The 144,179-nt window shown below is 46.2% G+C and overlaps 2 protein-coding genes across 2 annotated transcripts; one reads left to right on the top strand and one right to left on the bottom strand.

Annotated features, from left to right (window-relative positions):
- Positions 1–3,819: 3,819 nt before the first annotated feature.
- FAM32A (family with sequence similarity 32 member A) lies at positions 3,820–22,110 on the bottom strand. The gene is made up of 4 exons (XM_075337836.1): positions 21,935–22,110; positions 18,432–18,573; positions 7,188–7,241; positions 3,820–4,009 (listed from the first exon to the last, which is right to left on the bottom strand). The coding sequence occupies exons 1-4, from the start codon at positions 22,006–22,008 to the stop codon at positions 3,941–3,943; spliced, it is 339 nt and encodes a 112-aa protein (XP_075193951.1). The 5' UTR covers positions 22,009–22,110; the 3' UTR covers positions 3,820–3,940.
- A 22,458-nt stretch (positions 22,111–44,568) lies between these two features.
- HSH2D (hematopoietic SH2 domain containing) lies at positions 44,569–107,790 on the top strand. The gene is made up of 6 exons (XM_075337837.1): positions 44,569–44,610; positions 85,786–85,909; positions 101,506–101,595; positions 101,724–101,889; positions 104,543–104,809; positions 104,985–107,790. Exons 2-6 carry the CDS (start codon positions 85,806–85,808, stop codon positions 105,348–105,350), a joined length of 993 nt encoding a protein of 330 aa, XP_075193952.1. The 5' UTR covers positions 44,569–44,610; positions 85,786–85,805; the 3' UTR covers positions 105,351–107,790.
- The last annotated feature ends 36,389 nt before the right edge of the window (positions 107,791–144,179 follow it).

The raw sequence follows: 144,179 nt of genomic DNA on the forward strand, positions 1-144,179 counted from the left end.
CCTCTCTCACTGACAGGAGCTGGCTGCTGATCTGCCTGGCGGGCGCCGGGCCCCTAACCTCCCGGGCCCGGTCATAATGACGACCGCGGTAGTTACGCACCTGCTAGCACCCTCATCAGTAAACGAATATATCACCAGAACCACCAATACATGACTACAGTACCAAATTTACTACAACAATATATTGTAATGTCACATCCCCATATACATTTGTATCACATGAATTAACAACTCCCAGTATGTCCTTAACAATTGTAAGAAAATGCTGGGAGTTATCAGTATTTATGAAGCATTGAGTATCACAAACATACAGTTACATCCAGGTACCTTGTAGGTGACATCTTCTCTGATCGGAGTCATCTTATTCTTTCTTCTCCATCTTGTCATGATGAGTTTTCACATCCACAGCTCCTGTCTGCAGACTTCCCGGGCCTTCTGCAGCACATCTCAACATTATGCCCTTATAAATAAATAGCAGAATGATTATAATGCTCCTAAATATAAATATATGACCTACGCTGTGCGCCTGAATAAATAATTGCCCCTCACTGTGCTCCCTGCATAAAATGACCCACACAATGTCCCTCTTATGGTACATGGCCTCTTCTTTCAGTTCTGGGCCCCCTCGTCACACCGTCCTGTACATTGTGTCCCCACTATACTTCCAAATGTCTATACTGTGCCCCCTCCTGAGCTGTACCCTCACAATGTCCCCATGCTATCCCCTCTCTATACTGCCCTCACCCTCAGTACCAAAATCACTATAGTGCAACTCAATCTCACATTCCCCCTCCTCAGCATACTGTGCCCTCACACTGCCCACCATGCTGCCCCTTCTCCATACTGCTTATCCCCCCCCCCACTACCCACTCTCTATACTATGCCCCTCACACTTTTCTCCACCAATACTCTCCACTTACAATTTTCTCCCACCATACTGCTGCCTCACTTTTTAATGGTGCCCCCCTGATTGCTGTGCAGGGGCAAATATGACGCATGCCCCCCAAAGGTACGCCCCTGTACAGTGTACAGGAGAATACATGACTGTTACACAATATACTGTGATACAGACACCAGATGTTATACAATATACACATTATTATATACCATCTGATGTGTGTACACAGTGTATCACACTACTCTGTACACTGGATGTGGTATCCCATGTGCACAGATATACAATGCCCTGCACTGATCACACATGGGCCTACAGGACAGGATGTAACATATTCTATATGTAATATGGGCCATATAGTGTAATGTGCGCTGCAGGCTCAGATGTGATCAGTGCAGGATCTGGGTAGTGATGTCTCTGCTGGAGCTCAGTGTGAGTTATTGCAGGGGAGGGATGAGGCCGATGACCCGGCACTGACAGCCCGACCTGATCTGCAGCAGCTCACACTCCTGCAATAAGTCACACTGATAGCAGAGTGGCCGCTGACACTATGGAACCGGTCTGGAGTTATCAGCGGCGTCTGCTCCCTCCTCACTGCAGCCTCCTGCCCGGCCGGCACCATGATTAATGACCTCATACTTACCGGGATCCACTGAGACCTCCGGTCCTCCCACAAGCTCCTCTACGGCAGGAAGAAACAGCAGCGCGGTGACGTCATCCTGGCAGACGCAGCCCACACAGCGTGCAGTGGGCGTGTCTGCAGTAGTGATGGCCGGGATTGAAATACCTTAAAGGTACAGTGCGGTCTTGAACCACTGCGGCATTAATAAAATGGCGGACACACAGATGGTGGTGGGGGCCCCCTCAGAGGCTCTTGTGGTGGGGGCCCCTGGGCTGAAGCCCCGTCTGCCCCGCCTATAATCCGGCCCTGTGCATACCTTCTCTCCATATAGTGTAGATTTTTTCGTTTGTGAACCCGGCCCCACCCACACCTATTGCCAGTCCACATTATACGCATATATAGCCTGGGTCTCAGCTTCCCATACACGGTAAGTTTTTTAACTGCATGAGAGGACACACACTAGCTAGGGACCCAAACGTAGAGAAATACTTTGGCGTAGTGTTGGGGCTCTATTGCATTGATCAATTCAATAGATAAATTTCTCTTTATTCATATCTTCATGGCAGTAATGCAGGTTCCATTTTTCATATTTTCATTCTTTCATATAGCTATTGGATTTTTTATGTCAGTATTCACACAGCAGTTTCTGCTTTTCATATATTCCCCTTACATAGTCACTGGTGTGCATACCTTCTCTCCATATAGTTTTTGTAGCCTTACACAAATATGGCAGTTTGTCTTCACAGCCTTTTCAACTGTCACTTTAGTGCAGCAGCCTATGGCTCCTCAGATGAAAGAAAAAAAAGTGTCACTCCATTTCATTAACTCTGACCAGGTTTTACTTGCAGGTGTTATTAAAAAGGGGTTCAGCTTCTGATGTCACAGTTTTTGGTGATCTGGGAACAGTTTAGGATCTCTACGCAAGGTTAGTTGTGTGGCCTCCCTGCTGCGCTGTGTCTCTCCTTGGTACTAGGCTGCCTGTAGCTATACCTTGTCCCTCTCTCACGGTCTTCACCTGTATGGCAGGCAGCGGGAGCTTCTCTAAGGGGCACTGTTGTACTCACTGCGGTCCCTAAGCTCTGTGTAGCGGGCTTTGCCTTCAGGTACTGCTGCAGCCAGGAGATCTGGAGTCTCCCTGGCCTCCGGTCTTTATTGCTGGGCAGATTAGATCCCTCACAATCTCGGACGCCGGTGTCCGGTAATCAGCGCTATTCCTTGGGGAAGAACTGATCTGGCTCCACCTCCCCAGTCACTCCTCTTTTGCCTCACTTCAGGATCCCTCAGTCTGTCACACAGCTACTCGTACGGGCTAAGCACAGCCCTCTCCATTTTGATGTCTTCCCTCTCCTCGCTCGAGCTCAACTCCAACTGTCAGTCTGACTCCGCCTCCAAACTTGGATTTAAAGGGGGCTTCCCCTGAACTCTGCTTGTAGAGCTCCCCCTCCAGGCTTGGAGTGGAAGTGTTGTTTGTGGGATTACCTGATGTGGAGATCCTTCCCTGCCTCAGGTACAGGTATATTTGTGGCAACTGAACCCTGGGGTGCCACACACATGGGTGTGGACCCACTGTGCTACAGTCTGGCTTACCCTGGAGGGGCGTGAATAAGTGCCTACCAGGCTTCCGCCAGAGCCCCTGATGGTGAGGTTGCACTCTAAGGGAATCCCCAGTACTGCAGCAGCTAACCAAACCAGGCTGGACGGTGAAGCAGTTGGGAGTTAGTACTGGTGACTGACAAGACTAGGTTGGAGCTGGAGCCAGACAGGATTGGTTTGGTTTCTGGTACAGACAGTACAGGTTCAGTTACAGGCAGCAAAGGTTCAGGTTCAAGCAGAACGGGTACTGGTACAGACAATATGGGTTCAGGTTCAGCTACAGACAGGATGGGTTTGGGTACAGGTACTGGCAGGACGGGTTCTTTTAAGATGTGTTCAGAAACAGGGACCTGACAACGTAGTAGCTGGTGCAGAAACAAACTAGACACTAAAGTTGCTCAGGCAGCTCCCTGCAGGGAAGGGTGCCTTAAATAGCCAGTGCCTCCCAGCCATATTTTGGGGACACTTAAAAAATGGCATGCTGCCCCTTTAAAGAAGTGGGGAGCATGAATGTGTGCTCTAATCACATTGCCAGGAGAACTGCATGACGTGTGCAGGCCCAGGGAGCCGAGGTGGAAGCCTGGACAGCAGGAACACGTGTCTGACTGCGGTGGTGTGCGTTTGCGTCCCTGCCAAGAGGGAGAAGCGTTGCGGCTCAGGGACACATAAAATGAACATGTGTTACACATAGTAAAGAATGGAGCCAAACTGAAGAAGAAATTGTAACAGCACAACAACTGTTCACAACAGTTTATTTACACAACAAATTAAAAACTAATAAGGAGTTTAAATGCAGAAAAAGGTATACACTTCCATGAAAACAAATAGGATTACTTGGTCCAGCTGACTTTGGGAATGTCATAATGTTCAGTAAGGGTGTCCAAATGTCGATTAAAATCCTGGAAAAAAAACAAACAAAAAACAAACTTTAAATATTAACAATCTTTCGTAGAAATTAAGTCCTAAACATTACAAACCAAATGCTGACACTTTTGTAAGTTCCATAAATACTGAAGTGAGAAATACCGCACATTTGTAACCACTACTCTAAACAACAGCCTGTTCTATTAATCAACAGGGGTTGCAGCAGTAGGACCCCTGAAATCATACATTTATTACCTTTATTATGGATAGGCGATAAAGGTCTGTGAAAACCTTAATGAAAAGAAATCTACCTTCAGATTTATGCTTCTATTTGAAGGCAACATAATTAGGTCGATTCATCAAGACAGGCGTTGTTCACTCTGGGCTTGATGAGGAGGGGTGCAGGGGATACTCCCGATTCATGCTTACGGGAGAGGTGTAAACCTGTGTGCACCTTGCCACAAATCCAACTCCAGTCCCCGCTGAATTAAAATTTGTAACGTAATGAACGCCGCTACTCATCAGTAACCTCATGAGCAGCAGTTGCCAAGCCACTGTACACTTTGTTGGAGCAGGCCAAAAATGGCGTGGGAACGCCAAAAGTCACATCATTGGTCACAAAGTGTTGAGAGACACTCGTTTATCAGATGCTGTTCACGCATGAGAAAAATATGGCAGTGAGGCATAACGCACATGTACAATAGGCAGGACTGTATGGTGTAGATTACGGTACCTATACTGATCTGCCCCTGCACAATAGACCCACAATGGTTTAGGCACCTGGAATATTGGCCCATTCTGCCATAAACTCTTTAACCCATTCACCTCCGGCCTTTTTACGCTTTTCCCTCCTCTTCTTCCAAGAGCCATAACATTTTTAATTTTTCCATCAATATAGCAATATGAGTGTTTTTTCTTGCAGGGCGAGTTGTACTTTTAACCCCTTAACGACCGATGACGTACTGGGTACGTCATGGATCATGTGCAGTTAATCCCCGCCCCCTGCCGTGGGCAGGCGGCGGCGATCCGCGCACATATCAGCTGTTTTCAACAGCTGACGTGTGCCTGCTAGTCGCGGGTGGAATCGCTTCCACCTGCAGCCATTAACCCCTTACATCTCGCTGCCAAAATCTGCCAGCGAGATGTATATGTGCGCCGCCATGACAGTAACTTACCCCGCCCCCATCGGAAGTCACGTGACATGATCACGTGACTTTCGGTGGTTGCCATGGTAGCATAGGGTCATGTGATGACGCCTGTACCTAACATGAGTCACTTCCTCTCAATGCCGGAATACAGCTGGCATTGAAAGTAAAGCCACAAATCTGCAGTTCTCAGCTCTGTAGCTGAGATCTGCAGATAGTGCAGAGCGATCAGATTGCTGATCGCTATAGCCCTCTAGGGGGACTAGGAAAATAAAAAAAAAAAAAGTTTTAAACAATTAAAAAAAATAAATAAAAAAACCTAAAAGTTCAATTCCCCCCACTGAAAATGAAAGGGTTAAAAAAATTAAAAAATATACACACATTTGGTATCGCCGCGTTCAGAAATGCCCGATCAAAATATAAAATCAATTAATCTGATCGGTAAACGGCGTAGCGACAAAAAAATTCCAAACGCCAAAATCACGGTTTTTGGCCACCGCAAATTTTGCGCAAAATGCAATAACAAACAATCAAAACGTAGCATCTGCGCAAAAATGATACCATTAGAAACGTCAGCTCGTTACGCAAAAAAATAAGCAGTCACTGAGCCATAGATCCCGAAAAATGAGAACGCTACGGGTTTTGGAAAATGGCGCAAAACGTGCGCCACTTTTTTTGGACAAGCTTGTGAATTTTTTTTTAACCCCTTAAATACAAGTAAACCTATTCATGTTTGGTGTCTACAAACTCGCACTGACCTGAGGCATCACATAGATACATCAGTTTTACCATATAGTGAACACTGAATAAAATATCCCAAAAACTATTGTACGATCACACTTTTTTTGCAATTTTTCCGCACTTGGAATTTTTTTTGCCATTTTCCAGTACACTATATGGTAAAACTTATGGTTTCATTTAAAAGTACAACTCGTCCCGCAAAAAAACAAGCCCTCATATGGCAAGATTGACAGAAAAATAAAAAAGTTACAGCTCTCGGAACAAGGGGAGCAAAAAAACAAAAACGGAAAGTGCCCGGGGGCTGAAGGGGTTAATAGACACCATTCATTTTGTCCCATAATGTACTGGAGAACAAATCACTATGTGGTAAAACTGACCTGGCAATATGATTTTTTTTTTTTTTTTTACATGTAAATGGTAAAAAAAAAAAAAAAAAATTGCTTTTCACACCACTTTCCAAGAACCGTAACTTTCACATTTTTCCAGATCTGTGGCTTTTTTTTTGCGCCCTGAACTTACGTTTTTACGGATGCCATTTTGATAGCATTTTAATGCAATGTTGTGGAGAAAAAAAAAAGTAATTCTGGTGTTTTGATTTTTTACACAGTTTACAGACCAGATCAATTTCTTTTATATTTGATTGGACATTTCTTAACGTGCTGATACCAAATATTTGTATTTTTTTCTAATTCTTTTATTTTTAATGGGACAAAGCGGGATGATTTGAACTTGTTTTTTCACCTTTTACCGTACTTAACAGCCCCTTTAGGGGACTTGATGAAGCAATTTCAATTTCCTATTCATGCTAACTCGCAGCCAGCGTTCACAGGAGGATCGTGATGACAATCAGTCATCAGCTGACAATTAGTGATGCCTTTCCTGTCTGTTTGACAGAGGCATTTACCTGGCTGACAGCTGTGGGTGGATCTTTGATCCACCCATGGAAGTAGAGGCACTTGAATGCTGATTATATCAGCTATCACGTTCCGGGAAAGATGCCGGCTGAGTGTGAGCCCATAGGGACATGGCCGATGAAGTACATACACATCATCAGTCATGAAGGGGTTAAATCTTAAAGGTTCCTTGGGCTCCTTCTCTGAACTTATGTTCAATACTTTGTCCCTTTCACATTTCTCATTATTAGACATCACAATTTTTGGACATCTATGGTTTGATTTCTTTGCCTATGTGGATTGGATGGGTTGTTTCTGACATTTAGTGAGAAATCCATGTCTGTCAATGACTCCTTTAGAAATAATTTTACCTAAAAACTTATGTATTCAATGGTTATTCATATATATTCAGTAGCAATAAACTTGTCACTTACCTCAACTCTCTGTTTGTGCGTTTTTGAAGCCTTCTTTAAAATTCTTTCCATTTGCTAAAAGAAAAATATAATCCTATTAGTGTACCACAAGCCAAGTTGTTTTAAGGAAACACATTAGCAATTTTATTTTGTACATGTAATGGTCATTCTCCATCATTATTCTAACGCAAAGAAGCTGTCCAATAGCATAGCTTTTTTTTTCTCATTAAACTTGCTATTTTGTGCCTCTCAATACATTCACTATGTTTCTTTGTGAAAAAAAATTCATGTCTGTCAAAAATAAATAAAAATGTTGCTTTTGTTGCCATTTTCTAAGACCCATAACATTCTAATTTTTCGAGATCTTGGCTCAGTGATGGCTTATTTTTTTGCACCCTGAGCCGACATTTTTACCGATACCATTTTTGTTTTGATAGCCTCTTATTGTATTTCTTTGCAATATAGTGGTGACAAAAAAACCCCCAAAAAATAATAACGTCATTTTCATTTTACAAAGTGAACCCTAAATTTAGAGAAAATAAATATACGGGGTCCTTCTTATAATTCAGTAATGTCTTAGCGGGGGAAGGGGCGGCATCGGGGGTGGTGGTGAAGGGTCACAGGAGGCAGATGCGGTGGTGGAGTAGGGCAATGCTTTGGGCGGTGGGGCAGGTGTCCCGGATGCTCACTGCAGGCGTTATGAGGCAGGTACATCCAGAAACTGTCGGCGGTGCGAAAATATAACGCCCGTAGTCAGTGTGCGTGCAAATTGAGCTACTGGCTCAATGATTAGCCAAGATATCATCTGCGCATGGCCCACCTCCGGGGCATCATTTTCCTTAAGTCCGCTGCTGAGTGTTCAATGGGCGCGTGCACAGATGAGATCCTGAGCAGAGAGCTGAATCTGTGCGCGCCGTTATTTGTAGCCTGCATTGCCAACATTTTCAGGATGGCCCCTGCCTCACCGCCAGCAGCGAGCACCAGCACCGCCCACAGCATTACCCCTGCCTCCAGTGACCATTCTCTACCACCCCCTTGGTAAGCTACATTCAGCTTATAAGACGCACCCCTCATTTCCCTCCTTAATTTCTGGCAGGAAAAGTGCGTCTTATAATCCGTAAAAATACAGTCATTCTGGTGGTTTTATTTTTTTCATTACTCTATTGATAGATTGGATTTATTTTATATTTTGATAGAGCGGCCATTTTTGAATGCAGCGATACCAAAACGTGTATTTTTGACAAGAGGATCGTGATGACAGATACAGGGGTCATCAACTGAGCCCTGGCTATCATGACAACCCATCGGCTCCCCTCACAATCATGTTATGGGAGCACCGATGAGAAAGATTGACAGCGGAATTTAACTGGTTAACAACTGTTGGAGGCACATGATTGGTGCTTAAATCAGCCGTCACGTGCGCGGAAAGATGAGGGCTCAGCATGCGAGCGCACATCAAAGCAAGGGACACAACCTATAACGTACCAGTATGTGCAAAGTCATCAAGGGGGGTACAGCATGGCACACCAAAAAGACAAAAAACGCAGCATCAAAAATGCGATAAAAATGCAGCAAACACTCAAAGCGCCATAGAATGAACAAACGCAGCGGCCACACTGCCACTTACATTGACCCAGATAGCCATAATGGCCGTCCTTCTGTGTCCCATTATACAGCACATTATAAAGAGCTGTCGTTCACAGCAGTATGCAGCCCTCCCTGTAGCTCAGTACATAGCTATCCCATGGATGGCTGCAATGGATGTGGATACATTGTGAATAACCCTTCATTCTGATGAATAATGTGATTAGACATCACAAGTGCAAAATGTCGTGTGAAGATGTACAAACACCTGTGTAAATAGACCACAAAGGGTACGGACAGGGTTTTATTTTTATGAAGACTTTGGCTGCTCTAAGGCTATGTGTCCACGGGACTATGTACCAGTGGATATATCCGCAGGTACGTCCGCTGGTTTCCTGCAGCTGCTCCCCGGAATCCATAGCTACCCATTGCTGTGGGATTCCAGCGAAATATCTGCGGTAAACCTGCGGACATTCAAGCGACTTACCTGCGGAAGTCACGGCCTCTATCTCCATAATGGAGGAGCGGGAAGTCCGCAGGTATTTCCACAGGAATAATTGACATACAGTTATGTGCGGCTGCAGGACATCCGCAGCATATTCCGCAGCAGGGACACAGTACTTCCAATGTCCCATAGGATAACATGGGGAGTGTCTGTACTTGCTAGAACCTGCGGATTTATCTGGAAAATCCAGATAAATCCGCAGGTTTTCTGTGGCAAAGTCCGCGGGTAGAGTCCCGTCGGCACATAGCCTAACTGTAAGCTGTAAAGTGATGATGATTACAGTCAATTTATATTGTTTCTTTCTTCTGCTTTAAAATAAATAACTTACAGATGCCTCAATTCTATTTATATGGAAGATACCATTCCCTCTATTTTTTAACAATTGAAAGAATGTAACATATTAATGGTTTAATTAAAAAAATTAATTCTGATTTATTTTTAATGGAGTAAAATATGAAAAACAATGTAATAAGTTTTGATAGATCTCACTTTCATACACTAGGAAGAGCAGCTGTTGAAATTTGCCATGAAAACAGTGTACACCAAGCTCACATTACAACTGCAGTAAATGTGGGCCGGGTCTGCTCAAGTGTCCGATATCTCCTCTCCTCCCCTGCTGGGGGTTTGTAAAAGGCTAAGGGGTGCTTCACACACAGCGAGCTCACTGCCGAGATCGCTGCTGAGTCACGCTTTTTGTGACGCAGCAGTGACCTCATTAGCGATCTCGCTGTGTGTGACACTGAGCAGCGATCTGGCCCCTGCTGCGAGATCGCTGCTCGTTACACACAGCCCTGGTTCGTTTTCTTCAAAGGCGCTCTCCCGCTGTGACACACAGATCGCTGTGTGTGACAGCGAGAGAGCGACAAATGAAGCGAGCAGGGAGCAGGAGCCGGCGTCTGACAGCTGAGGTAAGCTGTATCCAAGATAAACATCGGGTAACCAAGGTGGTTACCCGATATTTACCTTAGTTACCAGCCTCTGCAGCTCTCATGCTGCCTGTGCTGCCGGCTCCGGCTCTCTGCACATGTAGCTGCTGTACACATCGGGTTAATTAACCCGATGTGTACAGCAGCTAGGAGAGCAAGGAGCCAGCGCTCAGTGTGCGCGGCTCCCTGCTCCCTGCACACACTAAGCGGTGTGCGCTGGTAACTAATGTAAACATCGGGTAACCATACCCGATGTTTACCTTAGTTACCAGTGTCCGCAGCTTCCAGACGGCGGCTCCGTGCAAGCGCAGCGTCGCTTGCACGTCGCTGCTGGCTGGGGGATAGTCACTGGTCGCTGGTGAGATCTGCCTGTTTGACAGCTCACCAGCGACCATGTAGCGATGCAGCAGCGATCCTGACCAGGTCAGATCGCTGGTCGGATCGCTGCTGCGTCGCTAAGTGTGAAGGTACCCTAAGGGTGGATGAAGTTTAGGATCACAGTGCGGAGCCATTACTGGTGACTGCAAAGTGATACTGACATGTAGAAAGAGTCACATAGGATGGTTGGCAGCACAAATTCTGTTAATTGGCACTACTCACCATATCACATGCTGCAATTGGATAAGCCAATAGCAAAACACACTGGAAATTAGATACAGGACTTAGTGTAGTGAATCACATGATGGGACTAGATATACAGTGGGTACGGAAAGTATTGAGACCCCTTTAAATTTTCCACTCTGTTTCATTCCAGCCATTTGGTAAATTCAAAAAAGTTCATTTTTTCCTGATTAATGTACAGTCTGCACCCCATCTTGACAGAAAAAAACAGAAGTGGCTTCAAAATAACTCTGTGACCATTCTTGACTGGCCCAGCCAGAGCCCTGACCTAAACCCAATTGAGCATCTCTGGAGAGACCTGAAAATGGCTGTCCACCAATGTTCACCGTCCAACCTGACGGAACTGAAGAGGATCTGCAAGGAAGAATGGCAGAGGATCCCCAAATCCAGGTGTGAAAAACTTGTTGCATCATTCCAAAGAAGACTCATGGCAGTACTAGCTCAAAAGGTGCTTTTACTCAATACTGAGCAAAGGGTCTGAATACTTATGACCATGTGATATTTCAGTTTTTCTTGTTTAAAACATTTGCAAAAATATCTACATTTCTGTTAAGATTGGGTGCAAAGTGTACACTAATGAGAAAAAAAATGAACTTTTTTGAATTTACCAAATGGCTGCAATGAAACAAAAAGATTAAATGGGTCAATACTTTCTGTTCCCACTGTAGGGCTCAGCAGAGTATCACACAGGGTGGGATTAGATATGCAATGTCTGACATTGCTGCGTTCACTTGTAATAGAGCAGTAATGTTTATGGGAGTGTTGCGCCATCCACTTTTATGGGAGCAGTGATGTAATTTTGACCCCTGCTCCATCTATTTCTATGGGAGCAGTAGTTAATTTGTGACTGCTGCTCCATCCACTTTTATAGAAGCAGTGAGGTAATGTGACCCTGCTCTGTTCACTTCTATGGGAGCAGTGGTGTAATGTGTGATCGCTGCTCAGTCCACTTCTATGGGAGCAGTGGTGTAATGTGTGATCGCTGCTCAGTCCACTTCTATGGGAGCAGTGGTGTAATGTGTGAACCCCCACTCCATTTATTTCTATGGGTGAGGCAGTGTAATGTGACACTGCTCCATCCACATCTATGGGAATAAGTAGTGTAATGTGTGACAGCTCTGTCCACTTCTGTGAGAGTCCTTGTGTAATGTGGGACACTGCTCCATATACTTCTATCACAGCAGTGGTGCACTGTGATGGGCATTAGATACACGGCTCTGGGCGTATCACGCATAATGGGCTTTGAATTCACTCTCCGGACACATTATGGCATTTGATGCATGTCTCTGGGGCATACCACACACGATGGCATTAGATACACTATGGAGAGTATTACGCATGATGAGCATTGGATACACTGGGTGCGCTGACAAGGGGTAAGTGATGCTTGCAGCATAGATTTGGGCTTTTAAAAAAAATTTAAAAAAAAATGGCGACCATCTCCTCTCACAGCTATGACCTAGGGGCTCAATGGGCGCCAATCAAGGCCATAAAGAGGGACTTACATTGAAAAGTGACCTACGGCATGGTCCATGAAACATTGGGGCAGCCGACAGGTCACAAGATAATGGAGACTGACAGGAGCAATGGTGATAGAAGAGGAAGATGGTGGCAGGTAAGTATATGCGCACGTTGCGTTGAGTAACTTGCAGAAATGAATGCATCCTCTGGCAGAATTTGTCATTGTCAAATTCGCATGCGTTTTTATAGCGTTTTTGCCGTGTTTTACATGCATTTTCAGTGGCTAAATTGAGATGCGTTTTCACAACAAATACACATCTAAATAAAGTTTGAACATTCAAACAGTAGGAAAAAAAATTGGAAGAAAAAAAAAATAAATAACCTTTAAATCATACACTCCAATGATAATTTACCGAAAATGATTAATGAGATTTAATAATTATGTTCAAAATAAAGTAAAATTATTGTTTGACTCATCTTTTACAGTTGGAATGGATGTGAGGGCAAATGGAAACCTCTTGACCTCACTAGAATGCCAAAAACGCATGCTTTAATTTTGTCAAATATTTTGTCAATTTCTTTTTTTTATTACTGACTGGGTTCGTGATGTCGGGTATCTGATAGATGCGTGACATCACTAACCCCAGGGCTTGATGCCAGGTGACATTACACATCTAGCATCAACCCCATATATTACCCTGTTTGCCACCGCACCAGGGCAACGGGATGAGTTGGGGCAAAGCTCCAGGATTGGTGCATCTAATGGATGCGCCACTTCTGGGGCGGCTGTAGCCTGCTATTTTTAGGCTGGTGAGTGTCCAATAACAGTGGACCTCCCTAGTCTGAGAATACCAGAACACAGCTGTCTGCTTTACCTTAGCTGGTGATCCAATTTGGGGGGGGGCCCACGTTTTTTGATTAAAATTATTTATTTAAACAGCATGGGGTGCCCTCTGTTTTGGATTACCAGCCAAGGTGAAGCTGCCAGCTGTGGTTTGCAGGCTGCAGCAGTTTGCTTTACCCTAGCTGGATAGGGGGGACCCCACGTCATTTTTTTTTTTTAAAATGTATTTATTTATTTTTTGGCTAAATAGAAGGGCAAGTACCCTTTAGTGCCACATGAAAGTCACAAAAGGGTGCCAGCTTAGAATATGCAGGGGGGTAGGACATTATATATGTCTTTCTCATCTATCTATTCCTCTATTCATTCATTCCTCTCTATGTCTCTATATCTACTCATCTATTTATCTTTCTTGCTGCTTCCGTTTTTTTTGCGGTCCGCAAAAAAACCCCGAAGGCACACGGATGACACACGGACCGTATATGGAACGGATGTCACACGGATGCCTCCGTGAAAAAAACGGACCGGTTTTTGCGGCCCGTAAAAATGGAACGGTCGTGTGAATGTAGCCTTATGCAGCTCCTCAGCCTCTCAGGATCTGATCTCCCTGAGCCTCATCTCTTCTCCAGCAGCCAAAGCACAATCCTGCTTCCTGGTATGGGGTCTGCAGTGAAGGAGGCCGCGCCACCTCTGTGACATCATCCCCTCACATCAGCTCCACTCTAGATGTGGCCTCTTTACCTATCCCAGTGTACACTAGCTACTGGGCTGTGATGTGCGGTGAAACACTGTCCACAGCCCAGTAAGTCAGGGTGGCATGGCCGCAGTCTGAGTGAGACTGGGGCACATGTTTGTAATGCAACGTCAACTTTCAGAGCCCAAACGTGATGTCACTGAATATTAGCTCCGGAGGCATCAAGGGTCGTGTGATCAGCACCGAGTGCGCAGGGATAGCGCCCCTCAGTGGCTGGAATGACAGCAGAAGGTGTTTACAATATAATAACTTATATAGCACCAACATATTCTGCAGTAATATACAATTCTGTTGAAAGAAGTGCTTGTTTTAGTGATTTAAACTGAATTGTAGCACATTTATTGTAGTAGGCAACCTCTTTAATCTATCAATTTGATCATAAAATAAGACGACTTTATACCTAGTTCTAAACTATCATTATCACCGCTGTGGGATGCCTGCAGCTGAGCTACGAGTATGGGCTTGTAAGCAGGAAAGATGTGTGTAAATACACAGCAAAAATATGTGCAAGCATACCTGTGGAGATGCACATACACACTGTGAAACCGGATAAAAACACTACAATAAGTAAACAAACGTGTAAAGAAAAACTCCCCGAAAACAGGGTACTTGGGTAACCTTATTGAGATCAAAAAATCATAAGCCACTGCACTGCAACATGGCGTACCCAATTAGGATGGTGTCTGTCTCTAGTATTTCACCTCGCTCTCTGCCAGCAGGCCTCAAAATAGAGGCATAGCAGGACCCAGACATGTCCACTTCACACCTGAACATAGATAACTATATAGACAAGATACACAACTCAAAAAAGGGGAGGGGGCACACCCCTATATGTACAAATGAGAAGGAACTAACACCTGTTGATATAAGTGCAATGTGTAGGTGCACATTCACACTGTGGCCATTAACAGACAAACCATAGGATAAAACAGTGAGCAAATGCCCTACAGTCAGTAAATCCCATAGTATCAAAGCATAAATGTCATCCAACCTCAAAAAGGCGTACCCATTCAGGATGGCCCCCAACTCCAGCATTTCACCTCGCTGAAAGCTATACGTAGATAACCGGCAGTAATCTGCTCCTTTTGTACATCGCAATAGGTGGATGTTTGGGGGAAGGGGACAGGTGGCTGTTCAGAAAGTGAAGATCGAGAAAAAAAAATAATTTTACACTAGTCGCCACAGCTGGCGCTGTTTTCTAGGGTGCCGGGCTCCGTGGCTAGGCAGGGCCAGAATCTGGCCGCTAAGTGTCTCCCTTTTTTTTACCGTCTACTCTAAATCATTATCTTTGTGTACTCTTTACCAAACACAAACATCTGTATATGTTGTTTGTCTTGGTTTTTAATGCATATCGAATTAAAATTGTTTTTATCTTCATGTAGGGAAATTTGTTGTGGATAGAAAAAAAAAAAGTTATGGCTCTTGGAAGAAAGGGAGGATAAAACAAAAACGTAAAATATATAAACTGGCCGTAGCGTGAAGGGGTTAAAGGGAAGCTGTAAACAGGATTTCACCCCAGAACTATTTATATGCACATTTAGCTCCCTCAAAGACAAGTCCAATAGTATCTCTATCTAAAATGGAACCTGCCAAAACCTGAACTTCTCCTGTTTCCTCCCTCCCCCAACCTTCCCAAACCCAATATTACCATTTCTGTGTATGGTTCTACTATTACTCCCCAGCAGCACGCCCGCTGTCTTGGGGTTATATTGGAGTCCGATCTCTCCTTCACGCCGCAGATTCGTTCACTCGCTCATACATGTCATCTCCACCTCAAAAACATCTCCATAATGCGACCTTTTCTAAAGGGTGCTTTACACGCTGCGATTGCTAGCGATGTCGTGCGCGATAGCACCCGCCCATGTTGCTCGTGTGACATTTGGTGATCGCTGCCGTAGTGAACATTATCGCTACGGCAGCGTCACACACACATACCTTGTCAGCGACGTCGCTGTGACCGCCGAACAATCTCTCCTTCAAAGGGGAGGTGCGTTCGGCGTCATAGCGACATCACAGCAGCGTCACTAAACGGCCGGCCAATAGCAGAGGAGTGGCGGAGATGAGCGTCCGGAAAATGCCGCCCACCTCCTTCCTTCCTCATTGCCGGTGGACGCAGGTAAGGAGATGTTCGTCGTTCCTGCGGTGTCACACATAGCGATGTGTGGTGCCGCAGGAACAACATCGTACCTGCAGCACCAACGATATTTGGAAAAGGAGCGACGTGCCAACGAGCAATGATTTTTCACGTTTTTGCGCTCGTTGATAGTCGCTCCTTGGTGTCACACTCTGCGATGTCGCTAACGGCTCCGGATGTGCGTCACTAACGACGTGACCCCGACGATATATCGTTAGCGATGCTGCAGCGTGTAAAGCACCCTTTAATGTTGACTCTGCAAAAACTCTTAAGGGCAATTTACACACTGCGACATCGCTAACGATATATCGTCGGGGTCACGGTGTTTATGACGCACATCCTGCGTCGTTAGCGACGTCGTGGCATGTAACACATATGAGCGACCTTAAACGATCGCAAAAGAGGCAAAAATTGTTGGTCTGTGAGACGTCTTTCACTTACCCAAAATCGTTGTCTATTCAGTAGCGAGGTTGTTTGTCGTACCTGCGGCAGCACACATCGCTATGTCTGACACCGCAGGAACGAGCAACAACCTCGTACCTGCGGCCGGCCACAATGAGGAAGGAAGGAGTTGGGCGGGATGGTCGTCCCGTTCATCTCCGCCTCTATTGGATGGCTGCCGTGTGACGTCGCTGTGACGCCGCACGTACCGCCCTCTTAGAAAGGAGGCGGTTCGCCGGCCACAGCGACGTCGCAGGGAAGGTAAGTCCGTGTGATGGGTGTAAGCGATGTTGTGCGCCACGAGCAGCTATATGCCCGTGATGCACAACAGACGGGGCGGGTACGCTCGCTAGCGATATTGATAGCGATATCGCAGCGTGTAAAGTAATGTTTACTGTCGCTCTTATTCATTCTCGCCTGGACTACTATAATTCTCTACTAAGTGATCTCTCTATTACTAAACTCTCCCCTCTCCAGTCCATTCTGACTGCAGCAGCAGATCATTATCATCTCCAATCACATCACTGATGCCTCTGCTCTGTGCCAGTCATTGCACTGGTTGCCTATCCGCTACATAATCCAACATAAACTTATCACTCTCACTCACAAAGCTCTCCACGGTTCCGCACCGCCCTACATCACCTGCCTCATCTCTATCACCCCACCCGTGCCCTCCGCTCTGCTAATGACCGAAGACTTACATCCTCAACAATTCGAACCTCCACTCCCGTTTTCAAGATTTCTCACGAGCTGCACCTATGCTCTGGAACACACTACCAAGAGCAATCCGATTAATTCCCAACATCCACACCTTTAAGTGGGCCCTAAAAATGCATTTCTTTAGACTAGGCTATCACCTTACCTCCCTGATCTAATCTAGTCCCTTTCTGCCCTTCATAAAATTTACTTCCAATTCTTGTCCCCTGTATCTTCTGGTTGCATTCCTCTCCATGTACTTTTGTGCACTCTGTATCTATACTTGTATAAACTTTGGTTAGTGACCAGTCCACGTAGCTAGACTTGAATCCCTTATTATTTTGATGGCTTGACCATACATGACAAACTTTTTTTTTCCCCCCCAATTTACCTTTTGTGCCTCCCCCTATTTCATCAGACTATAAGCTCATGAGTTACGAGCAGGGCCCTCACTCCTCTTGGTATCTGTTGAATGTTGTTATTCTCTAACGTCTTATTGTCGGTACATGTCCCCTCTGAATTGTAAAGCAGAATATTTTGGCTCTATAGAAATAAAAATAATTATTTTTACATGGTCAGTCCTTTCCTTCATTGCTGAGAAATTGGCGTTGAATAGTTTTGCAAATTAGGCTGTAGATCTGAGGCTGGTGTAAGTCTATGTTCCTACAATGAGCTTTTAAGGAATTTTTGATGTTGCAAAAAATTGCAAAGAAAAAAAAAAAAGGTAGTTCTGGAGTTTTGATTTTTTTTCTTCCTATACCTGTTATCGATCAGATTCATTATTTTTAGATTTCGACAGTAGTGATACCAAATGTGTATTCTTTTGTTTTAGTTTCAGGGTATATTTACTCTGAAGTGCAGCAGCGTTTCACAATAGGCCGTACACAGCCGCAATAGCGCAGTGCCTCTCGTATTCCTGCAGCCTGTGGTTTGGCTGCACAAACCAGTTTACAGTTTCTTATTGGGACCACTCATACACCTTAAATAAAAGTCACCAAACCTATCTATTTTGGCAAGACAAGACCACTATATGATGTACACAGTGGCCATTCCAACTTTTCCCCAAGAGATAGTGTCGGGAAAAAAAAGGATTAGGCAGTTGGAATTTTAACACCATCTGAGTACACAAATTTTGGATGAAATACAAAATCCCTTGATAGTGAAATATCCTCTGTCAAAAGGGATAAAAGGTAAGTCTGTTGTAAACACATTAACAGCAGCTTTTAATGGCACGTATCCTCCATTCCCTCTGTGGTGTACGGGACAGAATCTCAGATCTCGGCAGAGTCTTATTTTACTTACTCTTTTCTCCTGCATCTTTTCAAATGCAATCTGTGCCGGGGTTCTCTTATCTAGAGCAGGCTTCTTCTTCTCCTCTTCAGTTTTCTTGTTCGTTATTATCTGATCGATCATCTTACTCTTCTCTTTATCCTTTTTCTTCTTTCTAGAACATAAAATAGTCCATTAAAAAGTGGAAAAAAACAACAAATCAGCATTGATGGCAGTAAAATATACATAGACTTAAAAGACTAGGATAACTAATGGCTGTAGCAGGGCCATACTACTTAGGGGCTTATGCAGTGTCATGGGCGCTAGGTACCCCAGCCTAGGTAGAAGTGACTCTAGGGGTCCACACTAGAACTTCAAGAAAGAGGTTGGATGGAAGCAGCGTAGAGTGGGATAAAGTCACGGGGAAGCTGTAAGGGTACAACACTTGAAGGGAACCTGTCAGGTACAATATGCAGCCAGGAGCACGAGCAGTTCTCCGTGTATACTGCTAATCCCTGCCTAACCGTCCCTGTATACACTAGCATAGATAAAGAGATCTTTAGAAAAAGTATGCTAATGAGCGAGGGGACTAGTCCCAAGGGCATTGTATACCCCGACTAGCCCGCCCACATAGCATGGTAGGGCCATACTAACACGCTATTCAATGCAATATCACTAGCGGTGACGCACATACCTGTGTTTGCTGATCTGAATGCCAGGCACTTCCGGTCATGCACAATAGACCTCTCTGAAGCCAGGACGTGTACACCTGGTTTATACTACGTATGACCGGAAGTGCCGAGCATTCAGAAGCACGGTCACAGCAAACACGTATGTGCGGCACCGGTGGTTGTGATGCATTGAATAGCATGTTAGTACAAAAAAAATAAATTGAGGTTTTTGAAAGAAGGGGAGGGAAATAAAAGGAAGGAGTGTAAATGAATAGTTGCCCGGTCTTTGGGAAGGGTGGGGGGGGGGGGGGGTTCACATTTTTGCAATTATATATGAAAAAAAAAAAAAATTGCTACGGAGACATTAACTTCTAATGGTGCCCCTGATGAATCCAGTGTAATGTCCTGGGCCTGACAATATAGAGTGCTTAGCTGCTTGCTGCACAGTTGTGTTGATCCCACAGAGGACCGCAAAGTGAGTTAGTGGTGCCTGGCTGCCATTGTTGCTCTGGTGCTGTATCTGTGGGGTTGTCTGACCCAGGCCTATTGGGAATGACCAAAAGTATGGGTGCTGTGATGCACCGGTGTCACCCCCCACCTGACACAGTTATGGTGGCAGTGGGCACAGACTATGTAGTGTGTGTTAACCCTTTCACTACCTTGGGATTTTCTGGGGTTTTTTTGGCCTTTTGTTTTTATTTTTCCCCTTATTCCAACAGCCGTAACTTTTTTATTTTTCCATTCCTATAACCGCATGAAGGCTTGAGTTTTGTGGGACAAGTTGTATTTTTGAATAATACTCTTCATTTTATCGTGTGATGCACTGGAAAGCGAGAAAAAATTCCAAGTACATTGACATGGCAAAAAATGTGGGTGCGTGTCCAGGATCACTGCCTGAGTGAGTACAAGCAAGAGGAGCTCCTGACAGGCGCTACAAAATCAACAGAGACCAGTAAACTAATCTGAATGGGTCCCCGGAGGGTGAAGTCCTTAGTGTTTGCAGGCAGGGTGGCGGCTGCACCCGCTACGGAACGGGACGCTTTTCTCATCAAGGAGCTGGCGGGCTCTTGAGTCTTGGCACCATATTGGCCTGCCTCAGAGTCGGTCCCTGCTCCCCTGGCTGTGGCATTCTCTCCTATGGATAAGGAGTTGGGAGACACCCCGGTCACCTCAGGATCAGAGGAGGGAGGACTCCGCCATAACCTTGGGTTGTGGTTCTAGATCTGACCTCCTGCAGTCTTGGTCTAAGTGGGATTTGTGTCCTTCTGGACTTCCCTCCCAGGGCAGAGCCCATAAAACCCTTACTGGAAAAAGGACAGTAGGCAGATAAGGACCCTATTGTGTCTATCACACAACAACCCACACTCAGTTTCCACCCAGATCAGAGACTGCACTCAAATGGTTCACACACATATAGGGACTTGGGGAGACTTCAGTACTGAAACCAGTCTGCTCTAAATGACATAAGGGGATGGCGTCCATCTCAAGAACTATCAGAAGATGATTGGATGGAGTAGGGGCCTCCTTTGTCCACCTCTACTTGGACAGAATAGCTAAGTCACCTGCCCTCTAAGGGGGGACTTTAAAACAATCTCAGAAGTGAAAGAAATCTGCAGATCTGAAATGGCATGTGTGAGACAAGATCTACACATCTTACGGGTCATATGGACACTTTGGAGGGTGATCAGGATGTTACTCGAGCACATGTAGTGGATCTATAGCAGTTGATATCACAAAAGAGTGGATGTAATTTTAGAGTACGGGGTGTACCCGAGTCCAATGGCCACTCTGTAGTGCTAAGATACGTGGAACAATGTATATGAGAATATAGCCTGCAATACTGCTATGGAAAATGTGTAAAAATTGAGATATTTAGCACACAAAAATGGCCAGTTATATGTGCGCCCAACAGCCAACACCAAGGCAACCTCTTCTTGTTGGGTTCCTGCTTACGCTAATGCCTCTGCAAACAAAAAAGTTACAGAATTGCTGTTTTATGTTTATTCTGCCTCCAAAAAAAAAACAAAAAACTGAATAAAGAGTGATCCAAAAATGTTATGTGCCTCAAAATGGTATCAATATTGTTTTCAACGGCTGTTGATTTATTAATCCTTCCTCCCAAAGATCACAGTAAGGCTCTGCTCACATTTATCCTGCGCTTTAGGGCCTTTTCATACTTTTCATGGTCCATGGCATGTGTTCCGCACGTGCCTTCTGTGATAGCACACGAACAGCAATAACTTCTATACTGACCTGTATCCAGCGCTGCAGTCTCCAGCGCTGCGGCTGCTACTGGGTCTGCGGTGTAGTGAATATTCATGAGCATGACGAGCAGGCCTGGAAGCAAGTGACAGCAGCGACGGAGACCGCAGCACTGGAGACAGGCGAGTGTAGAAATTCATTTTATTTCACAGACACGTGTTTTCTCCGGTATGTGTCACACGGAGCACGTCAGTGTGTGCGCTATGTGATATCAGTGATGGCGGAGAAAACGGACATGTCTACGTGTGGAGCACACGGACACACGTATGCTCCATACGGACACACGTCAGTGAGAAAACAGGGATGTGTGTAGACCCATTGATTTTCATGGACCGCCCCCAGGTGAGTAGTATTTATGTAATACAGAGCGGCCTGGGCTGTGACATACAGGATTCTACAATGCTGTATATGCTGTATATTAGAGAGGTGGTGGCCGCAGCTCAGAAGGGAATAACCTGGTGACAGGTTCCCTTTATAAAGTAAACACGCCAGCTGCTCTTCCATGTCCACAGATGAGAGCCAGCACTCCGCACATAAGCCGCCCGCATATTGGCCGGCAGCGCCGCAGATACACGGGCGTGACACCGCGCCGTCTTCACTCACTTCTTCCCCGCACTGAGATCTCCGAGTCCTTTGAGCCGCAGGGCCCCGTTCTGGGCGCTCGCGTACTCCGACATGCCGGTTGTTTCCGGTCACAGGAGGCAGCTGTTACAGCGTAGGTGATGCTTGTAGGGATGACGTCATTCGGTCATGTGTGTCCCGGTGGTCACGTGGTGCTTCTGGGCGTGTTTTGATGGTTGATGCAGAACATGGCGCGCGCTCCAAGTTCTGCTCTCGGTCTCTACAGTGCCCTCACAGGGCGTGCAGTGTACTGGGGGAGAGTGCATAGACAGGGAGGATGTATACAGAGGGAGGGTGCATACAGAGGGAGGGAGGGTGCATACAGGGGGATTGTGCATGGGGGGGGAGGATGTATACAGAGGGAGGGTGCATACATATGGAGGATATATACAGAGGGAGGGTGCATACAGGGGTTGGGTGCATACAGAGGGAGGGTGCATACAGAGGGAGGGTGCATACAGGGGGATTGTGCATGGGGGGGGAGGATGTATACAGAGGGAGGATGTATACAGAGGGAGGGTGCATACAGGGGTTGGGTGCATACAGAGGGAGGGTGCATACAGGGGGAGGGTGCATACAGGGGGAGGGTGCATACAGGGGGAGGGTGCATAGGGGGGGAGGATGTATACAGGGGGAGGGTGCATACATATGGAGGATATATACAGAGGGAGGGTGCATACAGGGGTTGGGTGCATACAGGGGGAGGGAGGGTGCATACAGGGGGATTGTGCATGGGGGGGGAGGATGTATACGGGGGAGGGTGCATACAGAGGGAGTGTGCTTACAGAGGGAGGGTGCATGCAGAGGGAGGGTGCATGCAGGGGGAGGGTGCATACAGAGGGAGGATGTATACAGAGGGAGGGTGCATACAGAGGGAGGGTGTATACAGAGGGAGGGTGCATGCAGGGGGAGGGTGCATACAGAGGGAGGATGCATACAGAGGGAGGGTGCATACAGAGGGAGGGTGTATACAGAGGGAGGGTGTATACAGAGGGAGGGTGCATACAGATGGAGGGTGCATACAGATGGAGGGTGTGTAGTGGGGGCAGGGTGCATACAGGGGGAGGGTGCATACGGGGAGAAGGGTGCATACAGAGGGAGGGTGTGTACTGGGGCAGGATGCATACAGAGGGAGAGTGTTACGGGGAGCTGTCTGATAATAAAACCCAAAGGAATATCAGACAGTCAGGGTCCACCGTGCAAAGACTCTGCTGCAGACTATGGCAGAGGATAAGGGGTATATAAGTGTGCCACTGTAAATAGTAATAGCACAAGTGCAGAGTGCAATAACTGTTAAACTCAGAGGAATATAATTAGGAAATAAAGCAATTCCTCCCTTACTTGGAGGGTGTGTGGTATGATCTCTGTTAATGGTCACAGAGACAAAAGCAGTGAGTGTGAAATGGCAGCTACCTAGGTCCATTCTGTGACGGGGGTGTACAACAGAGCAAAGGATGGACGAGGCCGAGGGACGATCCAACAGGTTTATTAACAGGAATGCAAGAACAGCACACGATAAGTCCACGTAAAACAGATTCGGGGGCCCTTCCCGACAATCCTCGGACCGGATTACAAAGCAATCGTCCTTACAGTAGTCCAAAGAGTTCCACACAATCCCACGGGCCGCCACACAGGCCTAGCTCCGTCCGTGTCCACAGCCACACAGGCTGGAGCTCCTGCTCCCTTCAAGTTTCAGCTCACTCTGCCTGAATCTCCCAGGTAAGCAGAGTTTACACTAGTTGGACTCTAGGCCCACCTCCCCCTACTCCCAGGGATGGAAGTGCCTCAAGAGGATATAACCTTGCATTTTAGGGGGGTGATTACCTACAACAATAGAAATGTACACAGAAGTAGTTCAAATAAGACAATGAACCCAGCTTGAAATAGGAATCTGTACAGCATATACAGTGAGAGGGTAAATTACATCTTCACACATTCCTCTAGCGGTGCCAGGAGACGGACAGCAGCATAAGCCGCACAAAGCTCCTACCTATGTTCGCTCCACTAGTGTGCGAGGACACGAACCACTAGATATGGCACCTGCCTGGGTCCACTCCACTAGTGGTGCAAAAGAGACGGACAGCAGCATAAGCCACACAAAGCTCCTACCTGCGTTCGCTCCACTAGTGTGCGAGGACACGAACCACTAGATATGGCACCTGCCTAGGTCCGCTCTTCTAGTGGTGCAAAAGAGACGGACAGCAGCATAAGCCGCACAAAGCTCCTACCTCTGTTCGCTCCCCTAGTGTGCGAGGATACGAACAACTGCCAGACGCAGTATAAGGAACGTCCACCTACGAGTAGAATCACAAGGCCCAGCCGGACCATGTGCCTCAGGCACCTGCCTATGTCCGCTCCACTAAGATGTAAGGATACGGACCGCAGCCGAAGCTGTAAGGTATAAGAACGCTACCCTGCCGGTAGCGCTCACCTAACATAGACAGAGAGATGCCTAGAGGGCCGTGCACAGAGCGTCTACTCTCATGCATGAACCAAGAGGACTGAGCGCCGGGCGGCGTGCGTCAGGGTCTTATATAGACTCTGTGCCTCATCCAAGATGGAGGACACCAGAGCCAATCCGCTGCCAGAACGACAGCAATGACGTCACGCTGGCCTATCACCGAGCAAAGCGTCACAAGCACATGACCAGCGACCAATCGGCATAGAAGGTGTCAGAGACATGTGACCATGTGTCACAAGCACATGACCAGCGGCCAATCAGCTTAGAAGGTGTCAGAGACATGTGACCTCGTGTCAGCGATGATGTCACCCGCACATGTGCAATGGCTCCAAGATAGGACTTAGTCTCCAGCGCTTGCACATGTGCAGTAGCAAGAAATCCAAACATAGTCGCAAGTGCCACAGCAACCGTAACAGAGAGTCTATATGGGGGGAGGGTGCATACAGAGGGATTTATGATAAGGGGAGGTCTGTGGTAGGATTTGGGTGGTGCTTTATAATGAGGTGGGATATTTGGTATTTATAAGCTGTATAATGCGGGGTGGTGGGGTTTGGGGAGATGTATAATTGGAGTGTCTGATGAGACTTGTGGGTGTATAATGAAGTGGGATGTCTGGTATTTAGGGGGTGTATAATGAGTGGTGGGTTTTGGGGGAGTATACAATTGGGGTACTTGAAGAAAAAACAAAAAGCCAGCACCAATTGTGCACTTCAGCACTAAACATTCCAAACTGTACTTATTATAAAAAAAATTTATACAATATATATATATAGTATACAATTGGGGTACTTGGTGGGATTTTGCTCTGTATAGTGATGAGGGATATCAGGTATTTAGGGGTGTATAAAGAGGGCTGGTGGGTTTTGGGGTTGTATAATTGGGGTGTCTTAGGGGTGTATAATGAGGTGAGCTGTCTGGTATTTAGAGGGTGTATAATAAGGGGTGATGGGTTTTGTGGGATGTATAATTTGGGTTCCTGATGGGAATTGGGGTCTGTATAATGAAGTGGCATGTCTGGTATTTAGGGGGTGTATAATGAGGGGTGGTGGGTTTTGAGGATGTATAATTGGCGGGTGTATAATGAAGTGGCATGTCTGGTATTTAGGGGGTGTATAATGAGGGGTGGTGGGTTTTGAGGATGTATAATTGGCGGGTGTATAATGAAGTGGCATGTCTGGTATTTAGGGGGTGTATAATGAGGGGTGGTGGGTTTTGAGGATGTATAATTGGCGGGTGTATAATGAAGTGGCATGTCTGGTATTTAGGGGGTGTATAATGAGGGATGGTGGGTTTTGCAGCATGTATAATTTGGGTTCCTGATGGGACTTTTGGCTGTATAATCAGGTGGCATATCTGGTATTTAGGGGGTGTATAATGAGGGGTGGTGGATTTTGTGGCATGTATAATTGAGGATTTGCGTAGTGGTCTTTGTACTTTATTGCAGAACTTCTCGCTGCAGAAACCCCCTTTTATACAGTACAGTCGCTAAACCCTTCTTAGACATTACCAAGACTCCCACTCTGCACTATGCAACTTATCCTACAGAACCCCACCACTTTATACACTGTACAAATCCCCGCACAGAACCCCACCACTTCACTATACAAATCCCCCCACAGACCCACCTAACTCTAGAGACCCCCAAATCCACGACATACATGCCCTCACTATACACCCCCAAATTCAGCAACAAACACCATCTTTCATTATACACTCCCACAATCCCACCATCCCATTAGACACCCCCTAATCCCACCACAAATACCCCCAATTATACACTTTGAGGGCACCACTCTGAACTCACCCCTTTTTCGACTACATACACTAGTCTTACAATGTGGCGTACCACCTTCGGTTTCTTGTCATTCCAGCACCCACTTACTAGGGATCAAACTCGCCTTCCTGCTCACACTCCATGCTGGAGTGACTCATGCACATGCTTTGCTGATCTCCTTCTTCAACAGTCTGGTAGAAACCACCACATGTCTTTAAGCCCCACATTACTGCTGAGACACATGAACAATTAAAATAGCTACCTGCCCATATACTACCTATGACCGGCGATGCCATTCTGTGTGATCCGTAATTAAAAGGACATAAAATTGCTTGAGATTACTAATGATTGGCGAACATGCTCTCCACTGTCCTCTGAATGGCTCTCATTGGGGATAAAAACAATGTTTTTGGATGTAGTGAGACCCACCCCCTTCCCCCCAAACTGGCCAATCATACATTTCCATTACATTGGGAAGAGCAATGGTTATTTGTCCCTTTCCAGCCTAACAATAGCAGCCTGCAGCTGCCCCAGAAGTGACGCATCCATTAGATGCGCCAAGTCTGGTGCTGGCTTCGGCTCTTCCCATTGCCCTAGTGCAGTGGCAAAATGGGGTAATATTTGTGGGGTTGATGCCAGCTCCAGCTGGCATCAAGTCTTGGTTTGGTAATGGGTGCCATCTAGCAGACACCCCCATTACTAATCCAGTAGTTGAAAGGAGAATAAAAAAGTTTCTTTGAACAAAAAAAACCCCGACTCTAGTCATTGTTCACCAATTTATTTGTTTGTTATTTTTTATTTATTTATTTTTTAAATAAATAAAAATACAAAATGTCTGCCGTAATCCATTGCGAGGTGCCACGACGTTCCCCAAAAGTGAATCGAAAAAGACATGAAAAGAGAAAATTATTCAATAAATAAAGACAAGAGACACCCTTTTTTCCAATTTATTTCCCTGTTAAAGCCCTAATCCTGGTCCGTCGGTATCCAATTAGGGAGGGCCCATGTCGATCCCATACTCACTGGCACATTCAATGGAGAACCAAATTTTCCCCATTGATTGTGGGAGCAGCCCCTGCAGGCACACACACACATTGCTGTGTGTGCACTTCCCTACGGTGACCTGGACCTCATAAGGTGAGCCCAGGTCACCGCAGGGGCACCCTGAGTAGTGTGTGTGTGTGTGTATGACCACGGCAGTGACGTCACGGGTTCATCAGAGTATCCAATGAACTCGGATAACCTTCTGACGACACCCCACGTGTCACGGCAGTAACGTCTCGGGTTCATCAGAGTTCCCAATGAACTTTGATGAACCCGTGAAGTCACTGTTGCAACACCCGCGGTGGCAGGGGTGTTATCAGGAGGTCATTCAAGTGATTGCATACTCCAATGACATCCTAATGTCACTGCACACACACACACTGCTTGCTGGATACTCACCTGTCTCCGGTGATGCTGTCCCCGGCGATGCTGTTGCTTTCAGGTCCAAGGTGCAGTGAATATGCATGAGCATAATGAGCCGGCCCTGAAGCAGGAGACAGCAGCGCTGAAGACCGCATTGTTGGAGACAGGTGAGAATAGAAAATCTTTTTATTACAAAGACACATGTTTTGTTCGGTATGCGTCACACTGATGTCACACGAATCACATCAATGTGCGGGCCGTGTGACACCCGTGCTGCCAGAGAAAAAATGGACATGTCTGCGTGTGAAAACACAGACGTGTGTTTGCCCATAGAATTACATGGGTACGTGTGGCATCCATGAAAAAACTGATGTCACACGTACCTGAAACACGGATGTGTGAAAGAGGCCTAATGCTGAGCAGCTGTAAGTTATTGTAGGGGGCGTAGATACAGCCACCGGTCTGCATACACAAAGCGGTGACTGAACCCGCACCGACGTTACCCCAGTGAGTGGAACATGAACGCTGATGGGGGAATAAAGTTAATTTCCTCCCCACAGCGGGGTTCAATATGCAGGCGCCGGGTAGGTATCAATTGCTCAGGTTAATAGTGTTTTTACACGTGATACATTCACTTTAAATCCAAACGGTCTCAGGGAGGATGAATGCCGTCTTCGGCCACTCACACTCAGCCATGGGGATTTGCCATTAGCCATTGGCCAAATCCAGAGAAAAGTATTTGGCTTTCTCAAATGCCGACAGGGATTTTTCTATCCTTGGCAAAGCGTTAAGGCCCTGTCACTCACAGAGATAAATCTGCGGTAGATCTGTGGTTGCAGTGAAATTGTGGACAATCAGTGCCAGGTTTGTGGCTGTGTACAAATGGAACAATATGTCCATGATTTCACTGCAACCACAGATCTGCCAAAGATTTATCTCTGTGTGTGACAGGGCCTTTAGAGTCTCAAACCATGCAGGCATTTAGTCATTGATAGTCCACACAAAACGTCAAAGTCTCATCCTTATTCTTGACCAACACAATATGTGCAGTCCAGGGGCTCTGGCTTTCTCATATCAGTCAATTCTGTAATATTTGTGCCAGCATATCCTTCACTTCCTGGTATATCAGGAAAATTTGATGATGCCTCTCCCGTGCTGGAGCCGTATTTCCCGAAGGGATCTCATGCTGGATGGCATCTGTGCACCCAAAGTCATCTTCGGTGGGGTCACAGTAGAGCATATGTTACAACTTTACATCCCTTAGAAAGTTACTTTCCTCCTATTTAAGCCCCTAGATTCCTCTGTCATTGCACTTATATAGTATGGTAACAACAAAAGTGTCCCCAAACATTGTATGATACACCCACTGTGAATTCCTCCACAGTCCCCTCACAAGCATGGTATGATGACCCTATTGTAACCCCATTCAACTCCCCCGACAAAGTATGGTGGTCCCAACAATTATGATGCCCAACTCTGATCCCTACACTTTCACACTGTATAATGGTCTCTACTAGCCCTCCAAACAGCATAATGGCTTTGGCACAGTATGATGCATGCCATACAAACCTTTTCACTGTATAATTGCTTGCATATATTATAAATAGTCCACCATAAAGTATAAAGGCTCCCCCCCACGTAGCCCTCCAAATAGTATTATGGCCTCCATATAGCCCTTCAAATATTATAATGGCCTTCAATATAGTATAATGGCTCCCATATATGCTTCTAAGTATTATAATGCACCCCCATAGTCCTCCATATAGTATAATGTTCCAACATAGTCCTCTGTTGTGAATGTCATCCGAGTGGGTGCTGGTGTGTATCTCCCTCTGGTGGCCAGAAATGATAATGAAGCTGAGTCTGAATCTGTGACTCAAACAGGTGATGGAATTAATTAGGAATCCAGGAAGTCTTATTGCAGATCAGCCTAGTGTATTTAGGAGAGCAGTTTCTGCCTGGCGTCCGCCGGTGACCGCTGTTTCCTGCTGCTTCTGAAGATGGCTGGCAGTTTTCCCTTCAGTTTCTCAAATTTATTCTGTGTTTGAATCTACTCCAGATAAGTTTACTAGTTTCTGTGCTTAATTGCTGGAAATGCACTTAAGGGTGTTTCTGCTTATTCCATTTTGTTCTGTGTTTTGGTTTCTTGTTTGTGAGGATCTGTCTCTGCTTTTGTAAGTTGGGCAGTTCCTCCAGCAAGAAAGGAAGCTTGCTCCCTGTTCATGTTTGGATTATTTGCACGTTACAATATTATTTGTTCTGTGATTTTGTTTCTTTCCATTATATCTGCAGTTCTGTTTAAAATGTCTGGCACAAGACTACCTGATATAGTGGGGGAGAGACCGTGTGGTCTTAGGATTTTTATTTATCAGGAGTTTGGTATTTTTTTCAGGGCCGCAATCAGTTATCTGGCCTGTCCTGTTCTATCTAGTAAGTCGGGCCTCACCTTTGTTGATCTATATTTTCTATCTATGTATTGTGTTTTCTCACATCACCGTCGTTGCATGTTGGGGGCTTGCTATTTCTTTGGGGACTGCTCTGAGGCAAGTTACGGTTCCTCATTTCTTTCTTTGAGGTGTAGCAAGTTTCTCAGGCAGTGACGAGGTGTTTAGGTATGTTAGGAACATCCCACTGCTACTTCTAGCGTTGTCTGATAGGGGATTGCGGTCAGCTTAGTTTCCAACTATTGTGGTTTTGTTTTTTCCTGATTAATGGGATTTTTTGTGATCGTCCATGGTTACCAGTTCATAACAGTCCTCCATATTGTATAATGCACCCCTTAGTAATCCATATAGTATAATGGGCCCCTCGTTGTTCTCTATATTGTATAAAAAATGTGGTCTTCCATATAGTATAGTGGGCCCCACATAGTCCTACATATTGTGTAATACATCTCTCATAGTTCTCCATACAGCATAATTGGCCCCACATTGCCTTCCATGTAGTATAATGTACCCCCCCATAGTCCTCCATATAGTTTAATGCAACCTCCATAGTTTTCGATATAGTATAATGCACCCCACAGTCTTTCATATGGAAAAATGCACACACCATTGCCCTTTATATAGTATAATGGACCCCCCATAGCCCTCCATACTGTATAATGAACATCCCCATAGTCCTCCATATAGCATAATGCATTCCCCATAGTCCTCCATATAGCATAATGAACTCCGTATAGTCCTCCATACAGTATAATGCACCTCATTGTCCTCCATATAATACAATGCAGTACCCATAGTCCTCCATATAGTATAATGCATCCCCCAAAGTCCTCCATATAGTATAATGCTGTTATGCTTGCGGATGCGAGAGGGAGTGATCCCACTGGGCTACAGAACTGGTTCACCTGAGGGGTATGACTAAGCGCACACTGGGTATTTACCAGAGCTTCTGATAAGGATGTTGGGCTTGGCTGCTGGTAGCCACCAGGTGCCACTTGGGGAGACTTGGTACTGTGACAGTTGGCCCTAGGGGTCGGGGTACGGACACTAACAGTCTCTGATATAAGTTCGTGCAGCTGCTTGTCTGATGCAGCAGACACGGCAAGTATGGATAGATGGAGCAGATACGGAGTGTACAGCAGGCACGGCCGGTAAGGATACATGCAGCAGGTACAGCAGGTGTGACCAGTAAGGATAGATGCAGCAGTGGGTACGGCAGTTGTAAGAACAGCCTCCAGGGAGGACTTGGTCTCTGCCCAGATTTCGGAGTAACTCATGACGAAAACATCAGCATCTGCGGAGGTGAAAGCAACAGGGAACGGGGTTTTCAGCTGCTGCCCATACACTATGGGGAACGGAGAGTTAGTGGATGACTCACGTGAATATTGTATGAGAATTTCACCCGTGAAAGAAGCTTGACCCAATTGCTGTGGTGTTCGTTGACTAAGTGCTGCAAGCTCAGGTTGACCCGTTCCACTTGGCCGTTGGACTGCAGATGGTACCCTGACGAAAAGTCCAAGGTGACATTCAGCAACTTATAGGTAGCCCTCCAGAGCCGAGATGTGAACTGGATGCCTCTGTCATACACAATGTGGAGAGGTAGGCTGTGCCAAAATGTGTTGGATGAAGTACTCAGTGAGCATTGGCGTAGAAGGCAGGCTGGACAGTGGAGTGAAATGGACCATATTAGAGAACCTGTCCATTACTATCCAGATGATTGTGCAATCAGAAGACCTCAGCAGTCCATTGATCTGTGCTGCCAAGGTGTGGACGGCACCAGTAAGGGAAGTAGTCACCCAGTGGGAAGCTTCTTTGGGGTCTTATTGTGAGCAAAGAGAGACAGGCCAAAAGAAACTCCACAATGTCGTTACACAGCATTGGCCACCAGTAGTGCCCCAATATTAGCAGAGTTGTTTTCTTTTGTGCGGCATGACCGGCCAGCTTAGATGAGTGACCCCATTGCAACATACAGTTCCTATCAACAAACGTCTTTCTGTGTGGAATCCAAGAAGCGCTTACCAGAGCTACTATGAGCAGCATCTTGGAGGGCTCAATAATGTGTTGAGGCTCTTTCTCCTGAACGGCCAACAGAAAAGATCTGGAAAGTGTATCTGCCTTGACTTTCTTTAATACCAGACTGAAATGTAAAACAATGTCAAAGCCAGTGACCATTGGGCTTAGCGAAGATGTAGCCTTTCAACGACTGCACACAAGCCAAGTTTTTGTGGTCAGTATAGATGACGACTGGATGCACCGCCCCTTCTAGTATGTGTCGCCCCTCCTCCAGAGCCATCTTTCTCACCAACAGTTTTCAGAAGTAGTAGTTGTGTCAGGAGCAGAGAAGGCCCTGGAAAAGAAACCACAGGTGACTATGTTACCGGGAGCAGAGTCCTGCGTGGGGACCACACCGGCCCTGGAAGACAATAATAATAATAATTAATAATAATTTATTCATTTATATAGCGCTGTTAATTCTAAAGCGCTTAACATACAATGGCAACACTGTCCCCATTTGGGGCTCACAATCTAGGTTCCCTATAAGTATGTTTTTGGAGTCGAAGCTTCCACTTCCAGGAAGAACTGCCTGTTAATCTCCAGTGTATGCAGCACCAGAGCTGAAGAGAAGGCCTGCTTGAGGGCAATAAACCCACTCTTTGCTTCAGAAGTCCACATCTTATCATTCGAACTCTTGCGGGTCACGGCCGTGATGGGAAGAATCTCGGATGAAAATTGTGGGATGAATTAGCGGTAATAATCGGCAAAACCGAGTAACCACTGAATAGCCTTTACTCTGTCATGATGGGCCACTTCATAACCACCGACACCTCCTCCGGATGCATCTTCAAGCCGGTGTCAGAGATTATGTAGTCCAGAAAAGGCAGGGAAGACTTTTATAAGCGAAGCTACTCTAATTTGGTGTATAAATGATTCTTCTTTAGTCTGTGGAACCTGACAAATATTCCTCCTTTGTGTAGGCAGATTGGGAGACAACACAAGAATATTGTCCAGGTATACGACCACGCATGAGTAGACCAGGTCTTGGAAAATATCGTTGACGAATTACTGGAAAACCGCCAGAGCATTGCTGAGCCTGAATAGCATTGCCCAATACTCATTGTGGCTGTCACAGATATTAAAGGCAATCTTCCATTTGTCATCCGACTGTATCTGGACAAAGTTTTATGCACGGAAATTAAGCTTTGAGAAGAACTCGGAACCTCGGACACGGTCGAACAATTCCGGTATAAGCGGCAGCAGATATTTATTCTTGACCGTGATTTAGTTGAGACCTCTATAATCAATACATGGCTGAAGGGAACCATCCTTTTTCTTTGCAAAGAAAAATCTGGCCCAGCCGGTGAGGAGGACTTCTGGATAAATCCCTCTGTCAGATTCTCCTTGATGTACTTGGACATGGCTTGGATCACTGCCTGAGACACAGGGTAAATTCGGCTGGGAGGAAGTAAACAACTAGGGAGTAAACGGTGCTTTACACGCTGCAACATCGCTACCGATATATCGTCGGGGTCACGTCGTTGGTGACGCACATCCGGCGCTGGTAGCGACATCGCATCGTGTGATACCAAGGAGCAACGATCAATGACCGTAAAATCGTTCAAAAACGGTGATCGTTGACACGTCGCTCCTTTCCTTAATATCGTTGCTGCCACAAGTACGATGTTGTTCGTCGTTCCTGCGGCACCACACATCGCTGTGCGTGACACCGCAGGAACAACGAACATCTCCTTACTTGCGTCCACCGGCAATGAGGAAGGAAGGAGGTGGGTGGGATGTTACGTTCCGCTCATCTCCGCCCCTCCGCTTCTATTGGCCGGCCGCTTAGTGACGCCGCAGTGACGTCGCTATGACGCCGAACGCACTTCCCCCTTAAGGGAGGGATTGTTCGGCGGTCACAGCGACGTCGATAACAAGGTATGTGCGTGTGACGCTGCCGTAACGATAATGTTCGCTACGGCAGCGAGCACCAAATGTCGCACGAACGACGGGGGCGGGTGCTATCTTGCTCGACATCGCTAGCGATGTCGCAGCGTGTAAAGCATTCTTAAGTCGATGGCGCAATCACACATCCTATGTGGTGGAAGAGACTCAACTTCCATCTTGTTGAAGACGTTTGGACCAGTAGGCAGATGACAGGCCTGGAAGACTTGAGGGCATCACTGGCAGTCGGACAGGATGAACTGGAGTGTGATATTGTGTGTGGCAGGACTGACTCTATCTGAGCTCAGCTCCTGATCTCCAGTCCAAGACGGGCTCATACAGTCATATGAAAAAGTTTGGGCACCCCTATTAATGTTAACCTTTTTTCTTTATAACAATTTGGGTTTTTGCAACAGTTATTTCAGTTTCATATATCTAATAACTGATGGATTGAGTAATATTTCTGGATTGAAATGAGGTTTATTGTACTAACAGAAAATGTACAATCCGCATTTAAACATAATTTGACCGTTGCAAAAGTTGCCCCTCAACATAAGTGACATTAATATTTTGTACATCCTCCTTTTGCAAAAATAGCCTCTGAAGAAAGGGATTTGTTGGATCGAGACATCCTGTTGGAAGAATTAGAGGAAGCGCTTGGCCAGACGCAAAATGAAAAAGCTCCGGGAACGGATGGCCTGCCTTTTATAAAACTTATGCACCCTTACTACTACCTAAACTACTTAAAGTATTTGAAGAGGCTGAAAGGCAGAGGGTCATCCCGCCTTCTATGAGGGAAGCTTTAATAGTATTAATATTAAAACCTGGAAAAGATCCAGAGATCCCGGATTCATACCGCCCAATCTCTCTACTACCAACAGACGTTAAATTACTGGCCCAGGTGCTCGCAAATAGGATGTCCCGAGTCATCTCATCTATTATACAAAATGATCCATCAGGATTTATTCTATGTAGAGCCACATCTATGAATCTTAGAAAATTATACTTAGGGATTCAGCATAGTTCTGACAAGCCAGGGGAAAGGGCAATTTTGTCCTTAGATGCCGCTAAGGCGTTCGATAGCTTAGAATGAGGGTATTTGTGGACGGTACTTCGGAAACTGGGTTTTGGACACAGATTTATAAATTGGGTGAAGCTGCTATATGACTCACCGGTGGCGAAGGTTAGGGCTAATGGCAGGGTCTCTGAGTCTTTTCCTCTCGGAAGAGGTACTAGACAGGGGTGCCCGCCCTCGCCCTTGCTATTTGCTACTGCAGTGGAGCCATTGGCAGTTGCAATACGGACGTCCAGGGAGATAACGGGATTTAGGTGTGGAGCAGTGGAGCGGAAAATATCATTATATACGGATGACCTACTTTTATATTTAGACAGGGTACATTCCTCGATTTTGCCGGCAATGGATATCATTCAAGAATTTGGGCGGAGGTCTGGCCTTCGGATTAATTGGTCCAAATCGGCTTTAATGCTGATAGACCCTCTCCCGGTGGATTTCTCGGACTTGGAGATACCGGTTCCTGTGGTCCGAGAGTTTAAGTATCTGGGAGTAACTGTTAGCCCAAATCCGAAGGATTTCCAGGTGCTAAATCTGGAACCCCTGTTGCACAGGAGCGGCTGTGTTTTCTGCAGCTCCGGTCACCTCCATGCAGCAGAGCTGGAAGCGACGCTGGACCATCCTGGATTACGCCGGACATGCAGGGCTTTTTCGGGCTTAATAAAGTGCTGAACTAGGGTATATGTTTGTGTTTTTTATTTCTAATAAAGGATTTTTTTCGGGCATGTGTGTTTATTTACTGTAACTTACAGATTAATCATGGAAGGTATCTCGGGGAGACGCCTGCAATGATTAATCTAGGATTTAGTGGCAGCTATGGGCTGCCATTAACTCCTTATTACCCTGATTGCCAACGCACCAGGACAAATCGGGAAGAGCCGGGTACAGTCCCAGAACTGTCGCATCTAATGTATGCGGCAATTCTGGGCGGCTGCTGACTGATATTGTTAGGCTGGGGGACGCCCCATAACGTGGAGCTTCCCATCCTGAGAATACCAGCCTTCAGCCGTATGGCTTTATCTGGCTGGTTTTAAAATTGGGGGGGACCGCACGCCGTTTTTTTTAATTATTTAATTATTTATTTCACTGCACAGTATAGACACGCCCACCGGCTGCTGTGATTGGGTGCAGTGAGACACCTGTCACTCAGCATGGGGGCGTGTCTCACTGCAACCAATCATAGGCGCCGGTGGGCGGGGAAAGCAGGGAATACGAGATTGTTTAATGAGCGGCCGGCTTTTTCAAAATAGTAAAAGCCGCCGGAGCAGTGTGAATGCCGTGCAGCGCCGCACCGGAGATTGGGGATCGGTGAGTATATGAGAGAGGGGTGCTCAATTCAGTTACTCAGGAGTTTAGCGGTCACCGGTGAATCCTTCACTGGTGACCGCTAATCAGGACGCGACATAGACAGAGCCGCAGCATGACAATGAAGTTGGGTGAAGTTAACCCGAGTTCATTCTGATCGTGTGGCTCTTTCTGTGTCTGCTGTCAGTGGCCATTCAGCTCTGCTACATGGCTGTCTGTGTCTGTTGTTAGCGGCCATGTAGCAGAGCTGAATGGCAGATGACATAGTAAAAACGCATCCCTACACATTACACACGCTTGGCAAGTCAATAAATAAAAAAAAAAAAAGGGTGCCCAATGCATACGTCACAGAACACATGATCTAAAGGATCGCACACAAAATTGATCAATTTAACATAGACTACTAACGCACGTGTGACAGCAAATGAATGACCTACGTGTGATCTCATTAGATCACATATGCGATCTGGGCGTGTCACATCGCAAACGTGATTGCACAACAAATTGCAACTTGTAAAGCAGGCTAAAGACAGATAAATGGGGCATGATATCCCACGTTAGCTATGATATTTCGGGTATGGGACAGAGGTAAGTTTCTTTTGAGGATAAATGGGCCTACGGAGTTCTGGCCACTGTGGCGGAACCCGGATTTGCCAGAAATTAAAAAATTAGTGGGGTTCAGAGGATGGGAAGATAAAAAGATCCATTTAGTGTCACAAGTACTACAAAATAATATTCTTAAGAGTTTTGAGCAATTGAGAACGGAGTTTCACCTTCCGCATGTCTTCTTTTATCAGTATTTACAGCTGAGGCACGCACTGGAAAGACAGGGGACGACAAATCCGGTGACAGTGACACATAATCAAACATTACATATGCTACTTACATCTGAGTCCTCTAATTTCTTATTTCTGAACTATACAAAAGATTACTACATGCCCATCTGGAGACATACCCACTGACTGTTAAAAGTAAATGGGAACGGGACGTTGGTCCCCTGATGGAAGACCAGTGGTCTGACATTCTAGAACAGGTCCCTAAACTGGCGGTCTCTGAGTGCCAAAGGCTTTCCCAAATATATCTCATCCTCAGGGTATATAAAACTCCCAGCCTATCATTCAGGATGGGACTTAGGGCGGCTTTGCACGTTGCAACATCGCACGTGCGATGTCGGTGGGGTCAAATCGAAAGTGACGCACATCCTGCGTCACTTTCGACATCGTAGTGTGTAAATCCTAGATGATACGATTAACGAGCGCAAAAGCGTCGTTATCGTATCATTGGTGTAGGCTCCCACTTTTTCAAAATTACGCTGCCGTGACAGGTACGATGTTGTTCCTCGTTCCCGCGGCAGCACACATAGCTGTGTATGAAGCCGCAGGAGCGAGGAACATCACCTTACCTGCCGCCGATGGCTATACGGAAGGAAGAAGGTGGGCGGGATGTTTACATCCTACTCATCTCCGCCCCTCCGCTTTGATTGGCCGCCTGCCGTGTGACGTCGCTCTGATGTTGTCCGACCCGCCCCCTTAGGAAGGAGGCGGGACGCCGGCCAGAGCGACGTCGCAGGACAGGTGAGTGCATGTGAAGCTGGCGTAGCGATAATGTTCGCTACGCCAGGAATCACAAGATATCGCTGCTGCGACGGGGGCGGGGACTATCGCGTGCAACATCGCAGCATCGGCTTGTGATGTCACAACGTGCAAAGCCCGCCTTAGACCAAATGCACAATGTGTTAGGTGTGGACAGGATGATGCCCATTTGATGCATGTTATGTGGGAGTGTGGACACATTGGTGATTTCTGGAAACAAACCCTGGGACTCGTAGACCAAATATATCATATCACAATACAGCCGTCACCTCGTTTATGTTTGTTGAGTCTGTTGGAGGTAGACCCGGACTCTCCAACAGCCCTGGGAATAGCAGGTATCCTGTATCAAGCAACGAAGATACTGGCATACCATTGGTTAGAGCCTCTACCACCAACGTTATCGGAGCTTAAAAATAAATTAAATAACGTCATTAGATTGGCAAGGGGAGTTTATTTAAAGAGAAAAACACTGAGAAAGTTTTAAAAAATCTGGCAGCCATGGATGGAGTCGCCTGGTCTCCCCTCTGGGGCACTAGTGCAGGATGCAATGTTGGACCAGTTACTGTTGTGCTTGCAGTGAATGGAACGTTTGGAGAGTAAAAGTTAAAACTAGTGTTTTACGTGGCGGAGTGGACTTTGAGCAGTGCTGTGGGAGGGGCCGGAAGGGTGCGATTGATGACTAAACTGGGAGAGAGAGGCAAGCGGGTATGGAAATATGATGTGGAGCGACGCGGCTGATGGAGGAGACTTTTCTATTAGACTGAGGTATTATTGCATAATTTAAACTTTTGTTTATCTGTGGAGCCAGGTTGTTTGTAGGCTCAATTTATATAATTGATCTAAGAATCCTTTTTTCTTTTTTTTTTTTTTTTATATACAGAGGAAGAACCTGATTTATAGACAACATATGTTTTTTCAATGTACGCTTTTACTAGTTATATAAGATGCAATATATTTTCTCTGTATTGATTCTTAGTTGTTTAATAAAAAAGATCTGATTTAAAAAAAAAAATCACAGCCTCTAGTCGCTTCCTGTAGCTTTTAATGAGTTCCTGGATCCTGGATGGAGGTATATTTGACCATTCCTGTTTACAAAACAATTCCAGTTCAGGTAAGTTTGATGGTCGCCGAGTATGGACAGCACGCTTCAAATCATCCCACAGATTTTCAATGATATTCAGGTCTGGGGATTGGGATGGCCATTCCAGAACATTGTAATTGTTCCTCTGCATGAATGCCTGAGTAGATTTGGAGCGGTGTTTTGGATCATTGTCTTGCTGAAATATCCATCCCCTGCGGAACTTCAACTTCGTCACTGATTCTTGCACATTATTGTCAAGAATCTGCTGATACTGAGTTGAATCCATGCGACCCTCAACTTTAACAAGATTCCCGATGCCGGCATTGGCCACACATCCCCAAAGCATGATGGAACCTCCACCAAATTATACTGTGGGTAGCAAGTACTTTTCTTGGAATGCCGTGTTTTTTTGCCTCCATGCATAACGCCTTTTTGTATGACCAAACAACTCAATCTTTGTTTCATCAGTCCACAGGACCTTCTTCCAAAATGTAACTGGCTTGTCCAAATGTGCTTTTGAATACCTCAGGCGACTCTGTTTGTGGCGTGCTTGCAGAAACGGCTTCCTTCGCATCACTCTCCCATACAGCTTCTCCTTGTGCAACGTGCGCTGTATTGTTGACCGATGCACATTGACACCATCTGCAGCAAGATGAAGCTGCAGGTCTTTGGAGGTGGTCTGTGGATTGTCCTTGACTGTTCTCACCATTCTTCTCTGCCTTTCTGATATTTTTCTTGGCCTGCCACTTCTGGGCTTAACAAGAACTGTACCTGTGTTCTTCCATTTCCTTACTATGTTCCTCACAGTGGAAACTGACAGTTTAAATCTCTGAGACAACTTTTTGTATCCTTCCCCTGAACAACTATGTTGAATAATCTTTGTTTTTAGATCATTTGAGAGTTGTTTTGAGGAGCCCATGATGCCACTCTCCATAGGAGATTCAAATAGCAGAACAACTTGCAAGTGGCCACCTTAAATACCTTTCCTCATGATTGGATACACCTGCCTATGAAGTTCAAAGCTCAATGAGGTTACAAAACCAATTTAGTGCTTTAGTAAGTCAGTAAAAAGTAGTTAGGAGTGTTCAAATCAAGAAATTGATAAGGGTGCCCATACTTTTGCGGTCAAATTATGTTTAAATGCGGATTGCACATTTTCTGTTAGTACAATAAACCTCATTTCAATCCAGAAATATTACTCAGTCCATCAGTTATTAGATATATGAAACTGAAATAGCTGTTTCAAAAATCCAAATTGTTATAAAGAAAAAAGGTTAACATTAATAGGGGTGCCCAAACTTTTTCATATGACTGTACATCTAAAGACACGGTAGACCCAGTAGCAATGGGTGCAACAGTCCTGGAAGCACGTAGAAAATTATCTTCTCCATGTGCAGCATTCCCACCCGGAGCTCGACCTGCTTGGTAACGAACAGTATAGCCTCGAACAGGGGGTTTCCATCCACAGACAACACTACTATGGGAGCCTGAAGCCGTTGACTGGGAATCTGATACAGATCCACAATGGCCTATTTTATGAAGTTACCAGTGGAACCAGAGTTCAGATAGGCCAACTCTGAATCAGGTGCTGTCACATGACATGGTCACAGATTTGGATAAGGACAGAAAGAGGGCTTGCTCTCACCTAGAGTAGCCTTTCCTATGGACCCTAGGCTTCGAAGTTTCCTGGCTGCCATGCAGGGCCGTCTCCAGGTTTTTGTGGGCTCTGGCGAAAGAGTCTCAGTTGGCCCTATCCACACATAGACATGCACAGATACATACACATACAGGCATACGTACAAATATATATTTAAAAAGAAATTCACAAAAACACAAACAGACATAAATCTAGACACAGTCATTTATACTGACATACAGTACATAGATACACATCACACATGCACACACAGAAACATTATAGATATTTTTAATATTGGGAAGCCGGCAACACCTCCCCTCATGTCTCCATCCACTGATTGGTGGCAGTCACTAACAGACGTGGCCGCACATAGAGAACACTAACACTGCTGTAAATACATCACAAGAGAAGCTGGGGACATACACATTACTGGGGGGCATACATATTACTGAGGAAAGGGGTATACAGCAATAGGGGGCATACAGCTCTAGAGGGGGGGCAGTGGCTCTGGGGTGGGGGGACATACAGCTCTGAGGTGGGGGGGTTACATGCAGCCTTGGGGGTATACAGCTCTGGGGTGGGGGACATACAGCTCTGAGGGGCTATACAGCACCGGGATGGAGGGGACATAGAACTCTGGGGGTATAGTAGTATGCAGCCCCCATATTCCTCCATATAGTGTTATGAAGCCCCCATAGTCCTCCATATAGTTCTATGTAGCCCCCATGTAGCATTATGCAGCCCCCATATGGTATTATGCAGCCCCCATATGACATTATGCAGCCCCCATATGGCATTATGCAGCCCCCATATGGCATTATGCAGCCCCCATATGGCACTATGCAGATCCCATATGGCACTATGCATCCCCCATATAACATTAAGCAGTCCCCATATAGTATAATGCAGACCCATATAGCAATAGGCACCCTTATGTAGTATACAGCCCCTATATAGCACAACGCAGACCCAGATAGCATTAGGCACCTTCATGTAGTATACAGCCTCATATAGCACAGTACAGACCCAGATAGCATTAGTCCCCCTCATGTAGTGCACAGCACCTATATAACACAGTGCAGACCCAGATAGCATTAGGCACCTTCATGTATTATACAGCCCCATATAGCACAGTACAGACCAAGATAGTGTTAGGCACTGTCATGTAGTATACAGCCCCATATAGCATTAGACACCCTCATGCAGTGCACAGCCCGTATATAGCACAATGCAGGCCCAGATAGCATTAGGCACCTTCATGTAGTGCACAGCCCCTGTATAACATAGTGCAGGCCCAGATAGCATTAGGCACCTTCATGTAGTATACAGCCACATATAGCACAGTACAGACCCAGATCGCATTAGGCACCTTCATGTAGTATACAGCCCGTATATAGCACAGTGCAGACCCAGATAGCATTAGGCTCCCTCATGTAGTATACAGCCCGCATATAGCACAGTGCAGACCCAGATAGCATTAAGCATCCTCATGTAGTACACAGGCTCAATATAACACAGTGCAGACCCAGATAGCATTAGGCACCCTCATGTAGTATACAGCCCGTATATAGCACAGTGCAGACCCAGATAGCATTAGGCACCCTCGATGGGCGGAGCTACAGACCTTTTATAGCCGCCACCCTGGCCCGGACTACATGGCATGTGGTAATGACGTCGGCTGCAGCCATGCAGGGGCTGCCACGTTATTGTTGAAGTCATGATGACCAATCAGCGGCTGCCACTTCATCACTGATGTCAGTGGCTGCCTTGTCATCAATGACATCACGCACATGCTCAGTGTGGCTGCTTGAGCACTTAGGCTCCGGATGGTACAAAACTCTAGCCACCTGATGCCTCAAGCGACGGCCAAGTGGCGCTGCGGAGTAAACCGACCCCAATGTGGGAGTCAATGTTGGGACTAGACCGGTTCAAGGCACAACAAAACCCCGAACCATAACAGCTTGCTTCTTAGAGGTAAAACAGGAACATTTTCATTTAAAAGTGCAATTGGTTTATTCACACCGCATAAACCACAGCCCTGGTCACATAACACAAGCCTTTTTTTGGCTTCAAGGAACCTCAACACAGTTTTTAGTTTTTAGACCGTTTCACTGGCGGTACGCCTGCTCAGGTTCGTATTCACTTCTCTCCAAAGGTATCCCAGGAAAGGTATCTCAGCTTCCACTCACTGTCCCTCGTCAGTATATACAACCCCTCTCTGAGGTTCCTTCCTGAAGGCATAACCTCCACACACCGACCATGTATCAAACAAAGCAACATCATTTTAACAACATGAGGCACATGGGCGGAGGTAAGTGTTACATCTCTACATCATATTATATTTATTTATCTGGTTCTTAAACGACCCCTGGAGAACCTCCTGCAGGGAGGAGAAACGCGTCGGGTCGATTAGGGGTACGTAGGTTGTCAGTATAGCAACCTCTCTTTCATATGGTGCTAAAAAGCATATGCGGATTTATACCCGTGGCAATATTGGGGATACAGTATTATGATGCCCATAGGGACCTTGAACTTATGACTCTTGACTATTGGATAGGCTAGGGGTTAATCTCCATTGCTTGACCTATACTGTGAATCTCAGAGGTCCCCCGTATCAGCTTTTTACAAGTAACCATATTCAATAACGAGTGATATTATATAAACCCTAAATTAATGGATCCCTGTTGGAGTGAAATATAATATCTGGAATATATTTATTAATAAGGGGGATACACATTTTTCTATTGTGTTGTCTGGTGTGTTTACTACTAGGTAAATTTTCATATAACTGTGGAAGTGTTTGTATTTTTGTCACTTTTGTAATAAAACTGTATAATTATATAAATTTGGGAGGATTTTTTGTTTGTGAAATGACAGCCAGACCATCTCTCCGGCCTATCTGTAAAACCTGTCCCTGGAATGCCCAACCATGACTTGTGGCACTACAAGTACGAGAGTGGACATCCCGGTTTACATCACTTCTATAATACATACCGGCGGCCATGTTACACCCCATAGTCCACCATACAGTACTGTATAATGCACTCCATAGTCATCTATATAGTATAATGCTTCTCCCATAGTTCGCCATATAGTAAAATGCACACCATAGTCCTTCATATTGAATTATGGCCACTAGTGTACACACTGATTTAAAAAAAAAATAAATATTCACCTCTGCATGGTTACCCTGCTGCTTTGGTCTTTGTGGAAAGCATTCTGCAGCTCTGCACATCTTGGTGAAGTGGGTGCGTTGTAGTGACGTCATTGCCCATGCTGCACTGGGACATCAGATCTCAGACGCAGTGGGAGAATGATGGAAGAGGAGCAGATCGCTCCATCTCTCTTTCATCATTGCTTTCAACTGTATCGGCATCTAGGATACCGATATAGTTGAACATACAATAATGGGCAAGGGGGCTTGGTGCTGGCACCGTGGCACCCTGACTCACAGGTTCCTTAGTAGTTGCATGGTCTGCCACCATTGGTGATGTAGTATGTCACTGGACTAGATTATTCAAGTCTCTGGGTAACAAAAATCAGAGCCTGTACAGATGATGTGTATTAGATTACAGTACATTACAACGTGCAAAGCCTTAAATAATCCACACAAGTGGAGTATAGTGGATCAGTGCACATGATGGTAGTCTACTGTACGGCATGTTCACTAATAATGTTGTGTAAGACAAGAGCTGACATCATTGTCACGTTGCAGCAACAAGTCACAATCAGGCCCTTGGCATTTTAGAACTAAAAGACATAGACTTCCTCCTCCAGACATTCAACTACGGTAGCTCTCACCTTTCTCCCAGCACTGCCTGTTAGTTCAGTATATCGTCACTCAAGGAGGGGTTTACTTCTCTTATTTCAGGTAGGAGAACCGAAACCTACTCACTCCCCTAGCAGACACCTTGACGGGAGTAGCAGCTCTCACCTAATTCAAGGTAATCTATATGAGCTTTTTATACTGTGAAACAGCATGTGAAGAATGTCCTGGTACAGAATTATATATAGATTAACTGCTTGTCCATTTTTTGTTTTGTTTTTGTTGATGTAGTGTTGCATACATGTCTAGTATTTGTGTTAGTGTTCGAGAAATCACCAAACTAGAAAGTGTATAGGTTGGATATAGAGGATCATATAACATAGTCGTAACAATTAGTCTATTGAATTATGTCTGTATTCTTACTCAGACACATAAAAATAGTCAGATATACGGTATCTCACAAAAGTCAGTACACCCCTCACATTTCTGCAAATATTTTATTATATCTTTTCATGAGACAACACTGAATATATGACACTTTGATACAATGTAAAGTAGTCAGTGTACAGGTTGTATAACAGTGTAAATTTGGTGCGCTCTCTAAATAACTCAACACACAGCCATTAATGTCTAAACTGCTGGCAACAAAAGTGAGTACACCCCTAAGTGAAAATGGCTAAATTATGCCCAATTAGCTATTATTTTCAAGCACTGCCTAAACTCTCTTGGGCTTGGAGATCACTACAGCTTCACAGATTATCACTGGAATCCTCTTCCACTCCTCAATGACGACATCATGGAGCTGGAGGATGTTAGAGACCTTGCGCTCCTCCACCTTATATTTGAGGATCGTCCCACAGAAGCTCAATAGGGTTTAGGTCTGGATACATACTGGGTCATTCCAGCGCCTTTACCCTTACTTTCTTTAGCAAGGCAGTGGTCATCTTGGACGTGTGTTTGGGCTAATTATGTTGGAATACTGCCCTGCGGCCCAGGTTCTGAAAGGAAAGGATCATGTTCTGCTTTATTAGGTCACAGTACATGTTAGCATTCATGATTCCCTCAATGAACTGTAGTTCCCCATAGCCGACAGCACTAATCCAGCCCCAAACCATGACACTCCCAAAACCTGTTGGCAAGATACACTTGTCTTTGTACTCTGCACCTGGTTGCTGCCACACACGCTTGACACCATCGGAAATAAATACGTTTATCTTGGTCTCATCAGACCACAGGACATGGCACCAGTAATCCATGTCCTTACTTGCCATTAGCAAACTGTTTGCAATCTTTTTTGTGCATCATCTTTATAAGAGCCTTCCTTTTGCTACGACAGCCATGCAGACCAATTTGATGCAGTGTGTAGCCTATTGTCTGACCCCCACCACCCCTTTAACCTCTGCAGAAATGCTGGCAGCACTCATACGTCTATTTTGAAAAGGTGTTGGCAATTTTCTTATAGCCAAGGCCATCTTTACGTAGAGCAATAATTCTTTTTTTCAGATCCTCAAAGAATTCTTTTCCATGAAGAGCCATGTTGAACTTCCAGTGACCAGTGTGAGAGAGTGTTTGATCGATAACACCAAATTTAACACACCTGCTCCCTATTCATACCTGAGACCTTGTAACACCAATGAGTCACATGACACAAAGACTAATTGGGCACAATTTGGACATTTGCACTTAGGGGTGTACTCACTTTTGTTGCCAGCAGACATTAATGGCATTGTGTTGAGTTATTTAGAGGGCACAGAAAATTTACACTCTTATACAAGCTGCATACTGACTACTTTACATTGTATCAAAATGTCAAAAATTCATGAAAAGATATAACATTTTTACAAAAATGTGAGGGATGTACTCACCAATTTTCTGAGATACTGTATAAAACTCACAATTTATTAGATATACATTAAAAAAAAAAAAAGCTGAAGTCTCATACATCACACACAAAATCCGCCATGTGAAACAATAAAATATAGCAAGCTAGAAAGGTAATGAAAACTTGCCCTATGTGGCCCAATTCTTTCCCCTTGGGAAATAGCTATTACTATTTATGCATTCATAGGGGACTGTTGCTAATAGATCAAACCTGTAGCACAAATTGTAATTATGTTGTGTTATGTAAAAACAGATGTATTATGTATGTAAATGAGGGGGCTTTGGTGCACCCTTGACATGGCCTATTGCTTGGCGCACCGTTCCCCCCCTCAGTTACCATCTACTCCAATTCCTTTTGTGATGATTGACAGCTGCATGTATTAAATCCTCTCCTCTGCACACAGTGACATTGCAGGAGCTGAGATTGCACACAGTGCAGTGTTAAGCCTGCTTTACACCTTTCAATTTCGCATACGATATCGTATGCGATGTGACCCGCCCCCATCGTATGTGACGTTTTTTGACCATGCTGCACAATCGATTAAAAGCTGTCACACGTACTTACCCTTCCATATGACCTCGCTGTGGGCGGCGAACATCCACTTCCTGGAGTGGGAGGGACGTTCGGCGTCACAGCAACGTCACGCGGCAGCCGGACAATAGAAGCAGAGGGGCGGAGATGAGCGGGACGTAAACATCCCGTTCACCTCCTTCCTTCTGCATTGTCGGCGGGAGCCGCGGATGGAGGTAAGCTGTCGTTCAATGTTCCCGGGGTGTCACACACTGCGATGTGTGCTGCCTCGGGAACATTGCACAACCGCAAGTTCAATTTTTGAGAAATGAACGACGTGCATGCGATGAACAGATTTTCGTTCAATCGCAATTGCACGGAGGTTTTACAAGCTACAATCATACTTACAATGCCGGATGTGCGTCACTTACGATGTGATCCCGCCGACACATCGTAAGATTTATTGTAGCGTGTAAAGCGCCCTTTAGTTTGTGGGTGCCTTCTGATCTCTCCTCTCTTGTCTTAAGTACCTTTTCACACACTGGATTGCACAGCATTAGGTAGGTTGATCGTGGCAGGATAGGAAACTGCATTCTGACACCTTGTGCGCTCAGATGAGGTTGGGTTTTTTATTTTTTGCATTTTTTCCAACATTTTTTATGTACAAACCAGATAATCCACATTTGGTAAATACTACTTACCATAATTTCCATACCCGAGGCTACTCTCGGACTGCAGCCATTTCCAAATATGACTCTTGTCTCGGCATTTAATATACAACTATAAAACAAACACCATACTGCGCAGCTTTCATTTCTTATAGTACCTTTGAAAAAGTAAAGCTATGCTTTATTGGACTGCTGTGAGCTACACAGATAGCTTTATTATTAAATAATATGCATCCACCCAATTACGGTATTTCTATGGAATATGGCAGTCCCACTCCATCACAGATTTTTCTAGTTCAAAACTTTTCATTAAACTTTATGGTCAATTCAGTATAAAATAAATTAAAAATTATTATGATTTATTATTATAGTGCCATTTATTCCATTGTGCTTTACATGTGAAAAGGGTATACAAAATAGGGACAAGTACAATAATCATTAACAATATAAGGCACACACAGGTACAGGAGAACGGAGGTCCCTGCCCGCGAGGGCTCACAGTCTACAAAGGATGGGTGAGGATACAGTAGGTGAGGGTAGAGCGGGTCATGCAACACTGGTGGACTGAGGATTACTGTAGGTTGTAGGCTTGTCGGAAGAGCTGGGTCTTCAGATTCCATATAAATAAATGTGAATTGGTCACAATGTGTAAATACATATTTAGACCTGGCTTCAGACAGCCATAACATGGACACAGTTTAGCATGTGAATTATTGATGCAATAGTCACTAAGAGGCTCCGTTTCACTGAAACAAACAGATCACTATAAAACTCTCTAATGGTCTAAGTTTGATTTAGTAGAACCAGGTTGGGTCATTACTCCTGCCATATAATGTTAAAAAGGGCCTTCAATTGGATTTTTTTCATTTTTTATTTTAACTAAGTATCTTCTCCAATTGTCGCTGCTCCACTGATTTTCGAACAGTTTTCTTTTTATTCTGTGCTCCTCTTTTCCAAAGTTATGCCCCCTTGTAAATATAAATGCAAATTTTCCCTTCAACCAACTTCTCTGTGGGTGTTGGCATTTTCTCTTCTGATTCTAACTAATAAAAACTTGGGCGTGCCCACATAGAAGTGGTGGTTGAAGGAATATCTGGACCTTTGTTACCTGGGGGCATTACTTTAGAACAGAGGGACACAGTAGAATAAGAAAAACTGTGTCCAGAAATAGTTGAGCAGCAACAATTGGAGGAGGTTCTCAATTTAAATGTAAAAAAATCCAATGAGTGGTCCTCTTTAACATTTTTTGATTGCAATAGGTGGATCCAACATGGTTCTGCTAAACAAAACTTAGACCATCAGAGGGTTTTATAGTGATCTTGGACTGTTTAATTGGAATGGAGGCTCTCAGTTCCACTGAAACTAAGTAGTCCAATGAAAGGTCCACTTTGACATTTTATAACTGCAGAAGCTGAATCTAACTAACATGGTTCTAATAAGCCAACTGTAGACCAACAGAGGGTTTTATAGTGATCTCATTTTGTTTCATTGGAATAGAGGCTCTCAGTTCCACTGAAACTTAGTTGGAGAAGGTAAATAAAAAACATAATCCAGTTAAAGATCTTCTTTAAAATTCATTCCATCTGTCTGAGATTGGGCCTTATGTTTTCTTGAATCTCGATTGAGATGGCAAGATCTTGACTTACAATGACAAAGGGCAAGTCTGATAGGTCCTGATTCCTGAACACTTTTACTTCAAGTGTTACAAGGAAACTCGATCGCACTTTTGTAATGATTATGGCTAATGATGAGTTAATGGAGCAAATATTTCACATATTTCGCTTATTCATCATAATGTTAATACTTAAGTATTTCAGAATCTACAGGTTCTTTGTCATTATCAAACATGGTAGACTGACATGTGAAAATAAGTCGGGTTATATGGTATGTTAAAAACAAACAGTTTACTGATGTTCTGTTGTCAATAGTTGCTTACAAGAAAACTTATGCAAAAATTTCAAGCAAATGTGGAAAAATGCTGCAAATTAAGAATGTCTTCAAACATAGAAATGTTAGTTTATTTTTATCAATAGACAAAATGCAAATTGAAGGAACAAAAGAGAAATGTAAATCAAATCAATATTTGTGTGATCATCCTTTGCCTTTAAAACATCAACAAAGCATTAATTCTTCAAGGTAGACTTGCACTCAGTTTTTGAAGGAACTCTGCAGGAAGGTCGTTGTAAACATCTTGGAGATCTAACCACAGATCTTCTGTGGATGTAGGCTGGCTGGCACATATAATAATAATAATTTATTCATTTATATAGCGCTATTAATTCCACAGCGCTTTACATACATCAGCAGTACTGTCCCCACTGGGGCTCACAATCTAAGGTCCCTATCAGTATATTTTTGAATTGTGGGAGGAAACCGGAGTACCCGGAGGAAACCCACGCAAGCACAGGGAGAACATACAAACTCCTTGCAGATTTTGGTCCTTGGTGGGATTTGAACCGAGGACCCCAGCGCTGCAAGACTGCACTGCTAACCACTGAGCCATCGTGCTGCCCGTATATCCTTTTGGCTCTTCATGTAATCCCAGACAGACTCAATGATATTGATATCAAGACTCTGTGATGTCATATCATTACTTCCAGAACGCCTTCTTAGTCTTTACACTGAAGAAATTACAGCCAATGTCATTAACAACTAAGTTTTCCGACCAGGCACTGCATCTACAGTCCTCAATGTTGCTATTTCTTGGTGTCTGCAATGCTGAAAAATACGGATCCATCTTATCCATCATCAAATACCATCATAGAGCCAGCTGATTCGCTCCAAATGTATTCTACAGCAGGATAACAACCCAAAACATACACCCCTGTCATTAGAGATTGCCCACAACTCTAACAGCTTGCTGACAAGGTAAAGTGTGCACAGGAAGAAGTTAATCTGGGGAGTGGGCGGGTTATACACAGCTCAGTATTAAAGAAGTGGCTCACCCATATTTATTATTGGCCGCAACCATTTACATTGAGAAACAAGGTTTCTCTCAAATACCTTGTGTTTCCAATAGTGCCTGTGAGCAGCGCTATTGCAGACCACTCTTCGCCTCACCCCTGGGCTCCATGACGTTGTGGATCCGGTGATGTCATGTCAACTTTTTTTACCTGACATCACTGTGGCTGGCCCCAGTCTCTGTAAGTCCCTGGGCTGTGGGCGGAGTTTCACCGCTCATCACAGCCCAGCATCCTTCCTGCTTGCATGCTCTGCAGTGAAGGAGGAGGGAGCAGCGAGATGCTGGGCTGTGATGAGCGGGGAAACACCGCCCACAGGCCAGTGACTCACAGAGACTGAGGTTGGCTGTGGTGATATGAGGAGAGCAGGAAGTTGATGTGACATCACCAGATCCCCGAGGTCACGGAGCCCGGGGATCAGGTGATGGGGAAGGGCAGACTGCAATAGCATCGCTCACAGGCACTATTGGCAACACAAGGTATTTCAAAGAAACCTTGTTTCTCAACATAATATCGTTGTGGCCAAAAATGAATATGGGTGAACCACCCCTTTAATATCAATCATAGCACTGTTACATCTATATCTACACTAATTTTATCAATATGGCACCAAACAGTCATATAAGTGACACCGTTGGATTCAGGCTCTCAGCCTGCTGACAGATTCCCTTGACCCATCCAGCAAATCAGTGAATGGGAATATTTTATGTGGTTCTCACTGGCTAAGCTTAACTTTTGCATTGACTCCATGAGACTTAAGGCTGCTTTACACGCTGCGATATTGGTACCGATATCGCTAGCCTGGGTACCCGCCCCCACCTGTTGTGCGACACGGGCAAATAGCTGCCCGTGCCGCACAACATCGCCCAGACCCGTCACACTACTTACCTTCCCTGCGACGTCGCTGTGACCTGCGAACCGCCTCCTTTCTAAGGGGGCGGTTCGTTCAGCGTCACAGCGACGTCACAGCTGCGTCACTGAACCGCCGTCCAATAGAAGCGGAGGGGCAGAGATGAGCGGGACGTAACATCCCGCCCACCTCCTTCCTTCTGCATAGCGGCCAGGAGGCAGGTAAGGAGAGGTTCCTCGTTCCTGTGGTGTCACACGGAGCGATGTGTGCTGCCGCAGGAACGAGGAACAACTTCGTTACTGCTGCAGTAACGATTTTTGAGAATGGACCCCCATGTCACCGATGAGCGATTTTGCACGTTTTTGTGACGATGCAAAATCGCTCATAGGTGTCACACGCAATGGCATTGCTAATGCGGCCGGATGTGCGTCACCAATTCCGTGACCCCAACGAGTTCGCATTAGCGAATATGTTGGCGCTATAGAAATAAAGATTATTATTATCATTAGCGATGTCGTAGCGTGTAAAGCCCCCTTTAGACTATGCTCCTGTTGCACCTAGTCCCTGCACAATGTTTCAGGAGTGTAGTCCACTTTCAACTTATGACGATAACAAAAGCAATTAACCTTACATTTAGACCTCACTCCCACTTATGAATAAAGTATTGATCCCATTCTTATCCAGAAAAGTTGGACAAGTAAAATTCATTTGGTAATCCACATGTAATATGAGTGCTATGGGAGTCTGCTATTTTTTTTTCTTGCCCAGCATTCGTATATCATTCAAATGCCATTTTTTTTCTCAAACTGTTATTCCACAATCATTTACAGGACCATTTACATGCTACAGAATGGTAATGAATCTGTGAAAAATGGACGCCACTAGGACGGCTCATTCTCGCATCCATTGACTTGCATCCATTTCTCATCCCATATACGCTGCCATACAAAGCATTCTGCAATTTGTATTTTTCAATAGCCTGACTACAGCTGAGAAAAAATTTGCAGATGGACATTGCCTCATTGAATAATATTGGTGCTACTGTAATGCAATTCTTTATAGGATTGTACTCCTTTTTATACGCAAGTGGGAGTGAGGCCTTCAAAGGAGAATCTGATAATCGCCATGTAACAAAAGATAAAAGAGAAGCCTACATGAGTTTACTCCTCATAAAGAAAAAAGACGTTTAACAGATCAAGTACTTCTGCCTTTGTGAGATGAGTTTTCCAGCCACATATATTAATATTAACCTTACCAATGTTTGTTTAGTGAGGTGTGTCCCCAAGCATACAATGACACAACTACGTCACACAAGAGCTGAAGTTCTACATGTCCTTCATCAAGGGATGGTAAATGTAGAGCAGACGTAATTAACGTAATAAAAACATCCTGCATCAGTGTATTATACAGAAACATGAATTGATCGCCTATGATTTGGAAGTGGTAATTTCCTGATAGTGGATCAGGATTTGTTTGAGAGTATTTTAGTTGTATTAAAGTTATCTTTAAATGGTTTGTCCCAAAAGACAACATCAGGAGCACACTGCTCCCAGTCCCCGGCATCCTGCATTTTTCGGGGCAGTACTCTTGTGAAGATTGACCATTCAGACTCTTGGCATAGTCACACCACTGGCCTGAACTGTGCACTCTCCCAGACTGCAAGCGCAGAGCAATTTGCCTTTGCAGCATGGCAGAAGTGCTAGGGGACTAAGGCTAGTGGGTCTAGTGATACAGCCAGCTTGGACCAGTGTAAGCAGCTTGTAAAGCACATATCTTGCAAGCTTGCATTCTTGGATAGGTTGGGACTGCAGGGTGGCTGGCAACCTAGGCTTCGAGCTATACACGACAGTATTAATTAAAAATCACTCCATTCTTCAGAACAGAGAAAATTTGTAAAAAAGGCAGAATTGCAAAGTTGCTTGTTTTAGCAGTTTTACACATTTACGAACCTTTGACAATACCTTTTTATACTTCCATGTGTGGATACATGGGTGTACCCAGGATCAAAATTAGGGGGGGGGCAAGCAATTGTCGTTCAGGTTGTAAAATATTAGAATGGAAAAGCTGAAGGTGCCCCCCAGAGAAAGCCTAACGTTCAATCTGCTCTCACTGAGGTGCCAGCTCACTTTATGTAGTGAAGGGAGCTGTCAAATTGTGTCAGATCCATATTGATCGACACATCACTCACGAGCACCAGCGATATTGGCCGAATAACAAATCATGCGAATAGCGAATAGTAATGATTACACTCGCTCATCAGTGATCACTATTATAGACCTATTGGAAAACATGGAATTTATGGTTAAATGTCTCTAGGCTGGGTTGCTTCAATTTCATTTCCTACAGAAATTACTTAACTTACCTTTTTGGAACCAGTTTCTTATATCCATTTAGGCAGCGTCAATGTCTTCTAAATGTAAATAAGAAGGCAAACTAATAAATTATAACTGGAATAAATTCGAACGATTAGTTGTTTTAAAGAAAAAGGTGCGTTCACATGCTGCTTATTTCTGCATTTATGCAGCGCAAGACCTGGAGCAGGACCTTAAACAGCACCATGTGACCGGGCAACGTCACCGGTCACATGGTACTTCCGGGTCCTAGAGCCCCCCCACAAACACATACTGTATACAGCCCCTCCATAGGGCTCACATGATAGGAGCCCTAGGGGGGGATGTATCTCATATAAGGCCCCCCATAGGGCTCCCATATTCAGCCCCCCATCATATACAACAGCTCCCCAGACCCCCAGACTGTCTGATTTAATATTTACAGTTTCTTTTACTTGTGGCAGCAGCTCAGCCTCCCAGCAGTCTCCCCAGCTTGTGACTGTGCCGGCTGATCTGCACTGCAGGACTCGACACAACGGGGCGCGGAGTTATGATGTCAATGTCATCACTCCAGTCCAGTCCCCGCTGTGCTGATTTGCAGTGCAGAGCGGCCGGCAGGCACTGAGGACGGGATTTTACAGCTCCTACTAGGAGCGGTTGCGGGAGCAGCGTTCAGCTTGCCCTGCGGCACTAGTGGGTGGCAGGTGCCGATGCACCATGCCGCCCTGTCCTCTCTTCACCACCCGCTCTGCCTGATGCACCCGCTACCTGACAGAGACAGGTCATAATAGGTGCGTGCCCCTGCTTCTTGGGGGTTAGAGGCAGCTGCCCCTCCCTGCCCCTCGCTGGGTATGCCCATGTGTGGATATACAGACTATTCACAGGGAAGGTTTGACACACTATAAATGCATAGTCGCTATAAACACAAAATTGTAAGAAACAAAAGGGAATTTTTAATACTGATCCATATAAAAAGTGTACAGTATGTGACGTTTTGATCGAAGAAATGCCCTTCACCACATCAATGCACGTCGCGCTCATCAGGCTCAGCTTTACCTACTCAATTATCAACATGATTCATATAACTGTATCTCTGCATCTTGCTAGTGCTGGTTACTACAGCGTATACCATCTAGCACTAGGTTTTGCACAGCCTACCTGACAATGTATGTTTGAGAAAGGTCTCCATCTGAAATGTCACGTGCTGTACAATTTTCTTATGGCCCACTCTTAAAAATCGACCTTTGCTTCATGCTCAGAGTGCCGGATTCTTTATTATATTGATTACGGAATGGGATCCTATGCGGGCACCTACCGCCACAAGGAGTGCCTTATTTCCTTTTCTCTTACAAAATTAGGAAATTTAAAGAAAAAAAATTCCTTCAATTTTTGTTTTAGAAGTGTTCCAGGCCTTTTACACTTAGACAGTTTGGGCATCAGGTAACAGTGATTGTTTCTAGTGATAATTTTTCAAGCATACATGTGGTGTATTGAAACAAAAAAACATCTCAATGCATATGATGGATTGGAAAGTAGAGCCCTCCACTGTGTGAAAAAAGTGGTCAGATATGGCTTCTTTCATCAGCATTTCTTTTTAGAAAGAGGAACATATATTTGTCAAAACTAGTGATGGGGGACGACTACAATGCTTGGGTGCTTGTTACAATTTGTAATGCTCCAGTGCTTGTCTCGAGTAACAAGCATAATGGAAGTCAATTAGAAACTCGAGCACTTTTCCGGCAGAACTACGCCCCCCCGGGAGGTCTGAGGTGGCCTGAAAATCACTGACGTGGATGGACACCCTGCTGAAATGGAATGGGAACATTATGGATAAGATCCCTGGACACATCTCTGCCTTCCTCGTTGTTGCAGGGACCAATGTTCTCAGAGTATTACGCCACTTTAATGGACTGAAAATAAAACATGCAAAACCGAATATAAAATGGATTTTAACCCCTTCACCCCTGAGCCCATTTTCACCTTCCTTGCCTTCTATTCTTTGCAACTTTGACCAGTGTCACTTTGACAGGTTATAACTCTAATGTAATTAAACAAGGCACTCCCGAACTTGAAAGTGATGCAAGTTTATTTAATGTGCATGAAAAAAACGTTTTCGGTCCACAGCGGACATTCTTTCAGTTGCACATTAGTGGAGTGGACCGGAGGCATGGGGCAGCCCCCATGCAGCGGCAGATACCACGCCTCACGCCATCCTATGCCTCCAGTCCTCTCCACTAATGTGCAACTGAAGAAGGTCCGTTGCGGACCGAAAACATTTTTTCATGTACATTAAATAAACTGGCATCACTTTCAAGTTCGGGAGTGCCTTGTTTAATTACATTGTACGGATTTGGAACCTGAAGAGCACCCCTATCTCTCTTGATATCCCTACAAGGAAGTGCCATTTCTTCTTTCTAAAGCTGGTGTCACACATAACGACAACGACGTCGCTGCTACGTCACCATATTCTGTGACGTAGCAGCGACCTCAACAGCGACGTCGCTGTGTGTGACACATAACAACGATCAGACCCCTGCTGTGAAATCGTTGCTCGCTCCTGAATGTTCCAGGTCATTTTTTGATCGCTGCTATCCCGCTGTGCCATGCTGATAAGCTGATAATCCTTGTGTTTGACACCGCAGCAGCGACGATCGCTACGCTACGTCTGAAACCACACAACGACCGTCGACGTCGCTATGATCGCTGCTCCGTCGCTGCTTTATATAACATGTTTGACAGCTTACTAACGATCATCTATGGTCGCTGCTACGTCACAGAATAATGTGACGTAGCAGCGACGTTGTTGTCGTTGTCGTTATTTGTGACACCAGCTTTAGGTTCTAACTCTAAAATGCTTCAAGGGATTCCAGTGATTCTGAACTGTTTTTTTTCGTAACATACAGTATTGTACTTTATGATAGTGGTAAATTTGCCCAGATATTTTTTCCGTTTGTTTGTGAAAATATCAGAAATTTGACAAAAATTTGGAACATTTAGCAACTTTCAAATTTTGACTTTTTCTGCCCTTAAGTCTGAGAGTTATGTCACCCAAAATAGTTAATAGGTAACATTTCCCACATGTCTACTTAACATCAGCGCAATTTTTGAAACAAAGTTTTTTGTTCAGAAGTTAGAAGGATCAAAGTTTATCTGGAATCATTAGCGGACACAATGTCACGTTTGGAGAGTCCCTGTTGTGCCTAAACAGTAGAGCTCCCCCACAAGTGACCCAACGATCCAACAAGTTTTATTGAGACAGGGAGCATAGAACATCCAATATTGATATTGTTCTTTAGAGACCACAATGAGTCCTCAAAGTTCCGGGGGTGCCACCCGGCAATCCAATGCCACAAAACACATTGAAGTAATCCTTGGAAGAAGTCAATGGATCCAACAGATGAGGGGCACAACCCAATCCAACGTGACAGCTTCCATAAATTATCGAATATTCTCAGTGAGAGGAACAAAATTATAATCTTGTGATACCTTTAATGGCTAACTAAAATAAAATAAAGTGTTGTTACAAAGCAAGCTTTCGAGACATCTCAGGTCCCTTCATCAGGCATGGTATGACAAAATATCTGAAGAAACACAAATATATGCACAAACAGAGCTGAGGGATGGCATAATAAAAGACATTAAAATAGACAAACACTGAGCTTAGAAAGTGAATCCTTAATTAGCTTTGATTAGTGGTGTGAGAGTTTTATTGTCCCAATATCCATGTAGGATCAGAGGTCTGGTGAGTCTCTGGAATGACTCCTCATTACAAAATACAAAATCTGAGGAGTCATTCCAGAGACTCACCAGACCTCTGATCCTACATGGATATTGGGACAATAAAACTCTCACACCACTAATCAAAGCTAATTAAGGATTCACTTTCTAAGCGCAGTGTTTGTTTATTTAAATGTCTTTTATTATGCCATCCCTCTGCTCTGTTTGTGCATATATTTGTGTTTCGTCAGATATTTTGTCATACCATGCCAGATGAAGGGACCTGAGATGTCTCGAAAGCTTGCTTTGTAACATCACTTTATTTTATTTTACTTAGCCATTTAAAGGTATCACAAGATTATAATTTTGTTCCTCTCACTGAGAACGTTCAATAATTTTTCAACTGGCTAACACGGTACCAAAACCTTTTCACTTGTAGCTTCCATAAATACACACACGGATGCCAGGGTCTTGCCTCAGCGAAGATCCCAGCTGCTTGAACCCCAGCACATACTCAACTCAACTTTTTGCTTTTTTATATTATATATAGTGTAGGGACCTACAAGCATGAGGTTCCCGTGACGAGGGTTGTGGGCTTACGTCTTATGGCCATAACGCTAACAAAAAACCTCAAAACCTTTTTTGTACAGGATACAGCCAGGCCCCTTGTTGTTAGGCCTTGCTATCAGAGTTTCTGTCCCTACGTAGCGCGCAGTGGGGGTACGGCTTGGCAGCCCGCCTGATCTAATAGTATGGGCGTCACCTAATAGGCTGCGGGTTTGTGACTGTGCGTCTGCTAGTGTGAACAGTGCTCTATGCAAGTCACCAGTGTGCAGTTTTACCATCCAGCCATCACCTCCTCCATATTTGGAAGTGAGTGTGAATGGCTCCACCTGCACCTGTGTTGCCTCCACCTAGTGGGGGTTTAGCTGTATCCTGCTGGAGTAGCAGTAGTCTTTTGGCCTGAGCAATATACAGCTGCAATTCCATCTTGCTGTAAGTAATGATATTTTCCTTTTTGCTTTTTTATATTATATATAGTGTAGGGACCTACAAGCATGAGGTTCCCGTGACGAGGGTTGTGGGCTTACGTCTTATGGCCATAACGCTAACAAAAAACCTCAAAACCTTTTTTGTACAGGATACAGCCAGGCCCCTTGTTGTTAGGCCTTGCTATCAGAGTTTCTGTCCCTACGTAGCGCGCAGTGGGGGTACGGCTTGGCAGCCCGCCTGATCTAATAGTATGGGCGTCACCTAATAGGCTGCGGGTTTGTGACTGTGCGTCTGCTAGTGTGAACAGTGCTCTATGCAAGTCACCAGTGTGCAGTTTTACCATCCAGCCATCACCTCCTCCATATTTGGAAGTGAGTGTGAATGGCTCCACCTGCACCTGTGTTGCCTCCACCTAGTGGGGGTTTAGCTGTATCCTGCTGGAGTAGCAGTAGTCTTTTGGCCTGAGCAATATACAGCTGCAATTCCATCTTGCTGTAAGTAATGATATTTTCCTTTTTGCTTTTTTATATTATATATAGTGTAGGGACCTACAAGCATGAGGTTCCCGTGACGAGGGTTGTGGGCTTACGTCTTATGGCCATAACGCTAACAAAAAACCTCAAAACCTTTTTTGTACAGGATACAGCCAGGCCCCTTGTTGTTAGGCCTTGCTATCAGAGTTTCTGTCCCTACGTAGCGCGCAGTGGGGGTACGGCTTGGCAGCCCGCCTGATCTAATAGTATGGGCGTCACCTAATAGGCTGCGGGTTTGTGACTGTGCGTCTGCTAGTGTGAACAGTGCTCTATGCAAGTCACCAGTGTGCAGTTTTACCATCCAGCCATCACCTCCTCCATATTTGGAAGTGAGTGTGAATGGCTCCACCTGCACCTGTGTTGCCTCCACCTAGTGGGGGTTTAGCTGTATCCTGCTGGAGTAGCAGTAGTCTTTTGGCCTGAGCAATATACAGCTGCAATTCCATCTTGCTGTAAGTAATGATATTTTCCTTTTTGCTTTTTTATATTATATATAGTGTAGGGACCTACAAGCATGAGGTTCCCGTGACGAGGGTTGTGGGCTTACGTCTTATGGCCATAACGCTAACAAAAAACCTCAAAACCTTTTTTGTACAGGATACAGCCAGGCCCCTTGTTGTTAGGCCTTGCTATCAGAGTTTCTGTCCCTACGTAGCGCGCAGTGGGGGTACGGCTTGGCAGCCCGCCTGATCTAATAGTATGGGCGTCACCTAATAGGCTGCGGGTTTGTGACTGTGCGTCTGCTAGTGTGAACAGTGCTCTATGCAAGTCACCAGTGTGCAGTTTTACCATCCAGCCATCACCTCCTCCATATTTGGAAGTGAGTGTGAATGGCTCCACCTGCACCTGTGTTGCCTCCACCTAGTGGGGGTTTAGCTGTATCCTGCTGGAGTAGCAGTAGTCTTTTGGCCTGAGCAATATACAGCTGCAATTCCATCTTGCTGTAAGTAATGATATTTTCCTTTTTGCTTTTTTATATTATATATAGTGTAGGGACCTACAAGCATGAGGTTCCCGTGACGAGGGTTGTGGGCTTACGTCTTATGGCCATAACGCTAACAAAAAACCTCAAAACCTTTTTTGTACAGGATACAGCCAGGCCCCTTGTTGTTAGGCCTTGCTATCAGAGTTTCTGTCCCTACGTAGCGCGCAGTGGGGGTACGGCTTGGCAGCCCGCCTGATCTAATAGTATGGGCGTCACCTAATAGGCTGCGGGTTTGTGACTGTGCGTCTACTAGTGTGAACAGTGCTCTATGCAAGTCACCAGTGTGCAGTTTTACCATCCAGCCATCACCTCCTCCATATTTGGAAGTGAGTGTGAATGGCTCCACCTGCACCTGTGTTGCCTCCACCTAGTGGGGGTTTAGCTGTATCCTGCTGGAGTAGCAGTAGTCTTTTGGCCTGAGCAATATACAGCTGCAATTCCATCTTGCTGTAAGTAATGATATTTTCCTTTTTGCTTTTTTATATTATATATAGTGTAGGGACCTACAAGCATGAGGTTCCCGTGACGAGGGTTGTGGGCTTACGTCTTATGGCCATAACGCTAACAAAAAACCTCAAAACCTTTTTTGTACAGGATACAGCCAGGCCCCTTGTTGTTAGGCCTTGCTATCAGAGTTTCTGTCCCTACGTAGCGCGCAGTGGGGGTACGGCTTGGCAGCCCGCCTGATCTAATAGTATGGGCGTCACCTAATAGGCTGCGGGTTTGTGACTGTGCGTCTGCTAGTGTGAACAGTGCTCTATGCAAGTCACCAGTGTGCAGTTTTACCATCCAGCCATCACCTCCTCCATATTTGGAAGTGAGTGTGAATGGCTCCACCTGCACCTGTGTTGCCTCCACCTAGTGGGGGTTTAGCTGTATCCTGCTGGAGTAGCAGTAGTCTTTTGGCCTGAGCAATATACAGCTGCAATTCCATCTTGCTGTAAGTAATGATATTTTCCTTTTTGCTTTTTTATATTATATATAGTGTAGGGACCTACAAGCATGAGGTTCCCGTGACGAGGGTTGTGGGCTTACGTCTTATGGCCATAACGCTAACAAAAAACCTCAAAACCTTTTTTGTACAGGATACAGCCAGGCCCCTTGTTGTTAGGCCTTGCTATCAGAGTTTCTGTCCCTACGTAGCGCGCAGTGGGGGTACGGCTTGGCAGCCCGCCTGATCTAATAGTATGGGCGTCACCTAATAGGCTGCGGGTTTGTGACTGTGCGTCTGCTAGTGTGAACAGTGCTCTATGCAAGTCACCAGTGTGCAGTTTTACCATCCAGCCATCACCTCCTCCATATTTGGAAGTGAGTGTGAATGGCTCCACCTGCACCTGTGTTGCCTCCACCTAGTGGGGGTTTAGCTGTATCCTGCTGGAGTAGCAGTAGTCTTTTGGCCTGAGCAATATACAGCTGCAATTCCATCTTGCTGTAAGTAATGATATTTTCCTTTTTGCTTTTTTATATTATATATAGTGTAGGGACCTACAAGCATGAGGTTCCCGTGACGAGGGTTGTGGGCTTACGTCTTATGGCCATAACGCTAACAAAAAACCTCAAAACCTTTTTTGTACAGGATACAGCCAGGCCCCTTGTTGTTAGGCCTTGCTATCAGAGTTTCTGTCCCTACGTAGCGCGCAGTGGGGGTACGGCTTGGCAGCCCGCCTGATCTAATAGTATGGGCGTCACCTAATAGGCTGCGGGTTTGTGACTGTGCGTCTGCTAGTGTGAACAGTGCTCTATGCAAGTCACCAGTGTGCAGTTTTACCATCCAGCCATCACCTCCTCCATATTTGGAAGTGAGTGTGAATGGCTCCACCTGCACCTGTGTTGCCTCCACCTAGTGGGGGTTTAGCTGTATCCTGCTGGAGTAGCAGTAGTCTTTTGGCCTGAGCAATATACAGCTGCAATTCCATCTTGCTGTAAGTAATGATATTTTCCTTTTTGCTTTTTTATATTATATATAGTGTAGGGACCTACAAGCATGAGGTTCCCGTGACGAGGGTTGTGGGCTTACGTCTTATGGCCATAACGCTAACAAAAAACCTCAAAACCTTTTTTGTACAGGATACAGCCAGGCCCCTTGTTGTTAGGCCTTGCTATCAGAGTTTCTGTCCCTACGTAGCGCGCAGTGGGGGTACGGCTTGGCAGCCCGCCTGATCTAATAGTATGGGCGTCACCTAATAGGCTGCGGGTTTGTGACTGTGCGTCTGCTAGTGTGAACAGTGCTCTATGCAAGTCACCAGTGTGCAGTTTTACCATCCAGCCATCACCTCCTCCATATTTGGAAGTGAGTGTGAATGGCTCCACCTGCACCTGTGTTGCCTCCACCTAGTGGGGGTTTAGCTGTATCCTGCTGGAGTAGCAGTAGTCTTTTGGCCTGAGCAATATACAGCTGCAATTCCATCTTGCTGTAAGTAATGATATTTTCCTTTTTGCTTTTTTATATTATATATAGTGTAGGGACCTACAAGCATGAGGTTCCCGTGACGAGGGTTGTGGGCTTACGTCTTATGGCCATAACGCTAACAAAAAACCTCAAAACCTTTTTTGTACAGGATACAGCCAGGCCCCTTGTTGTTAGGCCTTGCTATCAGAGTTTCTGTCCCTACGTAGCGCGCAGTGGGGGTACGGCTTGGCAGCCCGCCTGATCTAATAGTATGGGCGTCACCTAATAGGCTGCGGGTTTGTGACTGTGCGTCTACTAGTGTGAACAGTGCTCTATGCAAGTCACCAGTGTGCAGTTTTACCATCCAGCCATCACCTCCTCCATATTTGGAAGTGAGTGTGAATGGCTCCACCTGCACCTGTGTTGCCTCCACCTAGTGGGGGTTTAGCTGTATCCTGCTGGAGTAGCAGTAGTCTTTTGGCCTGAGCAATATACAGCTGCAATTCCATCTTGCTGTAAGTAATGATATTTTCCTTTTTGCTTTTTTATATTATATATAGTGTAGGGACCTACAAGCATGAGGTTCCCGTGACGAGGGTTGTGGGCTTACGTCTTATGGCCATAACGCTAACAAAAAACCTCAAAACCTTTTTTGTACAGGATACAGCCAGGCCCCTTGTTGTTAGGCCTTGCTATCAGAGTTTCTGTCCCTACGTAGCGCGCAGTGGGGGTACGGCTTGGCAGCCCGCCTGATCTAATAGTATGGGCGTCACCTAATAGGCTGCGGGTTTGTGACTGTGCGTCTGCTAGTGTGAACAGTGCTCTATGCAAGTCACCAGTGTGCAGTTTTACCATCCAGCCATCACCTCCTCCATATTTGGAAGTGAGTGTGAATGGCTCCACCTGCACCTGTGTTGCCTCCACCTAGTGGGGGTTTAGCTGTATCCTGCTGGAGTAGCAGTAGTCTTTTGGCCTGAGCAATATACAGCTGCAATTCCATCTTGCTGTAAGTAATGATATTTTCCTTTTTGCTTTTTTATATTATATATAGTGTAGGGACCTACAAGCATGAGGTTCCCGTGACGAGGGTTGTGGGCTTACGTCTTATGGCCATAACGCTAACAAAAAACCTCAAAACCTTTTTTGTACAGGATACAGCCAGGCCCCTTGTTGTTAGGCCTTGCTATCAGAGTTTCTGTCCCTACGTAGCGCGCAGTGGGGGTACGGCTTGGCAGCCCGCCTGATCTAATAGTATGGGCGTCACCTAATAGGCTGCGGGTTTGTGACTGTGCGTCTGCTAGTGTGAACAGTGCTCTATGCAAGTCACCAGTGTGCAGTTTTACCATCCAGCCATCACCTCCTCCATATTTGGAAGTGAGTGTGAATGGCTCCACCTGCACCTGTGTTGCCTCCACCTAGTGGGGGTTTAGCTGTATCCTGCTGGAGTAGCAGTAGTCTTTTGGCCTGAGCAATATACAGCTGCAATTCCATCTTGCTGTAAGTAATGATATTTTCCTTTTTGCTTTTTTATATTATATATAGTGTAGGGACCTACAAGCATGAGGTTCCCGTGACGAGGGTTGTGGGCTTACGTCTTATGGCCATAACGCTAACAAAAAACCTCAAAACCTTTTTTGTACAGGATACAGCCAGGCCCCTTGTTGTTAGGCCTTGCTATCAGAGTTTCTGTCCCTACGTAGCGCGCAGTGGGGGTACGGCTTGGCAGCCCGCCTGATCTAATAGTATGGGCGTCACCTAATAGGCTGCGGGTTTGTGACTGTGCGTCTGCTAGTGTGAACAGTGCTCTATGCAAGTCACCAGTGTGCAGTTTTACCATCCAGCCATCACCTCCTCCATATTTGGAAGTGAGTGTGAATGGCTCCACCTGCACCTGTGTTGCCTCCACCTAGTGGGGGTTTAGCTGTATCCTGCTGGAGTAGCAGTAGTCTTTTGGCCTGAGCAATATACAGCTGCAATTCCATCTTGCTGTAAGTAATGATATTTTCCTTTTTGCTTTTTTATATTATATATAGTGTAGGGACCTACAAGCATGAGGTTCCCGTGACGAGGGTTGTGGGCTTACGTCTTATGGCCATAACGCTAACAAAAAACCTCAAAACCTTTTTTGTACAGGATACAGCCAGGCCCCTTGTTGTTAGGCCTTGCTATCAGAGTTTCTGTCCCTACGTAGCGCGCAGTGGGGGTACGGCTTGGCAGCCCGCCTGATCTAATAGTATGGGCGTCACCTAATAGGCTGCGGGTTTGTGACTGTGCGTCTACTAGTGTGAACAGTGCTCTATGCAAGTCACCAGTGTGCAGTTTTACCATCCAGCCATCACCTCCTCCATATTTGGAAGTGAGTGTGAATGGCTCCACCTGCACCTGTGTTGCCTCCACCTAGTGGGGGTTTAGCTGTATCCTGCTGGAGTAGCAGTAGTCTTTTGGCCTGAGCAATATACAGCTGCAATTCCATCTTGCTGTAAGTAATGATATTTTCCTTTTTGCTTTTTTATATTATATATAGTGTAGGGACCTACAAGCATGAGGTTCCCGTGACGAGGGTTGTGGGCTTACGTCTTATGGCCATAACGCTAACAAAAAACCTCAAAACCTTTTTTGTACAGGATACAGCCAGGCCCCTTGTTGTTAGGCCTTGCTATCAGAGTTTCTGTCCCTACGTAGCGCGCAGTGGGGGTACGGCTTGGCAGCCCGCCTGATCTAATAGTATGGGCGTCACCTAATAGGCTGCGGGTTTGTGACTGTGCGTCTGCTAGTGTGAACAGTGCTCTATGCAAGTCACCAGTGTGCAGTTTTACCATCCAGCCATCACCTCCTCCATATTTGGAAGTGAGTGTGAATGGCTCCACCTGCACCTGTGTTGCCTCCACCTAGTGGGGGTTTAGCTGTATCCTGCTGGAGTAGCAGTAGTCTTTTGGCCTGAGCAATATACAGCTGCAATTCCATCTTGCTGTAAGTAATGATATTTTCCTTTTTGCTTTTTTATATTATATATAGTGTAGGGACCTACAAGCATGAGGTTCCCGTGACGAGGGTTGTGGGCTTACGTCTTATGGCCATAACGCTAACAAAAAACCTCAAAACCTTTTTTGTACAGGATACAGCCAGGCCCCTTGTTGTTAGGCCTTGCTATCAGAGTTTCTGTCCCTACGTAGCGCGCAGTGGGGGTACGGCTTGGCAGCCCGCCTGATCTAATAGTATGGGCGTCACCTAATAGGCTGCGGGTTTGTGACTGTGCGTCTGCTAGTGTGAACAGTGCTCTATGCAAGTCACCAGTGTGCAGTTTTACCATCCAGCCATCACCTCCTCCATATTTGGAAGTGAGTGTGAATGGCTCCACCTGCACCTGTGTTGCCTCCACCTAGTGGGGGTTTAGCTGTATCCTGCTGGAGTAGCAGTAGTCTTTTGGCCTGAGCAATATACAGCTGCAATTCCATCTTGCTGTAAGTAATGATATTTTCCTTTTTGCTTTTTTATATTATATATAGTGTAGGGACCTACAAGCATGAGGTTCCCGTGACGAGGGTTGTGGGCTTACGTCTTATGGCCATAACGCTAACAAAAAACCTCAAAACCTTTTTTGTACAGGATACAGCCAGGCCCCTTGTTGTTAGGCCTTGCTATCAGAGTTTCTGTCCCTACGTAGCGCGCAGTGGGGGTACGGCTTGGCAGCCCGCCTGATCTAATAGTATGGGCGTCACCTAATAGGCTGCGGGTTTGTGACTGTGCGTCTGCTAGTGTGAACAGTGCTCTATGCAAGTCACCAGTGTGCAGTTTTACCATCCAGCCATCACCTCCTCCATATTTGGAAGTGAGTGTGAATGGCTCCACCTGCACCTGTGTTGCCTCCACCTAGTGGGGGTTTAGCTGTATCCTGCTGGAGTAGCAGTAGTCTTTTGGCCTGAGCAATATACAGCTGCAATTCCATCTTGCTGTAAGTAATGATATTTTCCTTTTTGCTTTTTTATATTATATATAGTGTAGGGACCTACAAGCATGAGGTTCCCGTGACGAGGGTTGTGGGCTTACGTCTTATGGCCATAACGCTAACAAAAAACCTCAAAACCTTTTTTGTACAGGATACAGCCAGGCCCCTTGTTGTTAGGCCTTGCTATCAGAGTTTCTGTCCCTACGTAGCGCGCAGTGGGGGTACGGCTTGGCAGCCCGCCTGATCTAATAGTATGGGCGTCACCTAATAGGCTGCGGGTTTGTGACTGTGCGTCTACTAGTGTGAACAGTGCTCTATGCAAGTCACCAGTGTGCAGTTTTACCATCCAGCCATCACCTCCTCCATATTTGGAAGTGAGTGTGAATGGCTCCACCTGCACCTGTGTTGCCTCCACCTAGTGGGGGTTTAGCTGTATCCTGCTGGAGTAGCAGTAGTCTTTTGGCCTGAGCAATATACAGCTGCAATTCCATCTTGCTGTAAGTAATGATATTTTCCTTTTTGCTTTTTTATATTATATATAGTGTAGGGACCTACAAGCATGAGGTTCCCGTGACGAGGGTTGTGGGCTTACGTCTTATGGCCATAACGCTAACAAAAAACCTCAAAACCTTTTTTGTACAGGATACAGCCAGGCCCCTTGTTGTTAGGCCTTGCTATCAGAGTTTCTGTCCCTACGTAGCGCGCAGTGGGGGTACGGCTTGGCAGCCCGCCTGATCTAATAGTATGGGCGTCACCTAATAGGCTGCGGGTTTGTGACTGTGCGTCTGCTAGTGTGAACAGTGCTCTATGCAAGTCACCAGTGTGCAGTTTTACCATCCAGCCATCACCTCCTCCATATTTGGAAGTGAGTGTGAATGGCTCCACCTGCACCTGTGTTGCCTCCACCTAGTGGGGGTTTAGCTGTATCCTGCTGGAGTAGCAGTAGTCTTTTGGCCTGAGCAATATACAATTGCACTAATCAAAGCTAATTAAGGATTCACTTTCTAAGCGCAGTGTTTGTTTATTTAAATGTCTTTTATTATGCCATCCCTCTGCTCTGTTTGTGCATATATTTGTGTTTCGTCAGATATTTTGTCATACCATGCCAGATGAAGGGACCTGAGATGTCTCGAAAGCTTGCTTTGTAACATCACTTTATTTTATTTTACTTAGCCATTTAAAGGTATCACAAGATTATAATTTTGTTCCTCTCACTGAGAACGTTCAATAATTTTTCAACTGGCTAACACGGTACCAAAACCTTTTCACTTGTAGCTTCCATAAATACACACACGGATGCCAGGGTCTTGCCTCAGCGAAGATCCCAGCTGCTTGAACCCCAGCACATACTCAACTCAACTGATTGATCCACCAGGAGTGTGTTCTCCAGTGCCTGTGCATCCACCCCTGGAGGGGAAATGCATATACAACCACGATACCAGCTCACCGTTCACTGTGTTACAAGGATTGAATCACTTGATCCTGTACGGATGATCCCAGGTGAGGACCTCCACAATTCAGGAGGTAAAATATCCAGCGGATCACAGGCAAATTTAAAATTCAAGTAGCTTTATTTCTTACATGCTAAAAGTCCACATTATGGAATCCAGCAGACAGGTACAAGGAATACATAAATGACCATCACCCAACGCGTTTCGACATTTCAAATTGTCATAAAGTCTTATTCATGGATGGGAAGGATTCACACCCACTTTTGATTATGGCTATCTATGGAGAAGTCTCAGAAGCTCATGGATCCATTGTCTCCCACAGGCCTGATTAGAGTCACCCCCAGTTGAGAAGAACAAAAACAGCAAAGCAACCTACATGACCCTATATGGCATAGAGTACATGAATACAGGCCGGGGGGAGGACGGACACACCGCTACAACTCTTCCCCCCTTCAATTTGTGTACAGACTAGTGACCTCCACAGGTGACTTGTCCAGTACACATAGACATGGCTGACATGACTCAGGGCTCCTCCTGCCTGGACAATCCATCTGCATTTTGGTGTTGGCTGCCTCTTCTATATTGAATAGTAAAGTTATAGGGTTGAAGAGCCAGGCTCCATCGTAGTAAGCGTCCATTGTCCCCAGAGACTCTGTTCAGTCAGGTAAGGGGATTGTGATCAGTAACCACAGTGAATTCTCGTCCATAAAGATACGGCCTTAGTTTCCTAAGGGCCCATACTACAGCCAGACATTCCTCTTCAACAGTTGCATAGGCTATTTCTCTGTCCAGCAGTTTCCTGCTGAGGTAGGCAAAGGCGTGCTCCTCCCCAGCTGCATTCATCTGGCTGAGTACAGCTCCCTGTCCATAAGAAGAGGTATCCGTCTGCACAATGAATCTCCTCTTGTAGTCTGTAGCAGCCAGAACAGGGTCACAGACCAAAGCTTCCTACAGCCGGTTAAAAGCCTCATCACAGGCTGGAGTCCAGGTCACCACCCGGGGCATCGTTTTCTTGGTGAGGTCTATAAGGGGCTTGGCCACAGTGCTGAAATGAGAAACGAATTTTCGGTAATAACTGTCAGTGCCCAAAAAAAGCGGTAACTTGTTTCTTGGTTTGGGGTACAGGCCAATCTCTAATAGCCTGGATTTTGGCCGGTTCAGGACGTAACTTCCCTCCTCCTACTCTATGCACTAGGTACTGGCCTTCACCCATCCCCAATTGGCATTTATCGGATTGAATGGTTAGGCCTGCTGCAAGAATCCAGTCAAGAACAACAGCTACTTGATTCAGATGTTCCTCCCATGTGTGGCTGAAGATAGCAATATCATCCAAGTAGGCACAAGCAAAGGCACCACATCCACGGAGGATCTGGTCCACCATTCTCTGAATGGTTGCAGGGGCATTCTTCATTCCGAAAGGCATATTTAGAAATTCATACAGACCAAAGGGGGTTATAAAAGACAACCTTTCTCTCCCTCCCTCTGTTAGAGGGATTTGCCAGGATCCTTTACTGAGATCCAAGGTAGTGACATATCGGGCCCCAACTAGCCAGTCTAGAAGTTCATCAATACGGGCTATTGGGTAAGGATCACTGATGGTATGGTCATTTAGTCATCTGTAGTCCACACAAAATTGAGTAGTCCCATCTTTCTTGAATACTAACACCACAGGAGAGGCCCAAGGGCTATGGGAGGCCTAAATTACCCCAAGATGTAACATCTCCTCAATTTCGTGTTGCATGGTGTTTCTAACTGATTCTGGTACCTGGTAAGGAGCCAGCTGTATGGGACGGATGTCCTGAGTGTCCACATGATGTTGGGTTACTGTGGTTCGACCTAGTCAGGATGAGAAAGCAGCCTGTCACTGATGGAGCACTCCCAGCATTTGTTTTTTTCTGTAAGGAATCCAGGTGATCTTTCAGAGGGACCTGTTCCACAGTGGATGGGGCTCTTGTGGCTTCAACAAGATCAGGTAGGGAGTCGTCCTCCTCCTAACTGTCCTTTGAAGCCAGCCGACAGCTTTCTATCATTGGTAGTGTCCGGTCATGGTACTCCTTAATCATATTCACATGGACAGTCTTTTTGTTAAACCCTGGTCATCTAAAGCAAGAAAGTAATTGGTGTCATTAAGTTTTCGGAGAACCCGGAAGGGACCCTCCCATGTTGTCTGCAGTTTATTTTGCCAGTGGGGACCAATCATTAAGACCTGTTGTCCTTCTACAAACTCTTGATAGCTTGCTTTGCGGTCATACCATGTATTTTGCCTGGTTTGACCCATCCGCACATGATCCTGAGCAAAACTAGCAAGTTGAGCCAGGGTTTCCTGAAGCTTTAGGACATATGGAACAACAGGGGTTATTGTATCTTCGACTTGCCCCTCCCAATATTCTTTTAGCAGGGTTAAGGGTCCTCTGACCTTTTTTCCATAGAGTAGCTGAAAGGGGGAAAACCCAGTGGACTCCTGGGGGACTTCCTAATACGCAAATAGGAGATGGGGTAGGTACTTCTCCCAGTCTGAATTCCTGTCATTGAAGGCCATTAGAATATTCTTCAGAGTGCTATTGAATCGTTCAAAAAGTCAATTTGTTTGGAAATGATAAGGTGTCGTTCGGATGACTCGTACTCCACAAGTGCTCCTGAGATACTGTACCAGCTTTGACATGAACTTAGAGCCTTGGTTTGATAGGATCTCACTTGGGAATCCTACTCTGCTGAAAATGGTAACCAGGGCCTCGGCCACCTTGGCTGCAGAAATACGTGACAAGGCCACAGCTTCTAGATATCGAGTGGCATAGTCCACAACAGTGAGAATGTACTGATTTCCAGATTTACTTGGTTTAGCCAGGGGTCCAATGATATCGGCAGTTACTCTTTGAAAGTGTTCTTCTATTATAGGGAGCGGTTGCAAAGGTGCCTTTCGGTCATCTCCTGGTCACCATCTATGCTGACATAGGTCGCAAGATCGGCAGAAATGCGCTACTGCTTGAGAAATCCCAGGCCAATAGAAAATTTGAGTCAATCATCTCTCAGTGCGTGTTTTCCCTTGATGGCCAGCAGTAGGAATGTCATGGGCAAGATGTAATAGGGAAACTCTTCATTTCTGGTGAACAATCAGCTGTTTGCTATAAGTCCAGGGTATATCTAGGGAGTTCATGTTGGTAACCTGATATAGAAGTCCATTTTCTCTGATAATTTTTTCCCCATTTTCCCCTAATTGCCTTATTTCAGCCTGAGCTCTAAAACTAGCTAGGGTAGGGTCAGTTTCTACCTCTTGTCTAAACTGAACTTTATCCCCAGTGACATTCATATGATCCCCACAAAAAGAGTTACTCACCGGCTGTGACGGCAGTTCCAGTGGAATTATCTCCATTGATGGGCTGAACACGTCCACATCTGCTGCTCTCTTGGCTTGACTTTGGTTACTGCACCGACAAAGTGGCATTGAAGATTCCCCACATAATTTCCTAGAAGATCGTCTGCAGGAAGGCCGCTCATCACACCGATCATGCATTGTTTTGCCCCAAAGTCATAACCCAGGGTCACACTCACTCTTCGAATATATCTCTGAGTACCTCCAGCCAGTTCAATGGCAATTCCTGGTCCCTTTTGAATTGCTTCTGGTTGAATTACTCAGGGATTGGCTATGGTGAGAAAGAAGGGAATTTTGTTACTTACCATAAATTCCTTTTCTTCTAGCTCTTATTGGGAGACCCAGACGATTGGGTGTATAGCTACTGCCTCCGGAGGCCACACAAAGCATTACACTAAAAAGTGTAAGGCCCCTCCCCTTCTGGCTATACACCCCCCGTGGGATCACGGGCTGCTCAGTTTTAGTGCTAAAGCAAGAAGGAGGAAAGCCAATAACTGGTTTAAACAAATTCACTCCGAGTAACATCGGAGAACTGAAAACCGTTCAACATGAACAACATGTGTACCCGCAAACAAACCAAAAATCCCGAAGGACAACAGGGCGGGTGCTGGGTCTCCCAATAAGAGCTAGAAGAAAAGGAATTTACGGTAAGTAACAAAATTCCCTTCATCTTCGGCGCTCTATTGGGAGACCCAGACGATTGGGACGTCCAAAAGCAGTCCCTGGGTGGGTAACAAAATACCTCAAGTTAGAGCTGCAAGACAGCCCTCCTCTACGAGGAGGCCACTGCCGCCTGCAGGACTCTTCTACCTAGGCTGGCGTCCGCCGAAGCATAGGTATGCACCTGATAATGTTTGGTGAAAGTGTGCAAACTCGACCAGGTAGCTGCCTGGCACACTTGTTGAGCCGAAGCCTGGTGTCGTAATGCCCAGGACGCACCCACGGCTCTGGTTGAATGGGCCTTCAGCCCTGAAGGAACCGGAAGCCCCGCAGAACGGTAGGCTTCCAGAATTGGTTCTTTGATCCATCGAGCCAGGGTGGCTTTAGAAGCCTGCGACCCCTTGCGCTGGCCAGCGACAAGGACAAAGAGTGCATCAGAGCGGCGCAGGGGCGCCGTGCGGGAAATGTAGATTCTGAGTGCTCTCACCAGATCTAACAAATGTAAATCCTTTTCATACCGGTGAACCGGATGAGGACAAAAGGAAGGTAAGGAGATATCCTGATTAATATGAAACGAGGATACTACCTTAGGGAGAAACTCCTGAATGGGGCGCAGCACTACCTTGTCCTGGTGGACCACCAGGAAGGGAGCCTTGGATGACAGCGCCGCTAGCTCAGACACTCTCCGAAGAGACGTGATCGCTACCAGAAAGGCCACTTTCCGTGATAGTCGAGAGAGTGAAACATCCGTCAGAGACTCGAAAGGCGGCTTCTGGAGAGCAACTAGTACCCTGTTCAGATCCCATAGATCTAACGGCCGCTCGTACGGGGGGACGATATGACAAACCCCCTGCAGGAACGTGCGTACCTGCGGACGTCGTGCTAGACGCTTCTGAAAAAACACCAATAGCGCCGAGACTTGCCCTTTAAGGGAGCCGAGCGACAAGCCCTTTTCCAACCCAGATTGCAGGAAGGAAAGAAAAGTAGGCAATGCCAATGGCCAGGGGGACACTCCTTGTACAGAGCACCAGTAAAAGAAAATCTTCCACTTCCGTGGTAGATCTTAGCAGACGTGGGCTTCATAGCCTGTCTCATGGTGGCAACGACCCCTTGGGATAATCCTGAGGACACTAGGATCTAGGACGCAATGGCCACACAGTAGGTTCAGGGCCGTAGAATTCAGATGGAAAAACGGCCCTTGGGACAGTAAGTCTGGCCGGTCTGGTAGTGCCCACGGTTGACCGACCGTGAGATGCCTGTCGCCAGAGCTCTTTGATCGTCATGAAAACCGGGACCTTGCTGTTGTGCCGATTCGTGAAACCCGTCCGGGTGCAGAGACCATTCTCCTGCGTCCACGCCCTGGTGACTGAGGAAGTCTGCTTCCCAGTTTTCTACGCCCGGGATGTGAACTGCGGATATGGTGTATGCTCTGTCTTCCACCCCTAGCAGAATCCGGCGGACTTCCTGGGAGGCTCGCCGACTGCGTAGTCCGCCTTGGTGGTTGATGTATGCCACCGCTGTGGATTGTCCGACTGAATTCGGATCTGTTTGCCTTCCAGCCACTGCAGGAAGTCTTGCAGGGCAATATACACTGCCCAGAGCTCCAGACAATTGATCTGAAGAGTGGACTCCTCTGAAGAGAGTCCTTGATCGTCTGAGAAAGGGGGACGTTCCTGTGTAGGGACATCGACTTCCCCTCCCATTAGCGAAGAATGTTCTATTGAAGTGGACGCAGATGAAACTGCGTGAAAGGGACTGCCTCTGGATGAGGTGTCTCCTTGAAGGAGAGACTGCACCCCCGTCTGTAGTGACCGCTGTTTGTCCAGTGGAAGCTTCACCATCGCTGAGAGAGTGTGAAACCCCAAGCTAAGATATGCCAGCGATTGGGTTTAACTTTGAAAAGTTGAGGACCCACCCGAAACTCTGGGAAGTCTCCAGCGCCATGTTCAGGCTGTGTTGGCATGCCTCTTAAAAGAGTGCCTTGACAAGTAGATGGTCTAAGTAAGGGATCACAGGGTGACCCTGAGAGTGCGGGAGTGGTCCCACTGCTGCCATGAACTTGGTGAAAACCCGTGGGGCTGTCGCCAGACCGAAGGGTAGGGCTACGAACCGAAGATGCTCGTCTTCAATAACGAATCGTAGCAAACGCCGGTGCTCTGGAGCAATCGGCACGTGGAGATAAGCATCCTGATGTCTATTGATGCTAGGAAATCTCCTTGAGACATTGAGGCAATGACGGAGCGGAGGGATTCCATCCGGAACCGCCTGGTTTTCACGTGCTTGTTGAGCAGTTTAAGGTCCAGAACGGAACGGAAGGAGTCGTCCTATTTTGTCACCCCGACCAGATCGGAGTAAAAAGTGTCTCTTGTTCCTGAGGAGGAACCGGGATTACGACTCCTACTGCCTGCAGAAGAGCCTCGGCTCGGCCGGTGAGGAAGTTTTTGCGACAAACTGTCTCTCACCCACCGGCCATTGACCTGTGGCAGTTAAATGTCGCTAAAGCGGGGGAGTCTGCCACCGACCGCGGACGCGGAGAGAGAGGGCTGAAAGTCATGAGGAAACCGCCTTGGTAGCGGTTCCTCCGGCTGCCTTCTCCGGGCGTGATTGAGCCCGCCAGGAACCTGCGCCCCTCTGAGCCTTTTGAGCCCTGTTGGACGAGGGCAATTGGGACGTGCCCGAGCCTGGGAAGGACCGAAACCTCGACTGTCCCTTCTTCTGATGGGTCTTGTTTGATAGCTGGGGTAAGGAAGAATCCGTACCCTTGGACAGTTGAATGATTTAATCCAACCGCTCACGAAAACAGTCTGTCACCAGATAAAGGCAATCTGGTTAAGCACTTTTGTGGAAGCAGCATCTGCTCCAATCCCTTAACACTAGGAGCGTAACAACACGGAGTTGGCGTACGCCACTGACGTACGGCTCGTAGAGTCCAGGACAGCATAAACAGCTTGAGTCGCAATGCCGACATTGCGAGGTGAAGGACGCTACTGCGGCCAAGATGTACATGTGACCGCGTCCCTCTGCGCAATACTAGCTGAAATAGCTTGGAGTGCCTCTATGGCTGCGAATGCCGGGGCAACCGACCCGCCGATAGCTTCATAGACAGATTGCAACCAGAGGGCTATCTGTCTGTCAATGGCATCTTTAAGTGAAGTCCCATCTTCCACTGCAACTATAGATCTAGCCGCAAGCCTGGAGATTGGGGGATCCACCCTTGGAGCGCTTGAGCACGTCAGGGGGGAAGAGACAACGCGTATCCTCAATACGGTTGGAGAAACGCTTATCGGGATAAGCGTGGTGTTCCTGGACTGCTTCTCTGGAGTCAGAGTGACCAGAAAAGTACTCAATATACGCTTGAGATACCGAAATAGGGATTTCTTCTGCTGTGAAGCTGACCCCTCCACTGGAGGAGTTGAGGGAGAAATACCCAACCTTCCATTGATGGACGCTATAAGATTGTTCACTATAGCGTCACCATCCGGTGTATCCGGATTGAGAGCGGTCTCAGGATCAGAGTCCTGAACAGCTACGTCTGCATCATCATACAGAGAGTACTGTGATGAAGTCGAGGGCCGTTCTTAGGGAGCTCGCTTAGGCCGTCTGGGACTGTCGTCCGTGTCAGAGCCTGCACCCTGGGATGCATGGGACCCTCCTGGAGCCATGATTTGTTTCGAAATCAGGGTGGCCAGGGGCATTGAATCAACATTGCCCAAGGTCTGTCTGGACTGCAAAGTCTGTAAGATGTTAGTCATAGTCACAGACAATATATCAGCGGAAACTGCAACTCCGTCCCTGTCCTTGGACAGGGATCACAGGTGGTTCTTTTGGCCACCTGTAGCAGAGACCCCGTTGAGTAATTGCACACACTGGGGGTCCTGGAACAGTATCGCATGCAGTACAAGCAGCATAGAAAGCCTGTGCCTTGGCACCCATGCTTTTTTTTTTTTTTTTTTTTTTTTGCTGTTGCTGTCTAGCCATCTAGGAGCATTAGCCAAGAATAGCGACCGTACAGTGCAATGTATAGCATACAAGCATGAAGTACAATAAACACTTCAGCACATGCAGTACAAGGAGCATAGAAAGCCTGTGCCTTGGCACCTTTGCTTTTCTGCTGCCGTTGTCTAGTTATTCAGGAGCATTAGCCAAGAAAAGCGACATACAGTGAATGTATAGCATACAAGCATGAAAATAACCACTGCAGCACATGCAATCCAAGCAGCATTGAAAGCTTGTGCCTTAGCACCCTTGCTTTTCTGCTGCTGTTGTCTAGTCATCAAGGAGCATTAGCCAAGAATAGCGACATGCAGTGAATGTACAAGCATGAAAATAAACTCTGCAGTACATGCAATCCAAGCAGCATTGAAAGCTTGTGCCTTAGCACCATTGCTGTTTGCTGCCGCTGTCTAGCCATCTAGGCGGTTAGACAGCCAAGAATAGCCCTTACAGTGCAATGTAAAGCATACAAGCATAAAGGACACATGACACTGCAGCACATGCAAGACAAGCAGCATATAGAGTCTGTGCTTTAGCACCCCTGATCTTTTGCTGCTGTTTCTAGGTCTGCATCCTGAATAGCGACCGTACAAAAGTACAACAGGACACTTCGGCATTAGTGGGTCAGCACTTTAGTTGCCGCTTACCGCCCGCACAAAAGCGGGTGTGTGGCGCCGGAATCCTGTGCTGGTAGCTCAGCGCTTGTCTCCGTTTTCCCGCTCTGCGTGCCGGAATGGCTGCCGGCGTCCAGAGGAGAGGGGCGGGCCGAGGGCGTGCCCGAGACAAGAGCGGGAACCCGGCGCCCACTGTGTCTAGTGAAGGGGGCTGGAGAATGCAAATAAGGCTCCAGCCCTCGGCGCTGCTATAGAACAGCGTCTCTCCCTTTCCCTGAGTGACAGGGTGGGGGCGGGAACGAAGCGGCGCTAGGCCGCAAAAGCCGGGGACTAAAGTTAGAAGCGCCGCCGCCGTAAAAGCGCGGTCGGCGCGTCCCCGGCGCACTACAAGTCGCAGCTGCGCCGCCGCTCCAGGGGCGGTCGGCGCGGTGGTCCCCACACGTAAAGTCCCCCAGTAATCTGCAGGGACTATAAGCCCAGCGCACAGCGCTACAGTCCCCGGCGCACTAGCACACCCAGCAAGCCTGGAGTGTGCGTGGCCTGCCATACGGGGACACAGAGTACCTGAAAGTTGCAGGGCCTTGTCCCTGAACGGCACTCCCGCTCCACATCCAGCAGGTTCTATGGGTCTGTGGATGGAGCCCGGCCTCAGGGCTTGGTGGCCGGAAAGATCCCACTTCCTCAGAGCCCCTCAGGGGGATGGGGAAGGAAAACAGCATGTGGGCTCCAGCCTCCGTACCAGCAATAGGTACCTCAACCTTACAAACCGCAAGTGGGGTGAGAAGGGAGCATGCTGGGGGCCCTAGTATGGGCCCTCTTTTCTTCCATCCGATATAGTCAGCAGCTACTGCTGACTAAACAGTGGAGCTTATGCATGGATGTCTGACCTCCTTCGCACAAAGCTTGAAAACTGAGCAGCCCGTGATCCCACGGGGGGTGTATAGCCAGAAGGGGAGGGGCCTTACACTTTTTAGTGTAATGCTTTGTGTGGCCTCCGGAGGCAATAGCTATACACCCAATCGTCTGGGTCTCCCAATAGAGCGCCGAAGAAAGCCCCAGTGTCACAAAAGCCAACAACCTTTTGGCCATCCAGCATGACCTCCTGTAGATGTTTATGTTGAAGATCACAAGAACAGGTGGCTGTGGCTCGCACCCCATAGACTCCTGGTAGAGAAGTCAACATATCAGAGCACTTGGCAAGTCATCAGGGACTGAATCCAGCTCTTCTCCTGTTGAGGGTGTCTGTAGATAATGGACAGGCAAAGGTGGTCTGTTGCGGTTCTGTCTCCGAACACCTGGACAGTGGGCTAGCAGATAACCAGGATGCCCACATCCATAACATCTGTCCTCCACTTCATATTCCCAAAGATGAGGCAGGATTAATGAGAGGCATATTCACACGGGGGTCGCCATGAGTTGGTAGTCTAGTGGGACGGTGAACATTGGAGGCCGAATGACAAGGGGCCACTGATGTTGGAGAGCTGGTAGTTTTTTTGTCACTGACTAGTAGTTTTTTCCACTGACGCTTGATGGTGAGAACTTCATCAGCTAGAGCAGCAGCTTGTTCCACTGTCGCTGGTCTCCTTTCATGCACTAATTCCCAGATCTCGGCGGGGCATTTTGCATAGAATTGTTCCTTCAGGATGACCTGGACGAGGGTCTCCGAAGTGAAGGCTCCCTCTCCCTCCAGCCAGCGATGACATGCCTGTTTGAGCCTGTGGGCATACATCTTGAAAGACACTTCCCCATCACAGGCTAAAGTACAGAACTGAGCCGTGTATGTATCTGGGGTCACGGCATAATGTTCTAGAATGGTCTCTTTTATCTCCCCATACGCACAGTTCCATTGAGGGTCCATAGCTCTATAGGCTTTGTCAGCTCCAGTCCCTAAGAGCCCAACCAGGTGTCTGACTTGCTCCCTTTCCGGGACCTCCATTAATCCTCATTGATGCTCGAAGTCCTGGAAGAAGCCAGCCTACAGCCTCATTAAATGGCTTAAAGTCCTTGCAGGACACTCTGGGGAATTCCCTCATGGTGGGTGCTGTGGGTACAGTCTGTCTGGAACTTCTAGCTGCTTCCACAGCAAGCCTCCTCTCCAGCAATGCCCTCTCTTGAGCTCTATAAATGGCATCCATGTTATATTAAATGGTGACCTCATCTGCAAGCAGTGCCATCTCCTCCTCATACCACACAACCCACTGACTTTTTTGACTAGTAAAATAAAAAAAAAAGTAAAAAAAGTTTTACAAAATAAAACAATAAAAATACCTAAAAGTTCAAATCACCCCCCTTTCAACCCTTTGAAAGGGTTAAAAAAAATTAAATATACACATATTTGGTATCGCCACGTTCAGAAATGCCCGATCTATCAAAATATAAAATCAATTAATCTGATTGGTAAACGGCGTAGTGGCAAAAAAATTCCAAATGACAAAATTACGTTTTTTGGTCGCCGCGAGTTTTACGCAAAATGCAATAACAGGCGATCAAAACATAGCATCTGCGCAAAAATAGTACCATTAAAAATGTCAGCTCGAGACACAAAAAATAAGTCACCACTGAGCCATAGATCCCAAAAAATGAGAACGATACGGGTTTCAGAAAATGGCGCAAAACGTACGCCACTTTTATTGGACAAGCTTGTGAATTTTTTTAACCCCTTAGATACAAGTAAACCTATACATGTTTGGTGTCCACAAACTTGCGCTGACCTCAGGCATCGCACCCACACATCAGTTTTACTATATAGTGAACACGGTGAATAAAACATCCCAAAAACTATTGTGCAATCACACTTTTTTTGCAGTTTTTCCACACTTGGAATTTTTTGCTGTTTTCCAGTACACTATATGGTAAAACTTATGGTTTCATTTAAAAGTACAACTCGTCCCGCAAAAAACAAGCCCTCATATGGCAAGATTTACGGGAAAAAAAAAAGTTACGACTCTCGGAAGAAGGGGAGCAAAAAACAAAAACGCAAAAACGGAAAGTGCCCGAGGGCTGAAGGGGTTAAAGTGCTTTCAAATATGTCCAAAAAAGGAGGTGTGAGAGAGACACCAATATAATGTATACGTTACAGCCCTTTCTAATCGAAAAAGAAGGAAAAATGTAAAAAACGAAGTTTGTGAACATATGTAAAGTGTTTTTCTTGGAGGTCGGGACTTGATTTGATGTTTTATTACAGTGATTAGGCACTAGAAACTGTTTCTTAGCAATTTCCCCTCTTTTACTTTGGTTTGAGAGCTGTTCTGGCGACTACTTAAACGCCGCCTGCTGCTCTGACCACGTTATTTAAAGACACCAGAAATGCAGTCAGGCACCTTCTACAGGCTGTGCCCATACTGTTTCAGCCTTTCCCCATCGATTTCAGCCTTTTCCTCAGTCACCACAGGTCAACGTTGGGTCCAGCGTAAAATTATTCTGGTTTCCCATAGACTTACATTGGGGGTCGAATATTTGCGAATAGTATATCGGCGAGGTATTCGCCGGATATTCGGCAAAGCGAATATTAGGGTATTTGATCATCCCTAGTCATCATCATAAAAACAATTCCACGATGAAGTTTTCACTATGCTTGAGTCATCTGAATCCATATATCAGAAAATAGAAAGTTAGATGAAAATAGACCATGTAATATGACAGTAGTCTTAAATATATTGCCAGGAATTGGTGAAACAGTTAAATGTTAACAGTTTCATATTTTCCAATCTTAAACACTAGGGGGAGCAGCTGCTGAAATCCTGCTGTAGAGCTACTGTTGAACTAGCTCACATTACAACTGTAGTAAAAGTGGGTGGAATCTGCTCTCCTGTGTGTTATGTCACAGCTCCCCCTTCCAATCTGGGTGTTTTCAAAAGGATAAGGGAAGATGAAGTTTAGGATCACAGTGCAGAGCCTTTTTGTTGGTGACCGCAAAGTGATCCTAATGTCTAAAGTCTAATGGAATAAAGCCTGAGTTCCAGAGTGAAACAACTGCCACTTCCACGGTGCTGCATGCTTCACAAACTGCGGTCTAGGAAGCAGGCGATGATGCCTCCTGCTCCCAACCTGCTTTTGGTCATATGCAATCATCATCAACGACATCAGCTTTGATGTCCCAGCGTGGCGTTCATTTGTCCATAAAACATACATTACTGAATCATCTGAATAGAATTTGAATAGAGGGCCACTTTAGCCGGTGATCTTGGTGGAGAAGGAGGAGGAGGGCAAGGCCAACACCCAAATGGCCACATTGGCAATAGCACTGTAAAGTGTTATGGAGTTCGTATTCCGACTTTCACACTAATGATATAGGGGATGCAGAAAACTACAAATGACTGCCATCTCTTCCCAATGTATGTTACAGGGGCCACCTGAGAACCCTAAGAAGTCTGAGATTTGAGGACAGCCAGTGGCCCTTCCTACATTTGAGTAGAGGGCCACAGTAGCCGGTGGTGCTGGTGGAGGAGGAGGAGGAGGGCAAGGTCAACATCCCAACGGGCACATTGTGCTGTCAAATATGTCCCAAAAAAGGATGTTTGACAGACACCAATATAATGTATAAGTTACAGCCCTTTCTAATCGAAAAAGAAAGAGAAATGTAAAAAACGAAACGTGTGAACATATGCTAAAGTGTTTTTCTTGGAGGTCGGGACTTGATTTGACGTTTTTTACAGTAATTAGGCACTATAAACTGATTCTTAGCAATTTCCCCTCTTTTACTTTGGTTTGAGAGCTCTTCTGGCGACTGCATAAACGCCGCGTGCTGCTCTGAGTACGTTATTCAAAGACACTAGAAATGCAGTCAGGCACCTTCTACAGGCTGTGCCCATACTGTTTCGGCCTTTACCCATCAATTTCAGCCTTTTCCTCAGTCACCACAGGTCACCGTTGGGTCCGACGTAAATTATTCTGGTTTTCCATAAACTTACATTGGGGGTCGAATATTCGCGAATAGTCGAATATCGGCGAGGTATTCGCCGGATATTCGACAAAGCGAATATTAGGGTATTTGATCATCCCTAGTCATCATCATAAAAATAATTCCACTATGAAGTTTTCACTATGCTTGAGAGTCATCTGAATCCATATATCAGAAAATAGAAAGTTAGATGAAAATAGACCATGTAATATGACAGTAGTCTTAAATATATTGACAGCAATTGGTGAAACAGTATCTTTTACAGCAATTGTTGCATGATTTGACTGCACTGTATAAATTGACCTAAGAGTGACTCAAAAAAAGGAGCATTTTTTAATGACCTGATGAAAGCAGGATCTGAACCCCACCAAAATGTTGAAGTGGACTTTGTAATGGGCTTTGTATGGATGAAACAACCATAACGTCTCAATAAAATTCTCAGTAAAGGAGCCTTAGCATGATAAGAATTAGGTTATTAATGTTTGCCTCAGGAATTTTCAGGGTAATGTTCAAGGAAGGCCACCTTGCTCTACACCATGATAGCCTTTGAGCTTGTAAGCATGAGGTCAGTGGAACAGCTATAGCTTGTGGCCCAATGTTATGCAAACACTTTTTGACGGTTTGTATAGACACTGGTTTATGCCTTAAAGGGAAGGTGTCGTAATCAAAAATGTTTTTTTCAATAGCTGAAAAAATATAAAGTATTAATATTTTAATGTTATGTTTAAATAATATTATTTGTTTTTACTTGAAAAAAAAATATAAAAAAATGTTAACAGTTTCATATTTTCCAATCTTAAACACTAGGGGAAGCAGCTGCTGAAATCCTGCTGTAGAGCTACTGTAGAATTATATTTTATACAGGATGCAGCCAGGCCTCTTTATGTTAGGCCTTGCATACTATAGCCACTGTCCCTACATGGAGCACATATATATTACTGGCGCAGCCCGCTTGCATCTACTGTGATGGGCGTAACTAATAGGCTGCATACCAGATACTGTGAACCTGCATGTGCGAACAGTGACCTACGCAAGCCACAAGTGTGCAATTTTACCATCTCCTTTTGAACCTGTGATGTCTCCATTTAATGGAGGTCTTGCTGCATCCTTGCAGTGCATTAGTCTTTTTGGCCTCGGCAGTTTCCATCTTCTGCCACTAGTCGGTGAGTTTTTGCTTAGCTTTTGGAGGATTTTTATTCCTCTTTTGTTGTTGTTTTTTATATAGAGCTACTGTAGAACTAACTCACATTACAACTGCAGTAAAAGTGGGTGGAATCTGCTCTCCTGTGTGTGATGTCACAGCTCCCCCTTCCAATCTGGGTGTTTTCAAAAGGATAAGGGGAGGTGAAGTTTAGGATCACAGTGCAGAGCCTTTTTGTTGGTGGCCGCAAAGTGATTCTAATGTCTAAAGTGTAACCAAGAACAGCTGCATAGTGCTCAACTGTATCCCGCTCGGCACTGTATCCCAATGCCCTGCTAGCTGTTTCCCTATGGCTCGCTGGCTGTTTCCCTATGCCCCGCTGGCTGTTTCCCTATGCTCCACTGGCTGTTTTCCTATGCCCAGCTGGCTGTTTTCCTATGCCTTGCTGACTGTATCCCTATGCCCCACTGACTGTATCCCTTTGCCCCGCTGACTGTTTCCCTATGCTACACTGACTGAATCACAATGCCTCACTGTATCCCGCGCCCCCATATACTGTGCTGCCAGCTGGGATCGGAGGTCCGAGGTGACATGCGGTGAGGAGGGGTGATCTGCAGCCTGAGCGTCACTGCACTACAGATCTCATGCCGCGATCACCGCTTCCAGCCGCATGCACTCACCTTAGACCTGCGCTGCTGGCAACCTGTCCTGTCAGTGATCACAGTATATAGCAGCAAGGAGCAAAGGCCCGAGGTGAGTAGCGGGGAGTTAGTGGAACGAGTGTGAGTGGTGGAGTGGGAGGGGGGTGAGCGGAGTGCGTGGGGGGTGCACGGGAGAGTGGGGGGGTGCGCAGCAGAGTGGAGGGAGTGCGCAGCAGGATCAGTTATGGTGCAATAACCGTTGCCCGGCGCCGGTACTCACCCCATCCATCTCGGCGGGTGACATTGGGTAAGTGGAGCACACAGCATACGCTGTGTGCTCCACAAAGATGGCGCTGATCTCCTCCCTCTGCTGTGATCTGAACAGCCCAGGGGCATCTCCAGGTCACAGCAGAGAGCTCTCCTGTGTTATGTATAGGGGTCGGAGTCCGACTATCACACCCAATGCCCTGGGCACTGCCATAAAGGAGGTGAGTAACTGTCGTTACTCTCAGCAAATCCAAGATGGCATCCCCCAGTGCTTCAATAAAACTAGAATTAAATAAAAACTAAATAAACAGTGAGTTTAATTTTGTATTAAAAATACTTGATTTCATAATCACTATTACTAATACAAAAAATGAAAAAAACGTGACACCTTACCTTTAAGTTCATATGTGATGTCCAATTTCACTTGCAAGCCAGAGACTGCAGACACTAGCATTTAGTCAGAGTACAGTTACAGCTCAGCCAGTACACATTGTCAGCAACATGAAGGGGAACGCTAACCCCGCTACAGCAGGCTGTATGGGAATGGACTGACCTGAAGCCACATGTAGGATCTGTGAAGACTTGCAACTCTTTAGGCAGATGGCATGCCCAGGTTAGCCCAGTGCCCTAGTCTATCAGAATCTTAAAACTGTGGATGCAGGAGGATTATGGGCCTGGAGAGGGGTCCCCTATAAAGAAAATGGGTATGCAGGACATCCTACAACACCATGAAGGTTAGAGGGAACTGGAGAATGCCACATCAGTGGGATAGAGGAAGCCAACTTGTGTCAGCTTGGTTAGCAGGATAGGCTCTTAGGGGTACTTTGCATGTTGCGACATCGCTACTGCGTCGGGGTCAAATAGAAAGTGACGCACATCCGGGGCGGTAACGACGTAGCAACGTGTAAAGCCTAGGAGAGAAGATGAACGAGCGTGAAACAGTCAAAAATCGCTGATCTGTGTCACGTCGTTCATTTTCATAATGTCGGTGCGTCCGTAGGTACGATGTTGTTTGTCGTTCCTGCAGCTCCACACATTGCTGTGTGTGAAGCCGCAGGAGCGACAAACATCTCCTTACCTGCGCCCGCCGTCCACCGGCAATGCGGAAGGGAGAAGTTGGGCGGGATGACATCCCGCTCATCTCCGCCCCTCCGCTTCTATTGGCCGGACGCTTAGTGACGTCGCGGTGATGTCGCTGTGACGCCGAACACGAAGGAGGGATTATTCGGCAGTCACAGCAACGTCGCCGACCAGGTATGTGCGTGTGAAGCTGCCGTAGCGATAATGTTCGCTACAGCAGCTCGCACTACATATCGCATGTGCGACGGGGGCGGGGGCTATCGCGCTCGGCATCGCTAGCATTTGCTAGCGATGTCGCAACGTGCAAAGTACCCCTTACTGCACATGCTGTCCATCATGCCTCATATGTGACTGGTTTTCTAAATCTGTTGCTATGTGCCAGTCTGTGAAGCTATGTCCATGGGCGCATGTTATTCCCATCATGGCTGTGTACCTTATGGCTGTATAACAAGTATAGAACCACCTGTTTCACCATTAAAGTGTCTCCTGGCTCTTCTGTCTCCCTTCACAGCTCCAACACGATGAGTTAATGCCTTCCAACATCACTATCGAGAGGGGACAGTAACCTAGCAGTGTTAACCTCTTGTGTGCCCCTATTCACTGCATCAACGTGCAAAGTACCCCTTACTGCACATGCTGTCCATCATGCCTCATATGTGACTGGTTTTCTAAATCTGTTGCTATCTGCCAGTCTGTGAAGCTATGTCCATGGGCGCATGTTATTCCCATCATGGCTGTGTACCTTATGGCTGTATAACAAGTATAGAACCACCTGTTTCACCATTAAAGTGTCTCCTAGCTCTTCTGTCTCCCTTCACAGCTCCAACACGATGAGTTAATGCCTTCCAACATCACTATCGAGAGGGGACAGTAACCTAGCAGTGTTAACCTCTTGTGTGCCCCTATTCACTGCATGTGTGTGCCAGACACAAGCATGGCCACTATCACCCATGACACGCAGGATCTGACCCTCTGCCTGGTGTATTGGGAATCATGCATACCACACATATTGCTCATATTGGCCATGATTTTCAGCATCTCCTGACTTGTTTACCGTTGACCACATCTGGAACGTCATTGGTCAGCAATTGTGAAAGGGTCTACCAGCAGCACTTCTTGACGATTTGTGTGTCTAAGTACATTTAGTGTGCCATAACATTGATCAGACAACCATTTATAACGTCACTATAAGCATGCCAAGACAGATAAGCGTGTATATTTCTTCATATGGTGCTTATTTTGGATACTGAATAAAGAGAGAGGTTTTGAAAATGTTGTTTTCATTTTGGTCATCATTAACATATTTAGTATGTGATTTCCATAATTCCATGACTTTTCCTTCTTGGTTTTGCAATTTGAATGTCGAGGATTCTATACTGTTAATGTAAATAGTTCTAACTAAAGCAACCAAACAGGAGAACCCTTCCCTGATGAGTAAGATGATTATGATTATTATTCTTGTTTTATTTCTAGTTGACAATTTTGAAGAAGAAATGGAAGAAAATAAACCGTCTGTAAAATGGTTTATTGAAACACAGTCAGAATGGTTTTTAAAGAATGGCATCCCTGAATGGTTTCATGGAGTTATTACAAGAAAGTAAGTGTCTTTCCTAAATGTTGACGTTATTCAAAGTCTTTTCTTTGTGGGGTTCTGTTTGATCCCATTAACTCTAACTGTAATCAATCTGTGGAAGATCGGCTTCAAGTAGAACTTTCTGAAATTCACAGGTCCTTTTAAATTTGAACACTTTGATTCAATTCACGGGTATCAGCCCAAAAAAAGAACTGCCCGACGCCATTTCACACACAGGTTAAGATTCAGAGAGCAGACTAATGCCAATAATGCTCTGCATCTCTACAAATGGTCTAATGCCAATCAGGGGTTATCAAAGTCAATATGTTTTATGAGCACTCAGGAAATCAATATTGCACAGCCTTGTGTGCTGTATGTAGGATTTCTGATTTCTTAACTCCTTAACGACCGTGGGCAGTAAATTTATGACCCAGCGGTCATAGTGTTAATCCTACCCGGCTGCCGCGGGAAGCCGGGGGGATTCACGCACATGTCAGCTGATTTTTACAGCTGACATGTGTGCCTAGCAGGCACGAGCAGATCCGCGATCTGCCCATACCTGTTAACTCCTTAAATGGATATAATTAATTTAACACAAGATGAAGTACGCCTACGTCTGAGTAAATTAAACATTGACAAATCCCCAGGGCCAGATGGCATTCATCCACGAATATTGAGGGAATTGAGCTCCGTAATCGACAGACCGCTGTATCTCATCTTTTTAGACTCACTTGTAACAGGGTTGGTGCCTCAGGATTGGAGGATTGCTGATGTGGTACCGATATTTAAGAAAGGTAAGAGGGTAGATCCAGGCAACTACCGTCCAGTAAGCCTGACATCAGTAGTATGCAAAGTTTTTGAGGGCATTTTAAGGGATGACATGCAAAAATATATCGCAGAAAATAAGATGATAACTGACAAACAGCATGGATTCATGAAAGATAAGTCGTGTCTAACCAACCTGTTGGGGTTCTATGAGGGGGTAAGTTCAAACCTGGATATTGGTAATGCAGCTGATGTGATTTATTTGGACTTTGCAAAGGCATTTGATACTGTACCACATAATAGCCTTATACTAAAGCTCCAGAAGCAAGGACTAGGGGACACAAAATGCAACTGGGTAAGGAATTGGCTAAAAGATAGGAAACAAAGAGTAGTCATAAATGGTACATCCTCTAAATGGGCTATAGTCAGCAGTGGGGTGCCGCAGGGATCTGTGCTTGGACCGATTCTTTTTACTCTCTTTATTAATGACCTTGTTGATGGGATTGATAGTACAGTGTCAGTCTTTGCCGATGACACCAAACTATGTAGGATATTAAAAACTGACCTGGATAGTACAATATTACAAAAAGATCTGGATAAGATGTCAGAATGGGCAGATACTTGGCAAATGAGATTTAATGTTGATAAATGTAAAGTAATGCACCTAGCACGGAGTAATCCTATAGCTGCGTATACATTAAATGGAAGTAAACTCGGGACTACAGAACAGGAGAAGGACTTGGGTATTCTCATTACAAATAAGCTGAGCAGCAGCACTCAATGTCAAGCAGCAGCTGCTAAAGCAAACAAGATTTTAGGGTGTATAAAAAGAGAGATTAGATCCCGTGATCCCAACGTATTGTTACCCCTCTATAAATCACTTGTAAGGCCACATCTGGAATACGGGATCCAGTTTTGGGCTCCACATTTTAAAAAGGACATTCAGAAGTTAGAGTCAGTTCAAAGGCGGGCAACTAGACTATTACAAGGAATGGAAGGCCTCCCATATGATGACAGGTTGAAAAAGTTAGATATGTTTAGCTTAGAAAAAAGACGTCTCAGAGGAGATCTCATTTATATGTATAAATACATGTGTGGTCAATATAAAGGACTGGCACATGACTTATTTCTTCCAAAGACAGTACTAAGGACCAGGGGGCACTCACTGCGAGTGGAAGAAAAGCGATTCCGACACCTAAATAGGAAAGGGTTCTTTACAGTTAGAGCGGTCAGACTGTGGAATACACTACCACAAGAGGTAGTAATGGCAGATACTATAACAGCTTTTAAAAAAGGGCTGGATGATTTCCTCAGTACACAAAACATTGTTGGTTATAAATGACTTAGTGACTAAATGTAGAACTGGTGGAGGAAGGTTGAACTAGATGGACCTAGGTCTTTTTTCAACCTAAGTAACTATGTAACTATGTAAAAAAAATGTGACAGCGCCATTATAATCAATAAAAGATAAGCTCTATACAGCGTGTCCACCCATATCCTGTCCACCGCCATTAACTTGAGAACGGCGGCAGCTATAGGCATAGAAGTGGTGTCTAGGTATAGTAAAGTAGCCATGCGCTAGGCAATGAAACCACCTTTTTCGCCAGCTGGTGGAAAACAACGGAGTTAACATTTTTATCTCGAAAACGGACAAAAAAGTGAATTAAAAAAATTGTAGGGCATCATCAATTCAATATGAATCAACACCTTGCATACAGAAATGCTATGATATGAAACCCATGACCCCCCAAAACATTGAATGCTGGTCAGCCATATGGCGCTTGACACACTCGCTCCAGGGCTGAGGGACTCAGAACCGGGCCTGACTAGTCCGGGGATATCAGCTGTGGCGAGGTCTGGTTCCATGACCCTGGCGGTGTCTTTTGGAGTAAATAAAAGGGGTTTTTAAGTAAAAGAAAATAAAAATAAGAGTTTTTGTCGACTACGTCACTTGCGGTGTGCGCCCAGGTTATTTGGGGCCGCCGCTGCAGGTTTCTGCTGGGACTGATGGAGTGATGCAGCCTAGATGGTTAGAGCCCTCCGCAAGCAGGGACAGGCCCCAGCAGTGGATGATGGGGGTTGTAGTGGGAAAACAGTCTATGTGAGTGCACGCTGTCAAGGAAACAGTCCACACCAGAGTTTAACTTGCCTTGTTTACTTTGCTGTGGTGGTACCTGAACCCGCGGGTGCCGGTCCCAGGTGTATCCGCTCCCCTTGTTCTCCGAGCCAGCTGTGACCTGGGATCGCTGTCCTCCATGCACACTTGTTGTTGATGAGCTCCCGTGGCCTAGAGCTACTTGGGAACCCCTCTGTTTCTTTTGGTCCTATTGCAGGCAGCCTGGACTATTTAAGGGGTTCAGTCCCCGGTCCCCTCTATGCTACTGATGCTTCAGACTCTTTTGGTGGTGAAGAACCCTGGAGATTCCTTCACCTGGCAGAATTGACAATGTCCATAAAGGGTCTCACTGTCCTAGGGATCTGCACCCTGCCTTGTGCTGAGGTTTGTGAGCTCAGTTCCGTCCTTCCACGGACACGCTGTGGTTCCTGGAGTCTCGTACTTCCACAAGGGGCCCATAGGTCCTGGAGTTCCCGGTTCCTCACCTCACGGTCCTCTCTCCTTTTCACAGCACTCCGTTCTCACTGCAGGTCTTTTTCTGTGTTTTCACTTTCTACTTCTCTCCTCCTCGCCTTTACTTCCTTCTTCACCTCATTCTGACTAACTTTCACAGACTCACTCCTGAGACTGCACACCACTTCCTCCCGCCTTTTCCAACTGACCAACAGGCCCCTCCCCTCGCTGGGTCTCTCCCTACAGGCTGGGTGGTACTATCAAATCAGTGCCCTCTCCTTTTACCTGTTACTAGGCAGTCTCCCAGTGTGGTGTTGGGGTGGTGTGTGTGGCCTGAAGGTGCTGGTGCGTTTACTCTGGCACGGATATTCCTGATGCTCAAAGTGGCCACCGTCAGCTGCAATGCACATCTGGACTCTGGACAGCATACTGTATCTTGCTGCACGTTGTGCAATATGGTAGGTGACACATTTGCACAAGCATCTGTGATACGTCGTCATAGGTCCTGCAATGTTGGTGGAGGGGTCGCATACACCTGACTTGTAGGAAGGTCTCCATTAGGTATCGCTTGACGTCCGCAGCCTTGTGAGTTTTACACGTTTTAACCATAGCATTTCTGTATGCAAGGTGTCGATTCGTATTGAATTGATGATGCCCTACAACTTTGTAACTCACTTTTTTTCTCTATCTCGTTCCGTTTTCAAGATAAAAATGCTAACTCCGTTGTTTTCCCCCAGGTGGCAAAATAGGTGGTTTCATTGCGTAGCGCATGGCTACTTTACTATACCTAGACACCACTTCTATGCCTATAGCTGCCGACGTTCTCAAGTTAATGGCGGTGGACAGGATATGGGTGGACACACTGTATATTACTGTAAATGACTAGAAAAATAATAAATAAAATTTAAATGATAGCTAAAGTGAACGGAAAATTTAAACACCCTATATATGTGTTAAAAGGACATACAGTATATCACAAAAGTGAGTACACCCCTCACATTTTTGTAAATATTTTATTATATCTTTTCATGAGACCACACTGAATATATGACATTTTGATACAATGTAAGTAGTCAGTGTACAGCTTGTATAACAGTGTAAATTTTGTGTGCCCTTTAAATAACTCAACACAAAGCCATTAATGACTAAACCGCTGGCAACAAAAGTGAATACACCCCTATATGAAAATGGCCAAATTATGCCCAATTAGCCATTATTCCTCCCTTGTGGTATGTGATTCATTAGTGTTACAGCATCTCAGGTGTGAATGAGGAGCAGGTGTGCTAAATATGGCATTATCACTCTCACTCTCTCATACTGGACATTGGAAGTTCAACATGGCCTCTCATGGCAAACAATTCTGATAAAAGGAATTGTTTCTCAACATATAGATGGCCTAGGCTATAAAAAAGATTGCCAACACCCTGAAATTGTGCTGCAGCACAGTGGGCAAGACCATACAGCAGTTTAACAAGACAGGTTCCTCACAGAAGAGACTTCGCCATGGGCGACCAAAGAAGTTGAGTGCTTGTGCTCAGCGTCATATCCAGAAATTGTCTTTTCAAAATAGACATATGAGTGTTGCCATCATTGCTGCAGAGGCTAAAGCATGGAAAGTCAGCCTGTCTGTGCTCAGATCATGCACTGCACACTGCATCAAATTGTCTGCATGGCTGTCATCCCAGAAGGAAGCTTGTTCTAAAATGAAAAAAAAAATAAATAAAAAAAATGCTGTATATAGAAAGGCTATATGGGGTCTCATACCATAAATAGGGCAATCTGGGGTTCATCCTGTATGGGGCTGAGTGGGGGCTCATACTCTATATGGGGGTTGTGCGTGGACTCATATTGTATAGGGGTGTCAGCATATTCTGCTCAATTTTAAGTGACACAATTAATATTAATGTAAAATAATAATTATAATTAATATGTTAATATTAATTTTAAGCAGCATTAATTTTAGCTTATTGTTTCGGCCTCCACACGAGTCACAGTCTGTTTTGTGGCCCATTGTGGGAAAATTATTTGCCCACCCCTGCTATATAATATTTACAGAGTATTTCCTGTGTATAATTGTAACATTCCCTCTGTATCTCTGTTGTAACCTGCTCTTGACACTCTGTGACCCTCCTAGCTCAGTGGTCACTTGCATCTGAGGACATCCTGCTTGAAGTCTTGTAATTGCGAGGTACTGTTGATCAAATGTTTGGTGTCTTAGTCCCATGATGTAAAAATGTGAATAGCATGATGAGGAGGACTGTTTATTTAGCAATTCTAATTGATCACCAACATTTCTTGGGCGATTTATGGATCAAACATTTTTTTTTTAATTTTGCTATTAAGCTCCTTGTTAGACAACAGTAAATTTTGTAAAACTTACTGAAACATTGAACAGTTAGATATATACATTCAAAGGTTTAGAGAAGGTCACTTTCAGTTCACCTGAAAACGTTTAGAGGGCATTTTTGAATCATCCTGAAATTTCACCCGAAATCCAAATATCCCTAAGGCGGGCTTTGCATGCTGCGACATCGGTAACAATGTGTTACCGATGCTGCAGCGATAGTCCCGCCCCCGTCGCACGTGTAATATCTAGTGAAAGCTGCCGTAGCGATTATTATCGCTACGGCAGTTTCACACGCACATACCTGCCGTGCAACGTCCCTCTGGCCGGCGACCCGCCTCGTTCCTAAGGGGGCGGGTCGTGCGGCGTCACAGCGACGTCACACGGCAGGCGGCCAATTGAAGTGGTGGGGCGGAGATGAACAGGATGTAAACACCCACCTCCGTCCTTCTCATTGCAGCCGGCGGCAGGTAAGGTGATGTTCCTCGCTCCTGCGGCTTCATACACAGCGATGTGTGCTGCCGCAGGAGCGAGGAACAACATCGCACCTGTCGCTGCACCGGCATTATGGAAATGTCGGAGGCTGCAGCGATGATACGATAACGACGCTTTTGCACTCGTTCATCGTATCAAAAAGGATTTGCACGTTGCGATATCGACTGCGACGCCGGATGTGTGTCACTTTCGATTTGACCCCATCGACATCGCACGTGCAATGTCGCAACGTGCAAAGCCGCCCTAACTGTGCGTAGTGTATATTTGCATGTATGATTTATTCATTGCTAGATGCTAGTGGAAAAATATTGTCCAAAAGAACTGAGAATCTTCAGCAGTTGATACCTTATAAAGGCTAACAGAAAAGATGGTAATAAATAGCAGCTCTCGAGACTACTCAGGTCTCTTCATCAGACGTGGTATAACACATCTGAAGTGTCACATATTTCTACACAACAGGACATAGAGCAGTAAATAAGACAAGTGACAGGAAGCAGAATGATGGGCAGGGGACAAACAGTTGTGGCTTGTATACACGTACACTTATGAACAGTCTATAATTTTAAGGGTAGGTTAATTTTAACAGTGAGCAATAGAATATCCAAAAATAAAATCCAGAAAATCACATTGTATAAATTATATACATTTCTTTGCATTTTGTAGAGAGAAATAAGTATTTGATCCCTCTGGCAAACAAAACTTAATACTTGGTGGCAAAACCCTTATTGGCAGCACAGCAGTCAGACATTTTTTGTAGTTGATATTGAGGTTTGCGCATATCTCAGGTGGAATTTTGGTCCACTCCTCTTTGCAGATCATCTGTAAATCATTAAGATTTTGAGGCTGTCTCTTGGCAACTCGGAGATTCAGCTCTCTCTATAAGTTTTCTATGGGATTAAGGTCTGGAGACTGGCTAGGCCACTCCATTACCTTAAAGTGCTTCTTTTTGAGCCACTTCTTTGTTGCCTTGGCTGTATGTTTCAGGTCATTGTCATGCTGGAAGACCCAGTCATGACCCATTTTTAATGTCCTGGTGGAGGAAAGGAGGTTGTAACTCAGGATTTTACAGTACATGGCTCTATCCATTGTCCAATTGATGCCGTGAAGTAGTCTTATGCCCTTAGCAGAGAAACCCCCAAAACATGTTTCCACCTCCATGCCTGACAGTGAGGTCAGTTCTTTGGGTCATAGGCAGCATTTTTCTTCCTCCAAACACGGCGATTTGAGTTAAGGCCAAAGAGCTCTATTGTTGTCTCATCTGACCACAGCATATTCTCCCAGTCAATCTAAGAATCACCCAGATGTTCAATGGTAAACTTCAGACCGGCCGGCTGCTCATGTGCTTTTTTGAGCAGTGGTATTTTGCGTGCACTGCAGGATTTTAATCCATTGCGGCGTAATGAGATACCAGTGGTTTTCTTGGTGACAGTGGTCCCAGCTGCCTTGAGATCATTAACAAGTTCCCCCTGTGGAGTTTTAGGCTGGTCTCTCACCTTCCTCATGATCCTGGATACCTCAAGAGGAGAGATTTTGCATGGTGCCCCTGATGAATGTCGATTGACACTCATTTTGTATTTCTTCTATTTCCTTACTATTGCACAAACAGTTGTCTCCTTCTAAGCCAGCATCTTACTTATGGTTTTGTAGCCTATTCCAGCCTTTTTCAGGTCTATGATCTTGTCCCTGACATCCTTTAGAAATCTCTTTGCTCTTGCCCATGTACCGCCCCAGTGCCAGCAGCCGGGCTGCTGCTCGGATCTGCGGTAGCTCGAGGGGTCGCGCAGACACTCGAAATAAAAGGGGGTATTTACAGGGGATTTTGTGGTTACAGTTTGTGACGCCACCCACGGTGTGTGGTAAGGTGGAATACCACCGCTGCTGTTGGGAGCGCACGGTGGCGATGGAATGGCAGCTAGGTGTTTAACCCCTCCGTGGGTAGGGGGAATGCCCCGGGGCATGGTGATGGTGAGAGGGGAGCGCTGTTGGGGAGGAAAGGGTCACTGCGTACTCACTCAGTCCAATAACGCTGACACCGACAACTTGTAAACTGGAATTCTTAGCACCGCTGTAGCAGGGAGGGAGTATGCTGGGATCCCGTGCCCGATGGTGTTGCTTGTTAGCTTGTGACCTTTTCCTTGGCACTTTTTGTACTGGTTGGCCCCTGTAGTATATAACTAGTCGGGTCCCGCTCACCCGTATGGCTAACGGAGTGAGCTTGCTCTCAGGGTTCACGCTTGGGATTTTCTGGACTATGTATTGGGAAAGTCCTATCGCCCTCGTTGCGCTAGTACCCCGATTTTGGAGCCAGTGGAGGACGAATCATGAAGTCTTCGCCCTCGTCGAGTAAATTACCAGGACGCTTGAAGCTACTTCCTGGCCTAGGGTCCACATACCCCGCCGTGCCCTGGCCCCTGCCCAGAGAAGGCTCAAGGCCGCCGGCTGCACTGCTCAGCAGTTCCGTGACCCTTGACACGATCCCCTGCGACAGGGGTTCCAGCTCATACCAGGCCCAGACCAACGTCTGCCACCTAGTAACTAAGGAGCCCAGCTCCTAACCTCCTCTGACTAACTTGTGACCTCTCCTCTCAAGAGTCACCACTCAACTGACTACTCCTGACACTCCTCACCCTCCCTAACCAACCCCCCAAGTGGGCGGCCTTATTCCCTTCAGGCTACCCATTGGTGTGTCTGGTGGGTGTGGTGCAGACTGTTTCTAGGGTGTTAATTAGCTTGTTCTTAGCAACACCAAAGGCCAGGGACCCGTAACCAAGGAGGAGATGGACACCATGCAGAAGGGCAGATTGCTCAATGTCCTGTGACAACCTGATAGACCAGGGTGTCACACCCATGTTGTAGAGGTTAGAGTCTTACTGATTAATTGAGTCTGTGGACAGGAGTATTTTATACAGGTGACAATGTAAGACAGCTGTCTTTAATGCAGGTAACGAGTTGATTAGGAGCATCTATGTGGTTTGTAGGAGCCAGAACTCTTAATGCTTTGTAGGGGATCAAATACTTATTTCTCTCTGCAAAATGCAAATAATTTTCTATAATTTATACAATGTTATTTTCTGGATTTTCATTGGATACTCTATCGCTCACTGTTAAATTAACCTACCCTTAAAATTATAGACTGTTCATGTCTTTGTTAGTGGACAAACTTACAAAATCAGCAAGGCATCAAATACTTATTTCCTTCACTAGGAGGAAAAAGTCAGCTCACCCAGGTTGATGGAGACTCCAATGTGGGGCAGGTGCACGGAGAAAGGCCGGCCCGGCCAGGAAACTCGAGAGAAGAAAAAATGGATTGGGACTACGAGCACACAGCTCGAAACGCGTACCATCTATGTCTCACCATTTCCCATGGGGATTTTTATGCTATGGATGTGATCTCTATCACTTTTAATGGAATGTGAATAAAATCAAGTTTTATTTATACTCTGGACGTGGGTGCTGGATCCTTTTTTCTTCTCTGTTATTTCCTTCACTGTACATACAGATTTTTCAGCAGACTTATATACAAAACCAAGCCAGCTCACCTGTGTCTGGACTTCCCCAGTGTGGAGCACAGAATACACCGTGTTTGGTGTGAGCAATGAACTGAAGAAAAAGAATCCAGGTCCAGTAAAAATTGGATTAAAATGTATGCTTTATTGCAACACTTACTAAGCTAAAATTCAAATAAGAAAAAATATCTAAGGAATATTGTATAGATCCCCTTGGAGTACAGCAGTGAATGACAGCAGATGGTAGCCCGAACAGCTATGTGTGCCGCCACCAGTAGACCTCTGATGTCACAGTGGTGGGTCCGAGTGGCGATGTGGCTATACCGGGCGCGAGCGACAGGCTGTTTTAATGGGGGTTGAAAAATAATATTAAAAAGAGCAGAGAAAGATAAAATAAACAAATAAAGCGTTTGTGACGCCAGTTAGGATGTTTGCCTTTGGTATGGCCGGGCACTGCTGAAGGTCACCATGAGTTAGGAGGTGATGTACAGTGCCAGAGGGTTGTCCCCTCGCCTCCCCAAATAGGTCTGGTTCCTGGGATAGTGAGGTAGGGATGGCACAGGGGAGAATAATTCAACCAGATACAGAACAGGGAGCTTATACCTTTTACAGGAGCTCTGTAGAACCTTCCAAAAGATTTTCTCACAGCTGTTACAAGGATGGGGGTCTTTCCTGCCCTAATGAAAGTTGGCTTCTCTGCTGTATGGTGGTAATGTACTCTCCCTGCTGCTCCAGGGATTTCCAAGATAAGAACAATCTGGATCTTTAATCCCTTCTGATGAGCAGGCGACTTAAATCCTGAAGAAAAACTTACTATTACTTCCAGAAGTTTCCAGACTCAAACGTGTCACTGTGCTCTCAGGTTAATCACTGCTCCTTATAAAAAAGCTAATAGCAGTCTCTAAGTTTGCCACTGACCTTGAAAGTACTGGTGGCCTAGTGACTGATACCCTGCCAATGTGTAGCTGACCCCTCCAGTCACCTCAGGACAGGACCATCTCCATAATAGACTCCTCACTTCACCCTGGCTGCAACTGACTGAACTTACCTCAGACCTAAGCTCCTCCCCATCTCCTGCCAGGGCTCACACTCAAGCGTAGGTTTTATCTCAAGGGACCAGACCCAGTAAGGGAGTGTGGGCAAATGTGTGTTTGTAGTGAATAGCAGAGAAAACCAAGTCTCATTAAAGCTGACAATACATGTTACACAGATTGAAATACACGTGTAGCTATCATTTTTGGCGACTCAGGCACAGGGCGCCACATTTGTGTTTCAGACTGAAAAGTCCTTTATCAAAGCTTAGTTTGTTCACTGCCCAGAGATCCTTTATACAATGTCAACTAATGAAGACAGGTGAGTATGTGGCTCCACCACTATGATTGACACAGTCCTTCTGATGTATTTTATTTCACATATGTCTCCAGATGAATGGCAATTGGATCTCAGGGAATTTACAGTCAAAAATACATAAATGAATGCATACATTTATCACATATAATTTCTATAAAATTACAAAACTTGTACAAATATAACAAATAAAAAAAGATACCATTAAAAGCTCTCTGAAAAAGTATAAGAAATTTGCCGATAAATGAGTATTAGGGAAATAATCAACATAATTTTCATCAATAATTTTTACTGCATACAGAATAAAAATAGATAATATTATGAAATATGACAAAGTAATAATGAATACATTTTTCATCACAAACAAATTTATCCTGTAAATATGAAAAAAATACACTGTGTGCAGAATTATTAGGCAAATGAGTATTTTGATCACATGATACTTTTTATACATGTTGGCCTACTCCAAGCTGTATACTCTTGAGAGCCAACTACCAATTAAGTAAATCAGGTGAAGTGCATCTCTGTAATGAGGAGGGGTGTGGTGTAATGACATCAACACCCTATATAAGGTGTGCTTAATTATTAGGCAACTTCCTTTCCTTTGGCAAAATGGGTCAGAAGAGAGATTTGATGGGCTCTGAAAAATCCAAAATTGTGAGAGGTCTTGCAGAGGGATGCAGCAGCCTTGAAATTGCCAAACATTTGAAGCGTGATCACTGAACAACCAAGCGTTTCATGACAAATAGCTAACAGGGTCGCAAGAAGCGTGTTGGGCAAAAAAGGCGCAAAAAAAACTGCCCATGAATTGAGGAAAATCAAGCGTGAAGTTGCCAAGATGCCATTTGCCACCAGTTTGGCCATATTTCAGAGCTGCAACGTTACTGGAGTATCAAAAAGCACAAGGTGTGCCAAACTCAGAGACATGGCCAAGGTAAGGAAGGCTGAAAAACGACCATCTTTGAACAAGAAACATAAGATAAAATGCCAAGACTGGGCCAAGAAATATCTTAAGACTGATTTTTCAAAGGTTTTATGGCCTGATGAAATGAGAGTGACTCTTGATGGGCCAGATGGATGGACCAGAGGCTGGATCAGTAAAGGGCAGAGAGCTCCACTCCGACTCAGACGCCAGCAAGGTGGTGGTGGGGTACTGGTATGGGCTGGTATCATCAAAGATGAACTTGTGGAACCTTTTCGGGTTGAGGATGGAGTGGAACTCAACTCCCAGACCTACTGCCAGTTTCTGGAAGACAACTTCTTCAAGCAGTGGTACAGGAAGAAGTTGGTATCGTTGAAGAAAAACATAATTTTCATGCAGGACAATGCTCCATCACATGCATCCAACTATTCCACAGCGTGGCTGGCCAGTAAAGGTCTAAAAGATGAAAAAATAATGACATGGCCCCCTTGTTCACCTGATCTGAACCCCATAGAGAACCTGTGATCCCTCGTAAAATGTAAGATCTTCAGGGAGGGAAAACAGTACACCTCTCGGAACAGTGTCTGGGAGGCTGTGGTGGCTGCTGCATGCAATGCTGATAGCAAACAGATCAAACAACTGACAGAATCTATGGATGGTAGGCTGCTGAGTGTCATCATAAGGAAACGTGGCTATATTGGTCACTCATTTTTTGGGGTTTTGCTTTTGCATGTCAGAAATGTTTATTTCTAAATTTTGTGTAGTTATATTGCTTTACCTGGTGAAAATAAACAAGTGAGAGGGGAATATATTTGTTTTTTTATTAAGTTGCCTAATAATTCTGCCCAGCAATAGTTACCTGCACAAACAGATATCCTGCTAAGATAGCCAAATCTAAAAAAACTCACTCTAACTTCCAAAAATATTAAGCTTTGATATTTATGAGTCTTTTGGTTGATTGAGAACATAGTTGTTGATCAATAATAAAAAAATCCTCTAAAATACAACTTGCCTAATAATTCTGCACACGGTGTATATGAAAACAAATTTTCATATTTCTAAACATTTTTCTGAACATCTCAACCGTTTCTTGTATATAGACATACTATGTATCCAATAGGAAAAATGTGGTAGATAGTCATAAATTTATAAGTAATGGAACAAAATTTGTTTCCTGGAATTTAATACATGAGGAGTGGAGGTGCCCAAGTGAAATATCCAGTATGCGTCCCCTGTAAGCAGCATTCTCCTATGATAACCCCCCTCAACTTGACAGTCTTTTGGGTTGATTGAGAACATAGTTGTTGATCAATAATAAGAAACATCCTGTAAAATACAACTTGCCTAATAATTCTGCACACAGTGTATATAAGAGCCTACTGGTTGTGGCTGCAGATTGTAGGGGAAAAACCTGGTGATAGGTTCCCTTTAAAAGTGAGATTGAGAAACATAAACAAGTGTCTTTTTTCATTGATAGTTGATTGACTAACATAAAAACAAAAACTAATGTATGTCCATTGTTTGTCCCTGCACATTGTGCATTGTGGGAATGACTAAGCTCATAACTATTGATTATGTCATACGTCCCGAAGCATATTTCTTACCTGAATACTCTGTGCATGTGGAACATGTACTCTCATAATTCTCCTGCCATAATTACAAGATTGCTGCAATGATTTGTACTTCCCTATTACACATTTGTCAGACACTTGTGCTGGAAAGAAACAGTTTTCAATAAAGCCTTTAGAAAGATTGGGTCAGTTTACATATTATACAAGGAAATAATGTACTAAGGAAATCACTCCTGGATAGTATGACATGTTTTATTAGTAATATTACCCATATAATGTAACACTCTTGCCATATTTTCAGCTTTCCCTTGTGACAAAATTGTTGAAGAGTTGATGCAGATAAGTCACTAATGGTCTCGGTGAACACCGATAATAATACTTATAATTCATTGGGCATATCTACTTACGTATGCATGCCGTATGTCTATAAAGGGTATAATTTACTGAAACTAAAAAGCAATTTTCCACATTCCAGAAGTAATGGTCTTCTTAACCTGTAATTAGTATGAACCAGGATAATCCCTGTAAAGCTGTATGAGAAGAGGCACATGTTTAAAGCCTTTATTCTTCTCGTAATGTGGGCTACAAACTTGGAATAAGTTCATAATACTTAATGAGGTTATTCAGGATTTGAAAATAAATGAGCTTAGAGTAGGAAATGTGGTAAAATATGAGTAACTTATTTTATCACATTCCTTGGCTCTACATTGGTGTTCACGCAGATCTTGTGGACTTGTTCTGCAGTGGTGATGTGCTGACCGTACACGCTGATCCAATACAGCCATTCACTGGCCTGAGTGATTCCTGCACATATGGGACTCGGCCACCGATTGACTGCAGAGATGACTTCCTCACAGTTGGCGCACATATTTACCACAGGACACATGAAAGACCTGTGATTGGAAAACTAGATTTAAGGAACGAAGCAAGTAAAGAATGCAGGAAGATTTCAGCTGTGAAGAATGGTGAATGCAGCTCTGGGCTGTGAGTCAGGATCAGTAGAAATTAATTAAAGGGGTTCTCCAATTAAAGGGGTGGTTCACCCTTATTTATTATTTGGTAGATCGATATTATGTTGAGAAACAATGTTTCTCTCAAATACCTCATGCTGGCAATAGTGCCTGAGAGGGGCACTATTGCGGACCGCTGTTCCCCATGCCTGACTCCCGGGGGTCCGTGACCTCGGGGATCCGGTGATGTCACGTAAAGTTCCTGTTGACCTGACGTCACCGTGACCGGCTGCAGTCTTCCTGACTCACCACTTGTCACAGTTCAGTGTGTCTCCTTCTTCAAGCGCTCTGCTGTGAGGGAGGAGGGAGCTGATGGGCTGCCATGCTGGGTTGTGATGAGCAGTGAAACACAACCCACAGCCAATCACTCACGGAGACTTGACGTGACATGACAGGAACTTGACTTGACATCACCAGATCCCCGAGGTCATGGACCCCAGGGGTCAGGCATGGGGAATAGCGGTCCGCAATAGTGCCCCTCTCACGGGCACTATTGCCAACATAAGGTATTTGAGAGAAACATTGTTTCTCAACATAATATCGATCTACCAAATAATAAATATGGGTGAACCACCCCTTTAATTAAAGGGGATCAAAAGGTAAATTCAGCAGTGGGTAGCTGCAGAGTAAGTCCACTAAAAGATTGCGCACTCACAACCCCACTGCTTCACTGCTGTTTTGTCTCCTCCCTGCCCATAGCCAAATTGATATTTAAAGCAGATGACCCTATAATACAGTATATTTAGAACTTTACAACTATTCTCATTTTTAATAAGTTATTTTCTATTTGCAAACTATAACATTATGTATAGAAGTAGATTTACTATTTCAAATGATGTGACTTTTTGAAGGTATAGCGTCTGAGTCAAGACAAGGACTTATTCACACATCAGTATTTTTGATCAGTATTTGCCAAAACTAGGATTATCTCCAAAACACAGCATAGATGTCAATCTTCAAATTATAAACTTTCGCTGTACGTTTCCCTCCTGGCTTTGGCATACAAACACTGATGCAAAATACTGATGTCTGACGTAAATGTGAGATCGTTTTGTTATTTGATGATAAAAATATCTTTATTCCAACTATAGGGATGCAGAAGATTTACTGACAGACAAGCCCATGGGATGTTTTCTTATCAGAGTTAGTGAAAGTAGAATTGGGTACAGCTTATCTTACAGGTAAGGTGCTACTTTAACTGTAAAAGACTTAAATAAATGAAAACTAAATCCAATTCTCTGAAAAAAATAAGTAAACAAGAGTAAGCTGCATTATGATGTCCTGATAAATTATATTCTCTTATTTATAGGACCCTGGACCGCTTCAGACATTTCATGATTGATGTGTTTAAAGATCAAGAATGCATTCTTTCTGGAGATACAAGAGTGCACAATACACTAGAAGACCTAGTGAACTTTCACATGCAGCATCGCCTCTATCCTTACAATGAAGTTTTAACGCAGCCATGCGGACAGGTATTTGACAAACTGTTGACATTAAAGGGAACCTATCACCAGATTTGGCCACCACCAGTGAGCTCATATACACAGCATTCTAGAGTGCTGTGTATAAGAGCCCACGTCGCTCTGTATAACATAAAGACCTTTTATTACACTTCCCTGCAGGGTGGTCCAGTTTGATGGGTATCACTAGTCTTGATCCAACGCCTCCTCTCTACTTGCGATCACCGTGTTCCTTATCTGCTTAGTGTGAATGACGCATCCTACATCATCCACACAGTGTCATCCATGGTGCTAGTGCGCATGGGCACTGCCCTGCTGAGAACAGATCAAAGTATTGTAGTGCACAGGCACAGGGAAAGGTCAAAGAACGCCAGCGCATGTACATTCCAATACTGATCTGCCTGCAGCAGGGCAGAAAGAAGTGCACTTTCGCAGGAGCGCAATGGCTGACGCTGTGTTGGTGATGTAGGACTTGTCATCCCCATGAAGCAGGGAAAGAGGATGGTGATTGCAAGAAGATAGGAGGCGCCAGATCAAGATCAGTAACACCCAATTGGACGGGACTACCCCGCAGGGGAGTATAATAAAAAGTCTTTATGTTATAAGATTGGCCTGGGCACTTATATATAGTATGCAAGAATGCTGTATATAAGAGCTTACTGGAGGTGTCTGCAGTTTATGGGGGACAAATCTGGTAACAGATTAGCTTTAAAGCATTTCCCATAGTCAAAATTTTAGCACTTTGAAATTCATTGCAGAAGTATCTATATTGATGGGAATGTTAGTTTGATTGGTTTCCAGAAATGTATAGAAAATATGACTATAATATCAAAATAATAAATGCTGTTAACTAATGTTAATCATAAGGATATATCTATTTTAGGCATTTATAAAAATAATTTTTGTTACCTTTTGATAGATTGGGGTTCCTGTGACCAGCATTGCAGTGTATTAGTTTATTTGTGCTCTTCCAGGTCTCATAGCAGTACAATTATGGCAGAATTAGTGTCCTGTGATAGACCCTGGCTTCTATGACACTCCTTTGAATGCTCTGTCTAGTTGTTGGGGGTCGGTATAACCTAATGTAATAACTATGGATTCTGTGAATTACCTGTTATTATTAACAGTAGTCCATTCCAGAGCTACACAAGAAAAGTCTTGGAGACTGTTATGGGGGGCTTGTACGCCACATCACTTTTGACCATGGCATCTAAGGGGCTGAAAGGCCACTCTGATTACTGTAGTAACAGGTGGGTGTCAACTGTATACACAGCTAGCACCTGATATGGACAGAACTGGTTCTGCCACTGAGTCCATACACCCACACCTTACATGCAACTTTCATAACCCTTCAAATCACAACAAAAGTATAGGAGGAATGAAAAACTGGGTGCACCCAAAAGCACAATAACAGCATTAAATGGTGAGACCGTAGTGCATGCCTGGTGTTGCTGTAAAAAGCATAACACTTTAAGGCCCTGTACGCACACTGCGTTTTTTGCCACGGATTTGCCGTGGTTTTTGCTGAAGAATTGGTGCAGTTTTTGTTCATGGGCTTCATGCAGTCCATTGTCAGCAAAATCAATGAGAAATCAAAAATGCTGTGCGCACACTGCGTTTTTTTTCTTTACAGGTTTTGCTGCAGAATTTCTGCTGCAAAAAGAAGCAGCAGGTCATTACTTTTCTGCGTTTTTCCCTGTGTTCAATGTTAAATAACCGCAGGGGCAAAACCACAGGTAAAAATGGGGTAAATTCGAAGCAAAAACGCGGTAAAAACACATGTGTTTATGTTGCGTTTTTCCGCATGTAGATGCGGTTTTCTGCTAGAAGGTGCGTTTTTCGCTGGAGAAACAAATCCGCAGTGCGTGCACATAGCCTAAGGCAGAAAATATAAATCCAGCTGCTGCTGCTCCACAGGTTTGAGTGTCCAATGTAGAGATTGGTTGTAAGAGATGCGGGTGTGCAGCGCTGCTGATCAGTATGGAATGAAAGATATTCAAAGAAAATAGAAGGGTATAATGAATTGATAGCGGTTTTATTCTCAATGTATTTCAAAGTATCTATAACTGATTCATTAGGAGAAATCTATCTGTGGTATCTCCTGATGAAGTTCTTATCGAATAGATACTTTGAAACACGTTGACAATAAAGCCGCTATTATTTTATTACACCCTTCTATATTCTTTGGATATCTTTCATTCCATACCGACCAGCAGCGCAGCATACCCATATCTCCTACAACTGAAAAAATTATAGTGACATTTTATATCTTGCACTTTAATATTGCTGTATTTTGAAGGCTATAGACTTTATTTTCTAGTCAATGTGATTACAAAATAAGGAACTAACAGCAAAGCCCTCCTGCAAGTAAGACGCTCTGCTATACTGCGCCATTACATATATACAGAACTGCAATCTGATTTATCCATAGATCTCATGGTGATTTTGACCTTATCACCATCTTAAAGGCATTTCCCTACACAAGAATCTATTGTGTCTGATGAAGATCCAAACATATGGGTCAAAACGTTACATTTTACATTTTTTGGGATCGCTTGTATAATAGTCCTTATATTCAATTTTGGTGTGCCGAGTTCTCTTATAGCATAGCAGTATAATTATGAAGTCAACTTGATGTAAACTTTAACTTTCTGATCTCTTACAGAAAACAGCATCCGGTGCCGATTATGAAGAATTATTCGAAAACAGATTAGCATTGCCAAAACCATTGCACAGTTCAGGGGAGTCTTCTACAGGCATCGCCACACCTCATCCATTGCCTATGGAAACACACATCCCACCTGTGCCACCGAGGAGATTGCAGACATCCAATTTCTCCAACTCTCAAACAACAACACCACAATGCATTCCCACCACTGTGAACAGACTCTACCCAATACTGCCTACAGAACTACAGATGCCAAGCAATACAGTACGTAATTGTATTTTAGCATGTTGATAAGGGAAAATTGTGTTAAACGCATTGGTGTGCACATGCAATACTGTCTTCTGGGCCACAGGATAGGAAATAATAAAAAATTCTATTACTCAAATCTGAATAGAAATGTCAATGTAAATGTTTCATGAGTTTGTGTTTTTGTTTGCAGGTCTCTGCGGTTCCAAGTGAACACAGATCTATTACCAAAGCACAAAGTGTAGATTTACCATACCCAAACACAGCTGATAACTCAATGTGGCCAACTAATGAAGAAAAACCGGTCAACTTACCTAAGAAAAACCTTAAAGCATGTAAAACTGCATTAAACAAAGCAGTTTCTTTCATGAAAGAAGGAGAATTGGCGCAGGATTTGAAGAAAATTGAAACCTCAATGGCAGCACGCGTGAAAAATGTCAAGGACAGTTTTGGACACTTCTCACAAACAGGGCAGAAGACCTCATCTAGTACACCACATCAACCAACTGCCCCAGAGGAATATAGAGCGCCTCCTCCATTTGCACCAGGATTTTCTTAAAAAGACAAGTGGACTTATGTTGAAAAAAATGTATTTTATATAATTATACTATATTATGAGGATTTCGTAAAATAGGGTCTCATGCAAACCTTTACCCTTGTACCGCAAAACAAACTGTCTCTATGTGTCCATACTACACAGCCTATATATTTATCCCAAGGCAATAGACTCTCTCTTATAGTCTATGATTCTAGAGGAGAATGCCTCTGTAATAAGGCATTGTCATTCAGTATGAGAAAAAAATCTGATGTATGAGCCCATAGCCAGCTATCAAAATTATATTATAGATCTGTACCAAACATTTGTGTGCAAAAAGGGTTGTAAGTCACGATGTAATTCAATGGAAAAAGTAATGTATGTCAGCCTTATTTCAAGATAATAGTTTAATATTGGACTTAAATGGGTTGTGTATTCAATAACAAAAGCTCTACAGATGTTTAGAGGTATATCAACATAACAAACTAAGTTATACTCACTTACTAGCACAATTACACTACACAACGCGATTGGTGTCTTCAGGGGCAGGAACGCAGCAGCAACAGTCCACCACTTTTCCATATGCCTCCACATAGTAATAGTGCTTCCTCTATGCCACCCCTCTATTTACAGTCAGAAAGCCCCCTATTAATGATGTCCCCCTTCTGCCTCCTAATATCAATAATAGTAGTGCCACCCCCTCATTTGCCTTATATTAATAATGCCCATTGTGTCTTCTTATAGAAATAATAATGCTCCCATTGTTCTTTATTGTAAAATGACCCCCCCTTGTGCTTCCCTATAATAATACTTCACATTGTGTCTCTAGATTAATAATGCCCACCATTGTGTCTCTAGATTAATAATGCCCCCCATTGTGGTTCTAGTTTAATAATGCCCACCATTGTGACTCTAGTTTAATAATGCCCACCATTGTTTCTCTATATTAATAATACCATCATTGTGACTCTAGATTAATAATGCCCCCATTGTGGCTCTAGATTAATAATGCCCCTCATTCTGCCTCCATGTCCCCTTCTGCTGCTTTATAATTGCCTCTGTTGTGCCTCTTAATTGTAATAATGCAACCCGCTCGCTTTGTGCCTATTTATTGTAATAATATTTACCACTTCCCCAATTGTTCCTTCGTATAATAATAATTCCCCCATTGTCCCTAATTATCTATAATATTGAATATTAAATAGTACAGACCTCCCCCTGTTACCACACCAAGCGATTATGTGCTACTTCACTGCTATCTCTGGGCCAAAACTGGTGGTGCAATGAAGTGCTGTCATTAAGCTGTCAGATGTTCCATGTGTGGTGGCAGCTTCTTGTAGGCCACAGATAAGAGGCAGACTGTGTCCTGTCTGAGTAAGTGGCTGTGTAGGTATCCAATAGCTCTCTGCTTTTCTACAGTTGTTACCAGTATCCTGAAGGCACAGATACTATAAAAATTGTTGCGGCCTAAGTGGCCCACTGGCATTGAAGATGGATAACCTGGAACTGAGTGAAAGTGTATTAGTACATGTTTTCTATCTTATACAGGTTCTCAGCACCAGAAAATACAGACAGTTCTCTGTAACACCAAAGAAAATACTCTTAAAGAATACACCCATTGAGTAAACATCTTCTGACATGCCACCAGCCTAAAGTTGGTTTCTAATCATATAACCCTTTAGATGCCACAGTCTATAGTGAGTGCAGTATCTAAGGTGCTTGACACAGGGAGCATCGACCCCTCCCCAACATAGTTGAGGGGATTATGGCCAGGGGTGGGATTCAAATTTTTAACAACAGGTTTTCTGTAAACCCCGCCCATTTGAAAACCACACCCATTTTGTAACCACACCCACTTTGTTAGCCACACCCATTTACACGCACTTTCCTCAACCAAAAATACAAGTAATTTAAAGTAAAATCTCTTTCCTCTTCTTCCGCTCCTCTACCGTCACCCTCCTGTCCAGCACCAGTTGCTCCAGTCACTGTCACTCTTCTTGTATTAAATGGTTTTTCTACAGTTTTTAAAAATTATTACTAAAAATTATTGCTAAATTGGAACGGACGACCTACCCCATACAGATCCAATCCCATGTGGTCTCTCCCCCCTGCAGATCCCATCCCATTATGGCCTCTTTCCCCCTGCAGATCCCATCCCATTATGGCCCCTTTTCCCCTGCAGATCCCATCCCATTATGGCCCCTTTCCCCTGCAGATCCCATCCCATTATGGCCCCTTTTCCCTGCAGATCCCATCCCATTATGGCCTTTTTCCCCCTGCAGATCCCATCCCATTATGAATCCTTTTCCCCTGCAGATCCCATCCCATTATGGCCCCTTTCCCCTGCAGATCCCATCCCAATATGGCCTCTTTCCCCCTGCAGATCCCATCCCAATATGGCCTCTTTCCCCCTGCAGATCCCATCCTATTATGGCCCCTTTCCCCCTGCAGATCCCATCCTATTATGGCCCCTTTCCCCCTGCAGATCCCATCCTATTATGGCCCCTTTCCCCCTGCAGATCCCATCCCATTATGGCCCCTTTCCCCCTGCAGATCCCATCCTATTATGGCCCCTTTGCCCCTGCAGATCCCATCCTATTATGGCCCCTTTCTCCCTGCAGATCGCATCCTATTATGGCCCCTTTCTCCCTGCAGATACCATCCTATTATGGCCCCTTTCTCCCTGCAGATCCCATCCTATTATGGCCACTTTCCCCCTGCAGATCCCATCCTATTATGGCCCCTTTCCCCCTGCAGATCCCATCCCATTATGGCCCCTTTCCCCCTGCAGATCCCATCCTATTATGGCCCCTTTCTCCCTGCAGATCCCATCCCCATATAGCCACATATAGTAACCGTTCCTATCTTATGTGGCCCCTCTCCCTGCAGCTTCGGCTCACTGAGCGGCTTACCTGATCCAAGCAACACCAGCCTCTCCTGTGTCTCCCGTCATCCTCCGCGGCTATCTGCAGTCACAGCAGTGACGCTGACAGACGGCAGGAGGAGGAGCTCCCTCCTCACACTGCCGTGACCTGTGTCTGCAGCGTCATCGCGTCACTGCACGCCGGGTCAGTGAGCCGAGGCTGCACTGAACCAGGAAGTGCAGCACGGAGGTATGCAGATTCATTTGTGCTAGAGTCTTAAAGAGACACTAACACAAATGAATACAGCAGGGAACCGAATCGTCAGAGCTGTTTCTTGCCGGTTCTGGGAACCGACTGCTATTTTAACAACCGGTTCTTCAGAACCGGACAGAACCGGCTGAATCCCACCCCTGATTATGGCACACCACTATACTATGGTAGCCATCAGATCTTCAGATAGCATACTGTAGTAGACTGCCTAAAAAAAACTTGTCAGTAAATGCCATAGCATCTTTAGGGTATGTACACACAATCAGGGCCTGCTGAATCCTGGACGCGTCAGGTCCTGACCTGTGGGGCTGCAAGTCTCCTCCGCAGGAGATCACAGGAGTCAGCAGCTTCTCGTGCCCACGATATGGCCTCGGGCAGTTGCGGTCTCTTGCTGTGTTCTCCCTGCAGAGAACACTTGCGTCTCTGCAGCAAACAATTGACATGCTACAGCTTGGGAAGCCACACCGCAGGCCAGTTTTCACTGCAGGAAAAACAAGCACAGTAGGCACGGGATTTCTAGAAATCCATTGCAGCGTTTTGGACGCAGCAAAAAAATCTGCATCCAAAACACTGGGAACCCTTATTATGTGCACTCACCCTAAGATCACTGCTTCAGGTCTACTAGGAAGTGCAAAAAAGTTAAAGAACACATAACTAGGAAATTCACAATCCTGTTGATCAGTATAATAAAAATAACTTGTCATTTTTACCATCCATTCTGTAAAATACTTTTATAGTGAACTGAACAACAAGAATGCATGAAGTGTTCCTCTATCACATACTGGTGGTTAGAACAGGTTTTTAACAAAGCTTTAAGGGCTTTGAATACCTTTTAACATGGAAAAAAATATTTTTACATATATCGATGGTTTAGGTAAAAAAGCATTTTGCAATCTTCATTTTTCTCATTTATTTCATATCACCTGATAAAAAGTTTGCAGGCTGATCCCAGTTTGTGGGAGTGTCTCTTGCAGTAATATAGGCTGTACATGATGCCTGTGTAAATCGAGGGTACTGTTGTTTTAATTATCTGATTTTTTAGTTAAATAGTTATATACGTGAAAAAAAACACAGGTCCATCAAGTTCAATATACTCTATGGCTCTATCTATAACCCACAATGCAATTTGTTGAGAGTAAAGCATCTAGACCTTTTCTAAAAGTTGTTATAGTGTCTGCCATTAATATGTCTTGCGGTAGGGCATTCCATAATCTGGCTAACTGTAAAGAACCCTTTCCTATTTAGTTGTCAAAATTGCCTTTCTTTAACACATAATGAGTGTCCCCTGGTCCTTTGTAAAGTCGTTGGAAGAAATAAGTTATGCGCCAGTCCTTTGTATTGACCTCACATGTACTTATACATATAAATGAGATCTCCTTTGATATAAAAGCACAGCTTCTATCACCCCATATATTCACATACTTTTTTCCCCTCTTTAGCACACACTTTTTTCTGCCCTTCCTGAAACTTTGGATGCTTTTATGCTTCTTCAGGCTGTGGATATCTGTGCTCAGTGCTATCCCCCTTCCTACTGTTATCTCTAGCACTGTGAGAAAGGGAAACTAGAAAGCCATCAGATTGAGCAAATGTAAGATAATGCAGATAAAAAACTTAAAGGGGATGTTCTGTGTAAATCTATTAGTTTGCAGTCCCTCTATGTGACTGCAGCTTTATGAATCCTCTCATCACACGTTCTGTGTGTAGTGAGGATTTTACAATTTCAGAGTCAGGAAAGGTGGTGGGTGATATGCCTACTACTGGTTAGAAGTTCACTATGTGGGCACAGCTACACTTAGGCCTAAGCCACACGGCATGAAAATCGGTGCGAGTAAAGTGCGATAAAAAAAATCGCATTCCACTCGGAGCAATATTAGCCTATGTGTCAGCACCCATGAGCGATTATTTTCTCAGCCCTAATCGGACCGAGAAAACAATCATAGCATGCTGCGACTGTAATGCGATCCTGTTTTCTCTCGAACCCATTGAAGTCTATGAGGCAAGAGAAAAAATGCACTGCACTCGCGGTACACCGGTGTACCGCAAGTGCAGGGCGAGAATGGCAATAGCCGGCTACGGAGGAGACAGGGAGATAAATCCCTCCCTCTCCTCCTCCGTGCCGGCCCTCCCCTCCGCAGCACCGGCCCACCCCTCCTCAGTGCCGTCCCGACCCCCGCAGCTGGCGTCTGCTCGCATGATCGGACCTCAGTCGCAGGGACACTCGCATGACACTCGGCACTGCTGTACTGCCAGCGTGAGCCGAGTGTCATGCGAGGGGATCGCAGTAATCCCCGTGTGGCCCCGGCCTTAATGTAAGTGTATTGAGCGAGGCTTGCTGGAGTGTGTAGATCACCATTCTTAGCTTCGTGACCACCATTCTGGGATTCCTCATAGCGCAGAGTGCATGCGATCTGAGGATTCACAAGTCTATAGTCACAGATATGAGTAAGGATCCTGTTTGATCCGAAACATGTCATCTGCTCTGGTTTTAACAAAATCTGACCCATGGAATTGTAAATATGTGAAATAAAGCATAAATGTTATCGTATGGGACTGCTGGATATTTCTATTGACTTTAAAGGGAACCTGTCAGGTGCAATATGCACCCAGAACCACAAGCAGTTCTGGGTCCATATCTCTAATCCCTGTCTAAGTGTCCCTGTATACACTAGCATAAATAAAGAGATCTTTAGAAAAAGTATTTCTAAAGATCTTTTATCTTATGCTAATGAGCCTAGTGACTAGTCCCAAGGGCATTATATCCCCCGACTAGCCGCCCTCTTAGGACAGTAGCACGCCCACAGGAGTGTACTAACATGCTATTCAATTCAGCATCAGCGATGCCGAGCGTACCTGTGTTTGCTGTCACAGCTCTTCTGAATGCCGGGCACTTCCGGTCATACGTAGTATGAAGCCGGGTGTACATGTCTCGGCTTCAGAGAGGTCTACTGCTCATGACCGGAAGTGCTCGGGATTCAGATCACAGTGAACACAGGTACGCCCGGCATCGCTGGTGAGGCTGCATTGAATAGCATGTTAGCACGCCCCTGTGGGCATGCTACCATGCTAAGAGGGCGGAGTAGTTGGGAGATATAACACCCTTGCAACTAGTCACTAGCCTCATTAGCATATGATAAAAGGTCTTTAGAAATATAGGGATCTTTAGAAAAAGTATCTATGCTATTGTATACAAGGACAGTTAGGCAAGGGTTAGCAATATGTACCCAGAACTGCTCGTTGTTCTAGGTGTATATTGGACCTGACAGGCTGCCTTTAACAACTATGCTGTTCTACAGCTGCAAAATTATAGAAAAATGTAAATGAAGGTTATTTAGAAAGTTGCTATTCTTTGCATGTAGGAACCAAATGAAGGTGTACACAGTTTTTACTTCATTTACAGCAGAGAAAATGCATGTATAATTACTGGAATGGTGTTGGGAATTAGAGGAGAGGAGATATTTAGGTGATTTTTAGATTATTCAGCCTGTTACCTACTTGCTATATGCATAGACACCTTTGCCCTCTCAAGTCACAATGTGTACGTATGTGCATATTACTATGGCCATTACTGTAGACAATTGGGATGTGACTTCACACATCTTTAGTTTTTTAACACTTAAAAATAAATTAATTTATCCATTGATATTTCAACCCTAATTTCAACGTATAATGATACATTTTTGCAGCTTGAAGATGGGCAGTGAACCCCATAGGGGTGAATAGGCCCCATGACGATCGGGAGGGTTCAGGGTAGGAAAGGGTTAAGGTATATGGCTAGAAGGTTGTATATGGGGCTTTTGGATTGGTGGGAGAAATGGCAAAGGGGATTGGGGGATAGACTGGAAGGGGTGGGGTGTTGCAGGGGGTATAAAGGGGGATGTGCATAGGTCACTGCCTCTTTGTCCTACAATCAATGTGTCCCACCTGTGCTGCTGCCTCGCTGACCTGCAAGATGGCGGCCCTGGCTGCACTGCTGGTGGGGCCTCTGAAGTCAGCGAAGTGGACACGCTGCAGGAGCAGCTGGCGGCGGTCTGGGGGCTGGAGCGGTTAGGCCTGCTGCTTCTGCTCCCAGGCCGGCACTGCGCGCTCGGCGGGCGCGACCACCGGAGCGCTACTCCCCTGGCGGGGGGAGGAGGAATAGATCTGGGAGCCCCCCCCTCGGGGACCCTCCGGGGCAGCGGAGCTCTCCTCACCTGTCTGGAGAGTCACCAGCCGCCGGGAGGAATCCTCGCCGGAGATCCCGTAGGCCGGAAGTGGGCGGAGCTTCGGCAAGGCCTACTTCCGGTTTGCGGCCTGCACGGCCCCGGACCGGAGCGACGGCAGCCCCCAGTGAGGAGCTGGCTGGGGGTGGTGCCCAGCGTTGGGGAGGGGGAGCGGAGAGCTCCTGCAGGCGGCAGGGCAGCGATCGGTGCGTGCGGGGCGGCGCGGATCAGAGCGGCAGCCGGAGAGGACCGGGAGCAGGGCCCTGCAGTCCACATGGCCGGATGCTCCGGTCAGTAATAACGGTCCCCCCCAGCAAGGATCAGGCTGGGGGGAGTTCCCTGCGTACGTCGGAGCGGCACGGCCTCCCTGCAGTCGGCAGGGAGGGAGACCCATACAAATGCCTGAAGGGGGGATGGCGCAGCAGGCAGGAGTGGAGGCAGAAAAGAAGAACGGCGGCAGGATGCCGCGTAGCAAAAAGACAGAGGCCCAGCGGGAGACGCCCGGAGGAGCAGGGTGAGGTGACCGTGGGGGTTGACGGCCGCTGGAGGCAGGCTGTCCCCTCGCTGGTCCCCCCTGAGGAATTCAGCAGCGTCTCTGAAGCCGGCGAGGAAGAAGGATTGGAGGAGGCGGCTGAACGGATGGAGCGGCAGCAGGACGTTCGTGTTACGGCTGCTCGGTTCAGAGGCAGCTCGGTAAGAGGACGACCACTATTGTTTAATGTTGTGGGTAGCGGGGATGGGGGTTCCTCTGCGGGGGGTAGCATGCTGGGGGCGGTCAGTCAGTCGGTGTTACCCGGGGCGGAATTTTTGGGCTTAGCTGTTGGGGGGTATTGCAGGGGTTGTTGGCGGAACGGTGAGGTCAGAGTGGGCCTGGGTCCGACGGGGGGCTTCGGCTGGCGGTTGTTGCGGGTCAGGCGGACGGCGTGGCGGCTGAGCCGGTGGTTAGCAAGGACATGGGAAAGACAAAAGGAAAGAAGGACGAGGTTGCGCGTTTGGGCGATAGGGCACGGAGTGCAGTAGCAGTATACGTGGGTGTTGAAATTCCGTTGGGGGTACATTAAAAAAAAAAAAAAAAAAAAAAAAAAAAAAAGGAGGTAAGGGAGAATATACGAAGAGGGGAGTATGTGAAAAATTTTTCCCTGCTCCCCTTGGAAAAGTTTAACGTGGACGAAGGAAGCGAGTGACTCCAAGAAGGAAAAGGAGGAGGAGGAGAAAAGGAAGTATAGGTTGCTCACTTTTACTAACTGGCTACAGTCCTTTGTGGCCCTAGCCAGGGTGATTGGGGAAAAGGAGCCGGAGCGTCCCCCCCCCTCCCCCCTTTTCCGGTTACATGGACTCGATCGGCGAGGCTAACTGAGGGTATGGGGGTTTAGGCTGGCTGTGATATGATGCGCAGTTCCGGCAGCGGAAGGCTCTGCGGCCTGGCATCCGGTGGGACCACAAAGATATTTCTTTGTGGATGCGGTTAATGACGGCCTCGGCCCAGCCGGGGGCGAGCAGCGAGTCCCCGGCTGGTCAGAAAAAGGGCCAGGCTGGCAATTTAATGAGGGGCAAGTGAGTTTGGGGGCGTCATGTCGGTTACAATACGAGTGTTCCGGTTGTGGAGGCTCCCGCTCTTTGGCCAGGTGTTTCGACCAAGGTTAAGGAGAGTTGGGGGAGGGGTCTGGAAAGGGAGGCCGCCAGTAAGGGTAGAGGCGAGGCGCCCCTATTTAAATAGATATCCGTATGTTCGGGCGGTGGAGCTGTTGGCGACAGGTTTTAGGGAGGGTTTCCGGATTCCGTTTGAATCCGAGGCGCCGGTGTTTCGGTAATTTGAGGTCCGCTAAAAAACATCTGGAGGTGGTAGGGGGAAAAGCTGCAGAAGGGGGTGGAGTTGTGGATGATGGCGGGCCTGTTCAAGGACCCGCCATTCTACAGCTTGAGGATTTCGCCACTTGGGGTGGTGCCCAGGAAGGAGCCGAACACCTTTTGGCTCATTCATCATTATCCTATCCGGCAGACTTGTCAGTGAACGATGGGTTTTTTCACCTGAGTTGTCTGTGGTCTGCATGTCTCATTTGACACGGCATGGGAGTCACTGCGGGAAGCCCGGCAGGGGGGGCCCTGATGGCCGAGGCGGATGTGGAAGCAATTTTGGTTAATTCCGGCATCCGGAGAATTTTCAGCTTTCAGGGTGCATGTGGGATGGTGAATACTATGTGGATCGGTGCCTGCCCACGGGGTTGTTCCAGTTCATCTGTTTATTTTGCAGCGTTTAGTTCTTTTGTGGAAGTGGTATTCAGGGAAGTGGCAGTAGTCCATGCGGTGATTCACTATTTGGTTGATTTCTTTAAGTTGGCCCGGTGGGCTCCTTAGTTTGTTCCTTTGTTGATATTTACGTTACAGCAGTTAGCAGGAAGCCTAGGTATTCCGTTTGCAAAGAAAAAGCGGAAGGGCCAGGGACGGCTCAGGGTTTTTCGGGCAACGGAATTGATACGGTGGCTATGGAACGCCGATTGCCGGTGGGGCAAGCTGCGTGATTTGAAGGCGTCAGTGCAGTTTTGTCTTAGGCTCGGAAGGTGCGGTTGCGACATTTGCAGTCAGTGCGTAATAAATTGAATTTTGCTTGTCGCATTATGCCGATGGGGCAAATAGTTAATAGGCGATTGGCAAGCGCAGCTACAAGGGTGACAGCTTCGGATCATTTTGTCAGAGTGACGAAGGGATGAAAGGAGATCTGCTGGTGTGGGATGCATTTCTTGACCAATACAATGGAAAGATGTTATGGATGGGCAATGGCATTGTCAAATAAACAGCTGGAATTCTTTACGGACGCGGGGGGGCCTCGGGTTTGGGGCAATTTTTCAAACATATTGGTGCGTTGAAAATGGCCACGGCTTTGAGTGAAAAAAGGGGCTTGTAAAGAATCTTGCGCTGCTGGAATTGTTTCCCATCTTAGTGGCTTTAGAGTGGAGGCCCGAATTTGGAGGCAAGAAGCTTGGCATGTATGGTGATAACATGGCGGTGGTGCATTCTAGCAATTCACTGTCGGCTAAATCACCTCCAGTAGTGGGGTATTTGAGGCAGCTATTGTTGCGTTGCTTGGCGCTCAACATTGGGGTGGTGGCGCGGTATGTGCCGGGGTTCAAAATGAGGTGGGTGATGCGCTATCTCGATTGCAGTAGCACAGGTTCCGGTGACTGTGACGGGAGCAGACGAGGATGGAGTGCTATGCCCGTAATGGCTGTGGGACCTGGTGTCGGTGTAGCATTTGAGGGACTTAGGAGATCGGTGTCCGAGGCTACTGGTTGCCGGTATCAGTCGGTGTGGCAGAAATGGGTAGAGTTGGTGAAGGCAGATTGGATGGAGCCTGGTTACACGGGAGGAACGTTGGGGGTTTTGTCGTTGATTAGTGGGGATTTTTCTGCAGGTCGGTCTGTTCGGTCATAGGTTTCAAGTTGGAGGCGTGGGCTTTCTTGTTTGAAATGCAAGGGGTCGGGACGCGACAAAGGTTTTTTCTGGAACGGCAGGCGATGAAGGGGTGTTCGAAAGGGGGCGCGGTCGCGGGTCACAAGGCGGCCTATAGCGTTCCCATTGTTGGGTCGTGTGGTGGGGTGTTTGTGGGGATATATGCTCGTTTCCTTATGAATGAGCCTTGTTCACGGTGGCCTTCGTATTGGCATTCTTTGGGCCTTTCGCATCGGAGAATTGGTTAGCCCGGCTGGGCAAGCAGGAGGCGGACTGTTGGTGGAGGGTGTGATGCTTGGGATGGATAGAGCGGAATGCTGGCTACGGTTTTCAATGACAGATCAAGTGGGCCGGGGATGCCTGGTGGTGTTGTTTGAATTTCCAGGGCACTAGCTATGCCCGGTGGTACAAGTGAAGGAGTTTTTGGAAGGTGGGGTGGTTACCCTGTTGTTTTCCTTAGGCATGGGGATGGATCCGCTTTATTGTGATTCCAGTTTATCGCAGTGCTGAAGACGGCTTTAGTACGGGTGTGGGAGGAGACAAGGGATTGAGGGTCCCACTCCTTCCGGATTGGGGCAGCGACTGAAGCCGTTAGGTGAGGTCTGAGTGAAGAATGGTTTCGGCAGATTGGGAGATGGTGGGAAGCTTTGCGGGCGGATGGTCGCCGGGACGGTCGGCAGCTCGGAGTGGCGATGACGGAAGCCCGTCTGAAATGGCTCGGAAATTGGTCATGACCTGGGGGAGAGTTCGCCTTGAGGTGGTGTTTTTAGCTGTATTGATCGGGAACCGGATGCGTTAATTCAGCATGTGGGAGGGAATGACCTTGGAGTGAGGGTGGCGACAGAGTTGAAGAGGGATATCAGGTTTGACTTGTTGCATTTGTGGAAGGCGTTCCCTGGTATTTTGATTGTAGGGTCCGGTATCATAGCCGGAAGCAGTGGCGTTTCGCGAGGTCGGTGGATCATATTAACAGGGCCCGGGTACAAAATTGAACCGGGCATTGGCAGGGTTGGAGCGCGAAATGGACGATTGGTGGTCCGACAGGGAGAGCTGGAGGAGTCCACCGAACATTATTTGAGGCGAGATGGGGTGCATCTCACGGGCATAGGTTTGGATTTGTGGATGTTGGTTTTGGAGGATGGCTTAAAGCAAACAATGGGGGTGTGGAGGGCCCGGGCCAAGTAAGGTGTCACTTGGCCGGTCTGTGGCGGGGTGATAGGTCCGTTCAGAGAGGTTGGAAGTACCGACAGTCGGTTTGTTGGTATGAAGCCACTCAGGGGGAGTGGCTTCGGTTTGGATGGGAACTTGTGGGGCGGAGGTCCTGCAGGTTCTGGGGAGGGGTAATTAACGATGGAACGTTATTACCCCACACCTCGGGTCGGTTGGTCACGGCCGAGGTGGTCCTCTGGGCCGGTTGGAGGTTACGGCCGGGGGATAGGAATGATGGTTTGGCCTCTCGGACGGATCTATCAGGTGTGTTTTGTGGAGAATAAGTATATATGTACAGGTTATGTGTTATCAATGGGTGGCATGTGGAGCCACGAGTTTGGGTACATATATGCTGTTAAATAAAGCTGTGGCCATTCGTGCAATAAAGTTGTAGTCAGTGTCATTATTTTAGGTACAGTTGGTAAGGGAAGTTTTACATTGGAGACCCGCTTATCCCTATAGATACGTCAAGATGGGCAGTGAACCCCATAGGGGTGAATAGGCCCCATGATGATCGGGAGGGTTCAGGGTAGGAAAGGGTTAAGGTATATGGCTAGAAGGTTGTATATGGGGCTTTTGGATTGGTGGGAGAAATGGCAAAGGGGATTGGGGGATAGACTGGAAGGGGTGGGGTGTTGCAGGGGGTATAAAGGGGGATGTTCATAGGTCACTGCCTCTTTGTCCTACAATCAATGTGTCCCACCCGCCTGCCCTGCAATAATGTAAAAAAAAACAACAAAAAAACAAAAAAAAAACAAAAAAAAAAACAAAAAAAAAACCCTAAGTTATACGGGGGTGGAAGTATCATGAAAAAAAAAAAAAAATAAAGAGTTTTGTTTTTGTCACAGCGGGGTGATAGGTCCGTTCAGAGAGGTTGGAAGTACCGACAGTCGGTTTGTTGGTATGAAGCCACTCAGGGGGAGTGGCTTCGGTTTGGATGGGAACTTGTGGGCGGAGGTCCTGCAGGTTCTGGGGAGGGGTAATTAACGATGGAACGTTATTACCCCACACCTCGGGTCGGTTGGTCACGGCCGAGGTGGTCCTCTGGGCCGGTTGGAGGTTACGGCCGGGGGATAGGAATGATGGTTTGGCCTCTCGGACGGATCTATCAGGTGTGTTTTGTGGAGAATAAGTATATATGTACAGGTTATGTGTTATCAATGGGTGGCATGTGGAGCCACGAGTTTGGGTACATATATGCTGTTAAATAAAGCTGTGGCCATTCGTGCAATAAAGTCGTAGTCTGTGTCATTATTTTAGGTACAGTTGGTAAGGGAAGTTTTACATTGGAGACCCGCTTATCCCTATAGATACGTCATGGTAAAAGTATGAAAGTCTATTTCCTTCACAAACATTTCATTAATCAGGTAGTAGTGTTTTCTATAGGTCCCGTGAAGAGTGGTCCTACAGTTCAAAGCCCCTACGCCTCTATCACAGGGAGTCTTCAACTTACAAAGCTTCTCCTTTCCTCGTGTACCATAATACTAGGAAACCTGCAAATGATCATGTTACCACTCTTACAATGAATCATGAAGGGAGGCCCCATTATTATTATTTTTTTATTAGTTTTTTTTAGATCTCTATAATCCTAAAAATTACAACAAAAGTAAAATCTAATGAAAAAAATGTGGAAACAATTCTTCACGATGACAAGGCACACCACTGGTTAAATGCTATTACGGAGCAAAGCGACGGGTCCTGGGTTCATATCCCAACAAGAACAAGATCTGCAAGGAGTTTGTATGTTCTCCCCATGTTTGTGACGGCTTCCTTCAGGTTCTCCGCCTTCCTCCCATTCTCCAAAGACCTGTAGGGAATATATATTGGGAGCTACAATGGGGACAGTCTATCTGATAAAGAGTATTTGGTAATAACACAATAGTCTGAGACACAAAGCCATTGTTCAGGACTACTATGAGTACTTTACAAGCAGTATGCAGTAACCATATTTTACACCTGTGCTATATACTTGTGACACCCCACGGGACCCAAGTTAGGAGCTTCAATCCGTACCTTGTATACCCGTTGCCGGGCCAGTGTTTTGCAGAGGTCGTGGCCTGGCCTGAATCCATGGCCCCGTGGTGCAAAGTAAAAGGGAGGAGCAAGGATTGTTCTCAGAGAGGTTGTCACCGGTGACGGTGGCGACTGGGGTCCTGGCCTCTTCTGCTGCGGACCCTTTCTCCGACCTTTCCGACTCCAGGAGTGGAACGGATGATGTCGACTACGCCACCTGTGGTATGTGCGGCCAGGTATAAGGCTGCCGCTGCAGGGTAACTCGCCGGGGAAGATGTTGGGGTGCAGCCGGGATGATATTGCCCCCCACAGGTGGAGCAGCCCCCATATATATATATATATATATATATATATTTATATATTTATTTATACACAGTATATATATTGTTCAATGTATTCCAAAATAGCTAGAAATGCTATTTCCAGTCAAATCTAATGTATATATATATATATATATATATATATATATACAGTTAGGTCCAGAAATATTTGGACAGTGACACAATTTTCGCGAGTTGGGCTCTGCATGCCACCACATTGGATTTGAAACCTCTACAACAGAATTCAAGTTAAATATAGGGACCCCCATACAGCAGTATGAAAAGTCATGCTAGGCATTGTCTAGCCCAATTTGGTCAGTATGACCATTGCACAGACTCAAGTAACCAATATAAAAATAGGAGAACTGGAGTCAAAAAGTGCCAATGAAGTGAATATATTTTATTAAATACAATAAAAAGATGTGCAAACAGCAAAAAAGAGGATAAAAGCACATAGGGGTGTGAAAATGCATAATCAGGATCAAAATGATAGACAATAATCACAAATGGCCAGTTGGAGTAATATAAATGAAGCAAAAGGGCAATGTTGGAACAGGCATAAACCAAAAGGTATACAGATAAAGTGCATGTGCAATAATGCATGCAGTAGCCTGCTCAGGCACACCCAGATTAGTTAATGAGGCATAATGCCGTCCAGTGAATATTACAAAACATTCAAAGACAAAGTGGCCAGTGCATTTTTAAAGTGACTAATGCATGATCCCAAAAACACAAGAAGGAGGCTCCCCCATACCCCACCAACGTACGTTTCGCCTAGTAAGCACCGTGCTCAAGTTCGGCTTCCTCAGGGAGGGAGAAGGCAGCGCTGCCTTCTCCCTCCCTGAGGAAGCCGAACTTGAGCACGGTGCTCACTAGGCGAAACGTACGTTGGTGGGGTATGGGGGAGCCTCCTTCTTGTGTTTTTGGGATCATGCATTAGTCACTTTAAAAATGCACTGGCCACTTTGTCTTTGAATGTTTTGTAATATTCACTGGACGGCATTATGCCTCATTAACTAATCTGGGTGTGCCTGAGCAGGCTACTGCATGCATTATTGCACATGCACTTTATCTGTATACCTTTTGGTTTATGCCTGTTCCAACATTGCCCTTTTGCTTGATTTATATTACTCCAACTGGCCATTTGTGATTATTGTCTATCATTTTGATCCTGATTATGCATTTTCACACCCCTATGTGCTTTTATCCTCTTTTTTGCTGTTTGCACATCTTTTTATTGTATTTAATAAAATATATTCACTTCATTGGCACTTTTTGACTCCAGTTCTCCTATTTTTATAACAGAATTCAAGTGCAGATTGTAACGTTTAATTTGAAGGTTTGAACAAAAATATCTGATAGAAATTGTAGGAATTGTACACATTTCTTTACAAACACTCCAAATTTTAGGAGGTCAAAAGTAATTGGACAAATAAACCAAACCCCAAAAAAATATTTTTATTTTCAATATTTTGTTGCGAATCCTTTGGAGGCAATCACTGCCTTAAGTCTGGAACCCATGGACATCACCAAACGCTGGGTTTCCTCCTTCTTAATGCTTTGCCAGGCCTTTACAGCTGCAGCCTTCAGGTCTTGCTTGTTTGTGGGTCTTTCCGTCTTAAGTCTGGATTTGAGCAAATGAAATGCATGCTCAATTGGGTTAAGATCTGGTGATTGACTTGGCCATTGCAGAATGTTCCATTTTTTTGCACTCATGAACTCCTGGGTAACTTTGGCTGTATGCTTGGGGTCATTGTCCATCTGTACTATGAAGCGCCGTCCGATCAACTTTGCGGCATTTGGCTGAATCTGGGCTGAAAGTATATCCCGGTACACTTCAGAATTCATCCGGCTACTCTTGTCTGCTGTTATGTCATCAATAAACATAAGTGACCCAGTGCCATTGAAAGCCATGCATGCCCATGCCATCACGTTGCCTCCACCATGTTTTACAGAGGATATGGTGTGCCTTGGATCATCTGCCGTTCCCTTTCTTCTCCAAACTTTTTTCTTCCCATCATTCTGGTATAGGTTGATCTTGGTTTCATCTGTCCATAGAATACTTTTCCAGAACTGAGCTGGCTTCATGAGGTGTTTTTCAGCAAATTTAACTCTGGCCTGTCTATTTTTGGAATTGATGAATGGTTTGCATCTAGATGTGAACCCTTTGTATTTACTTTCATGGAGTCTTCTCTTTACTGTTGACTTAGAGACAGATACACCTACTTCACTGAGAGTATTCTGGACTTCAGTTGATGTTGTGAACGGGTTCTTCTTCACCAAAGAAAGTATGCGGCGATCATCCACCACTGTTGTCATCCGTGGACGCCCAGGCCTTTTTGAGTTCCCAAGCTCACCAGTCAATTCCTTTTTTCTCAGAATGTACCCGACTGTTGATTTTGCTACTCCAAGCATGTCTGCTATCTCTCTGATGGATTTTTTCTTTTTTTTCAGCCTCAGGATGTTCTGCTTCACCTCAATTGAGAGTTCCTTAGACCGCATGTTGTCTGGTCACAGCAACAGCTTCCAAATGCAAAACCACACACCTGTAATCAACCCCAGACCTTTGAACTACTTCATTGATTACAGGTTAACGAGGGAGATGCCTTCAGAGTTAATTGCAGCCCTTAGAGTCCCTTGTCCAATTACTTTTGGTCCCTTGAAAAAGAGGAGGCTATGCATTACAGAGCTATGATTCCTAAACCCTTTCTCCGATTTGGACGTGAAAACTCTCATATTGCAGCTGGGAGTGTGCACTTTCAGCCCATATTATATATATAATTGTATTTCTGAACATGTTTTTGTAAACAGCTAAAATAACAAAACTTGTGTCACTGTCCAAATATTTCTGGACCTAACTGTATATATATATACAGTATATATTAGATTTGACTGGACATATCATTTCTACAGCGCCTTTTTTACCTGGAGAGCAACATTGAGCTCTGAGAGGGTCGTCAGCCACATCCATACCTTCCCCCTCGAAACAGTGACATCTTGCTTCAGCCCCCCTCAAAGATCTGACACCAAAAGCCCCTATTGCTGATATGATGACAGTCAAAACTTTCACACAGAAACCACGTTGACATACCATACTTACATTCAGATTTTCCACCATACCCAGATTCGGTGCTCTTGCATCAAGCACTCCCATCACACTCCCACATTCAGCTTCTAGCACCTCCACTGACTGTTAGTTTAATTATAATCTTCAGATCACTATGCTTAATTTATGTCTAAACCTCCAAAAGGCCAGTATATCTATGTCCACAACTGCTTTGTGTGGGGCTGTGGAGCCCCGCATTACCTTCAGGTGCAGGTCGCCGCAGGGTCTCCACGGGCTTGGAAATCTTCTGGTCACAGGTAGGTTAACTTCAATGGGGAATTCGTGACTCCACTCTCGGTAATTGCGGTCAGGGTGACCGCCACTGCAGATTAGGGGGCCCTGGGGCTGATGTTGGGTGCAGTTAGATGTGGTGACCTCCCGAGAGTGAGGCTGGCCCCAGGGCCCAATGTAAGTGTGTAGTACCACAGGTCGCAGGAGAACTCACACACAAACAGTGTGGGCAGGGTCTCTACTGGCAGTCCCCATACTCAGCCACCTCTCTGCACCAGGTGGTTTTCGGGCAGCACTACCAAGTAGCCCTTTCTCCCACGCCAGCAGCCACGAACCGTGCAGTGTCGGCTAAGCTTCCCTGCACTTCACCTCCTTGCTCTCTCAGCTCCACTAACCGACTGGCTCACTACTCCCTCCCCTCTGTGCCTGCCTCTGCACACTTCTCGTTCCCAGTGACACCACCCACTACTAGCTGGGAGGCGAGCGCCACGCCCCCTCCCTGAGTCTGCTCAGGGTTCCCCTCTAGCTGTGTGTGTGTCCTGGTTACTAAGTGTTCCATGTGTCCACATCCTAGTCAGCCTCTGGGATTACCTGTGTTGTACTGCCCCCAGCATGGGTGCAGTAATCAGTGGTGCCTGACCAGGTCAGGGGCGCCACATTCCCCCTTAGTTACCAACAGCTTGTCCTCAGGCTGTAAAGACAAACCATTTTAAAAATGCAAAACATTTAAAACATTAAAACAGTATAAAACATACCAGGTACCACTTTTCACCACCCTCCACCCACAAGTCCGTTACCCACCCAAAACCCTCTCAGGAGGCAGGTCACCGGTCCTTTTAGCAACCAGGTCTGGGCCATCTGTTTCCCCAGACATATCCTCCAATCTTCCTCTCCTGGGGCTGGTGGTTGAAGGCAAGCCCTCTCCTGTCGAGCCGCATCTTCGGCCTCTTCTGGCAGGATGTAGAGGCGGCTTTCTTGGTCAGGTTGTTAACGGGTAAGCCGCCCTTGTGGAGCCACGCCTTCGGCCTCTTCTGGCAGCAATGTAGAAGCGGCATCCACAGTCATTCCAGGCAGGGTACCCACTTTGTGGTGGAGAGCCAGGCCCCATAAACAGGCGTGCTCTCTGGTCACAGACAAGCCAGGCCCCTAAATAGGCATTCTCTGGTGGTGGTACCTCTGGGGTAACTATAAATGTACCGCCCCGCGCTCGGCTGCAGCCGAGCCACTCGGGTCTGGGCTCGTCTGGTGGGTGGCTCGAGCGCCTCTGGACCCGGGGTTCACGTCGCTCTGAAGGGAGGCTGGCGCTACGTGAGGGGTTTCGGTGGGGAGGTTCACGGCCGGGGCCATGGTGTTTAGGAATTTAAGTTCGTGACGCCACCCACGGGTTGTGGTGAGTGTGGACACCACCGCTGCCATTAACTAGGCTCCCGGGGACGGTGTTGTGCAGCCTGGTGTTGACCCCTCCGTGGGCAGGGGGTGAGGGTCCCGGGGCCCGGTGGTTGCGAGTGCGTTAGTGCGGTGCGGTACGCGGCCCTAGGGCACTGTTGTACTCACTATAACAGATACACCGGAGTCTCTGGTAAACCAAAAGGATAGTGGTCGGTGCCCGCAGCCGGCTGCGTCTGGTCCCCCACCCGGTTCGGTGGTTCCCGTCTTTCTCCTGCACCTCGTTTTGTGGATTTTGACTGCCTATGCCTCAGCGACGGTAGTCCGCTTCCGGCTTTGTGTGTGCCGGGAGAGCCCGTTTGCCCGCAGATGCTGGCCCGTGGGATCTCTTTGCCTGAGCGGTGGCTTTCTATCCCCCTCGTTGGGCGGTTGTCTTCAGCCAGGACTTGGGTGGGAAAGAACCTAAGGTCCAGACCCCAATCAGTGAATTCGACTCGGTCCAGTGGCTTTTGGGCCTCATTCTGGGTCTGTGTATCTGTTACGTCACCGCCGGAGTCTGCTCCAGCGATTTCTGCTCCGATCGCCAGGCGACGCCATGTTCCTGCCGTGGATGGTGCTGGTGATGGGAGAGGAGTCGATGCCAGCAGCACTGGTGGGCGCAGGCTCCGATCATCCACTGGGCTGGGTTAACTTGGGATCTGCAGTACCGCTGGCTGACTGTAGGTGGCGGGTGTCTCCCAGCTGAAGTACCATCATTCAGCTACAGCTAATGGGAAGACACCACACCCTTCTTATTCCCCCTCCTGTCTGCTGGCCTCTGCCAGAGATAGTTCTGATTCTGGCTCATGTGCTGTTTGTTTTGTGATTCCTGTGCGCTGACTTGCTTGTTGTTGACTACCCTTCTGCCTGCTGTTTTGTACCTCTCTGCCCGACCCGGATCTGACCACTGCTACGTTTTCTGTTTACACCTTTGCCTGCCGATTCTGTCCTTGTTCTGCTGTTCCTGGTTTGACCCTGCCTGACGACTACTCTCATCGGACTGAAGCCTTCCATGGGTAGAGATCTCCAGGGCCTTGTGTAATTCCAAATCCCTGTATAGGGGTTAAAGGGTTTCAGGGTTCTGGGGTCCTGCTTGGTGAGGGGCTTCCCTTTAGTCTGTCCATTACATCCTACCTGAGTCTGTTTATCCAGGCAAGTGTTACAGTACCCCTCCTGGTGCTCCAGTTTCCATTTAGTTCCCCGGTTCGGTACCGGCAGGCCACAACCCTGTCCCGGTCCCTTACGGTTCCACAAGCCGTCTTCCCAGCTCCTGCAGGTGGCAACCACCGTCTGCCTCCTGGCCACAGGGTATCCGGGCTACGACCCAGATCCCTGACAGACGTTTACGACTTTCCAACTACTCCACTCTCCTCCCTAACAGATCTGTTGTGTTTTCCCGCCTCAGACTATCCAAACTCCTCGGTGGGTGTGGCCAACTGCCTGGCTCTGCCCCCTGGTGTGAACGTCAAGACCTGAGAGAGGTGACTCAGGGTTTTTAGGTTGGCTGCTGTTACCTTGTTAGGGGACTGGTGTTTGTACAAGGGCCTGTCTGTGACTACATGGCTAGTCCAGGGCGTCACATAAACACTGCGAGAGTTTGTGGCTATAGCCAGTTCATAGCCTTATGGTCCTTGTAAAAGGGCACAAACCAGGTGCCGAATTTTTGTAAACAGGGTTCTCACATTAGTTCATGTGGGCACATTTATTGAACTTTTCTTTAAACATTGCAAACTTCAAACTGGTCAACTTTCTTAACTTGACTTACATGGACTCTCTTCTCTCATTACCAGTGCTTTGGCCTGTAGGGCTCTGACACCTGGAGGTTTCTGTGTCTTTGTCTTCATCTGTAGTTGTGTCTAGTTCTTGCTCTTTCTCTTTATCTTGTTCTCTTTCTTTGTCTTCTTCTATTTCTTCATCTGTTTCTGTTCCTTTGTCTTGTGGTGTTGACTTTGGGGATTGGGTAGAGACAGTAGGGCTGCAGTAAGGATTCCTTGGGCATGGTGTTACATCTAGTGCGTACCAACTGCGTTCACCTTGGTGCTTGGAAAATTCTACCAGATCTCCCATGTGCGAGTCTCGGCCAGGGTGTCCTCTGGGCAAGTGGGATCTGACATCTCTTCTACTAACAAAAATTCCTTCTTTCACGCCAGGCGCTACAATGAAGCCGTAACCAGACTTGAGGCTAAATTCCTCCACCACTCCACGGTAGAGAGGACCTCTAACCTGGTGGCGGGCCTTCCTGAGCGTCTGCTTCTCCTCCAAGTCCCGAGTTGTCACGTCTTCCTTCTTCTGCTGGTCTAGGGACTGCTGTGCAGAGGTTAGTTTTGTTCTGATGCGGCGCCGTGCTCTGCTGGCTGCACTCCTCTTTTCTGCCACCTCGCTGCCTGCGGGCTCCCAGGTGACGTATATGCTGGGTATCATGATGGCCAGCTCTTCGTCGGCAGGTGGTGTCTGCACTTCATCCCAGCGGGAGTAAATAAGCATCTCGGCCTCCAGGCCTTCCTCAACTCTGCAAGGTGCTGCATCCTCCTCTGGCTGTTCAAAAGTTTTCTCTTCAGCCTCCAGGCCTCTCCTCCCCCTTAGTGCTCTTGAGCACTCCTCCGGAAGCAGCGCTAGGGACAGGCTTTCTTCAGCAGGCCAGGGCAATGGGCTCTTCTTGGACATGGCCACTGGTGGGACCGCCCCATGTCCGGGTGACCGCCTGGGGACGAGGCAGCGATCCACCAAGTCCTTTGGGAACCGCGCCTTCAGATCCTCTTTAAATTTTAGGAACGCAGGGTCTTCTCCCAGTGGGGACGCTGACCCGGTTCGTGGCTGCAGCCTGGTCTTGGCGGGCCGGACGGGACACTTCGGCATCAGATGTCGCAGCAGGGACTTCAGTCGGGGTCCCAGCTGGGGTCGTAGCGGGCGTTGCCTCAAAGATTGAAGCAGGGATCTTCGCGGGCGTTGCAGCATGGTGCACCGCAGGCATCGCAGCGACCTCCGGTTGTAGCAGCGTCGGTGGTGTCGGTGCACTCGAGCGAGCAGAAGTAGCATGGGACTCACCCATAGGCAGCATCATCGAGGTCTGGGTGGTCGCCGCCCGGTGCGACACTTGCCTCGCAGTCCACCTCTCATAGGACCAAACCGCTCCGGCCATCTCCCGAAGTTCTGTGCATCCCTCTCTTATCTGTTGCACGACTCGGGCCTCCAGCCAGTCGCAGAACTGGGCAAGCTCCCAGTCCCACCAGGCAGCGGAGCCTGGCTCTGGGTCACCGCGTGTGGACACCATTCTCTGTGTCTTCTCTGCAACCTGCCAGCTCCACTTCCTGTAGCAGACTCCTAGCTTCCCGCCGTCTCAGGACAGACCCGCCTCCATCACTTGCGAGGTCAGAACTCTGCAGGGGTTCTCTGGGTAGCCACACCTCTTCGTAGGCGGTCACTTCTTTCTGCGCGGGCTGCTGTTGTTTCTTGGCGTGCTTTTCATGGTGACAATATGACTGCCAAGGCACATGGTCACTTGTCTTAACAGGTCTAGTCCTTATCCTGCTCGTGACACCAGAGATGTGAAGCCCCGCATTACCTTCAGATGCAGGTCGCCGCAGGGTCTCCACGGGCTTGGAAATCATCTGGTTACAGGTAGGTTAACTTCAATGGGGAATTCGTGATGCCACTCTCGGTAATTGCAGTCAGGGTGATCGCCACTGCACATTAGGGGATGCCTGGGGCTGATGTTGGGTAGAGTTAGATGTGGTGGCCTCCTGGGACTGAGGCTGGCCCCAGGGCCCAGTGTAAGTGTGTAGTACCACAGGTCGCAGAAGAACTCACACAAACAGCGAGGTCTTTCAGGGTTTTTATTCACTTCAGATGGCAGGGGTGAGTTAACCCGGGCGATGCTCTGGTGGACCAGGAGGAACCAGGTATCCCTTCGGCTGATGTCGGGGTGACTGCTGACTCGCCTTCCTAGCCCTTCTTGTTTTGAGGTGACCATGACCTGAAGTCCTGCTGGGGTCACCCAGGGAAGTCGCCTACGCCGTTCTCTCCTTTCTGGCCCGTTTGCAGGCAGCGTAGACCAAGTGATTCTGGTTGCTTGCCGTCTGTCACTTATGGGCCCCCTCGTTGCTGCTGTAGCTGCGGACTCTGTGTAAGTTTGGTGAGGCGGATAAAGTGCCCTCACCGGCAGGTTGAGCAGGCCAACTGAATGGGCTCCTGCTCTGGAGACCTGTACCCCGTGCGGGCAGGGTCTCTACTGGCAGTCCCCATACTCAGCCACCTCTCTGCACCAGGTGGTTTTCGGGCGGCACTACCAAGTAGCCCTTTCTCCCCCGCCAGCAGCCACGAACGGTGCAGTGTTGGTTAAGCTTCCCTGCACTTCACCTCCTTGCTCTCTCACCTCCACTAGCCGACTGGCTCACTACTCCCTCCCCTCTGTGGCTGCCTCTGCACACTTCTCGTTCCCAGTGACACCACCCACCACTAGCTGAGTCTGCTGAAGGGTCCCCTCTAGCTGTGTGTGTGTCCTGGTTACTAAGTGTTCCGTGTGTCCACACCCTAGTCAGCCTTTGGGATTACCTGTGTTGTACTGCCCCCAGCATGGGTGCAGTACTCAGTGGGGCCTGACCAGGTCAGGGGCGCCACAGGGCCACTTACAGAAGTCACTATCTTGAGACCTTCTCTTTATACCTAATTTCTAATCATGGTAATACTACTCTAAGCTGGCAGACAACTGTGAGCCTCACATCATAGGCCCTCGAACTACTTGGCTCCCAAGCCACAGGTTGGAGAACCCTGGTCTACAATATAATGTAGCGCCCCTGAAACCATCAGGGTGCTATAAGGTTCTGCATCCCCACAAGAAGGTGCCGGTAACAACAAAAACCCAGGTAATCCCAGTTTTCCCCAACAAATCCCCCATACAATGGTACTTAGCTCGGGTGGGACCAATGGATGGCCTCCTAGAGATGGAGCCACTCCAGTCTACCAGTTGACCAGGTGGGAGGGGCAGTTTGTGGAGAGTAGTCGGGAAAACAGTAGTCAGAACGGCGGTGACTGCAGAGACTGTAGAAAGTGTCAGACAGCAGGAGTGTGAAGGTGAGGAGTAGGAGAGAGAGAGGAGAAAGTGCAAGTGAAGTCAGAGAGCAAAGGCGTCGGGGTTGGAACCCCGGCGTTCTGGCTAGGTGGAAAATGGTAGTCCGTGTCTGTCAGGAGATGGGAAGACAGCTGCCAGAGATCCGAGGTGGACCGGGACAAGGTTGGAGCCCGCTGGTACCGACACCGGAGAACCGACCCGGAAACCGTGCACAGAGGGAGTACTTGGACCCTGAAGCCAGGACAGGAACCAACGGCCTCGCTAATTAACCAATTGAGGACAGGATTATAGGTCCTGTCCCAACCAAAGTCCCAAAAGCAGACAACAGCCCACCGCGGGGGATAGGGCATCCGCCAGGGCCCGGTAGATCCCAAGGGCTAGCGTTAGCGGGCAAGGCTCTCAATAGAAGTAACGGGAGAGGGCTCTCGTGTTCCAAACCGGGAGGTCCACAAGAAACAAAAGTAGTGCAGAGGAAAGTGACACAGACCATCACCCCGGGTGAGGGACCAGAATACACCCAGCCACGGAGCTCCGGCCACTGGCACCTTGGTTTACCACGGACTTGTGTGATTTCTTCAATAGTGAGTACACCAACATCCCCAGTCCGTCCAGGCGCTCCGGCCCCTGCGATCACCATCCTCAGCACAGAGACACTGGGCCCCGGGGCATCCATCCCTACCCATGGAGGGTTAACAACAGCTAGTGTGACGCCCTGGACTATCCAGGTCGTCCCAGGTAGTCACACACAACACCACACCCCCTCCCGATTAGGTAACACCAGTCAACCTAAAAACCTTGTCACCACCCTCCAGGTTTGATGTCCACACCAGGGGGGCAGAGCCAGGTGGTTGGCTCCACCCACCGAGGAGTTCACAGGCCTGGAGGCGGGAAAACAGTTAGTCTGAGACGCACTAGTTCAAGTGCAAGTTGAGAGCAGTTAAAGTCATGGGTCGGAGCCCAGTCACCATTGGCAAGGAGGCAGACAGTGGTGGCCGCCTGCAGGAGACCGGGAATACGACCGGTGGAACCGTAAGGGACCGGGATAGGGTAGTGGCCCGCCGGAACCGAACCAGGGAGGCAACTGGATACCGGAGTACCAGGCAGGGTACTCAGACCCCGTACAAAGCCCTGAACTGACAGGTCGAATCAACTGATTGTGGGCTGGACTTAAGGACCTACCCCACACAAGTCCCTTTAGAAGACAACAGCCCAACCATATAGGGTAAAGCCACCGCCAAGGCATAGAGACCCAAAGGGCCAGCGTTTGCGGGCAAACGGGCTCCTCCGGCATATACAAGTCGGGGAGCGGACTACCGGTGTCGAGGCATAGGAGTCAAAACATTTTACACACAGAGGTGCAGGAGAAAGGAGGAAATCACCAACCTAGTCTGGAAGAAGCTGCAGCCGGCTGCGGGCCCCGTTCATCACTCCGTTTGGTTTACCAGAGACTCCAGTGTCTTGTGTCAGAGTGAGTACACCAGTGCCATCAGGCACCGCACTGCACTGCACCGCAACACTTCACCCTGCACCCCGGCCCTCGCCTACCGGGCCCCGGGACCAACATCCCCTACCCACGGAGGGGTCAACACCTAACTGCGCCATTACACCGCTCCCGGGAGCCCCCATACCTTCACCGCAGCGGTGGTGTCTACAATCACCACAACCCGTGGGTGGCGTCACGAACTATCATCCCAAACCAAACACCCAAATCCCCGCGTGTAGCGCCAACTCCCTTGCAGAGCGACGTGACCCCTGGGTCCGTGAGAGGCTCGAGCCACCACCCGCAGTACGAGCACGGATCCGAGTGGCTCGTCAGTCGCAGCCAAACCCGCGGGGCGGTACACTAGCTGCCATCCCAACGCCCCGGGTGCTCCCCAACAACAGCGGTGGTACCCCATTTTACCACACACCGTGGGTGGCGTCACGGACTGTATACAATATCCCTACATACCATTATTCCCCCTTTTATTTTGAAGTATCCGCGGGGGTCGGGTCCGGAGACCCCTCGAGCCCCACTGCAGATCTGAATCCGAGCAGTCCGGCTGCTGACGTGGGGGCGATACACACATATTGACCACAGCTTCTTACTGCAGCAGCTACATCACCAGCAGTAGCACCACAGACATGTCCCCTATTTGATGCTCTCCTCCTTCTTTGCACCCCAAAAAAGTGCAGAGTATTACAGGGCCTGAATACAGAGAGAGAGTGGCCAGCAGATTATTACACTGTCTGTATGCAAAGTGGCTACACAGACCCTTTATTATTATTCCCCCCACAGAACCTGGTGCAGAGTGCCCCACAAACCCTATACTAAAATTCCCCCCTATAGACTCTTTTTAAGAGTCCCCGACAAACCCTTTTTTAAGAGTACCCCCACATAACCTGATGCAGAGTGGCTACACAGAGTCCCTTTATTATAATTCCCCCCAGAGACACTTTTTTTAAAGTACCGCCCCCAGACCCATATTTAAAAGTACCCGCAGAGAGCCAGTGGCCACACAGAGCCTTTTTAAGATTACCCCAACAGACCCTTTTTTAAGAGTACCCCCACAGAGCCTGGTGCAGAGTGGCCACACAGATCCTTTCTTAAGAGCAGAGTACCCACTGTGCCTTTATTAAGAGTACACCCACAGAGCCTTTATTAGAATTCCCCCCATAAACCCCTTTTTAAGAGTACCCCTAAAGACCCTTTTTAAAGAGTAACCTCACAGAGCTTTTATTAAAATTCTCTTCCACAGACCCTTTTTTGAGAGTACCTTACAGATCCTAGTGCAGAGTGGCCACACAGACCCTTTTTAAGAGTACCCCTACAGAGCCTTTTTAAAGGATACCCCCCGCAGACCCTTTTTTTCAGAGTACCCCCACAGAGTCTGGTGCCGAGTACCACCGCAGACCCTTAAGAGCAACCCCAAAGAGCTTGGTGCAGTGGCCACACAGAGCCTGTTTTATGAGTATGCAGAGAGAGGGAGAGAGGAGTAAGAGGAGTATCCTAAGGCTATGTGCGCACGTTGCGTAAATTCATGCGTCCTGCGTCCCCTGCACAGTCTATGGAGATTGTGCAGGGGCCGTGCGCACGTGGCGTTTTAGAGCGCAGCGCTTCGGCTACTGCCGAAGCGCTGCGCAAAAAGAAGTGACATGTCACTTCTTCCGTGCGCTTTGCCGGCAGCTCCTGCTCTGTCTATGGCAGGAGCTGCAGGCAGAGCGCACGTTCTCGCCGGCACCATGCGCTTCAGAACGGAGCTTTTCAGCTGCGCTCTGAAGCGCACCTTTTACGGTGCTGGGCTAGTAGGCAACGTGCGCACATACTGTCCCACACTCAAGTACTGTCCTGTACCTACAATATTCACAGCAAAATAGCAGAGCCACCCATGATCCAGTGATTATACAGGCTGGATGAAGTGGTGCTCAAGCCCAATCACAGTCATGCCAATACTGTGGCTGTGATGGCTACGGAAGTGCCCACAACCGAAAAGATTGTGTGTTGGCTGCACTGCAGCCTTTCCACAAACCTTACTCCGAATCAAACTCGACCACAGACATCCGTGAGAAGTCCATGTTTGGCTTTGAGCACCAGACACTAGATGTCTGGTACAAACCCTGAGCTTTACAGTTCAGGTTCACTCATCCCTACCCATGAGCCATTTGTGAAAATAAGAAACTTTGTATTTCATCTCATCAGAGAAATGTTTTTCTTTTCTCCCCAGGACTGATCTGTTATTGTCAAAATTCTCAATTCACAGAAAAAAAAATTGTTTTCAGAGAATACTGACGTTCCTATTACTGAGTTCGTCAATGACCGTTAGTGTTCATAACATTCTATGATGAACCAGAACTGTAGTTTCAGGAGAACATGGAGCAGAAAGTCTGTGTTTTCCTCTAGGTCCTCATTTCTGCATAGAATTTTAAAAGCACCAACTTTCACTATTTTGCTCATAATACCATGTGATTGGTAAGGGTGAAAATTCCCTTTTTTAGTTTTAATAATTTCATAGCTTCAATGTTTAATTTATGTGGCTCAAAAAGATGCCTGATTTTATTAGAAAACACATGAGTAATAACAAAGCCCTTAATTTGTATGTGCAATAGGAAATTAAAGCAGGCAACAGAACGGTTCTTTATGTACGGAGAATTCAGATCCGGATGTGAAATGTGCTGTTGGAAAAAAAAAACAATGGATAATTTTAAAATTCATATTGCAATATCCATACTTCGACTTTGTTTGCAATAAGATGATGGCTTCCATTTTAACAGAGCATTTACAGGTATCATGAATCCATTTTTTAAAAAGGTTACAACAAATACTGTGAGGGCCGGGGAGGACTGATCGGTCCAGTGGATCCACCTCCTGGGCCTAGCAGCCCACCTGGAGGGCAGGGTACACGGTAGCTGGAGCACTAGCGTGGCAGGAACGGGAAGAACCAGGTCACCAGGGTCATGGAGTCCCATAGGACAGTACAGGAACAGGTCCAGGTATCAGGAAACAAAGACAGGACCAGGTCACTAGGGTCACAGCGTACTTTAAGGCGGGCTTTGCACGCTGCGACATCAGTAACAATGTGTTACCGATGCTGCAGCGATAGTCCCGCCCCCGTCGCACGTTTGATATATAGTGAAAGTTGCCGTAGCGATTATTATCGCTACGGCAGCTTTACATGCACATACCTGCCGTGCGACGTCCCTCTGGCCGGCGACCCGCCTCCTTCCTTAGGGGGCGGGTCGTGCGGCGTCACAGTGACGTCACACGGCAGGCGGCCAATTGAAGCGGAGGGGCGGAGATGAGCAGGATGTAAACATCCCACCCACCTCCGTCCTTCTCATTGCAGCCGGCGGCAGGTAAGTTGAAGTTCCTCGCTCCTGCGGCTTCATACACAGCGATGTGTGCTGCCGCAGGAGCGAGGAACAACATCGCACCTGTCGCTGCACCGGCATTATGGAAATGTCGGAGGCTGCAGCGATGATACGATAACGACGCTTTTGCGCTCGTTCATCGTATCAAAAAGGATTTGCACGTTGCGATATCGACTGCGACGCCGGATGTGCGTCACTTTCGATTTGACCCCACCGACATCGCACGTGCAATGTCGCAACGTGCAAAGCCCGCCTAAGGCAGTAATACAAGAACAAAAGGACCTGAGCACCTAGCTCACAAGACAAAGCAAAGAAACACAAGCGATGATCAGGCCCCGCCCACATGGAAAGGCCAGTCTTATATACCCAGCACAGCCCCAAGTCATTTCCTGTTGCAGCAGTGCTGGGCCTATAAGACCAGGTGAGCGGGTGCGGCCCGGTCCTATACAAAGGCATCAGTCAGAGTCAGACTCCTGAGACCTGGAACAGGACTCAGGGGGAGCAAGAGGGGGAGCGGCAGGCGTGACCGGTAGGCGCATGGACTGGACCAGTGAGCAAGGAGAGGTGGTGCGTTGGCGAGACTGGATCAGTGAGCACGGAGCGGTGCAATGCAGGTGCGACTGGATCAGTGTGTACGGAGCGGTGCCTGGATGGTGAAACCGGCTCAGTAGGTAAGGAGCGCTGCTGGGACGTGACAAATACATGTACTGTTAGGTCCAGAAATATTTGCACAGTGACCAAATTTTCATGATTTGGTATCGTCATGCCGCTATTTTGGATTTACAATGAAACAGCTGCAATTGAAGTGTAGACTCTCAGGATTAACTAAAGGGGTTGAACAAAAATATCCTGTAAAACGATTGTAACCATTTTTCTACAAAGCTCCTCATTCCAGGGGCTCAAAAATAATGGGACAAATTAATTTTACCTTCAATAAAATGTTCATTTTTAATACTTTGCTTTACTGCAGCTGACTTCAGTTATTGCTTGCTTCTGAATCTGCCCGCCTTCACTTTTGTCCTAAGAATGTGAAGTTCACGCTCGATGGGGTTGCGATTTAGTGCCTGACTCGGCCATTGCAGAATATTCCACTTCTATGCCTTAAACTTTTGTGTTGTATGTTCTGGGTCATTGTCCATCTGTACTGTTAAACGCAGTCCATCAGCCTTACTGCATTTGAAATAGCAGGTATTTGTGCGCTCACCACATGGGAATGATTGTGCAGCTTTGCATGTGGATGTGGAGCCTGTTTGGACTGCTGCCCAGCAGTAATGGTAGGAAAAATGCAGAAATCCCGCCCAGGAATATCCACTTGAATAAAACCTTGATCCTTTATTTAAAGGGAACCTGTCACCAAATTTGGCTCCAATAAGCTGCGACCATCACCACTGAGCTTTTATATACAACCTTCCAGAATACTGTATATAAGAGCCCAGGCCACTCTGTATAACATAAAAAGACACTTTTATAATACTCACCTAAGGAACAGTCGGGTCCGATGGGTGTCGCTGCTCTCCGGTCTGGCGCCTCCTCTCTGCTGCGATTTCCGTCATCCTTCCACCCAGCCCAGTTTGGATGATGCGTGTGTGTTAGGTGAGTATTATAAAAAGCGTTTTTTACGTTGTACACAGCAGCCTGGGCTCTTATATAGAGTATTCTGAAATGCTGTATATAAGAGCTCACTGGTGGTGGCCACAGCTTACAGTCGCCAAATCTGGTGACAGGTTCTCTTTAAAGACCATTAAAACATCTTCATAGATCCATGAATCACCTCTATGAGAGGAGACTCATGGATCTATGAAGATGTTTTAAGTAGAGATCAGCGAACCCAAGGTTCAGTGTTCGGTGTTCGTACCGATCACAGACTTTACAAAAAAATAATAATCAGTGTTTGGGTTCGGAGTTCAGGGTCTTTACATTACAAACCAATCGAGCAAACATCGGGTACGCTCAGTGCTCAGCCTGCTGCTTGCAGGGCTTGAATGGCTCACACTGGGGTTAAAATCAGCGTTATCAGATGTACTGTGTTAAAAAAAAAAGAAAAACCCTTCCCCTCTCTCTCCAGAAGTGCTCTGTTTATGGCTGGCTGTATGTGGGTGGAGACCCAAATTGACAAAGCAGTGACTTCCAATGAGGTTCAGATCAAGTTTGGGTCAAGAGTAGAACTTTATATAAAGTCCTGCTGACCCTGCAGAACTCGAACTTAATTCCACGAGTCCGCTGATCTCTAGTTTTAATGATTTTTAAATGAATAACCAAGATTTTATTCAAGTGGATTTTACTGTGTTTTTCCAGCAATTTTCCTAACCTTGCTGCATTTGGTTGAATATGGGCAGAAAGTATATCCCTGTACACTTTAGAATTCATCTGGCTGCTTCTGTCTTCAGTCACATCAATAAACTAGTGACCCAATATCATTGGAAGCCATGCATGTCATGCCATAATACTGCCTCCACCATGTTTTACAGAGGACATGGAATGCTTTGGATCATGGGACTTCCAAGCCTTCTGCATTAGTGATGAGAGAACATGCTCAGCACTGATCGATACTCAACCAACTAATGCGGGAACTCAAGCGAAAGCCCGAGTCCTTGCCCCACAGGTCTCATGGCTGTTAGATGGCCAATCAACATGTGGGGATTGCCTACCAATCACACTAAATCCGTATCCATGTTGGCTACTGGTGTGACGCCCTAGGGCTGTGGAGTACTCGGTCCCGGGTGTGCGGTGTGTCGCGGGCGGAGGAGGGGACGCTGCGCTCTTCCACTGCTCGGGTCCGGCTGCTGCTGCTGCTGCTCGGTGGTGGCTCGAGCGGTGGGCCGGATCCCAGGGACTCGAGCGGCGCTCCTCGCCCGTGAGTGAAAAGGGGGGGGGGGATTGGATTGATCGTGGGGATTTATTGTCCGTGATGCCACCCACGGCTGTGGTGATAATGGTAACACCACCGCTGCTCTGGACGGGGATCCCGGGAGCGGTGACAGGGAGCAGCTTTGTTGTTAGTTCTCCCCTCCGTGGGTAGGGGGTTGGTTGTCCCGGGGCCCTGTGATGGGGTAGGGATGGATGGCAGGCAGGTTACGGGGCCTGGCGAGGTGCAGGGTCGCAGGGGCAGCGCTGTGCCGCACGGCACGGTGGTACTCACTCAGCCCAATGATGCACACAGAGTCTCTGCTGAAACAAACGGCTGGATAGACGGGTCCCACAGGCGGCTGCGGTGTTTTCCCCTGACCCCAGGTTGGTAATGTAAGTCCTTTCCTGCACCTTCCGTACGCTCCTCCTGCGCTCCGGTTTTCCGCTGGCTCCCCGATTCAGTACCGGTGCGCCACCGCCCAGCTACCTGCGGTTCCACCAACTGTCTGCTTGGCTCCCTGCAGACGGCCACTACCGTCTGCCTCACACTCTACACGGGGGCCCTAGGCTCCAACCTAGGCCCCAGTCTGTGTCTGCCTTTCTCCAGACCTCCTCTCTCCTTCTCTGCCTGGACTTGTCTGGACCTGCTTCCTGCCTCAGGCCAGCTAGACTCTTCGGTGGGCGTCTCCATCTGCTTGACTTCGCCCACCTAGTGTGTCTGTCTGAACCCGAGGGAAGGAATCAGGTTTCACTGGGGATGTCTGCTGTGAACTGCTGAGGGTGGGTGTATGTGTGTGTTGTTACCTGTGGCCCCTGGCTTTTCCAGGGCGACACAGGTGCACAGGGGGGGGATACAGTAGTGGTTGCGGCTTCCGTGACCCTGAGGGTTGGACCGATAAAAAAAGGGGTGAAAAATAAAAAGGAAATAAAAATAAAAGAGTTCTCGACTACGCTACTTGCTTTGTGCGGCCAGGTTATTGGGGCCGCCGCTGCAGGTTCCTGCTGGGGCTGATGGAGCAGTGCAGCTTAGGTGTTTTGGGTCCTCCGCAAGCAGGGACAGGCCCCAGCAGTGGATGATGAAGGGGGCAATGATAGGGGAGCAGTCAGTATATGTGCAGAGGCGCAAAGGAAACAGTCCACACCGGCATTGCAATTTCAACTTGCCTTACTGGCCTGGTACCTGGACCTGCTGGTGCCGGTATAGGTGTTCCCGTTCCCCTTGTTTTCCTTGCCAGCTGTGACCTGGGTTGGCTGTCCTCCGTGCACACTGGTTCTTGATGGGCTTCCGTGGCCTAGAGCTGCTTGGGAGTCCCTTCTCTTCAGTCTTGGTCCTATTGCAGGCAGCCTGGACTATTTAAAGGGTTCAGTCCCCGATCCCCTCTTCGCTGCTGATGCTTCAGACTCTTTGGGTTGGTGAGGGATCCTGGAAATCCCGTCACCTGACAGAATTAACAGTTGACCATAAAGTGTCCCGCTGTCCTAGGGTCTGCATCCTGTCTTGTGCTGAGTCCTGTGAGCCTTGGTTCCAGACTCCCACAGGCATCCCGTGGTTTCTGGAGTATTCCACTTCCACAGCTAACCCACGGTTCCTGAAGTTCTGGTTCCATACTCCACAGTCCCTCACTAGTATTATAGCACTCCAGTGTTACTTCAGGTCCTTCTCTCTCCTTCCAACTCCTCTACTCCTTCCTTCACACTCCTTCTCTGCTCTGCTCACTACTTCCTCCCGCCAACTTCCCATCCGACCACTGGCCTCTCCCCCTCACTGGGTCTCTCCCTACAGATTGGGTGGCGACTATCCAATCAGTGCCCATCCCTTTTACCTGTTGTTAGGCAGTCTCCCAGTCTGGTGTTGGGGCTGTGTATGTGGCCTGAGGATGCTGGTGTGTTGACTGGCATGGATATTTTGGGGTATGGGTTTCCACGTTCACATTTTGTGGCACCTAGTACCACAGGGGTGCTATACTGGCATTACTGTGATTGGCTGTAGTATGATTATACTACCAACACAGTAATAATAGCCAAACAATCAGCACATGTGAAACATGGAGGTCAATGTGCATATACAAAGGCAAGACAGGCAGGGGAAAAGCACACCCAACATGTGTCGCCACTAAAAGTGTGGCTTCATCAGGGGCTAGGTGCAATGTACATTAATGTTACGTCAATACTAATGCATGTTATACCAGTGAACTGTTTCACATGTGCTGATTAGTTATTGTCACTTTGTTGGTAGTATGAGCATATGACTTGTTTAGGATTTACTTGCCCTATATACGTATGTAAGTATTTGATCTTGGATATCTCCAAGATATTCTTTCTGTATATTACCTACACCTCATTGATGGTACACCTTATCTTGAGCTGTGTTTCCATGCTTTCAGCACTAGCTTGACTTTATTTGCATACATATGTGACTTTCTTCTCAAGTAGACAGGGGTGCCAGGAGTTTTATTATATTCTTCTGGCTTCTACGTTCACCATGGCCTTTTGGCTTTTTAAAACGGTTTTATACTCTTTTTGTTTGTTTGGTATATGTGTAAATAAAAGTTATTTCTTTTACTATATTTTTTGTGGTTGATCCCCTGTTTTCTCATGCTTTCTTCTTTTGCTCTCAGATTTGGGGAACATCATGGGACAAGTAGACCATGGATTAAGTTTAAGCATTGTGGATTTTTTTTAAATAATAAATTGGTGAACTAGGGATAGTCTGGGTGAGACTTTATTCAAATAAACTATGTTTTCCTGTGTGTCTGTATTTTTTTTTACTTACACTTACTGGCTTAGTAATGAGTGTGTCTGATAGACGCCTCTCCATTACTAACCCCTTAAATTATATATTTACTTTCCAACAGTGACCTTGAAGACAGAGATGCATCCAGGCATCTTCCTCTTGCTGTTCTTATTACATGTAAGCTCTATTCATTTTAGTTATTTTCCAGCCCTCCCAGCCCTCCTAGGGAGTCTTCCGGAAAAATGCTTGAGTTCTTCATTGACTTCCTTTATACTCTTTTCCTGAATCAAGCACGTCCGAGCTTTGAACCTGTTTGATTTGAGCAACAAGCACTCAAGCATTTTAGTACTCATCACTATTCTCCATACTTTCTTTGTCCCATCATTCTGGTACAGGTTGATCTTTGTTTAATCTGTCCAAAGAATGCTTTTCCAGGACTATGCTGGCTTCTTTGGATGTTTTTTTGGAAAACTCTAACTTGGCTTTTCTATTTTTAAGGCTGATTAATGGTTTGCAACTTGTGGTGAACCCTCTGTATTTTCTCTCATGAAGTCTACTATTTATGGTAGACTTAGATACTGAAACACTTTCTTCCTGGAGAGTATTTTTCACATAGGTGGATGTTGTGGGGGTTTTCTTCATCATGAAAAAGGATTCTGCGATCATCCACCACTGTTGTTTTCCATGAATGTCTAGGCCTTTATGAGTTCCTAAGCTCACCACTATGCTCTGTTTCATTAAGAATGTACCAAACTGTTGATTTGGCTGCTCCTAAGATTTCTGCTGTCTGTGATTGATGTCTTCTTTTTCTCAGCCTAATGATGGTCAGATTTTCTTGCATTGACAGCTCCTTTGACTGCATGTTGTTAGTTCACAGCAACAACCTCCAGGTGAAAATACCTGGAATCAGCTCCATACCTTTTAACTGCTTAATTGATGAGGAATTAATGAGGGGATAGGCCATGCAGCTCATTTAAGGACTTTTGATATAATTGTTCAATTACTTTTGGTCCATTGAAAAGAGGCAGCTACATATTGAAGAAAATTAATCCAAAACCCTATCTCCAATTAGGATATGAATACATTTAAATTAAAGCTGAGAGTCTGCACTTTAAGCCTATATTTATTATATAACTGTATCTTGAATATGTTAAGGTAAACAGCTAAAATGTCATAAACTTGTGTCAGTGTCCAAATATTTCTAGACATATCTTTATAAACTATTGACATAATTGGGAGGATCAGGTCTTTAGTGTGTTTGGGACAAGTAAAGCACTGCAGACTATGCTGTACTTGCCATCAAAAACACCAATACCCTCACAGAACAGAACACTGTGCAAATGTGAACAGAACCTTAGGGCGAATATTTATAATTTCCTAGATTTTTGACATGTTCTAGGACAGACTTGTAAACAACCATACATAACACATAGAAAAATGAAATACATTAATATCATTGTTTAATTATTACTCTCTGCACATGTTTTGGTAAAATAGGACTGAATATGTGTTCCTCTTTAATATGAAAGTTCAATTTATCCCCATACAGACTTCCCTCTACATATGCAGCCAATACTATATACAAAGTCTTAGGTGTTTATGGTGCTAGAGACAGTATTCTATATTCCATCTTTAACATTGCAACTATCACACTCTCTTTACATAAATATTGTATTACAAGTGCAGCTCAATAAATTAGAATATCATAAAAAATTAATTTATTTCAGTAATTCAATACAAAAAGGTAAACACATATATGGAGTCATTACAAACAGAGTAATTTATTTCAAGTGTTTATTTCTGTTAATCTTGATGATTATGGTTTACAGCCAATGAAAACTCAAAATTCATTATCTCAGCAAATTAGAATAATTACCACAAAACACCTGCAAAGGCTTCATAAGCATTTAAAATGGTCCCTTAGTCTGGTTCTGTAGGCTACACAAGCATGGGGAAGACTGCTGACTTGACAGATGTCCATAAGGCAGTCATTGACACACTCCACAAGGAGGGTAAGCCACAAAATGTCATTGCTACAGAAACTGGCTGTTCACAGAGTGGTGTATTAAAGCATATTAATGGAAAGTTGAGTGGAAGTGTGGTAGATAAAGGTGCACAAGCAACCGGGATAACTGCAGCCTTGATAAGATTGTTAAGAAATGGCCATTCAAAAAATTTGGGGGAGAGTCACAAGGAGTGGACTGTTGCTGGAATTAGTTCTTCAAGAGTCACCACACACACACAGACGTATCCAGGACATGGAATACAACTGTCGCATTCCTTGTGTCAAGCCCCTCATGACCAATAGACAACGCCAGTGGCATCTTATCTAGGTCAAGGAGAAAAAGAACTGAACTGTTGCTCAGTGGTCCAAGGGGTTGTTTTCAGATGAAAGTAAATTTTGCATTTCATTTGGAAATCACAGTCCCAGAGTCTGGAGGAAGAGTGGAGAGGCCACAATCCAAGCTGCTTGAGGTCTAGTGTGAAGTTTCCACAATCAGTGATGGTTTGGGGAGCCATGTCATCTGCTGGTGTAGGTCCACTGTGTTTTATCAAGACCAAAGTCAGCGCAGCCATCTACCAGGAAATTTTAGAGCACTTCATGCTTCCCTCTGCCAAGAAGCTTTTTGGAGATAAAAATTTCATTTTCCAGCAGGACTTGGCATCTGTCCACACTGCCAAAAGTACCAATACCTGGTTTAATAACCACAGTATCACTGTGCTTGATTGGCAGGAAACTTGTCGGACCTAAACCCCATACAGAATATATGGGGTATTTTCAAGAGGAAGATGAGACACCAACAATGCAGATGAGCTGAATGATGCTATCAAAGCAACCTGGCATTCCATAACACCTCAGCAGTGCCACAGGCTGATCGCCTCCATGCCACGCCACATTGATGCAGTAATTCATGCAAAAGGAGTCCCGACTAAGTATTGAGTGCATTTACTGTGCATACTTTTCAGTAGGCCAACATTTCTGAGTTTAAAATCATTTTTTCAGTAGGTCTTATATAATATTCAAATTTTATGAGATAATGACTTTTGAGTTTTCATTGGCTGTAAGCCATAATCATCAAAATTAACAGTAATGAACACTTGGAATAGATCACTCTGTGTGTAATGACTAGAGATGAGCCACCACCCTAGTTTTCGAGTTTGGTTCGGTTCATCGAATGGCGGGTGTGTTTGTTGACCATTCGACGAACACCTTCGAACCCCATTGAAAACAATGGCAGGCAAACACAAACACATACAAACACATAGAAAACACCTTCTAAGGTGTCCAAAAGGTGACAAACAACTCAGAAGACACCACAAACACATGGAAAAGTGACAAGTACATATACTCATGCTGAAAGAAAAGAGCTGGACGAGTAAGAGGAGAAGACACAGATATAGGCATGTCATGCCCTTCTAAAATCATGTAAAACACAGCAAGTGGACTCCAACAAGAGTCTCCATTTTTTCAAAAAATTTGGCCACAGACACAACTTAAGTGGTATCAATTGTCCCACAGTTGCAAACTTAAAACGTTGATTTGCATGAAGTACAATTAAAAATACACAAGTCTTTACTCTCCCCAGGATGACATAGGGGTAGATATGTCCTTGCGGATCCATGATTTTTTCATGTTGATGAACGTTAGTCTGTCCACATTGTCACTGGACAGACGCGTGCGCTTATCTGTCAGCACACCCCCAGCAGCACTGAATACACGTTCCGAGAGAACGCTGGCTGCGGGACATGACAAGATCTCTAAGGTGTAAGTGGAGAGCTCAGGCCATTTTTCCAAATTGGAAGCCCAAAATGACCAAGGCTCTAGTTGCACAGTCATGGCATCGATATTCACTTGGAGATACTCCTGTATCATCCTCTCCAGGCGTTGACTAAGTGTCAGACTTCTTGTGTCTTGTGGCCTTGCAAAGGATGGTCTAAAAAATTCATGAAACGATTCCATAAAATTGCTGTTACCACCAGATACGGTGCTGCTGGTACAATTTGAGTGATGATGACTCGACAGTCCCATGGTTGGCAAGTTAGAACTGTGAGATTTACTCTGTGCACAACTGGTGTTTAGTGGAAAAGCCAATCTCATATTGTGTAACAGCTTCTGCTGATTCTCCTGCATACGTGCGTCCCTTTCTATGGCAGGAATTATTTCGCCAAATTTTGACTTGTACCGGGGATCTAATGCGGGCATCACACGATACGATCTATCGTGTGATTGCACAAGCCGATCGTACCCGCCCCCGTCGTTTGTGCGCCACG

This window comes from Anomaloglossus baeobatrachus, chromosome 1 (genome assembly GCF_048569485.1).
Source record: "Anomaloglossus baeobatrachus isolate aAnoBae1 chromosome 1, aAnoBae1.hap1, whole genome shotgun sequence".
NCBI lineage: Eukaryota > Metazoa > Chordata > Amphibia > Anura > Aromobatidae > Anomaloglossus > Anomaloglossus baeobatrachus.

Excerpts from the sequence above, each read along its gene's own strand:
- FAM32A (XM_075337836.1), bottom strand. The coding sequence starts at position 22,008 with ATGTCGGAGTACGCGAGCGCCCAGAACGGGGCCCTGCGGCTCAAAGGA. Across the intron at positions 7,242-18,431 it reads AAAAGATGCAGGAGAAAAGA|CAAATGGAAAGAATTTTAAA; the intron begins GTAAGTAAAATA and ends TTTTTCTTTTAG. Across the intron at positions 4,010-7,187 it reads CGCACAAACAGAGAGTTGAG|GATTTTAATCGACATTTGGA; the intron begins GTAAGTGACAAG and ends TTTTTTTTCCAG.
- HSH2D (XM_075337837.1), top strand. The coding sequence starts at position 85,806 with ATGGAAGAAAATAAACCGTCTGTAAAATGGTTTATTGAAACACAGTCA. Across the intron at positions 85,910-101,505 it reads CATGGAGTTATTACAAGAAA|GGATGCAGAAGATTTACTGA; the intron begins GTAAGTGTCTTT and ends TTCCAACTATAG. Across the intron at positions 101,596-101,723 it reads GGGTACAGCTTATCTTACAG|GACCCTGGACCGCTTCAGAC; the intron begins GTAAGGTGCTAC and ends TCTTATTTATAG.